The 144179-nt window shown below is 37.3% G+C and overlaps 1 long non-coding RNA gene across 1 annotated transcript; it reads right to left on the bottom strand.

Moving 5' to 3' along the window:
- Nucleotides 1–64286: 64286 nt before the first annotated feature.
- Nucleotides 64287–126552, bottom strand: LOC308198691. The gene is made up of 4 exons (XR_013954108.1): nt 125753–126552; nt 80497–80565; nt 77391–77480; nt 64287–69044 (listed from the first exon to the last, which is right to left on the bottom strand). It is a non-coding gene; the product is annotated as an uncharacterized lncRNA (long non-coding RNA).
- Nucleotides 126553–144179: the final 17627 nt, after the last annotated feature.

Below are 144179 nucleotides of genomic sequence, written 5' to 3'. Positions count from 1 at the left end.
CTTTGTAGACCAAACTTACTCTCCTAATGCCAGCTCTCAATACAAGACGAGAGCTTTCCCTCTTTCTGAATTACTGGGGTTCATTGTGGTTATACAGCCAGGTTAGGGAGGCCATCTGAGGGAGGAGAATTTGCACCGGAGGCATCCAAACGAGAGACCCACATGGGTATTTACGCCTGTGTTTTTGTACATAGTTCTTGACCAAATGATGGATATTTCCTAGAAATGTATTTTGTGGAAAATATTAATCATTGAGCTGACTCTTCTTTTGACTCACCGTAGTGGTTGTCTGTGTACACAAACAATCAGGAGTGGTATTCTAACTATTGAGTTGTGTAAATTTATCAATGTCAGCTAAACTGACTTCAGTGTGAATGTCAGTTGTACACACAAAGGCAAAATACGGCTCTTAGTTTCCAGACTAAGTTTATACGGCTCCTGTGAACAAAAGGTGCTAAACTGTTCTGAATAAGTAACATGCATTAGTCCATGTAATCAGCAACGTTGTCACTGAACCTTTCTTATGCAACAGTAAGAGAGTGAAACTGCCGGTCCTAGACCAGAAGTCCTGGGGAGGCTTGGTGAGACGAGTCCGGGTGGCCTTTAGGCTCCCACTGGCTGACAGTGGGGGAAACTAAGAAATGGGGACTACTGTGTAGGGGGGATAAGGTTTCTCGAGAGGAAGCAAGCGAGCGCCTGCACTGCCAGCTTTGTGTGCTCAGTAAGTGCCCTAAGAGATGCTGCAGCTCCGCACAGTTTTCTTGCTTCAGACTGCAGCCTTTGAGAGTCACGGGCTAGTGCTTGAAGCCAGAGCTGTGCTGCTCCAAATTGTGGTCATGTCAGCATAAAAAAACAGCTGAACCTTGAGCAGGGAACACTTTTCATGGTCATACTGTGCTCCCGTGAAGGTCAGGTTTGGGAGACAAATGTACTATTTATGTTTATTTAAAAAGAAAACAACAAAAAAGGCATCAACTATTCTGCCATCTGTTCCCCCATATTTGGCCATATTTATTAGTGATCCGAATTTATGGAGGTGTTCCAGAGCTTTGCTGATTTTTAGTTTGCCTCTTTCTAGTTTCTGTCTATTGATGACTATTTTCTGCTCATCGGTCTATGCAAAGCAGAGCCTAAAATGCTTTATGCAGTTGGTAGCAGAATTTCTGGAAAGGCTAAATTGCAGCTGCTAAAAGAGAGAAATTATTGGAATGGGAGAAGCTTCCAATTCAAGTCTTGCTGTGTGTGCTTCTGTGATTTGTTTGCATAACGCGGTACTGTAGCTCTTACCACCTAAACAGCCCTGCATCATCTGGTCTCCTGCTGTAAGGGTGAGATGTCTAAAAGCACAGCAGGGGCATGAAAATTACAGAACTTGGAGATCAGAATTGACCAATACAGAAGTTACAGTAATTGTTTAAATCTGTAGTATCCAACTGGTGGTGGATGATGGCTTCAGACTTCTGCTTCTCATAATTATTTTAACAAAGCTGCAGCTTTTAGCCATGTCTGATGTGAATCCAGAGATCAGTCGTTGCTCTGCAGTGCTCTCAGCAACGGGATGTGGATGCTCCTGCCTCGCCGCTGACAAGCATACGTCTTCTACAGTAAGGTTCGAGGTGTGCCTGTGTTACCAAAATAAAATACGTGAGCAGTAGAATGATATTAGATATTTATCCTTAAATTATTCGGGCTTTTGTTTTAACCCAGACAGGCTTCCTAGGATTAGCAGTCATTTAAAATCTCTTAAGCATATAGCTGAAATCTAACATGAATTATCATTTCATATTTCATTGCTACTGTTTACATGCTGCCAGTGATTCCTGGGTCTGTAAATTGCAGCCAAGTTAGTCCGACCTACAAATCCTGATGTTTTTGCACAATCTCTGTTGTGAACAGCAAGGGCATGTGTATTCTGCTAATCCGGATTCAGACAGAAGTGTGCGGTCTGGGCACTAAATATAACTTGTTTTTAGGAAAAATAAGTTGTTATTTTCTTAAACACACCTTGAAGCAAATGAAATATCGCCTATTTTGTGTGTTTTTGTTTTTAAAACTATTTTAAAATATTCCACAGCAGACATTCTACCCACAGAAAACAGCAGGGGAGTTTTCTTACATAATAATCTGACAGATGTGTCATGGTATCTAATCCCTTAAACCTCCAAAGCCCTCTGATAGTGGATGTTTTAAAAGGCCAGATTGAAAAAGCATGCTGCTCTTTTTTAGTCTTTGCCTTCAGTGCCCATTCCACACTCGATTGCTTTATTTTGCTAAAGCGGTGTACATGATAACTTGAAGCCAAGAGAAAAAAAAATATGGTAAAAAATAGAATAAAAAATACCATTAATATAATTAATGCCAAACGAGAACACCATTTTAAATCTGTGTTTAGATTCGGATCTTCTCATTCAAATCTCTCTGTTCCATGCTTTCTCTGAGATTCTATCAAGAAGTAAATCAATAATAATTACACACACAAGATGACCAGCAGACTTGCAACTGAACCATCAAGATTTTCACATTCCTTTACTATGCAACCGTGTAATCATATTACTGTAACTCTTGTGCTCTTTCTTCTCGGGCATTTCTGTCCCGTAGTGCGCTGCATCTGTGAGTACACCATCGGCCATTCAAAGCTGGCGACTCTCTTCTATTTGTCTGGTTAATCACCTGGCATACTTCTTAAAATAACAAAGTCTTCAGAACAGTCTTTGCCTCCTAGCTCATTTTAGCCTTTTCTTTTTCAGGGCAGCTATAGCTTTAATAATGCAAATGCCAAATGAAATGTCGAACATTAATTCAGAGGATCAGGGTTTCAGTTAATGACGTTAAATAAGTTCCCTTGATAGTTAGGTACCACAGCATACAAGCTTATTTCAGATGGCAGGAATTTTGAGTATCTGAGGCTTGGATAATCAACATCACAATACATGTGACTTCTGCTTCATTTGCCATAAATTTGTGTCCTACATGCTTTTAAAACTTGTATCATGTACTGTCACATTGGAGTTGGATCTGAACTGGTATCCAAACTTAAAAGAATCAAAGGTTCAGAAAAGAAAGCTGACATTGGAGATTTTTGACATCCACAAAAGTGCAATATTGTGTTAATGTGTAGATGAAAAAAGATTCTTTAAAATATATGAGAACACGTTCTGTAATTTGTTTCAAAGATGTTGGTGTTTGTTTTGATAAAATCATAACTTTCTAGTCATAATCCTTATTGCTTTTAGCGAGGCAATTATTTAGGGCTCGTTCGTTGAAATGTGAACTGACTTGAGATGTCTCACCTGATGAGGTTATCAAGGATTTGTGAAATGACACTGAGACTGAGAAACTAATCATCTCTTCTCTGATGACACAAAGGAGTCTTTCTTTTCCATGAATGCAGCAACTGACCTTGACTTTACACATGGTCAGTTTCTACATTTTTTTCAGCTTTAAGAAAAAGCATTTTTCAACAGACTAATCCTATAATGCAGTGATTTCTTTTTCAGTGAGGATTTCTCAGTGATTTTTAGTTCTGTTCGGGCTAAGGTTCTTTATAGACCAGCTGTACACACATTAAATGCAAGATAAAAACAAGAGGATAGACAAGAAATGAAGATTATACACAAAGACTTCTAGGTAAAGTGATTCTGCCAGTCTAGCAAATGTGAAATGCAAGGTTAAGAAAAAGGCTTTGTTATTTAAGTGGCACATCTTGCATTATGGACAAGAGATTTTTTTTTTTTTTTTTTTTTGTGTTTATGTATAGATTACAGTGTTATCTAAGGGTGGTCTCTGTTCATTGCACACCCCTTCGTATGGAGTCAGGTGTCTTCTCTGTTTTCCTTGTACAGAATTGACAATTTTCAAATGACCACCTTTCTATCTTGTATTTTTATTTCTTAATTATTGCTGTGTGTATATTGAGAGCAGCTTGATGCCTCAAACTCACATTTAGGCTTAGTAGTGTAATATCTTATGTGTCTGTTTATTCCTCCTATACTGAGGAAATGATGTACAAAACATAGCAACTAAAACTGAGAGAAACTTGCTGAAATGTTCTTTTGATCAGAATAATCACCTCAAACAATAGTTAAAAAAAAAAAAAGGCTTTAGTTTTGAACTTTGGAGTAGGAGTTTAAATTTGGGTCTCTGGTACCGAGGATAATATCCTCATACTGAGCTGTAGGTAGGAAGAGTCTTTTCTCATTATGAATGTTGTTTATATCAAGCAGAGGAGTTTCTATAGGAAAGAAATGCCTCAGATTACCAATATTTCGGTGGAGCAGGGTGTTTCATGCTTCACCTCAACGGCTGGAATGCTCATTCAAGGTTGCTCAAGGGCATTACTTTTTTGTTGCTGCTTGGAGGAATAGGGCTTTTTTATATAAAGATGTGATGCACTTTTGCAGCTGGAAAAATGGAGCTTAGCTCTGCACTTAGCAGGTGATCAGTGGTAACTAACTGTCTGCTGACCAAATCAGGTGCTTGGTCACCTGTGCCTGCCCTTTCCCCAGCATCCCACCTGTGCTGCGTTGCACTGAGCAGCCAGTGCCTGGCGGTGGGGAGCGGGGCAGCCTCGTGTTTGATATGCCTGCTGCGGTTGTAGATCGAGCCCTTTGTTCTCTGGCATCTCTCCATTTGAAAAATCATAGGATCGCCATCATCATGTGAGTGTTGCGCAGAAAAGATTAGGAGGTGTTCAGATGCTGTATTGTTTTGGTAGGGACCAAGAAGGTATTTCAGCCAAGTGTGAGATGGATTCCTTAAGCCAGCTGCAGAGGGGCGCTAAACTGGTGCATTTCCACAAAAGTTAGTTTTGGTTTGATCTATGGTTTCTGTCTGGATCTTTATTCAAAATCTGTTTCTGCTCGATGAATGCCCAGCTTTCCCCAGTGGCCAGTGTTTCATGTGAAAGACCTCCTCTGTTCAACATACACCATCAGATTATTTCTGTCTCAGTACATAGTTGCTTGGGAAAGATGTTCTTAAATGAGTAATTTTTACCCAGGTAATTATCGCGTTAATTGCACAGATATTTTTCTCTTATTTTTAGAAGATATTCCTCTCTTAATTTTGATATAGATTTTATGAAATGATTTATGTAACATACGTGACCTTACCTTTGTGATTAAGGATTTCAATTGTGGAAAAAATCAGGACCTGATTTTTTAAGGTTCTGTGTCCTAATGTATATGTATATACATTTACTTTTAAGTGATGCTTACACCAAATTACATTAGTTTGCAAGTATGGAAGAGAGAGTTAGTCTAATTGAGTATTATTTATGCTTTTTGTGGACTGTTTGCTACGTTGTTGAAGCTCTGCACTCAGAAAATAAAATACAGTCCTCTGATTCTAAAATCCTATTTCCTTGCTTCCAGATGGTAGCACATGCAATATTTTACAACACAGCTAAGCCTTGTGTTTCATTGCTTGGTACAGTGAAGGGGTCTTCTAGAAAAAGGCATAAAACAAAGATTTCTAGAACAGAAGAAAACTGAAGGACGTGAAGATGGCTAGGCAGTGTCTTCAGAAAACTTATTATCCTGTTCCCGTGAAAATGGGGCAAAAAATGTCCTGTGCCTACCTGACCTTTCAGGAAAATTATAGGCAAGATGTACATAGGCTGCTTTTCTGCCTTAAGCCTATATTCCACTGGCTATATAACCACTTTTTATTTTTAAGAACCTTCACAGGTTTACTGCATTTATTTATTAGTAAAAAGGTTACAATTGCTCAGAAACTGTTGAAATGTGCCACGGCCCATATGCCTACGATTAGAGTTGCTGTTATCTTTCTAAATCCAAAATTTAGATGCTTGGAAATCATGCAGTCAGCTGGCTGGCTATAAAATGTTGTGGGAGAGCATACGTACAATTTCTTATGTTGAAACTCTTTGTCTTTTAACGAGTGGACGAATTGTTTGTAGGGCCAAAAAGAAAGACTTGAGTGTGGCTGTTGGAGCAGCTATCTGGAAGAGGAAGAGCTATGTTCCTGTTCTAATAGTTAATTGAAAGAGATGTTTTATATAGACCGTTTTTATTTTTTTTTTAAATATTAAATTACACTCCTAATCCAGAGCTGTGGATTCCTGCAGGTAGCCGCAATTAGATGGCCTGTTGTTAGGAGCGCTGTGCAGCAGGGAGAGGCTGGCCGCAGAGGAAGGAAGGTGCCGCAGCCAGGCACGTCCTTCTGAACTGGCATTTCTGCAAAGCTCTGCCCGCGCCACCACCGGCACTGAAGGTTCAGAAAGGCCAAATTCTGATATTGCTTGCTTCTATGAAGAGCCCTTGGGCTTGTGCAGGTGTAATGGGCTGGAAATTAGTGAAATGAGTCAATAATTCTGCTGGCAAGTGAGAAGAAGGAATAAAATCCACAGTTGTGCGTAGCTGGCTGAGGTGATTACCTGCACAGGGGTAACAGGAGTAAGGGTAGGAAACACTTTTATCCCAATAGACTCTCACAAATGAAGATATTGGTTAAAACTGATATTCTCTCAAGACCACTTCTTGTGAATATTAATCAGGAAAACCAGAAATACTAGGTTTTGTTTTGCTATGTGACTCTTCCTTGTTACCTAATTGTCATGTAATTAGCCTGCTGTTTATTGGGAAGGCATACTGTATGACAGCTATCTACTTCTTTAAAAAAAAAAAAAAGAAAAAAGAAACACACACCACATCCTGTGTTGAATGCAGGACTTACACTATGACGCTTTAGGGAGGGGCTGTTTGAAGATGCATCGTAGCTTGAAATCAGAAGGGATAAGGAGTATTAGGAGCCGGGTAGTGTGGAAACTTCCATACCATGGTTGAGTTACAAAGGCTATTGACTTTGTGGAGAGGGACTTTGTGTTGCTGTCGTTGTGCTTGGTGACTGCGGCATGTTCAGAGAGACCAGGAGCAGTGGGCACTGCTATTTTGACTGCTGTCACACAATGGCAGAATAGCTGAGGTGGGCTGGGACCTCTGGAGATCCTTTAGGCCACTCCCTGCTCAAAGCAGGGTCGGCTGGAACAGGCTGCTTGCAGCTGTGCCTAGCTGAGTTTTGAACATCTCGGGGGTGAGATGAGGATCACAAATTTAGTAGTGAAACCCACTATCAACAAGCATGTACTGAGCAAACCTGCCTCCTGCTGCAGCTCTTTGGAGGTCTCCTGTGTGGTGGCCTTCTGAGGGAACGCAGCTTTCTAACCAGGCAGAACTGAAGCTCAAGGCCTCCATTAATTTAATTGCAGAAGGATAGAGTGGCTCTAGTTCCCATTTTGGGATGTGTAATGTGGTGGATGTAAATCACTTCAGCACAGAAACTCCATTGAAATGAATGGAGCAGTTGTGATTTGTAATATTGGATGGTTTCCTCTCCTCAGCCTTGTTTTCAAATTTCATATTGCAGTAGAGCTGCTAACACTGGAAGTTCAAATGCTGTTAGTGTCTGAAGGTAACTCTGGATGTCTCCACATATATTTTCCACAATGTCAACTGGCATACAGTTGCAGCTGCTCCTTTACAGTTTATTCCAAGGGTCATTGCTATTTTTTTCTTCTGAAGTTGTACTCTGACTGTGCTCCCTCTCTCACAGTTCACGCGGAGAAAACTTGTTGCAGGATCAGGATCTGATCTGGAACCAGTGGTCTGTGCTTATTAACAAATTTGCTTAGCGAGTGCAGATAGGTTAATTGAAGTTAGTTGTGTGTGACCAGGTTGGTTTGTCTTTAATCTCTTATGTTTAAATTTTATGTGCGTGAAGACAATTAATCCTCTTAACTGCTGTAGACTTTGAATGCTTAGTAAATAAGTGGCCTCTTTAATTGATGCTATGGTGTTTGCCTGTATAAGCCAAAATAAAAGTAAAGCGCTACACACTGGGCCTTGAGGGAATCTTCATCAGTGCAGTGAGAGGTTCTATTATGTAAAAGGCTTAAGAGTCTTCCCAGCTCATTATTTTTATAGTACTGTCTGCTTGTCTCTTTTAAGACAATGCTCCTTTTTTAGCATCAACAATTTTGAGATCAGAGATCACTTCCTGAGTCAAGGCAAATTGAGCAAGATATTTCAGCACTTGACAATCAAAGATGCACTTCTCGGGCATATAGGTTAACACTGCTTTTTTTTTTTTTTTTTAACTGAAACCCAAAAAGGTGTTCCTCTTCAAGTGAAGGGCTTGTTATCTTCACACTGCACACAGTAAAATAATAGTCCAGAGCTTATTTCTTCACAGAGAAACGTAAGTGCTTTACACAGTGTATAGCTAGGGATTGCTCACTGGCCAACCATCCAAAATAGTGGTATTCCGTACCAGTAAATCTGTATAACAGTTTTCATGAGACGAAATACCTTCTTCGCTTTTAATTATGAATCAAATTTTATGCTGGCAAAATGCCTTTTTTTTTTTTTTCCAGGTAGCATTTAAACTCCTAACACTACTGAGTGCCATGTTAGTGTCAGTTAGCACATCCTTGTTTATACCAGGTTTCAGATCACGCCCGTGTTTCTTAAATCGCTGTTCAAGTGATGTTTTATTTTGGCCTGCACAGTGAATTGATTAGGGGTAGTAAGAGGGAGAGGAAGGAATGTGACAGTCTGGGGTAATTTGTCATACATGAGGTATGATGGAGAAAGGGATTATTGTCTCACTTATACTGAAGTCTACACTGAGACGAGTTTCACAATAAATATTTTGCCAGGCTGCAAATGTCCTCCGTATTATGCCAGACATCAGCTGAGCACAGATTAAAGTTGTTAGTGCCTCAGCCAGGCTTTTTCTGTAGGTGTCACACTCGCTCGCTGCCTCGGCTTGATGCTGCATAGCTCTGCTCTGAAGTTCTCAGATCTTATCACATTTACTTACACATGTAATTGTGTTCATACATAATTTGTTATTAAATTCAGTCATATGTAATGATTTTGGGAACTAATAACCTATTTAAAGTACAGTCTGTATTTTTGAATAACTTTTCTTTAAGGTTCTTAATTTTTTAACACAACTTTTAAGGTCAGTGGTCCGACCGTGTAAATTATTAAATACTTCTAAATTTTTTATAACTTTCCCCAGCAATGCAGACTGGATTTTCCCTTCTCTTCGCCGTTCCTGGATGTGTAGCATGGAGGGTGATACTGTACATCTTTGCTTTTTTGCTTCAGATCATAGTCATTAATGTGAAATCTAAGCTCTCATTCTCTGTGTTACCGTTACAATTAGTAAAATATTTTGCTACCTCACAGTGAAAATTGACCTGCTTCTTTAATCTGTATGAGGTTGCACAGTGAGTATCACGTTCATCCCTTGATTTGGATCAGTTCTCAAGACACGGGCCACCACTACCCCAGCACAGCACTGCAGCAGCAGCAGAATTTGACAGTCTGCGTTTCTACTACCTCTGAACCTGAAGATCCTGTCCTAGGACAGATTTTTGTCCTCTGAAACTGTGGAGTAAAGTGATACTGCTCATTTTACCTGAGTAACAGTACAGAGGAAAATTTTGCAAGGCAAGAAGAATTCAAATTGAGATCCATTTGCACTAGCTGGTGAATTACTCCACAGAATTACCCATATGGAGATTTCTCTGCTAGAAAGTAGAGAAAGAAGCTTCTAGTAAATGTCTGGGACAGTTCAAATAGTTCTCAGTTGGAGACCACTGTTAGAGGATTTGGTGTTTCCTTTCCCACCCAGTGGTTCAGTTTTAATGTTGTGCCTGCATCACTGTAGACAAAAAGCAAAAACGCAGTAGAGTAATTGCAAACATTTACATTGAGTCATGAATTCAAATCTTTGCAACCATCACATCTTTTTGTTTGGGTCAGCCGTTTGATGCTGATAAAAATCAGCGCAACATCTTCCTATCAGTGGCAATCACATCAGCGGCATAACTAGCAGCTATAAAAGAAGCTGCAAAGCAAAAATAACATTTGCTGGACTTTCAAAAGCAAAATAAATAAATAAAATATCCCTCCCACCAGGAAAAAGTCCCTGCACTCTAGACAAAGCACATTGTTTGACTTATCTAGGTCTAGAAATTTTGGTGATGCAAATATTCTATCTATACTGTGGAACTTTATAAGTAAAGAAAATGTGGCCAGTTTTGTCCTCTCATCCATCTGAGTCTTCTTAACACCTTGTTTGCTCTTTTCCTGGTGAAAAAAGGAAAGACAAAACATCTGTTTCTTTTACTTCATAAAGTACTTTTACTTCATCCCTGCTTTCAAGTAGTTCCTGAATGTGCTTATGAATGCACAATGACAATTCTATACATAAGAAATTTTAGGGAAAGAAATAGACATCAAAATCAATTTACAGTGAAGAGAATACTTATCTGGATAAATGAGTTTGTGCATGGGATGGTGCTCCCGCTGAACTCTACAACAGATACGTACCAGCAGACACTGCGATCTTCCAAAAAAGCAGTTCAAATACAAAACAGGGATTTCCTTTATGTTTTGCTTGTCTGCAAACAAGCAGCTTAATTTTATGCTGATGGAATCAGGTAATATGTAATGTTTTCTGATGATACTGGGCATGTGTGCAGACTGAAGTGACCACCCATTACGTGCCTTGTGGTGCCTGGTCTCGTGAAACATCTCTGGCTTTTCAGGCTGAGCTACCTTCTGCGGTTGCTGATGTCAATGAGAGCTATGAATGTTCAGCATTTCTGGAAATCAGACACAGATTGTCTCAAGTTGGGTGCCCCAAATCTTCAGAAAATACTGCTAATTAGGCATTTTGCTGGAGGGTGCTCTCTGAAACCACCATGAGATAGGGTTACTGTGATTGAAGTCTCTTCTATTTTGGAATCTAATTTCAAAATGACTGACAATAAACACAGTGCCTGATCAAAAGACATGCAAAGCATGGGGTCCCCTCCTGCTGCATATTTATACACTGCAGTGTGTTATAAATACATTAAACTCAGTAGAAACCATTGTAGTTTATATAAATCAACTGTTATTGAAGAGCTAGCCAGTTCATTAGTGTGTGTGCTCCTGCATGTGAACATGGTTTGCTGGGCCGCTGGAGGGAGACAGTTCCTGGGGTGTCAGAACTGTGGTGGTCCTCTGGCATCCTTCTTCACTTGAAGGTATCAGCAATTAATTGTGCAAAGCTGTGCAATAGATTTTGCAAATGAAATACCCGAACCTCTGTCTTCTTAAAGTACCTTTAGGTCAGTTACAGTTAAGCGATGAAACATATTAAACACAGGTGACCTGGGAAAACAACTCCACCTTTCAGATGCAGATTGTTTTCCCCTTTGATGTCTTTGTGGAACACTTCGTGTCAATGCTGAAGAAAGAAGCTTTGTCTCTGTGGCTTTATCTAAATCAACATTCCTATGTCAGGAGAAAATAGAACCCAGTGATTCATATGTATTTTGACCTCATAGATAAATATTACTGCATTGTGAGAGAAAAGAGAGAAGGACCGTGATGTTTATTTGCACTCCTTGGCATTAAGATCATTGCCGTGATGTGGACCAGAGGAGGTTTTCTGTGGACTGAGTTAAATCCATACATGACACAGCTTTACTTGAGTCGTATGTAAGAGTCAGAGTGGTACTGTTGGAACTAGGTATGAATTCCACTTCCTTCATGTTCTTGCATGTCTGTGTTTGAGAACAAAAACGGGAAAGTCTGGAATGTATGAGTACCAAATATATATAGAAGATAATTTAATCTGTCAGCTGATGTACAGTAATGAGTGCATTATAGTCCAGTGGAAACATGGACCAGATACGTCTCTACCATTAGCAGGCTTCCCAGAGGACAAAAAATATACGAAGCCAAAAGGAAGCAAGGATACATACATAACTTCCAAATCCAGAATTTTCCCTTTTCTTAACGTGTTAATTTCTCCTGTGTATACGTATTTATTTGTCCAACGCACACCAAGACTTTTTTTCATTTTATGAAGTAAAATGTTAATGGTGGGAAAACATTTGTCAGAGTGGAGAAGCCACTTCTTTGGGAGGGGTGACAATAAGGGGAAGGAAGGAATGTTCTTTCTCACCATCTGTTTTCCCTAGAAGGTGGCCCGTGTGGAAAATTGCATGTGTAACTGCAAAGCCAACTGCTAATGAGCCACTGGGGGTGATCCTGGAGTAGGAACAGTAAGTCTTATCAGTCTCTTGCTCATTGTGCTTTATGACATTAACGTTTGCAATATTCTGCAAGTTAGTGAACGTTGTTATCAGTCCCTTTTATGTACAGGCAATAGAGCCTAGAAACAAAATGATTTCCTTACGGTCATGGAGAAAATCACTGCTGGATCCTGCAGTAATTCTTAGGGGATCCTGTTTCACAGATGCATCAGGAGGATCCTTCCAAGTTCTTTGTCGGTGTGCAGCACATGTGTGTAGCTGTGGAGCACGACACCAGTGTACTGTACGTGCAGCATCCTGCACCTCTGCCATAAGCTGTCTCTGTTCTCAGCCATGGCACCGGTCTGGAGAGCTACAAAAAGAAGCAGCTATTGAGCAGGCTTCTCAAACATATATTTAGCTTCAAGTCCCCAGCCTTTGTTTTTGATGGGTACTGTTGCCCTTTTTAAAATAGCTTATGGATCTAAGCACCTTGTTGAAGCAGGGTACGGTCATAGGCAAGAAACTCTAAAGATCCGGCTTTAACAAAGCTGCCACAAAGAGGCTTGCTCCTCTGCAGAAGTACAGAGCCAGAGGGCAGCTGCTGCCTCTGTGCCTCATTATCAAGAGTTGTGTGTTGGCTCGGGAGGTAGTACGGATCCACTAAACCAGAGAATCTGTAGACTTACGTAATTATCAGCTTCCACTGAGCCCTGATTCGGCCACCTGGTTCCCTTTCTAGCTGGAGAGTTAGCATGTCAATAATAGCTGCTAGTGTTACAGAAGAGAGGTGAAGCCTGGAGAAGATAGAGTTCATACCGGCAGTGTTTGTGAAAGCCTGGTGGAATGGGGCTGATAGTTGTCTCAGCCACAGACAACATGGCGGGATGTTATTTGTGGGAAAACGTAAGCAGCTCTTTTTTCCTTTTTCTTTTTTTTCCTGTTTACTGACTCAGATTAGTCTGATGGAATTGATAAACCAGTGCAGCTCAAAGTATTTAAGTTTAGGAAAGTATTTACTCCCTGCTCATTTTGTTTAGTTACGCTCATTAGAAGATAACCAGATTGACCCAAACCGCAGCGTAGTTAGTGACTTTCAACTGGTTTGGTCCCTATGCCTTGTTTATTTAATGGCCCCGCTACACTGTTCTTAATAATTTTAAGTATGCTGTGATCTCAAAAAAAGATTAGTAGACTCTTTGTTGGTTATGATAAAGAGAATATTTTTGTCCAGAAGTGTGTGAGAAGCATTGCGTGGGGAATATTTTCTCATGTTGGGCAGCTGTTCAGTGAATTGAATGCTGTTGCAGAGCCTTGATCAGAAGTTTGTGGTGTCGTGCTGAAGGGTTGGTGACATCGCTGCTCAGGGAGTAAGTAAATCCTAAAGTGTTAATGCCACCCTAAAATAACAGTTTGGGACAGTGATAGTTTAAGTGTAGGTAGGACAGGGAAAATACCCTGAGCAGGAAGGATTTTTGACAGCAAAGACCTTGCCAAGGAGCACTGTGCTTTGTTTATATATTCCCTTTCTGTTGTAGATTTCTCTTCCTCAGCAGATGAAAGGAGGATGTGTTTTCTCTCTGTTTTAAACCTAGTGATACTATATGAAGAAACTTCTTACCCACACACTGATTTAATGAATCTGTAATTTTAGGCTTGTCTTTTTGGAGAGAAGGGATTTTCCAACATTTCCTAAGGAGAGTTTCTGAAAAGCAATAACTATAATATTAAAAACCTCCAAGTCACCTTTTCTCCTCACAGGAAATAACACAGCTTTCCTCGCATCTCTAGCAGTATTTAATTATACCCAAATTCTTACAGAATGACAAATGGCAGGTTGTCTCAGTGGTAGAAGATTTGAATTTTTAGATGTGAAATGCAGATTACGTGGGTCCTGGATTATCTGGGCTTTGCCTATGTATTGGATCCCTGTCAGATTTTTCACTCTCCTTTGTACTTTAGAAAACACTGAAAGAAAAGCTGCAAAGAGATGTGAAGTTAGTAGCATGTCTGTAGCATTTGTTATATGCTCCTGAAACCTCGGCCTGATTTATTGTCTGGCAGTGGGCAATGCCTGTGCCCCACAGGGGGAGCATGCTGCGTGGAAGGCAGTGGTGGACGCATATTTATTTGCAGAGAATTTCCTTATTCCTTCTCTTCTTTTTGCTGCCTTGGTGAATGGATGCAGAACCTTCCTCATAAAGGAGAGATTTGTGCATCTTGTTGGTCTGGCCTTCTTTTGGACATCCCGCAGCCGAGGGTCCTTTCTCAGATTGCTGAAGGAGGGAGGGTTTGCTGCCCGGAGCGTTCTTCAGCAGCAGTGTCAGAAGCAGGTTTTTGCAATGGCAGAAAGTTCCTTGTAACTTGGGGCCCCAGTTCTGACCTTTGCTGATACAGTCTCAGCACGGCACCAAAAAAATTGCAAGGCGAATGTTTACATCACCAGTTGGGCGAGTTAATGGTTTGGATCCGACAACCTATTTTTTCCCCCACGACAAGCCATTGCAAACAGCACTGGAGTCCCAGCTCGGGTGTGATGTGCCGCATCCCACAGGGGTTCTGGTGGCTCAGAACAGTTACACACATTGCTCTGCACCCTACGGGCTTTGCCTTGTGGGATGTCTCATCACAGTACTGACCTCATCCTATATAGAAAAGCAAAATAGATTTTGGGTGCCATTCTGCTGTAGAGAATTTTGTCGGCACTAGCTCCCTATTTGAGATATTTTACTAGTTTGTGCTGCACATGTTGGGACAAAGCCTGGAAACGAAACATGGTCTCGATGTCAGCTTTTTGTTTTTGTCCCTCTCATTCCAGCTGTGGATGGAAGGGGCTGTGCAGCCCAGGCCCGCTGTCTGGCCGTGCCTCCCTCCCTCCTGCCCCGTTAGGTGCCATCCCATCCCTAGAGCGGTGGCCCCTCGCAGCAGCACTGCTGGCCAATGGCAACCCCCAAGCCCCAGCCGTGGCTTAGACAGTCGCCCTTGGCAAACACAAATCTCATGACTGCCAGAGCATCCATCATTTCAGGTCCGCGTCAATGCTGTTTGCCCCTGGGGGCTGCACCCCAGCCAGCAGGGAGCTGGGGGGCCCTGGGGGGGGCTGCAAGTCACAGCAGGTGGCGCTCCGAAACTGCCAAAATTTCTCACTTCTCTTCCTGTTTTTTTCCTCCCTTTTGATTATCGGTTTCACGTAGCGAATTTAACCACCCTGTTTCGAAACAGAAGAATTTCAAGACTGCCTAACCTCTCCTCAGCTGAAATTCGCTGTGCACTTACCACTTGGCAGACACCAGAAGCAGCTCAGTGGGTGCTTTTTATAGTCATCATCGAAAAAAAAAAAAATCACCACCCCATTAATACACTTCTTTTTGTTGTAACTGCTGGTAAATGCAAGTGTCTGCGCAGATCGGGGCTGGCTGGAACTCCAATCATTATACTGCAAGAATATTTCTGATAGATTTTCAGCAGCTCTGGAGTTTCTGTCAACATCACTTTGGCTTTTTAATAGGTCCCAGGACCCATGAAAACATTCAGGTCAGTTTAGTACCTGAATCTTCCCAAGTAATTAGCAGGTAGAATTACCTGGTAGCAGTCAGTGTTTTTCACTGTAATCCGTCCACAGAAGCTGCAGCACAGTAATTGCTATCTCTGGCGGCCCTGCAAACATGTCTAATTTAATGTGTCAATAGGGATTTTTCTTTCTGTTTTTTCATTCCTGATGCCAAGCAGTGAATTTTCCTTTCAGAAGGCCAGACTCAAAGTGAGATGGATATATTGAACATGTGAATTTCAAGGAAATGTATTTCCCAGCAACTGTAAATGTGTAAAAGCATTCAGAGCTGATTCTCCTTTCCACATGACTTTTCAACAGGTTAAATAAATGTATGTAGCAGAAAGATACTCAGCTGTATGGTCCACATTTCCTGGAGCAGAGAAATGCTAAGCTGCCTGTGGTGTTTCCTAGCCAGCCGCACAGCATTTCAGCGCTTCTGGCTTCTTTGGGGATGCTCTGGTGTTCTCTGAAGTTGACTTGATGATGTCAACTACGGGTGAGACACATGTAGCTTTTTAGTTTCCCCTCAGTCAACATTTGCCAGTAGTGAATGAACAGATGGGCTCAGATCTGCTTTGAGACCAGATGTGGCATGTGCATATTTCCAGGATACTGCACAGGCAGGTTTTCCATCAGCCAGCTCTGCATCGTGGCTGGCTCTGTGGGTACTTGTGCGGCTGTGCTGGGAGAAGTGGTGGGCCAGAGGGCTGCACTTTCCTTAACTGCTTCATTTGCCTAAATACCCCTTTCTTACATGTTAGATTGAGGGGCACTGTGAGTTTTTGTTCTGTTTTAAAAAACAAGATCCTATTCTGCATGAGGGAAAAAATATAACGATAAAAGTGGTTATTCCCAAGAGAGAGAGAGAGATGCATTATATATTCTCTACAGATCTATAAGCAGTCCTTTGAGTCCGTTCACATCACACTGTGAGTCACTGATATTTCCTGTTTAGTTTCCAGTGAAGACGCTAGCATCTCTGTTGTGAAGAAAAAGTAAAAATAAAATAATCCATCATGAACAAACCCATTGGGCATGTTTCTGAGCAGTCCTGGATACACAAAAAACAATATTCTTCCTTATTAAAGGAGAGGATACCAGAGAATCATGGTTGTGTTGTGTCAGGGATTGCAGGAGTACAGAATAAAACTGTCCGTCCTGAGAGCATGAGCAAGGCTGGATCCTCAGGTGACCTAATTGGCATTGCTAAACTGGAGGCAGCAGACCCATAGTACATTAGCCACTTGATAGCAGCTTGATCTTTTATTCCTTTCCATTTAAAAAATTCCCTTTTGAAAGAATAAACAGCATAGACTTGTAGCAGTAAAGGACTGTGGTGTGCTACTCAAGTTTTTGTTCTGTTCCTTTTCATAATTTGAATTTCCCAGCTTAAAAATCGAACCTTTGAAATTCAAAATACTGGTTTCGCTGGCTAGCATTCATGTATGTAAATACTGAAATTACTGAGTAAATGGATATCAAGATTAAGTAACCGTGGCAGAATCCATAGTGAACATGAACAGCAAAATTTTATTAATGAATTAAGACCATAATTTCATACAAAACAAAAAAAGTTATGTAAATTGAAAGATTCTGCTCCTTTAAATACAGGCAAAATTTCATGTCATCATGGAATACATTTTTGGTATAAAAAACTATTTGTATTTTTTGGTCCTTAAATTATGCAATGTCTATAGTATAGTTATGCTTCAATGTGGGCCTTTTTAGGAGGAAGACCTAGAAGTTTTATAGAGAACTCACTCACTCCAAACTGCCTCTCTATTCAGCAGATTAAAAATTGAGGCCCTTCTCTGGTTTAAATGGCAGTCAGTAAATCCACAGGTAATCCCTGTAACTTTTCATATAAATTTGATAATGAAAGAAAGTGTGCTACTAGCATCTCTATAACATAACTAAGCTTCATTGCATAACTCAAACCATGATGGAGATTTTGACATGCTCAGTGGCAATCTGACAGATGTGTCATAGTGTCTAATCCCCCAAAGCTCTCTGAAAATGGGTGTTTCTGAAAGACCAGATTGGCAAACATGCTGCATTTTTATTAAGCTTTTTCTCTCAGTGCCTGTATTACTTCCAGCATCGTCTTGTTGCCAGGTTGACTGTACAGCTATGCACTAACTAGTCTGGCAGTTTGGCAGTTCTGCTTTGTTAGCAAAGAGACTATATATATATGTATATAATGCATATTTAAATTATATATTTATACAAATTATATAAAATTGTAATTGTCTTTCTTTATGGTTTTAAAACACTGAGGTTGTGAATTTAGGGCTATTTTATCCCACGTTTTCTTGTTCTGTCAAGGTATAACTGTAGTATATTGGTGTGTCCCAGCCTTGACATTTCTGGCATAAAAAAAAAAGAAAAAAAAAGGTAACATTAATATGGGTTTGTGATAAGTTCAGAACGTATTTTGGAACAATATTTGAAATGCCAGTTGTAGGGGGGAAAGTAAATGATGTGCTTGGAAGAGATTTTGATAAAATGACCCCCAAGTCTAAATGCAGACAGTGTTCCTAGTCCTTTGCCAGCACATCTCTAGGCCAGACTCATGGGAGACTGAAAGGAGGTCTCACGGAAACATCTCTGTGTCCTATACATTGTGCTCAGTGGCATCTCCGTTGTTTGGATGACATCCACCGTTGGTAACGAGAAAATTGGGCCAGTTTACATTCTGTTACAGAGCAGCTTCCTGGATGACAGAATAATTTCCAATGAAAGTGCCCTGGATTACTCCCTGCTGTGAGCTAATAGGGTGCTAATTAGCATATTTCATTTATTTACTTAACTGGGATAAAAACAATTGGGCACAGGTCCCATTTACAATGGTTTCCTAGGGAAGCTGCAAACTACTGTAAGTGTAACGGTGCCGCATTAAAAAGGTATAAGCTCACATAAACACAACGTGCAGGCTGAGCACAAACCGCCAGGCTGTCCAATCTCCTCATACAGTGAGAGCGGTTTGGAACATTCAATAGAGCTGTATCCCTGTTTTCCTTAAGTCTTACATGGGATAAATTAAATTAGAGCAGCATTTTTCTGATCTTTGCAGGTCCACTGGTGACAGTATTGAAGAAGCACTGTGCTGGGGACAGCATCTTGCTTTACCTTGTGTTCTCTTGTGCTGGCTGCTACCTTAATTTCTCATGACCATAACCTGTGCTAAAGCTTATGCAAGTATTTGGTTACTCCTGAAACATGAGTTCGAAATTGCTGTCCTACAACTTTTTCCTCAGTTGCAGTGAAAGCAGCAGCAAAGAGTATTTTGGTTAAAATAAGTAGTTCCAGCACAGGGCTGCTCTGAGGCTCCTTGAAGCGCCTGTGGTCCATGAGGTTCTTTAAGGCAGCCTGGAGACGCCTGGAGCTGGAGCTCATTCCCAGGGTGGGACACGCCTGCCCAGTGGGTTGTGCCATTCTTGAAGATCTGGAGAACAAGTCTTATGAAGAGTGGCTGAGGGTTCCAGGATTGATTAGCTTGGAGGAAAGAAGACTCAGGGGAGACCTTATTGTACTTTACTATGACCTCAAAGGAGGTTGTAGTGAGGTGGGGATCAGGCTCTTCTCCCACGCACCAAGCAATGAGGGGAAATGGCCTGAAGTTGTACCAGGGGAGGTTTAGATTGGATATTAGGAGAAATTTCTTTACTGCAAGGTTTGTGCGGTATTGGAATAGGCTGCTCAGGGAAGAGGTTGAGTCACCATCCCTGGAGGTCTTCAAGAAACGTGTAGGTGTAGAACTTTAAAGCGTTATTTAGAGGTGGAGTTGTCAGTACTAGGTTGGGCTGGATGATCTTTTCCAACCTGAATAATTCTGTGATGATTCTATGATCTTTCTAGTTGCATAAATGTTGAAAGTGCCCTTCTATTTATTGGCTTGTTTGTTCCTCATCCTCAACCTCCCCATGACCCTGGTGTCCTCCGTATCGTAAGGCATATAAAACTGCAAGCACCCTACTTAGTAGCTGATCTGGGGAAATTTTGAATATTTGTTCTGTGAGTTTGTAGAGGATGAGGCAGGAAGTAAAACTCTTCCCCTGCTTTGTTGAACACAAGTCTCTTTCCAAACTGTTTGACATTTTAAAACACACCTTTGTGTTTTTATATCTTAAGCAAGACTTTTACTTAGGATGAAATTCCTTATCCATTTTAATTCACATTCCGCTTAGTTATGAAAATCTGGATTTGCCCTGAGGCACTATAATATCTCTCTGCATCTGGGAGGCAAGTTCATTAAAAGGCATGGAGAGATTTTGAGATCAAGAGACCTGGGGTCTGTTTCTGCCCTTCTTCACATCTCATTGTGTGACATTGAGTATTCTGCCTTTCCAATCTTCAGTTTCCTTATCCATAAACTGGAGAGAATAACGTTTTATCTTGTCTTTTTAAGCATGTGTTAATATGCTCAATTGGAAGATGCTTTCTAACAAAGATCCACTAGACCCCAGACCTCTGCCCTCCCATCCCAAACCTAGCTCACCATTTCAGTACACAGTGACCCACCTACTTGGGTATTTGTATCCTGATCTACTTTTTACCATTTGTCTTGTTTCCAAAGTGAGCTGTTGCTGCAGTTACCTGTGTCTATTTACAGTCATCATTCTAGTTTGTAGAATCAGCCATCCCTCCTCTCCAGCTAACCTGGGATGCCCTCATACTCGTATCTGTGGCAGAATCTTGCTCTTGTTTTTCCTGGCCCAGAAAGCCCTTGAGCTGGAAAAGAGCAAACATGGAGTATATGTTTCCTGTGCTGTACTGAGTAAATACCACTCTGAAATAATATTGCTCTTCTGCATTTTCCAAGGTTGTAAAACAGATTTAGAGCATCCAAGTATAAAAATTTATAAACCAATTAGAATAACTAGAGCTCTGAGCACAGGGAGACTCAGCACCTTATTTTCAGCCTAGTAAGACTTGTTCCAAGTAGGCATGTTTTCTGTGTTGTTCATGTTAAAGTTGTCATGTATCCCAAAAAAGCATCATCTCCACCATTCAGTACCTTTCCTCTACTTGGTTATAGAAATGTCATTCCTCTTTTCTGATGCAGTGAAATACCTTGCAGAAATGAGGATGTTTCTGCTTTGGCATTTTAAGAGTAAGCCTAATTGTTACAAACTATATACCTAACAGAATTTAAATATGAAATGTTCTTTGTTTTGTTTTCCCCAGACCCACCTGAACATAGTGAAGAAGTGAATGGAACCACCCATAGAGGGCTAGCCCCCAGATTTGAGAGTATACACTAGTCAATCTCATAGCTACAATGTATTGGCACAGATTTAGGAAAAAAGTAAAAATAAAAACATATTTCCTCAAGACTCATGAATTCATGACTGTGGGTCCAGAAATTCTACTGTTGACCTGTGTGCAGAAGAAACTTCTGGTTGTGTTTCCAGGGCCATTTGGATTCCATCAGGGGCCAAAAATCTGGGTGATAGTTCTGTACAATTTTAGTGTGTTCCATGTTGGAGAGCTCATCATTGGTGAGTGAACCAATTTTTCAGTAATCTTTGTCACAGCAGGCAAGATAGAAATTGGTCTGTAATTTGTAATCATTACTTCTTTTGCCTGAGATTAATCGTGGATCACCCACAGTGAAAAAAGATGCCTCCTAACCTCAGGAAGGACCATTCTCCATTCAGAAGGCCACTGAGGCTTTCTGTTCACAAAGCACGCTTTGTCTTGACCATCCTTCTTTTTTATGTCAGATGAACTTTTATCTATGTTCTGCTTTTCTCTGCAAGACTGAATACTCCAGACTTTTTACATAAAGCGATTTTCTCAATTCTTAGTACTGTGAAAGAGATTGGAGGGTGGGGGGAAGAGCTTTGGAGTTTTCCTATTGATATTTTTTTCAGAAGGGACAAAAAAGTGTTATAGTGCATGCAAGTAGATGTGGGCAATGAACAGAAATAACCTTTACGTAAAAACATAGAAAGGCTCTAGTTACTACCAGGAAGTTAATATGAGGAATTTGGGCTAAGGGATACTGTGATTCTAAAGATCTGAGTTGGTCTATGAAAGCAAAGCATTCACAAAGCAACCCAGCTAGTCCAACACTGTACTATATATAGTGAAACATGTGCCTTGGAAAACTCCAGATATTCAAAATGATGTCTTAACTGACCTCTTTAAGGTATTACCAAAGTTTCTTATATAATGTGTTCCCCCTCCCGTTTTATTTATTTATCCCCAGTTAAAAGCCAACTTCATTTTTTTTTTCCCTGATTTTACCCCTTCCACTCCTGGGTTTCCTTACATGGCCAAAAGGAAGCCCTGGCCTAGAGTTTGGCATTCAGATATGAAATGCTTTGCAGTTGAAATTGGATTGTTTGCTTTAATGTTGATGGGTTTCAAAATAGGAGATAGAAGAAAAGAAAAAAAAATGTGAATAGGGTGCAGGGATGACTATGGGATATCAATATTGAGCACAGTAAATGTGGCCATAGTATTCGTCAGGCATTATGTTTCCAGCAAAGGCAGGGAAGTGTTAAAGCCACTGTACATTTTTCATCACCCCTGTTCAAGAATCATAAATTCAGGCAAGGATGGATGAAAAAAGCCTCCTGGAGTGCTTAAGGCAGTGGAGAGCCTATTGTGCCACAAACACCACAACGAAAAAAGTTATGGAAGTTGAAAGATGATGTTAGAATACCAACAAATAGATATGAATAGCCTGCAGTTAAATTGGAAACACAAAGGATTCTAAACATCATATACCATCATTGGTGTATGCATATAGCCATATGGTGGTATAAACCATATGGTGGTGTAACCATCACTGAAGAATCTAGGAGGTCCTTTCCGGAATATTTCTTATAGCGATGTGTTCCTACATATGTGTTCATGTAATTTTCTTGGATGGGTATAAAATGTCAGAATAATGTTTTGAGATCTCAGTTTTCAAATAGTGAGCATGTGAATTGGGATACATAACTTAAAGCAAGCTGTAGGACTACAATTTTTTGAATACCTTGTTTTGGTTAGCTTTCCTCTTAATCTGTAAACACCAAAGTTACTGAGTCTACTATATAGAGAACAGCATGAAGTACTGGAAAAAATGTCGCACATAAATTACCGGTCATGTCTTAATGACTACTTATATTTAATTGAGAAGTCAGATGCATCTGTGTTGTACTTCAGATTCAAGATAATTCCAAGAAAGAAACATTGGCAAATTATGAATTTTCTAATATATCCAGTGAGCCCATTAATTTTAAATGAAGATTGTTGGAGCTTCCCTGGAGGGCTGTAGCTTGCTTTTAATTTCCATTGGTGTTTGTGTTTCATGTGGGATGTGTATATTAGCTGAACTGAGCTCCGTGCAGAAGTTGGGGGAAACTTTGCATTGTTTTGCATGTTTTAGAGACATTCTTCTTTGTCTAACTGGAAAGTCTCTGGTTCAGAGACTTTCCAAGGTGACCTTTATTTACCAGTGTGATATGATATTCTGTTAGGGGTTTCTCATAGTCCCTCCTGACAGATCTGTTTTATTTGGTTGTGCACCAAGACAATGAAGAAGGAGGAAAGTGCTTCTCCAGATGGGTGGTTCAGGGTGTTCCTTCTCTGCTGATTGTTATTCTCTGTACAAATAATTTAAGCATGTAGCATGTCAATAAAAAGAGTGAAGCTGTGTGCATGTCTGCCTGGGATATCCTATTGCATACTCTACTTGGAATATGTCCTGTGTGGACTCATGTTCTCTTGTCCACAGGAGGGAGCTGAAACTGGTGTTTCCTCTGTTGGGTGAGTGCTGTAGGCATTGGCTGCTGGATGAAAGAAGGATGTTGGTATCTAGAGCTCTTCCCAAATTTTCAGCCAAAGTTTTTTAGTAAATCTCTTTAGTAATCTCTGGGATAAATTTTTGCTCAGGATTGAAATAAGATTTTCTGTTTGGAGTTTATGTTGCTATTTCATTTTTTCAAATGTTTCTGAAGTGCGTTGGTTTTGCTTGCCAGGCCTTGCTGCCCATTATATCTGCATATTGTAACTCCAGGATGCATAGTTGAGAGAAGCTGAAAAGCTCCTCCCGGCTCTAGGTGATTTGTAAATTGAATATTTATATACAAAAATGGGGGGTGGGTTTATTGTGCCAGTAGGATAACTGCTCAAAGGAGACAACTGGACATTTGTGAACTAATGAAGTTTGTCTGTTTCTGCTTCTATGCACACAAGGGATGTACTCAGATATATTTACTTAATTAATTTTTTGCTATTGTCTCATTTTCTGTGTTCCTTTGTTGCCTGATCCATCTTGTTATTTGAAATTGCTCCGTTTCTTCTGCTGAAACTGATACGTGCACAAACTGTAGCAAAGAGCTGAATATTTGAGATTTTGAATCTGTGACTCATTCTACTGTGAACTGAATATATTATTTTCTCAGCATCTTCACCCTTTCAGAAAGTATTGAGATACATATTTACATTACCTTGAATGAACAAACCCCACCTCTTTTTAAGATGTGTTTAAAAATTTCTGTGGGTTATTTTTTATATTTCGAAATTTGGTCATTTCGGTGTATTAGTGGTAGGCTTTTCTTCTGTATACATCCTCTTAAAAATACAGCTGAGAACCCCAATTGGTCTCCTCCGTAGCAACAACAAAAGAAAGAAACCCAGTATAGATATAAAATAAATATGCCAAATTTAAGTTTTGGACTTGGAAAAGTATTCTCAGTCTGTATAGGTTTATACTTTGCAGTGCCTGCGGGGCTACATTTTCTTTCTGTCCATCAGAGATGGCCCATATTATCTTCTGTGGACTCGAGGAGAGGCTGCGTGTCCTGCTGGGCTGGGCTTGGTCCGGAGGGCAGGACCCCAGCTCCCTCTTGCCAACCCCGAGCAAATCCCTGTGCTCTGCTCACGGGGTGGGGACGTGCTGGAAGCAGCGACTGGCCCCTGACGGCTCTCCATAGAGGGCCTCCCTTGGTGGGGCCCTGTTCTTTGTCACAGCTCCAGGTCGCTGCCGTCCAACCTGTAACTCTTGTTCTGCTCATGGATGTTAGTGACTGGGTGTGCTTCCATAATAACATGTGAGGTGCTGACAGTGTATAAATTGTCATAGTTACGACTTTAAGTAGTTAATGCAAGAAACTCACTCGGCTTTCTGGATACCAGCCTTTACATTTGCACTGTTTGTTGAAGAGCTAAATGCTTTCTTTCTAAATGCAAAATAAGTTTTGTGTCTTTGCCTTAGTGAAGTAAATGACCCTTGCTTATAAAATGCTAGCAGCTGACATTGTCGTGACTTTGATATGTAGAGAGATTTTTGTAACTCATACCTTTTATTAACACTGTTTTCTTCGTAAGATGATGACTCACAATTGTACACAAAGATGTATAGTAATTGCTATTTTTTTTGATACTGTATCAGAAGTCTTCATGCATCTATCCTTTTGTAAATATATGAAGCTGTAGAGAGAAAAGCGAAGCCACAAAGAGAATTGTTAAATCAGACTTGATGTGCTTTGCCAAACAAAGGAAAAGTTCAAACTGCATTGTAGATATAGTGCAAATGAATTTCTTTGCAGCCATAGACACTCATCCGTGGTCTAATAAAGACTATTCTAATTCTTTCCTTTCTTCAAGACTTTACAGCCCTGTCTGTCTGTATGGGAATCCTTATCAGAATCGAAGCAGATGGGTGAGAACACAGATCGCCCTGGGAATTTGATCAGGATCTGAACAGAGCCCAGAAAGAGCGCTAATCACAGGCTATTTCAAATAGCCTACCAAAAATGTGCTGGATTAAAGAATAATATTTTAAATAAGGATTCAAATGTTCCTCTTTATGTGAACTCTTCTTTTGAAAATCATCAAACAATTTAGACAGTTACAATATATTTGAAAGTGGTGGGGGAAGAAAAAAAAGATAGTGTTCACAAAGACTAATTGAAGCATAGAGATAGGTATTTTTCTTTATGTTCCCTTTATTATTTTTCACCACTTGTTTTATTAACGTGCATCTAGAGTTACATGTTGCTTTAATCTCCTTGATTAAGACTCGCTGAAAGGTTCTGTCACTATTTATTGTCTGAGTGCCTCAGGTCCCACTTTTTGTTTTACATTAGCTGTGCCGCTGCTTCTGCTGACTTGAAAACAAAATATTGTTGTTTTAGTAAAGTTCAGTAGGACTGATGCTCTTTTAAAAAAGCAACAACCACAAAAAAACAACAAACAGAAAATCAGTTGCATGGGTAAATGCTATCTTCAGAGAGAAAAACACCATTTTACTACAACAGACTGTAAATATTATTTTGAGCAGCTTTTCAGAACCCTTTTCCACCTTCTTTCCTTACCACAGGTTTGCTATGAATATCATTTTGCTGTGAAACGTCCGGTTTTCTTTCCTCTAATGACTTCACCACTGAGATGCATTGTCTCTTCAGCCAGAAAGAGTTAACTCTGCTTGCCAGTGCTTTGCTGCTGAGCCACATTTAAGTAGTTCATTGGGGCATTGTGACTGTAAATGAGATATAGCGTCCTGACAACTGTTCATGATTTTTTTCATAAATAAATAAAACTGCATCAGAAGACATTCTACTTCTAAAGAACAGACAGTTAAAGGTAGTGCCTCCCCCCACTAGTCCCTAGAAGCAAATTCACTAGAGTTTACTACGATTTCAGCCCAAGAGGGGAAAATATGTTTTTAATCTAGGTATTTTTTTCCCTGTCAGTGAGTTCAGGAAGATACTTAACAGTAGAATGAAATAAAGGCCCATTGTAAAGGTAACTAGCTCATCATTACCACATGCATGCTGTTCACAAAACACATGCTACTATTTCTGCTTTACTGTTGTCTTTGATATTATAAACTTGATTTTTCTTTTTTTTTCCTAAACTGACTTTTATATTCAAGAGTATATCTGGAACTGTGTAATCTAAAAAATATTTCTAACATATGGTAAAAGTATTTGCATGCATGCAGATACCACCCTCGATCCCAAATCTAGCCATTAGATACTGTATTTTGTTTTTCCTTTGTTTGTATGTGTGCGCGTATAGGAAAGAGAAAGACTCCAGTTATGAAAGAACCCAGTCATAATACCTTCTGGTTAGAGAATGTAAGATCTGCTTGGAGAATTGGTAGCTAAAAACACCATTTAAATATTCTGCTGTTAATGCTTCAGGTTAATAAAAACTGCTGTAAGAAAATATTTTAGGATATAGATATTTAGAGCAGTTGGATTACTTTTGACAACAGTGCAAGGAATCCATTCAAAGCTGATTTCCCCCTTTTGTTCACTGAGGACCTGCAGAATCTAAGATAAAAATGGCAGTTGTCCTCAGGGCACCCTGAGGCATGTCATTAAAATTGGAATTTGATCCTCTTTTCATGGTTACTTGGGACAATCAACCACAGCAAACCTGAAAACTCATCAGTTTTCAAAAATATGACATGCCCTTGACTTTGTCAGTTTGGATTCAGTGTGCAAGATTTGAGTATTTCAAAATCCCTTTAGATGTCACTCTGTCTTCAAGAATACAAACATTGTGTCTTGTGCTATATAAAAGATACAGTGCTTCTAAATATTTCCAAGCACTAACCCTATATATGACAAGGGAAAAACTAAATTATAGTCATCAGAGAAAGATGCTTTATTAATTGAGAATTTTGAACACTGCTAATTGTAATAAATAACATACAAAGTCAGGTTCTTTATAACCATTAAAACATTTTTAAACAGAAAAATAGACTGTATGAAGTAATCTGGAGCTTTCCAAAGCTGTATGAAACTACCCATTCTACTTGGTTTTGTATTTCTAATTGGTAACTGCAACTTTAAAAAAATACCTGGAAAAGAGATGCAGCACAGCGTTTTGCCATTTATTCCTCCGTACCTGGCCTCTTACTGCTTTGAAGAACATTTCCCTCCACCCTTCATAGCTCCCAAGTTTTAAGAATTTTCACACACTTTCATATGTATTTTTTATAAATAGCAGAATTATCACTTTTCTGTTTCCTGCAAGTGGGCTGACAGAAAATTGTATTTTGTCTACATGGCAGAGAAACCACTAGCTGGCCATTTTGCTGTCACTGCTGCTTGCCATCGGGAGCTCACTGGTGGCTGACGTGCTTGAAAGCATTTGGCCTCCCTTCTCTGCTCTTCCTCATCCTGAAAGTGGAGGAGGAGCAGCTGCACCAAAATATTTTCTTCAGGAGAGGAACAGTGACAGCAAGAGACCTTTGGGTGTACCTTGACTTCTCCCCAAGGCATTTTCCTCCCAGCTATCTCATATCCTTAGACTTTCTGTAGTATGCACGTGCTAGTTCCTTCTGTTTTTGCATGTATCTTTTTACTTAGTCTGTAAACTGAAGTTCCTAGTTAATATGCAGATTATTTGTAACTGCAAACCATTTAATAATTGGCATAAAAGCGTTACACATGGAGCAGCACAAAACTTGGCAGCACTAGGCAGGAGGAGGTTTCTGTTCCTAATCCCCACAAGGCACACTGGTTAAGGTGTTTACTTGCACCATTTGTGTGGGAAGGAGAAACCTTGTCTGTTCATGCGGAAATTCCTAATTGCTTTCTTCATTTTGACAGATTTATGGGTTACAGCGAAACATAATTGCAAGTAACATAACAAAGCAACACTCTCATGAGCACCTGTAGTGTTGCTATTATAAACAGTACAACTAACATCCAGTATTGATTATTGTACGAGTACATTCTTCTGAAGGTCTCAATTTTTCTTGCTGTGTGGGTTGCTGCTTTTTCTTTCCTGCTTCTGTCTGCAGGAAAATTCCTTCACTCTTCAGCCCAGAAGGGCAATAGCTGTTGCCTCATTTTTCAGATCTGTTGTTCAACATTGAAATAGTTAATAGGATGTGCTAGGGGCACCTATAAGCTGATACTTGTCCTGAATTTTCACTTTCACAATTTAAGTCCCTGGGTTTTTACAGAATGCTCAGCTTTTTGAAGTCATCGTCTATAGAACAGTGCTGGACTTCCTAAGATAGAATAAAATATGTAAAATGGAATTTTGCGTTTGGCAGCTGAGGAAGTCACACACTTACCCACTCTGCAACAATTGGCAAAAAAAGAGATCCTTCGAGTACCTTCATGCTCTGCTGTGATGTCTGCCTCACTGATGTGACTGTTGAGGGACTTAAGGCGGATAAATGAGGGAAAGAACTACAGCCTAAGGTTAGAACAGGTCGTGGAGGTTGGTATGTAGGACACCTCCATCGTCTGCCTAATTCCTGTACTGTCTTTTCTTTTGCAACAGCGGACAAACTATCCTATATCTTTGGGCCTTGGTGTCTCCTCTGTAAATTAAAATATGTTTCTGCATTAAGAAAAAAATATCACTGACAAAATGTTGTAGGAACACAAAGGTTTTGCAGACACTGAAAATCTCCTCAGATTAGTTGTTATGATGACTTACAATGAATATATATTGCATCTGCAATAAAAACGTATATGAATATAGCCCATCAAGTAACTGATGAATAGCTGTCTTTAATAAAGAGAAAGAAAGAGGACCTTCTCAGGAGAGCAGTTCTCCAATTTAGACCTCTCCAGTTTCCTAGCTCCAGGAAATCACATCCCTGTAGGCTGCAGTGGGAAGCCTCACACAGCTGGCTGAGCCCTTCCCTGCTCCGGAGACACCGCGCGCTTCGTGGATCACAGCCAGCTCTCATGCCATCTTAGCCATGATGGTAGCCTCTGTTTCATTGTTGTCAGTTCAAAGGCCTGTAGAGGGCATGTGAAGTCCTTATTCAAACTTCCTTCAGACAGAGCAGTATGCTACAGGACTTTTTTCCAGAGTTTTGAAGTCAAGCCTGTTGTATATACAGGGAAGAAGAGTAAAAGTCTGAGTCTGGGCACGTTGGTCTAATACAAGCAAAAGGAAAAGTAACAGTGTGCCTGGTTGTTGGCACAAGTCAAAAAGTATTTTGTTGGAACCAGTTTTGGTGAGAGGAATGTCAGAACTTTGAACTTCAGTTTTCCAAATCCTTCCAAAAATTCTGCTAGCAGACTGACCCCTGGCATGTTCATTGTCTGCCTGTGTTGAATTATAAATTCTGTTGACATGAGGGGTTTGTAAGTAATGCAGCTGCAATGACACAAATGGATGCAGTAAGATTTTTAGGAATTAGAAGGATACCTACAGGTTCGTAACTGTTTTTGTTTCCACTGGAACATGACTTCATGTTGGATTGAAGAGTTGTGCCAAAATAGAATTTTATGTTGACTTCTTAAAATTTATGATCAAGAACTCTTTATTACATTTGATGGGAAAAAGAATATTCTTAGAGATTATTTGAGAACTGTATCCTGATTTTTAAAATTGAGTATTGTGACTGTGGATAAAATTTGAGAGGCAGGTGAGAGGAATGGATATTAAGTAAACTTGTATTTTTGCACAAATTCAAGATTTTGATCACCAAAGATTATTTACATGTGTACCTTTAGATATTCCCTAAATTTACTTACAAAACTAGGAGAGAAAGTGTCATAAACTACCATGTAAAAATTCGACTTAAATAAGAAGAAAATATACACCTTGTAAAGGATTTAAACATTCTCTGTTTTCTCAGACAGCAGCTGAGTGGCAGCCCTGGAGAATCAAAAAGCAAATTGGCTGTCAAAGATGACTGGGGAAAAATAAGTGTGTGTTGGAAGTTATCGGCAGTGATCACCTTTTTAATTAAAGGCTGATTTTTCAACAGAAAATGCACTTTCACTGCCTGATTGCTTGCCTCATTCTATCTTTTTGTTTTCTAAAATCTCACCTCTTGAGCTCATAGTATTATTAGAGAAATTAAAATTGCATTATGTGCAAAGAAAATTTCTCGTTTATGAAGGAAAACTTGAAAAATAATGCTTAAAAGTTAAAAACGAACTTGGAAAAAAGTTCATAACTGGGAGACATCTAAAAGAAGCTATACATAAGTTATGTTTAAGTACAAATTTTTAAAGCCATCTCATCATTAATTTTTCAACTTTTTAATTTATAAATCTTTTACTGAGTAGCAGTAGTATTAAACATTAATTTTGGAAGGATTTGAATTAATTTGTTGTCAGAATTTGTTAGATTTGTTTTCATTACACTAAAGTAAATCTGCCAGAAGTCCATCGACTTGGAATTAGGGGATAGCAAGTAGATTCTACCTCATTCTGTTTGCAGTGCCTTTTCCTACTTAAACTCTTTTAAAGGACTGTCTTGTCCTTTTTTTTTTTTTGAACATGTAGATTTTTTAATTCTAATAGCTTTGTATCATTGTCCTAAATTCCTTATGAGAGTTAGCAGAAGTACAAGCATGATAGTATACTGAGTTTGTATACTTTATACTATACATTGAAAAGTGAACATACTAGTATTGAAAACTGTATGTTGAAAATATAATACAAAATTCTGCTGCTACAAATCATGTATTTGGATTGCAGTTGCTGTGAGACTGAGCCCTTACAGATTCTTAAACTTTCCTCGGGATAATTTTAAAGCTTCACTCAGCCTAGGATTTTAGCTTAAATCTGTTAAACAGAAAGGTCTTAAGACTGTCTGTCAGAGTTTTCTGTAGATAGTAACATAAGTACTGGGCTTACTCAAATGCTGGCCTCACTGGAATCTGAGTACCTTGAGCAAGGTGCTTCATAGCAAGAGCTGAATCTAATATTAAGCATAAAATATTGATTGTTTAGATTTCTTGCTGAGAAAACTCATTAACATTTTAATATCAGTGCATGTGTATTTTCATATGACATTCTATTAATTTATGTTTGGTCAATATGAAAAAGCCCTTCTCCTGAGCCTCAGACATTCCTATCCTTAAAGAGACATAGTTTTAGTTCTGTGACCTTTTTCATAGAAACAGTGAAGAGTAAATCTCATTCAAAGCATTTAAATGAGATCAAACATAACCTGCAGAGTGGATAGAATGGAGACTCTGCTCTTTTTGCAATGCTTCTGATAGAAAAAAATTGCCTTTATCCCTTTGTTGTTGAAGTACAACTTAAATGTGATCCCATACTAGACTAAATCAGGATTAATGCAAGTGGCTGTGCTCTGAAGTCATTGTAAATGAAATCCAAATCAGATGCATAAAAATTAGTGCTCCATTTAAGTTTTAGTGGAAGCATTTTCTTCACATCCTAATGGTGGAAGCATTTTATTGTTGGAGTGCCAGTTCTCTGCTGCAAAGACAGTGTTAGTAATACATGTTAATACTGGTTACATATGGAAATTTTAAAGTCACGCTAAGTCTTGCTGCGATACACCTCAGCAAATAACACCAATTAATCATCACTGCTATGCCTTAGTTTTGGTCCATTTAGTTTTCTGATACAAAAAAAGTAGACTTAAAGACGTTTAATTATAAATATGTATGGAGGGATATTTTACTATTAATATTGAAAAAAATCATATATTTTTTTTTTCAGTAGAACATTTGTGAATTCGGAAGTTTTAGAAAATGTTTGTTTTATCTTCTGTATAGTACTTAGTTAAGGATTAGTTAAGGATTTCACGACGGAAGGAAATAGCCTAGTATCTCAGCTAAAAAATGTGTTGTAGAGCACATGATGTGAATGTGGCAATTGGGTAATGAGGGGTTTGTAAACTTAGTAAAGTATATAATTCTCTTCCTAAGTTCTTATCTATCTGGATTTTTATGTTTTTAAGTACTTCATGATCAGTAAATAATAAATTCAATTTACTGAATAGAAGTTTTGTCACTTAGAAATACTCACTTGGAATATATATTTTTAATTGGCATCAATGGCACATTTCCCAGGGAGCATAACAAAATGGATCATTTAATAGATGCCCAATCTCTCCATCCATCTATCTATCAGCGCAGCACATGATGTTTTGACTTTAATATGGTAATTATCTCAGGCTGACTTCAGAGGAGGAAGCTGCCACCCACACAGCAGTGCTTAATTACTTTAGACTTCAGTTTGCCAAGAGAAAAATTGACTTTTTTTTTTGCACATTGCATGGAATTGAAATGATTTCATTGTCATTTTATTTGAAATGCAGCCTGACATCACCATGGCATCATGGGAAAGAAAATGCAAAATTTCTCTGAAATTCTTAAAATAGGCTGAAAGCTGCCTTATATTTTAATGGTTTTCTATGAAGCCTGTGTTCACATTCCTTGAATGTTAATGATGAGCTGCTTCTGCTTATGGGAGGAATTTTTTTCTGTGAATACATTTCATTTGCAAGCCAATGAATGCAGTTTTTTTTTTAAAGTTGCCAAAACCTGATACAAACTCTGGCATTTTAAGGGCAGGTGACTGTTCAAATTAATGTTTGCACAGTGTATAGTTTGAGCACATAACTAATAAGATGAAAGAGATAATGAATTAATGGTAGTATACAGGCAGCTTAGGAATCAAAGAAGTATTTTTTTGTCATTGACAATCACAGTTATTATCACGAAATGAGATAAAAAAAAGTTGTGTATGTGTGTTTTCAGCAACTGAAAGCTAAATTTAATATCTATGAAAATTAGCACAAGGTTTTATATGTATGTTGTTAAACATGCTGCTAATTGATTTGCCATACAAATACAGGGTGTAACCTGCTTGAATTAAGACTGTAGACAGATTTTTGTGCTCAGAAGAGGAGAACTCGATTTCTAGATATGTTACCTTGAAGTCCGCTGAAGACAAAGGGCCATTTTGGGATTGACATCAAAAGCTTTATTGGGTCTCTTGCAACTGCTAGTGCCAGCGGTGTTAAAATCACCCTAAGCCTAGAGGAAAGGAGGAGATTGAGCAGACCAGTAGCAGGAAGGCTCCCATGGGGAAAAGCTCTTTGCTATCAGGGTGGAAAGCAAAGGCCTGGATCTCAGCTCCGATACCTTCCAGTGGGTGGAAAGCTGTTGGTGGGAACGTGAGTAATGCAGATGAGTCCTGGAAAGTATTTAGTGCAATCTCTCTAGCCGCAGCTACTCAGTGCACTGCTGCCTGGGAGCAGAGGTTGGGGTTGGTCAGTGTCTGGGCTGTGCGCTCTGTCCACATTTCCCCTGGCCCTGTGTGCAGGACTGAGGGAGGGAGAAGCACATGCATTTCTCTGTGGCATGGTCTGTAATAAATCTTCACGCGTTGAATGCTGCCAGTCTTGCTGTTATAATTTTACACTCAACAAGAAAATTCAATACACTGTCCTCCCAAATGGCAAATAAATAATATCAATACTTTCCTTTTTAAGGTTAGATATATCTTCTTCTCTTGGTTTAGACAGCTATATAGCAAAGACCCACTGAAATTATTATTTCATCGTCACATAAACTTTTCACAAAAGAAGAATACAGAGAAGCCTTTTGAAATAAATCTGGTGACACTAGAGAGTTTACAAATACTAGCATATTAATATACAACTAAAATAATAATAAAAAACACCATGCTGCTAAAGATGTTTAGTATTATCCGCTCGCTGCGGGAGTTTATTAGAAACTCCAGCTTTCTTTTATTAAAATTTCAATTGGCTTGGTGAATGAGATCCTATGTTAGTGTCATAAAGTGAGAAGCCAGAAGGAGAGGATATTGGCATTTAAGTTCAGATTTCATTTTGAAATAGTGTATATTATACCAGAGTATTACATATCACAAATAATACATATTAGTGGTGTTAGAAATAGTTGCACTGATTCCTATATTCCTCAAATTGTCACTGGTTTCTGTGCCATCTGTTAGTTTATACGTGTCATTTTTAAATATATCCTAAGAGGTTTTTAATATAACTGTAAATGGGAAGCAAATCCTGCATAGTTCTGGTTGGCACAGATGATCTCCCAGAAGTGGCTTCAGTGTCAAGGAGTGAACTTTGAACCAAAAGCTGTTGTGAACCAGTATAGGGATGTCCATGGATTTAGATTTGAGAATTGTATCTTTTTAGGTCCATAATTTAATAGCCATTTTGATTTGAGCCTGCTGAGTTTTTTTTCACCTACATTCACACTTATGTACAATGGCAGTGTGAACGGGATCGTTTACCTCAATTGGGAACTGTGTTTTTTTTGGCCCTTTTAAAAAATGATTAGAGGGTTCTCAGCTTAACTATTGCTACTGCACTGAGTTGTGGTGGATAGTTTTGTATAATTATGCTAAAAACATTGGCAAAGATTTTTGCAGCATATCAGTCCCCATATTTCCTGGCATCTTCAAAAAGGGTGAGCTGGTAAAGAATAGATGACCAGGTAGCATGCAGGAAAATGGGGGTGTGGGGGGTAGGATATACTTAACGCTCCTCTTTGGCCTTTCCAGGATTATCTTTCTTGTAGGCTTACAGTGGTAATGTTTTCTGCACTGGTCTTTTCAAACACAGTGGGTAGAGCTGAATAGGGGTACAGTGTCAAACACCCAAGAACGCATGGTTAGAAGGGAGGAACATGACTCTCCCATTTCTCTGCAATGATGAAGGGACTTGGCTGAAGTGGTGGTCAAAGCTTTATTCCACCTAAGATTGCACAGAAGGAGTCTAAGGTGTGTGTATGCATACACGTGTGTGTGTAGATATACATATATGCAAAATATAAATACATATATTTCAAAATTCAGTTTCATACCTTTGCTTTTCAAGAGCATCTCTAGACTGCTGTTAAATTCTGAATAGATGTTTTTCCTTTTTTTTTTTTTTTTTTTCCGTCAGAACTTTGGTGGTCTCAGCACAGTGACATCTGGACATGTTGCAAAATGGTCATAAATTAGCCCACAGTCTGTTTGAAAGACTGCTGTAATTAACTTAAGATTTTTTAAATTTTATTTTTGAAGAGATTCCTCTGTTCTGCTGTTTGTGATTGGATAATCAGTATTTCATTACTGAGTGAAGTGTTGCTTTAGAAGTTGATGGCACCACCAACTCAGTCCAGCTGGAACCCTCCACGATGGGAAAAAAAAATCTCACATCCCCCCATCTGGATTCTTCAAGACATAGCGAGAAGTTTGCACTTCTGCAGCTGCAGTTCTTTCATGACAGGTTCTGTAAATTTTACACATGGCTGTCTGCTTGGAAAATATTTTCCAGATTTACGTGTTTACAGCATTGACATGTGAAGCTGAAGAGCCTTCCTTCTCGATTATGGCACAAGTACTCACAGATTGCACACTAACTTTATAAAATCTGGAAATGGATCATTTATAACTTTCAAACAAATCAAAGTGCCCTTTGATCTTGACTCCAAGTTTCTTTAAGAGCAGCAAATAAAAATAACTTTTTTTGGTGTTTTTCCCTAAATATGGTCACTATTAATGTAGCTGTTATATCTCTCTGAAAACTTGAGTAACACATTTAATCCATTTTTGTTTCAAAGTGTTTGTCCTCGGTGGAGAAATATTAATTCAGCATAAGTAGGCACCAAAGAGAACACTGTATGGCTGTGAAGTGTGTCTGTAGAGGCTGTACGAACTCAGCAAGAGATATCCTGGTCCTTCCTTTACTCTCTCTTACTTGTGTGGTTTTCTATTCATGAATGTTATCGCAAAAGGGGAATGGCTTTGTTGGGGCGGAGGGGGGAGCAAACGCCACGGAAATCTGTAGTTACTTTGATGCAAATTAATTTATCCCATAAACTTCAATTATGTTTCTGATTCCTACATAACCACTAAACACTTTTAGTGGTTATAAACATTTTTTAAACGTAGCATTAAAAATGCATGCTGTTGGAAGTGTGAAAAATCTGTAACAATTAAAGAACTCTTGGATTTTAAAATATTGCATTCGGGCAGTAATCATCCCTGATGAGCTTCAGCTCACCAGATTGCCTATATTTACTATTTTCCTTTGACCATTATTTATAGTACCCTGAGTTATGTTTTAAGATATCTTTTGGATGCTATAAAACTTTAAGAGGAAACAATACAGCTTGCTGACAAAAGAAATACACATCATTTATGAATTCTGGTGGCAAAAATACTTAATATTTGTTAGACCTTGCTATTTTCACAAACGTGTGTTTCTGCTGCTTGAATACTAGTTTGACAGCCATCTATGGTCCACTATCTTAAGTATTTTCTTAATGTTAGTCACAGCATTGTCTGAAATATTTTACCTTTATAACAGATAAACTGTGGCACAAAGGACATTAAAAACCCATTTTCTGTATTATGGGTAGACTTTAGGAGGAAAAGATCGGGCATTTCAAAACCAAAAACCGCTCTGGAGAAATGTGAAGTCGTGTGGGTTAACAGAGCAGGTGTCAGGTAGCTCATTTACAAGGGAGGAATGAAACGCGTGCAGGCAGTTTGAACGTTTATGACCTGCTTTCAAAGACCTGAGCTCAGACACAATTTTAGCAGAGCCTCGTGTGGTCTAAGGCAGCTTTTCATTCCACGATGTGTATTGAGATGGGTAGGGGCTTCAAAAGGCTTTGTCGTGTGTTTGGTGTGGCAAGTCCTTGAGGGAAGACTGTGCTCCCAGCAGCCTGGGCCTAAGGCAGGCCCGTGAGGCTCAGCCCCAGCCCACTGGGCCTTGTGGCAATGGGCCACAGAAATGGCTCACAGGTGGAAACCCAACATTTGCTGCTTTTGACCAGCTCCTTTTCGTAATTCTGTCGTATGTGCACAAGACTCTTGCAAATGAGCAAAAACCTTAAAATATTTGATGCTTCCCATTCAGGTTAAGGATAACGAAGGATTCGAATAAAACCAGAAGCAGGCCTATGTCCTTCCAGCCACTTAACAGTTAAAAAAGTCCTCTCATGCTTTGTGGTGGAAGCTGGGCAAATATGAGAGAGAAGGCAGCAAGTCAGACTACTTTGGGATTCATTTTTGCACTGAATTCCAGGTGGTGAATAGCTAGGATAACCTAAAGGAACAAGATGAGCTGAAGACATGTTGACGTAAAATGTGAGTCAACCCTTTTTCAGTAAGTTGCATCATCACTATAAACAAATGAAAACTATTGCTTTTTATCTAGTTATGCAGTACCCTCCATAGACCACAATGCCATTTAAAAAATGAACAAAGCAACAGGTGCAGAAGGAAAATGAGTGTCTGCTTTTCTTCAAGAAAAAAAATCTGCTTTTTAACAGCATCGGAGTGCTCATAAAACACTTAATGATGATCTGTAAATACAAAAAGCCACACTGTATACATGTACTGTACTAAACTGTACACAAACAAGGCAATGTTTCTGTAACTTGCTTCTACTATGAATTTCTTCCCAATACTCTTTCATCTCTACATAGCTTTCTGATAGTTGGATAATTTTGTTTGAAAATGAGCTTTACTGTCTTCTGTGTATCTGAAATAAACAGCCATAACTGTAATACTATAATCCAAAATTCAACAGTATAGAGTTCATAAAGATTTGTGTTACTTTATCGAGCTAAAGCCAAAAATCTGTAGTAGAGTTGCAAATGATTGTTATTTGAAACAGCTGCCATACAGCTTCTAAATCCTTTCCCCTGCTGCTTTAATACACAATTTCTTTACAATTTTTCCACAAAGTAACTTTTTTTTCTATATAGCTCATTACTCCTGTAGCAAAAATTCTGTAGTATTGTACTCTTGCTATGCTAATGCCTGGAAGAGTAGCTGTTAATAAAACTCATAGTCTGTTGGCTAATTGATTTTTGGAAGAAAGAAAATGGACTTTAACAGGCCTTAATAGCTAATAGGCATTAATATGTTAAAGTTGCTTTTTGAGATTATAAGTGCTTGTTTGCTCATAATTAGGATTAAACCTAAACGTAGTGAGTAGTGATTATGTAAATGACAGTGCTGAGTGGAGAGAAAAGAACATTTTAAAACTGTTTTTTAATCTTTGTATTCCATACTCCAACAATCACGGAGTGGGAATGGATGAGGCTCACGTGCTCAGGGTTATTCCCAGTTGGGATGTTGGGGGGTAGTGGTATTTGCAGCACCGCATCTGAAGACTCCTCCCGTTCCTCCTCTTGGAGCGAGGTCTCAGAACAAAAAAGGAAGCTATTTTATAAAAACTGAAAATTAAAATCTATGCTGCACTTCTGCACCACTTCAAACACCTACAGTGCTCCTGACGTTTGTGGTTGGGATCCGCTGGAGGAAAGTGAGGAAAAGACGTATTTCATTATGCATTTCATTACGTATTTCATTACAAATAGTTTACACTGAAAATTATCTTGGTGCCATGGTAGCCACTGGTGACCTCTTTTGCCTTCTCCTCCTTTCCCATCTGAAGGCCTTGAGAACCAGTCCTCCAGCAAAGGCAGGGATGCTGGCAAGCCAACATCTGCTTTAGAATTTGGCATTCCTGTGTGGCCACCAGGGCCGACAGCTTCTATCTGGTATTTTGTTCTTCCACTTGCTGAAGCAATGAGTGGTATTTGGTCTACTAAATTGTTGTTAACAGTACATACATGCTTTTCTAAATTTTCCTGCCCAATATGAAAACATTTTATTAGATCTATTTCATTTAATAATTAATTATGTGATGCATTTTATCAAGCAGGAGTCATAATTCTTTATGTAATATCTCTTTAAAATTTTACATAGGCAGAACTTGTCCAAGGATTTTGTTTGTGTTCCCTGAGAGGTAAATCTTCAGACATAAGGAACAGTCCCAAAGTTTTTCAGTGGTTAACTATCATAATGACAAAGTAAGAAAATTTATTTCTTTGTGTAGAACTTACACTGTTGCTTGGTGTTATGCACCTAAATGTCTTCTTTTGCATAATGGAAGTATCAGTGTGTGCCATTATGCACAGGTGATTGCAAGCCTGCAGGTGTAATAGTTTTCTTTGCTAGTACTTTTAAAAGCCTTGCATTTAAGTATTGTAATTTGGAAGTGTCTTCCTAGTGGAAAGAATTTCTGGTATAAGTGTATTCATTGAGATATTTAATGCAATTAGTTGTTTCTGTTGATTCATCACTCACAAAACTTTTGGGGTTTCCATGTTAAATGTCTTGCTTCAGAATGGTGAAGAATGTAAGCCGAGTAATCAGACAATAAATAAATATTTGCATTTTCAGTAAATATTTTGAGATATAGACAGTGTCCAAGGTACTTGTTAGTGAGAAATTGAATGAGAAGATGCTTTAATATTCCTTCCACATAGCATAGGATGTGGAATGTTATTAATTTAACAATAATGTGAGTTGAAATGCTTTAGCTTTGTCATGAGGAATGTTTGCCTCATTCACTGCAAGCCTTTCAACAGTGACTTCTAACTGCCTGTTTGCTCTTTGAGTGGAACCAACTACAGCAAGTGCAGTGCTCTAACTCTGGCCATGTCAGCCATGGAAAGGGGGTGACTACACTGAGCACCAGGTGATGTTCTCACAGAAACATGTTATCATAGACACGTGCTGTGCTTCCATTTTGCTGCAGCTGTTGTAAGTTTCTGCAAAAGAGCCTTATTTGTCATGTAGATGTTAAAATTTCAACCAGAGCCCTTACACTTTGGTTAGGTGCTGGTCCTCCCTTTACATGTCTTCATAGATGGTGGATCCTGGCATCCTGAATTAAACTTCCACCAAGGTGTGGGTTAGAGGCAGTAAATCCAGACAAGTTTGATTCTCAGTTCTTCTGGATTTCCACCTTTCACTCATATTTTCCAAATATTATGACATCAACATTTTCAGAAATGTCATTATAAATGAGAATAGAGGACTATTTTTTTTCCTGGTGAATAAATTTCTCCATGTTGTATGACAGTAAGAGATTGTTTCAAAACACTTTTTCGGAGAAATTTCAATCGATTTCATTCTGTTTGGGATGGATTCTTCATGCGCTTCTTAGTGCATGGGGAAAGTATTCAAACAGTAATGGGGAATAGAGCACAGAGATCCCAGTGAGCAGTCATTTCTTAGAAGGCAGTCACAAATCAAGGCTTCTGAGGGTTAAATCTCATGAAGCGTGGTATCTGTTTAATACCTTTCTTACCAAATAAGAAAGTAGCTGCTAGGAATTTTCTCCTACTTCTCTAGTTTTTTTCCGAACAGGAGAATCTTGAGCATGGTGTGCCCCAACCAGGAAGCGCTCTGGGAATTTTCACAGATAACACTAAATAAGGAGTTAACTTACAAATTCAACTTCTGCTGACTGAAGTAAGAGATGACCTAGCTTGACTCTCAGATTTGAAACTGTACTTGCATGTTGGCAGGCAGAAAAGTAAACAACATTTAACTTGTAAACTTAAAACTTAATTAATGTTATTAAAGTAATTGAGATAACATGAATATAAAATGCCAAGATGCTGTTTTTATAGTACCATATACAAAGCAGAACAGTAGTAAAAGTAAGTCATTCCACAGCGTATAAGAGCATGCATTATTAGTACATTAATATTTGTGTTTATGGGAGCTTTTAATAGTTTATAGGGCAATTGAAACACTAAAAAAATAATCCTGGAGGCTGCCAAGAATCACAAAGGACAACAAATATGTTAGGGTATAATGTATAATCCAGAGTATTTCTAGAATATCCCAAAGAACAGACAAAGCCATATTGGCATGGATGTGACACTGCCAGTTGCCTGTACAAAGCCCAGGCTTTCTTAAAATAATGGCAAAGCAGACTCAGCCACAATGCTATTTGTGTAAACTTCTGCTGGGGTAGAGCTGGCAGGAGGTCTTAGCAGTGGACGCCAGACACGTTGTCCTCTGGCAGCCATCTACAGCAGTTCTCGAGGTCACTGCTACCCAAGGAGCTGCTTTGGTGAAGATGAGTCACTCAGACCTCCACATAACACGAGGTAGTGACACAGCTTACTGTAGCTGAGCTGGTGTTTCTGGGAGAGATCAGGATTAGTTTGGTTCAAGGAGGTGTAATTTCAATTATACAGCACCGGTGTTAGTAATCAAGAGCCAGGGAAAAGAGAGAATTAAGTCTCCTATGTTTATTTCTGTAAGAATGGGGGCATGCAGGAATATAATTTTGATGGGAATGAATGGTTAACACAGTGTAATTAAATAACCTCTAATATTTTCCAATGTAACATTTCTGACAGTGGTAATGTAATGACAGTGCTATTAATTAAGTGGGTATATAGAAAAGTATGGATAGATTATCCTGGAGGGTAATTGAGTAAAAGTAAAGATGCAATGAGAAATTTGAGTGTAAAAGTGAAGGAGAGGGAGAGGAAGGAGCAAAACAAATCTGCGTTAAAGACGTAGTCACATAGTTGGAATGATGTTCATTAGAGAGTATTGAATTTGTGTGCAACTATTACATGTTCCAGGTTACGTTATGTTAGCAAACCAACTCTTAAAATGAACAAACGAAAAACCCTTCATTGATTGATTCATCTATTCATTGGAAAAAAATGCCATGCTTGGTACTGAATTCTATCAGCAGTTTAACAATACTACGGAAAATAGATTTGAATTTACATTATAGACTGTAGAATGTGTTTTTAAATTCCTATTAATTTTCTTAGGCTTTTTCCAGGAGATCTATATTTTTCTTAGAAAATAAAAAAGACATTTTTTTCTTTTTTTTTTTTTCATTTTTCTATTTTCTTTTAGTCATGTACAACACATTTGACCCTGGCTAATGTTATTCACCGATTTTAGCGTCTCAAAGAGAGAAAATGTATTTGCTAGTTTTGTACCCTATAACTAAATTAATAGACTCAGGGACCAATTCATTAAAATTTTATATCTGATTTGTTTGGGTCATAGCTCTGTTATAACTCGTTATAAATATCTTATATTCCTTAATATTGCATACTCTGTTAACTTAACAGACATTAACAACAGTAGCCCATTTGGAGTTAGAGGGGAAAAAGCAATAATCCTTTAACTCACCAGCTGAAAAATGACACAAAACGCTTATGTGTTACAAAAGTGATTTGACCCCTCTTGCTTGTAATCAAGGAAATTATAAATAATTAAGTGACCTTGGGAGAGGATCAATAGGAACTGTCCACCTTCCTCCCCTAATGATCTGATCCTTTTATTTACCCATTCAGGAATTCACTGAATGGTACGCTGGGCTAAGGCTCTCTTATTTTCAGGTTCTTTCATATAAGATATTGAACAGTTCTTGCTACTTTATGACAAGATTAAGGAAACACTGTCTCCAGCTTTTCTATTGAAATTATTTCATGTATGGTTCTTTAAAGGTATTGACTGACTCAGAACCTCAGAAAAGGTTTCATTACACAAGGTAAACTGGAGGAGTGTTTTACTCCCTCCATTTCACTGGTCAGGGTGGAGGGGCAGGGAGGGGAACCAAACACCTAACCATCACTTAATTCCTCTGTGGTTGATTACTGTACATCTTGCTCTTTTTTTTCTTTTTTTCCCAGTCGTTCCATGGCAATATCTTTGTTAAAGAGAGGAGAAGCCGTCACGCTGGCAATAGAAAGGTAAGGTTTACAGAAAGAAAAAAAGGAAGTCCTTGTGGAAAAAAGGATCAGAGATGAACTGACATTATTAGAAAAGCTATCACTGATCTTTAAGACAAGACTGTACGGACTCTGACGGACATATTAAGGGAGAACTACAGATGGTTTCCTGAACCAGAGGGGACCATTCATAAGAAAGATTTATGAAAATACAGGAAAGCAAGGAGAGAAGTCTTGTCCTCATGATAGAGTAGCTCCTTGTGGCAGAGTCTGAAATGCTACATTTTAAATATGTGTACTCAGTGACATTAGAGGAGGACACTGGTTATCTCTTTCTCTCTACTCAAGCCCCCTGTTACTGCCCAGTGCAGTCTTTCTCTGCATGACTGGTGGATCCAGCTACACCTGTCACTATGTGCTTGAGCAGTCTATGGGAACTGTTCTACACCTGGAGTAGTATTTACATAAAGAACAAAGTAAAACAAACAAAAAACCCGACACTTGTTAGCTTCCTTAATTGCTCATCTGATGTGAGACTTGGACAATGTGAAGTAAAAGCTGGTGTGAAGTACTACCAGTAGTGCTAGTACTGCCGGTGTGATACCAGTATCAGAGAAATCTCTGAAAGCTTTACTTGTATGAACTTAGTAATTAACAGCCTTAGTAATTAACAGTCTAATGTAGTACTAACAGCAAAGAGGTTGCTGTGAGCTTTCTGCTTTTCTGCTGGTATCACAGGTGAGTATTTCTAGATGTGAGGAATGTAGGTCGGGGTTTATGGTTATTCCTTCAGAGTTTTTTTTTATTTTTTTTGGTGGTGTGATTGTTTAGCACTCAGCACTACTCCTTGAGGAAGAGATGTACTGCTATTACCACAGTCTTGCTTCTTTTTGTTGCATCAGGTACAGAGCCCTCCTTCCTGCCATTCAAGAGTGATCCCTTGAAAACTTTTTGGGAAGCCCCTGTTCTGACACTCTCCAAGTGAGTACCTGTACAACATGCTGGTTTTTTATCTGAGCAAGGGTCCTTTCGAAGTTACTGAGGGGTGGGTCATCTCTGCACAGCAGAGAGAGAGACTATCTTCTGTCAGCTTTGGAAGGTCTGCTACCTGGTGGTAAACCCACAGAGTGGGAAATGGCACTGGACTTATAGAAAGGACCTTTGCAGGTAATTATGGAGGAGCAGTACTGGCTCTTGGGTAGGCACACAAAGCCTTCCTGTCCTGATTTGCAGAACTCTTCTATTTTTACTGTATTCACAAGGAGCGTCTGATATGCTGTTTAGTATTATGTGTATGACAGTGCTCCTGGAGTCATCATTTTTCAAATCCAAAGGCTTTTGGCAGATTTAACAAGATTTTTTCTCCTTCTTCAAGCAGGGAAAGTAGTTTTCTTTTTTATAAATATTCATTTTTATATCCACCCAAAACTACTTTCTCTTTTCTAGGCCTTTAAAGGCCAAGGACTCTAAAAACTGTGTGGACACATTGTGAAAACTATAATAGTAAAACAAACACTCTATGGTGCAATTGCTGATGGATGATATTTCCATGAGACATTACATAAAACAAAAAAGGAAGTGTTAAGCTTTTTGCTTTTCTTCCTGGAAGCCATAAATCTGGAAACCCTGTTTATAGTTCTTTCAGCACTGTGTAACTCTGATACTTTGAAATTTCATGGTATAAAAAGTATTGCTCATGCTACAGCTTGTGGCTAATTGCTGGAATAGGTGGAAATGACAGGCCACTAATTTTTTTTCTCTCCTGTCCTCTGAGTCTGCTTTAGATCTCATATTCCTTCTGGCATAAACCAGAGTGGGATGTATGGGGTTGTTGACCAGGATGGTCTGTGTGTGTTCATATAAAGGAGGGATGCTTTTGATCTTTGTATTTGCATGCTAAACTAGGCATATTTTAGCCCTCACGTTTTGGACTTTGATCAGTAAGCCAAACTTAGGAGAGAAGAGCTGAACAGAATTGAGAACAAAGACTGCCTAAGGTTGCAAAAATGCTACGTTTCACTCATCTGCTACTAAATATCTGACTTGGTTTTTGAGTTCTTCCTGATGGTAGTGAGAGAGATAGCTGATAAGTGTTCTGCCCATCCGAGGCAGCCCCCAGTTAATAGAAGACTGCCAATAATTGTCAAAATGTCAGAAAACCATTTAAAGATTTACAGCTTCACAGGAAAAAAAAAAAAAAAAAAAAAAGATAACTGCCCTTTTTGCTCCTTTAGTAAATTGAGAAAGTCGGGGTAAAAACTCTATTAACTAGAATAAGTGTTAGTTCAGAGTCCAGGAGTCCAAATTTTCTTTGACTCTGTAAGATGACAATCTCTCACCAGATGCTTAGGACTCTAAAGAATGACAGAGTTGCAGATTTCTACTTTCATCAACTGTTTTTCTGTCAGCACTGTGCAAATGCTAAACTTGATTCATCAAGTTGTTGAACTGCACTGACTAGAGTTTTGTGCGTTAAAGAAAGGATAAATCATTATTAATAGTAACATTAGGGAAATGCAGGAACCTTTAAAATGTGTGTTAGCAGAATTGTGCCATCGGAAGTTTCTAGATTCTGAGTAGATTAACTCAATGAAATCATAGATGAGTACTGTTTTTACTTCAGGTAAACCGGAGGAAAAAGTCCCATTTAATTTATTTGTTTATAGGTGGATAGTTTGGAGACCCAATGCCTTCCATTCTTCCATCATAAATATTATTTAAATTCTCTTTCCTTTAAAACTCAGGTGAAATTAATTAATCAGGGAAGATGGGGATTAACCTTCATTTTTACTATTGCATCATAATGTTAAACATGTGAAATGGAAGGCATAGATCTTTCAGGACATTGTAATGCAGTAAAAGATTGCAAATACTTCCATGCAATACAATAATTTCATGGTTTGCTTTGTGACATATTCTTTAAAAACATATTTCAAACCTTTGTGATATGCATTTAAAGACTGGTGAAATATTTGTGTAGAATAATATGTTTCTTAATTTTAGTTACAAGATTTTGTCATTTTTGTCATTAATCACAATGACAGACTTTTCTCTTTAGGCCAAGGGCAAAAGTTTCTGGTTGTTGATTTAGCCAGAAAGTACTCTAAAGTTTACAGTGGCATGTCATTAATATTTATGCTGCACAGGTAATAGAGTAAATATTAGACCCATGAATTATTGAAAGTGAAAGAAAAGTGATGAAATACTGTTTGTTAGTTTGGTTGTTTTGTAGTTTTGCATGTTTGTGAGAAATGAGGGACGCCTGAAAGAGAGAATCACTTTGATTACTGCTTATGATTTCTACATTAATGGGAATTTTCATTGTCAGATCATACGAATATTAAAAATAACTCTAAATGCAATTCTTATGGTGAACTGTAGTATAAGAAAGATTGAAAGCAGTTTAATACAGGTAATTTAGAGAGGCTACAGGAGTACCCTTTACAAATGACTATACCCTCAAGAAAGTGTTGTTTCCAGAGTACCGTCGGTCTTTACTATGATTTCCTGCATGACACAGGGCAAGTGCTTTAGCCCAACTTTTCCCTTCTGTTAGAGGATGAACACAGACATGTTTGCATCAGGCTTTCTGGATTATTATCCCACAGCTGCTGTTCAAGGGGCTGGTCAATGGACTTAAGACTTTGATAGTTTTTTATAAATTTCCCTCTTAACTTTGGGTGTGGATTGTAAGAAAATTACGTACATGTAAACTGGGGGAGTAGTGCCAGTGGTATTCGTGTCTGCCAGAGCGTGAAACAGGGAAACAGGTAAGGATTTTCTTTTTGGAGATTCTATGGTGAGTTTGTAGCAGTTTGCAGCTATTCTTGTATTTAGCAGAGGGAACAAGGAAGGTCAGCAAGGTCAACATATTAAGCAGAAAGTGTATGAGATAAAGGTTTGCACCAACTATTGGACTTCTGACTTGAATATACACCAACAAAGTAATAGTTATTAATAGTGGTGAGGGATTGTAGAGCAGCCTGACCATGATGTTGGAGAGGATCTTGCAATCCTTGGTCACTCAAGGACAGGCAAATCATCCAGCTGATGGTACTGTAGTCTGAGTTGGCTGACAGTGAATTGATTTCCCAGATCACGTTCTTGTTTGTAAAATACTTTCTCTGCCTTACTATCATTTTTTTCATGGATGGTTTCAAAGCTTTCTGATGTTGTAGATATATTGTATCCTCTCTGCAGAGTCAGCTCCCTTCCCTAGTAGTGTGTATTCACGCCACATGTGGCTGTCATCTTCTTACCCTGTTCTGTCAGTTCCTTCTCCTCCTTAGCCTGGCAGCTCCGTGGGACAGCACGAGGGCTGATGGCTGAGGGGTGCTAGCTGATAGCTCTCCTTTCCTCAGAGTGGCGTAACCCATTGCTGACAAGCCCATGCCCTGCTGCTGTCATGGAGCTGGCTTGGAGGCCTGGGCTGATGTGGCAGCAGGAGAGGGTTTCTCCTTGAGGTTGTGACTTTGTGCCCACACTAACCTGCTGCCCTAGACAGCTATCATGCTTGTGTTATAAGTTTGTGTGTGTGTTTGTTATTTCTCACTCTTTTAAGAGAGACTGTATTGCGCTTCATTATGAATACTAAGGAATAGATTAATGCAATCCACTTTGGCATACACTGACATGATTGTTAGATTGGTCAGAGAGATTACATAATGGTAAGAAGAGGTACTTCTGTAGTGATCCGTGCAAGATGTTACCTAACAATATCCAAATTTTCTGCTAAAGCCGTAGCACTTGCCAACAGTTAGCACAGTGTGGTATGAAAGTGATCTGAGCCGCTTTCTGTGTCATGAGTATCTGTCTTTATCACGTTTCTTTTTTCTCCTTCTGTGGTACTTATTAGTGAAACCTGACCGTGCAGGAGCAAGCACAATACAGGAGATTGAATCAAGCCTAATATAGCTGTCTTTTGTGCTGATGCTCAAAGCTTGTAAGCAGGAGAGATGTGAAGAGAACCTCTCTGCTCTAGTGTTGCCTTCCCATGGAATGCAAAGGAATTCTGGCCTGAGGAACTGAATCCTGCCTGGATAGGATGATCATGCTTGTGGGGTAGGCCAGGTAGATGACACAGTAACAAATCAATGCTGTGTTCATAACGAAGAACCCATGGTAATAATAATAATTAAAAAAAAAAAATAAAAAAAAATCAACTCGTTGAGGGAATCACTTAGGTTAGAGAGAGGCTGCCAAGGCAACAAGCAGTGAGGCAAAAGTCAGCAGGTGGTGCTGGAGCTGGTCAAGCAAGCTGTAATGCAGAGACAGCAAAGGTCAGGAGTAAGAAAATGCAAGAGGAATGAGGGCTGAGCAGGTATGAAGCGGGATCAAGGACCACAGTCAGGAATCAAGGTGCGAAACATGATATTGAGGCAGTGTGCAAATTCCCACAGGGTTGCTTGTACAGAGAACTGTTTGACGTCTCATGTCATTAAGCATATGTGCTGAGAATGGTCTTTGCTTTCTGTTATCTCAGTCACTATTGACCAGTGACCACAGGAGCCTCGCTCCAGCTAGGCAGCAAGTTCATTAGATACTTGTATTTTTGACACTGGCTCTAGTATGGCAGGAACTGCGGTCCCCTTGTCCCGGTGGTTTTGTATTGTCTACAGTGTCTGTAGTTCTTTATCAGACTGGTACTGAAGCTGTTTACCAGAAATTTACATTCTGACAAACCAAGCTGCCTGGGCCTGGAAAAACTACAGGCATATTCCTTGTTGGCCTATTAGGCTAGTATCTGCCTCACCTTTGCTCCTCGTGTTGAGTCTCTCTGATTGCTTGAGGATGGAGAGGCTGTGATTTTGCTGACTGTGCTGCTTTGGTTCAGCTGTGAAGCAGTTACTTATAATTGGTGCCAAGGAGTAGCAATCAACTGGAAAAAAACACACAGGGAAAAGTTGAAGTTTTTTTGTAAAATGTTTCTGTGAGCTGAGGCTTGAAATGAAAATGTGGATGGAAGGAAAGAAGACATAGTGGAGTCTGGTTTTCTGTGGTTTACAGACAAAATCTGCTTCTGGAATGGTGAAGGGAAAGGAAAACACAATGATTAGCGCATATGCTGCTTGTGCCCAGCTCTCAATGGTAATTTTTATGATGTCTCAGGAGGGCGTAGGGTATGCAGAGGAAGAAAATACGCAGGTTCAGAAGACCATAAGCTCAGGTTATAGGAAGACTTCATTTGGATTAAAAAAAAAAAAAAAAAGAAGGACCTTGACAATGACCAAAAATAAAGATCAGTGTTTCTGATACCTGTGGGGAAAATGTAGTCTCCAAATGCTAACAAAAATGGGAATTGAATTTCTCCCCATAATTATATATTCCTTGTTGGTAGAGTCATTTTCACAAAGTGGATTTCACAGTACAGTGTTTTTTTTGATCACAAACTATTCGCTAGTATGGTTTTATGCTTTTAAAATGGTGCTGAATGTTCTACCTTAAAAGTACAAAAAATAAATTTTGATGTCAGATACTTCCAAATATTCAGGAGCAAAACAGAATGCTATATATGTATTGCTAAGCTATAGTCAAAGAAAGTAATTATTTGCATTTTGCCTTTTTTTTTTTTTTTTTGAAACAAGCCTTACTCTGATGCATGAATAGTGGAAGTACATGACTCAGTTTTGCAGCACAGTATTTTTGCTTAACTTTACCATGGGTCATATGTTGGTTATGGTCATTCTTAATTATTATTTTTTAATCTTTTAGTTTCATAACAGCTTATTATCCAGTTTCATCTCTTTCTTGCTACTTGAGTTCTTAAGGTCATCTAGTTCTTATTAAATTTTCATCTCTTAATTTTTTCATGTCTTACATCTTTTTGCTCTGATTGCCCTCATCAAATTCAACAATATCTTATTTTGTAATCACTAAAATCAATACTAGCATTTTCATCTCCTTGATCCTATTTTGTCTAAAAGGCTCAATTATTATCAACACTTTTAGTTCAACTTATATTTAAATTGAGTAGGTCTCTTGCAATTTGAGTTAAAACTACTTAAATAAAAATTATAGTGATGAAAATGATGTATCCAGCTCACCCACTGACTTCTACACCTTCTCTGGCTAGTGTTTGTGTGAAAAGTCTTCCCTTCCTGAGAAAGCTATTTTTATTTTTATTTATTTACTTATTTGTATATAAGGAGTTGCTTTTGCTGCTCCTGTTGTTTTATACACTTATTCATGCAGGTGCAATGGAAACCAGATTTACCTAATCTGAAGTTTCATGAAGCTCCTCTTCCCTCGATAAATAGTGTACCAGTTATTTATTTTTTTTAAGCTGTATGAGTGAATCTGGGACTCATGCATATTTGTAAACATTTTTTTGGCTGTTAAATCACTTCTGCTGCATGTGTAATCATGAGAGTGAAGTGTGAATGTTATACTTGTTCAGGTAGAGTTACTAACAAAAGAGTCACTGAGGCAACGAGCATTTCTTAGCTCTCTGCCATTGTATTTGTTGTAGGCTTGGATCCCAAATGAAGCAGTGGGAAGGTGTGCTGACATACCATCTGGGCAATACTTTACATTTTGAATTTGAATGACTATTCTAGGGTGTTTTGAAGAGCCTGTTAAAGAGTTAACACCAATTCACTTCCTTATCTGTGGTTACACAAATAGGTAGTGAAACTTTGTGTGGAAACTAGTAGGGATTTCTAACAACATAATTGCTTTGTCAAGCAGACTGAGGCTGAGACCCGTCACCCCAAAGCACAGACCTCTGCTGCTGAGCCGAAGGACTGATCTGCTCGCTGGGAGCACTAACAGCTGGCTGTTCTCTTTGGGTCAGCCACAGCAGGAGACAGGAACACAATGTGTTAGTGTTTAAAAGAGTTTCTTTTTGAATTTTTACTTTTAGAAATGGGAATTATGTAAGGCAGATATAGAAAGCCTCTCTGCTTAGCTGCAGCCGGTGTCATGCTGGTCACACTGCGCCAATTAGGCTTCCAGAAGTCTACCATGAAACTTATACCAGTGACTCTGCAACAGCCACAGCATTCAGCCTGGAGAGGGGAGAGGGGGGAAGAAAAGTGAAATAATTAGCCTCTAGAAATGTGTACAGTTCCAGATAGTGCTAAAAATTACTTTTCTGATTTTAATGAAAGGTACTCTGGCTCAATAAAATTTAGAGCAAAGCCCTGCTGGTTCAAATTATTAGTGCACACCTTAGACCTGGTGAGTTTTATATAGTTTCATGTGGCTCTTTGAACATTTTGCACAGCTTTAGTTCAACTCTATTGACCTCCATGTAAGAACCCTTTTATAGACTTATACAGAGATGAAATTAACTCCTAAGGAAAAGTATTAATGGGATGGGATTTCTTATAATATTCCTTGGAGATGGGGCGGTTTTCCAAAACAGCAGAATGCTTTTGAGTGGGAGAGAAATTATAGATCTGGGGTCCTTCTGGCTTAATTTAAGAACAGCAATATTCCAATAAAATGAAACACTACCGGGTCAGAACTATAACTGCTGTGTGTCAGTTACAGTGGACTGTATTGAGAAAGGGAGTTCTGGCTGTCCAGCTGGCAGCCAGTTCGCCCCTCTGTTATGTGCCTTTTTTTTTTTCTATTGAGTTTCACTTAGTATTGCTATTGTCTCAGTATTATTTTCTGTCATTCTGTGTCACACTATTGCATCCTAAATATAGTTGCAATAATCATGTGGAACAGTTTGACCTGGCAGGTATTGATGCAGTTGACTTTTTCACTTCTAGGTCATGGAATTCAACAGGTGGGAGGAGGAAGCACAATTGCAGTTCATTTAACCCTCTCATTTTAAAGCCTGTTCAGGACTGCCTTGATGACACGTCAGAAGGGAGGCTTTCAAAGCAGTGCTGAAGTGGGAAGAGTTTATTTCATTCCTATCATTAAAGAAGATGGAAGACTTATTATCTGCAACCTTAATGGCAATAAGTTAGACAAGCACAAGATGAAGGAAAAAATCTTCCCTAGCTTCTATTAAGAAAAAAAGTCAACATGTAGTTTTCTGCAGGCAACTGCAGAGAAATACATTAGACACCCTGTATATTTATTTCCTGCAGAAAATCTAGTCATGGATTCCAAGGGAAAATAAATCTTTTTTTTTTGTTTGAACAGTAAAATTACTTTTGCTTTTTGTTCTTCTTTTTAATTACTGAGTCTAAGTATGAAAGAAAGGAATATACACCATTTAGCTATCACACCTCTGATGAACAAAACAGAGATGTCACAAGAGATCTTCACAGTTTGTATCATTTTACAGGCAAAGCTCTTTCTCCTTTACCAGTTTCATTCATGGTTTCCAGAAACTGTTTCTGTAATACTTTTCTCATTGTGAAATGATTGCATGTTACAGTAAATAGTCCTGTCAATTTGTTCTGTGTAGTCTAAACATGCTGCGTGGAAAGAGGAGAGACACTGGTTTTCCTAGAGACCTTTGTCATGGAGTAGTGTAGCACGAGCGAAGTCCTGAGCGAGTAGGAATGATTTAGGAATTTGTTCATGTAATGCAGGTTTTGGATTACTGACACTTTCTGCCTGCTGTTTATAGTGCATAGGCCAGCAATCCCTTTTAAAGGCAGGGAGTATGCAAGAGAAGCTTCTGGAAAGGACCAAAACCTTCATCAAAGTAATAACATCAGTCATCTTGATCTAGTCACTAATCACCATATATATTAAATCTTGTATTTCACAGAGCATTTCTAACCACTCATATCTTGGTAGCAGTAACTTACAAAATGTACACAGTGGATGAATATATCAAAATGACAAGATTCATTCTAGCCAGTATGTGGGAGTAGTGGATGTGACGTTTCCTTCTTGAACCAACTGGTTGGACTTGAGCCACCCTAACTTCTAGTGGTTATGGTGGTGACACTACTGAATGATCCTACTTACTGCTGCATGCTTTCTCTGCACTTTGCTCATCCTCTACATCTGCTTGAACCATGACACATTGCTTGAAGAAACAAGGAAGCACATCAGAGTGGCCTGAACTGCTGTTCAGTTCTGACAAAATTGCCAAAACTGGCAGGTAAAAAGTTAGGTGTTGTCTTACTGCTGAAAATGACAAAGATATGCAATTCTGCTCAATTTTCCACGTATTGAGCATGCTAACATTCTGTTCATCAGAAGCCTCTTCATTATACAGTACTCAATGGAGTCAGTGTATAACTACGTTACAGAAAACAGAAGGATAATTTATATTTCTGCATTTTTTCCTGTATGGATGTGATGAATAACTCCTAGCTGACAGTATTCTCGAACCTTTTGAAATACACAATCACTTCGGTGTCCATCTGACTGATGGTACTATTAAAATTGTAAGCTCAAGTTGATTGAGAAATGTGACTTCTGCAAAGTTATTCTTTCCTCATATCTGGTTGTCATGGGGCACTGTGTAATGATGTCATTTCAAAAAAAAAAACACATTTGACAATAATTCTGGAGATATTTCATTATTGAAACAATGGTGGATAAGAAACAAAAATATTTTCTATCTAGAGGTGGACAGAGATTGGTATATTTTAAGAGTAAATTAGGTATTGTTGAAAATGTAATAATGATTATATGTCTGTGGAACTGAGGTAGGGTGACAGAAAACTAAATTGAACATAGTCAGTACATAGATGCAGTTATGAAAAAAAAAGAACTACCAAACATTATCAATATTATAGAAGTGTAGATCTTGTGAAAGAGAGGTTTGCATTTACCTTTATGTGTATGTTTTTTTCTTTTTGAAAAAAAGACCTGTTATTTCGATATAGAAGGCCTAACTTGAACTTCCAGTGTGTAGAATTGATAAGTTGGTGAATGTGAGATGATTTGTGAAATTATTCCTGTCTCTGGCATTATTCTTACCAATTTTCTGTGTGTATATTTAATTCTGGTTATTATGCTTCCACTTCTTGAAGAGTGTCTGCAGTGAGTGTCACTGCTTCTTTTTGTTCTATGAAAGAGAGGAGAGATGGAAACAGAAAACAAGGAAAAGGGCCCTGTGATTCTAAATGAGGCACATGAGAAATTAAATGAATTTTTCTGAAATTTGGGTGCATCATAGATACAGATTATAATCAGTTTGATAGAGAGTATCTTAACAATAAAGCTTTCAAAAAATTACTTTCTTAATCCATCTGCCTAATATAGATCTTTGACCTCTAAATCTCAAAGTGCTCAAAAAGTGCATATTTTACTGCTTTTCAAATCAAAGTACACAGAAGTGAACTCACTTTACCAAGCTCTTGGGGAACAAAGAGATGAGAATTCAGCACTGGTTTTGGCTGGCAGTCAACGTATTAAAGTTAGCTATTATTGGGCTAATATTTGATGTACTGGTCCAATATAATTCGTATTACATTTGAAAACAAAAAGTTTTCTGTATGCTCATACTTCTTAATGAATAGGTTATGCAGAGGCAGGAAATGCAGCCTCTTGCAGAGAAGTATCCAGGTTCTGCTTCAAGTAACTGCTTATTAGTAACTCGGATAAAAAACAGTTGACTTGATATGTGAAGATTAGCATCACTTCTGAGTTATCAATCTGTACTGAAAAATAGCAAGTGTAAATGAAGAACAGAGAGGCAACAGCAATATATGGAGGTGAGAGGTTAGCAGCAGGTATAGTCTCCTTAGTCATGATGCTTCACTGCAAAGAAATTACATGAAAATGTAGCCTTCTGTAAAACAGATATATCAGAAATATCACATGTATCAGAGTTTATATTCCATTTGTAAAAATGAGATGGTATGAATGTTGTTTGAAATTTATGTATGAACTTCAGGAATCTAGAAAATGACATGACAGATTACTGTCTCATTACAGTTTACTTAATGGAACAATTTTTTCGTGGGTGTGCACTAGAAACTGTCAAATTAAGTTGTATGTGCATGATTATTTCTCAGTTTCCCATACTAGGAAAGAGTTAAATATTTAAAATATATTTCATTCATCTGAAGAGAACACATACCATTATCAGACCCATGGGGGTTCCACAGGTTACAGGTTCCTGAACTTAGTTTCAGGAGAAGAATTCAACATTTGTGTGCTCGTCCTTGCCTCAGCTGAATTTTCTTGTTCGCTTCTCCTCCGTCCTTACCTGGTCTGCGTCATTCCCCATGGATTCCTGTCCCTTCTGTTCATAGCTGCCACATGTTGATAGACAGCTACTTCTTTAACTTCTGCAGTCCAGCAGATCCTGAAACTCAGCAGTTTTGATTTTTTTTTTTTTTTTTCCATTTAAAAATGTAATCATCCTGTCACTTGTGCTGTCCTCGTGTTCTAGTTCGGGTTCAGACACTCTAACAGATTCAAAGATATCAGGTGGAGACATTTCCTATTTTATTCTAAGATTCTGTATCTGCTTTAATTTGCTTAAGGCAAAATATTTTTAAAGTATGATTTGGAAATAGAATTTAATAATGAGATAGTTCTAGTGCATGTCGCAATCATTCATAGAGCTTAGGAGTGTAGCTGGCAATTGGCATCTATATGCGCACATACAAGCATGCACATGCACACATACATGCATTTTAACACCCGCCATTCCTGCAATCTGCTAGAATACACACCCCATTATGCACACACAGGCTGTTCTGTGGCACAGTGAGACAGAGACACTAATGTGTCAGTAAAGAAGCTGAAAAGAAGTCTTGCTTTGTCTTCAGAAAACATCTTGGAGAGAGAGGGTGAGAAAAAATTACTTCATAGAGAAATTCTGTTGCAGGGAGGGATGAAGGTACAGGAGAGAAAAAACATATTGTGAAAGACAGATAAGGAGGGGGAAAATAAAGGAACCTCCTAAATGTGCTGTGTTGAATATGCGTGAGTATTGGAGATGTAAAGACTATCACAGACAAAAAGAGGAAAAGAGTCAAGATGGTAGAAGAAAGAGGGGAGGAGAGCCTGAATTGTCATGAAATAGTTTGGAAAAATGACCTGCAGGGAGGAGAAACAGAGCAGAAGGGACTTAAAAGCATGAAAATAGTTGGGTGGGGAGGGGTTGCAGTGGTATCTGTGCAGAAAATGATGATGTAGGGGCGGAGTAAAAAATGAATACAAAATAAAAGGCAATGACTGCAAAGGGAAAAGCAGTAGCACACAGACTACTAAAATTTAGGCACTTTTGGCTTTATTCTATCACTTCTATTTCATACTCTAAAGCAAGAACCTGATAAAAGTGAAAAAAGTAAGTTAAGGTGAATTAAGGAAGTGGAACATTTAATGGCAGAAGGGTTGTAGAACTGGCTGAAATCCAGGGGACCATAGTCTCATTCTTTTCCAAAAAGATGATTAAATGCAGAAAACTAAAGGCTGCATTGTCTTTTTTTTTTTTTTTAAAGAAGTAAGAAAAGGGTATGAATAATAACTTGTTGGATTTATTTTGTGAAATGTCTTTGTCCTTTTCATGTTTGTTTGAAAATTCAGTACAAATTATTTACAAATAATAAAACAATCCTACTTATTTTCATAAGCGTCTGTACTAATAACATTCTTACTTAGTAAAATGAATTAAACATGACCTGCATAATAGCTAAATATTTGTCATGGTAATGTCTTTTTGTGAGAGATGAATTATTCTGAAGCACTCAAATCTTCCAAAATAAATCCCAGAATATGTTATTAGGAGGTAAAATAAAAAAATGGATAGGGCTGTTACTTTTATGCAGAGGCACCATAAGAAAAGTAGAACATTCCCCCATCCTAATCACACAGTTTCTTTTCAAAATGCTTGCACATAATTGTATGAACAAGAAAGCTTATGCATTGTAGGGGGCTTACATTTTGAATGCTTACCAGAACTGGCCAGGAAAGTCAGGTATGTTGCTGTATAAACTGTGAGCTAGATGATATGGTTTGGTTTTGCATGCATGCTGAATTTTGTGTTCATCTATATTAATACACGTATACAGACTTTGAAAACTAGGTCATCAGTGGGACAGCATCCTTTTATTATGATAGATAGTCTGAATGTATGAACAACCAAAATAATTTCCATGCATACAGTGAATCATATCCCTATTTTATCCTCAGTTCACTTTTTTCTTATATAAGCAAACTCCTATTGATTTCAAGCAGATTTTACTTGAATAAGGACTGAGGAGGGACTGCGGTATTTGGCCCTGAGGACTTTATAAGCTAGTATGAATCACAAGAATTTGGAGACAATATATTTTAAAATGATTTCCTCTCAAGTGCATTGCTACATACTGTGTGTTACTAGGAGCCATGTGAATGTCGTTACCATATGGATAAACATCCTCTTTCTCCCATTCCCTGTTGAGTCATTTTTCAGAGCCTCCCTAGTTTTCTTGGCAGGTTGTTGTTGCAGAACTACTATTGATGGGACTCTTCAGCCCATGCACCTTGATTCTCATGCTCCATCTGAAGAGCCTGATATCCAGCTTTTCATTTATCCACAGCCTTCTTTTGAAGACAGCCCCCCTCGGTATAAATTCTGACAGTCTGCATCAAGGCCTCAATCTTCTTTTTCTTGCCATGGAGCTCGCGATCAACAGCAAGAAGTCAGTTCTGTCTCCCTTACGTCTCTAGAGCTTTTAGTGCTCTGAAAATACGAAGAGCATGACCCTGGGATTTTTATTTATTTATTTATTTATTTTTCAGGAAATGAACAAAGAGGAACTTGTCAGTCAGTCTTTTTGAAAGCAAATTCTGCAGACTGAAAGCTACAGTCTGCAGTTGTCATTGGGCTAAAGGTATAAATATGGCCCAAAGGTGAGGCACAGTGTAAAGCAGGGCTCAAATTAATGCAAGAAGTTGGTCAAAAAGTTTCTGACCTTGAACAGTGGCTTCTGTGAATCAGGACGTATGTGTACTGCCAGTTACACTGTACTGCTCACAAACCTTTCCAACAGAGACTGCACGCCTTGGGATTTTGGTGACTATGTGCTATAGTGCTGTATGTGGGAAAATAGGTATTTTTGTCTCTCAACCAGAGCCTAATGTGTTTGAGCAGTTTTACACTGATTTCAGGGAAAAGCCAAATGAGATAACAAGCTGCATTTTAAATTACCAGATAGATGAAGGTGTTTTTGACACTTACAGGTTTACTTTTTCTCAAATAGATTAAAGTGACGATTCAGATTTTTTTTCCCCAAAATGCTGTGATTTTTTGTGGCATTTTTGAAACCACATAAATTATAGATATAGATACGTTTGTCCAAATGGATTCTTTTGATTTCCAATAGAATTTTAATATACCTTAACTGGAAATATATACTATATGTTTATTAAGAAATGATTGAGAAGCAAAGTCAAATAAAGAAATGAATGAAAAAACAACCTGCTTTTTTAGCCTTATCACTTGGATGTCAGTGTAAAAATAGGGTGAATACCTGTAATTTACAAATACAGGTGAAAAAACAATGTTACTCTGATAAGTGTTTTTGAAAAAAGTAATTACTATTCAAGGAGTGAGAAGGGAATATAGTATGCTGCTTACTAATCAAGTATGGCGTATTTGTACACCACTCAAATTATTTTCTTTAATGCCTGTGCAAAATATATCTTCTCAGATGTTATCAAATATGCAAAACAATGTATTAAAAAAATCCTCAAACCTTTTGCATAATTATTTCTGATAGCAGATGTAGATACTGTATCTGCATAAATTACAGCATTGTTCCAGAGTGCTTCTGCATTTAAATTATGTCAGTCAAGGGCAATATTAAAGGTTGCTTGGCTCCCAGTCTCATTGGGCAGGGTTATTTCTAGAGATACATCCTTTTTGATATAGCTAAATTATTTTCTAAGTGCTTGTTTTTTAGCTATAATTAATCCTTTGCACTTCTATAGCTGTTCCATTAAGAATCTTATAACTAATGAATTAAATCTGACAAAATCCCATTGGAGTTGCATTTACTTTATTAGCTTTAAAATTCTAATGGAAATAGCTATAGATGGTGCAAAGGATTCAGGATTATTAAACTAGGAGGTCAATAAATATCGCATCCATTTTACAGATGAGTAAACTGAGGCAGTGGGAGGTTAAATGATTAGTGTGGTAAAGGAAAGTGCGTTAGGTAGATAAAAATAGAAGCATGAACTTCAAGCATGCAGTTGCACTAGATGGAAATACTGTGGATTTTCACTGTTTCATATACACCAGAATTTATTTCTACTTGAGGGATTCATGACCTGTAGTTAATTGGTTTTGCCTATAATTGCAAGAATGGCATTATCCTATTGAAAAGTGCCAACATTACATCTGAACTGTCCTTTTACTAAGTTTGTTTCCTTCTCCTTCCTTTTCTCCAGTTTGTGTGACATTTTAGAGCAGATGTGTTCTCTTCCTTTAGAGAAACTGGAAGTATTAATTCAATCTATAGCTTCAGAGATGGAAAAGAGTTAATAGAAACATTAATAAGTACAACCTTAATAGGATTTGAACTCACAACCTTTGAAATATGAATTAGAAATTTATCTGGTAGTCTACACAGTCTTTCATTAGCAACCATCGGAATTTACAGGTGTTAAATTAGTTAGAGAAATGCTCCACTATTCCATGAATGCAATAAAAACATAATGAGAACTACAAGGAAATAAATTAATTCTAAAAAAGAAATCTAATATAAGGGCAACAAAGTTCAAATAAAGCCTGCTCCCTAGTTTCTAACAAGATCTGTGAAATGTCACCAATATTAGACTTAATATTGCATTGTTATGTTTCACTTGTTGAAATATTTTCATTATATGCAAACTTCACTGAATTTTTAGCCTCCTTTTCTAATTTTTTTTTTTTTGAATATTGAATATTTCCATTTCGTAGTTTGCCTGTTTAAACAATACTGTAATAGTGTAGAATTACAGCTTGGTCTGAAGCTGCAGATAATAGGAAGCTCACTGTTCACAGGTGTTGATGAGCCAGGAAAGGAGTAACACAGAGCTGCTGGAAGTAGATGGAGCACAAAGCCCTGCAACTGCCTTTGGTGGGGAGGAAGGGAAAATGGATCAGCCAAGTATCTTTATGTTTGAGGTATGTGACAGCATTAGAAATCTTGAGTAAAAATATGTTTTTACTTCAAGGGCATTAAAATACTGTTATCCCAGTTGGCTAATGCAGGAATTAAAAAACATGACCAAATGTACAAAAGCTTAAACTTCACAGTGGGAATGCATTGGGCTGTGCTAAGGGATTTAATTTTATTAATTTACCTTTAGCTCTCATGCTCCATTTCTTCCTTCTGATTTTAGAAAACAAAAACTCAGGTGTAAAGTATTTTCAGTCAAGAAATACAACAATTACAAGCTCAGTGAAGGAAGAACAAAGAAACTTGTTACAGAGGCTTATAGATGGTAGCTCAGGAAACAGCTCTGTTGCATCAGCAGATCCATGCAATACACGTCCATGTAGGACATTTTGCTCCATTGCTCCCTGAAGGGTCTTCTCCAGTGTATTACTGTTCGTGTGTATTGCTAACACAGTTGTAATGAATGAAACAAATTGTTCTTCTTAGTGGAAAGAGTAGTTCCTAGGCACACAGGACTGTAGAATAGTCACTACTGAGAGATTAGCATAGATTGCCAAAAATCAGATCAATATAGATGCGTTATCAATTACTGGGGTGTCTCTGTATCTTTTGACAAAGCAAAGGCTGAGCAGTGAGGTAGAATGCAGTACAACATGTAGTGTTACCAGAGGGAGAGGTGTGGAAAAGACATAACTCGTGTAATGGAGCTTAAGCTTCACATTTCTTTATTAAAACTGCCTGTGTCATATACTAGCTCTAGATGCTAGTATATTGTTTGCAAAAATGGATGTACCCAGTTTTAAGCTCAAGAGCTTCGGAATCATAAGCTGCTATGTTATCTCTGTTCCTCATTTTCACACATCCTATACAAACCTAAACATTGTGGGGGAAAAAAAAATAAATTAAGGCGTTCTACACAGACTGCTGTCAGGTGAAGAGTGAGAAAATGACCAAACACAAAATAACGTCTGGCTTTCTCTTTCCACCCCTTCTTGGTTGAGAGAGGTGGAGGAAACTCCTGGATTGTGGTAACCTCTTTTAACCTCTTTTTTTTTTTCTTTTTTTTTTTTTCTCTGAATTACTTCCAAAGTAGCTCTGATCATTAGGGAGTAGATAATAATTTTAAAGCTTTATCCCTTGAATATTCTGGAATACTTAACTAGATAAAAATAAGGTAAGTTCAGCTTCTCTAAATTTATCCTGCAAGTTTCCTCTCTCCAAGAATTCTCGATCATCATTTACAGTAACTGGGTTGAGCAGAGTGAAGGTCTCCAAACCCTGAAACAAAGCAGGGAGGAATACCCAGCTATGTTAGGTAACTTTTATCTCCTAATGAGTTAAGGTAGCCTCCTCTGCCAGGAAGCTCTGCTTGTTGTGAGTGAGCAGCTTGCGTTGGTGACAGTACTGTCTCACCTCTCTTCATAGTGCTTACTTAAATCAGTGAATCCTGCTGGATTTGTTCTGGGACATTTATATTGTGGGGATTTGAACTGATTGTCAAGTTAACCCCTATGGCTGTGTTGCTTTTCCTTCATTCTGTGGTAGTCGTCATTCTTTTCTAGCTTTTTCTACTTGCTAACATTCATTTTATATTGTGCTATATCTTCACTGTGGCATCCTGTAGTAAATACAGTGAAACGAGGATTGTTGGCAGAGAACACTACTTAGGGTAAAGTAGTTATTAACCTTGAATTCAATTGTATTGAATGACTTCAAATGGATTAGAAGTCTCTTCGGGTCCCTTAGAATTACATTATAAATATATAAAAACAATATATTTCTATATAAATATATATGCATAAATATATGCATTATTTATATGGAACATATGGAGTATATTCAATGTAATACATTTTGGGAAAATACTTGGGAAAAATGACATTTTGTGAGTTCTCAATAATTATGGATGAAATATGCACCGCTGTTTCTTATATTATTTAATAAAACATACCGTTTTCATTTGTTATATCAGTCAGGCAGTGGCATTCAGATAATTCAGTATTCATAGGCCTTGCATATAAAATATTTTTAATTTGGAGATTTAAGACTATATAGCTTCATTACTTTAAAAGCAGAGCTATAGGCACACACATCACTGTGTAGCTTTATGTCAAAAACCAAAGGAACAAGTTATATTATTTTAATTATTAGAAAAAAATGGTCATGCAAACCACAGTAATTTGAAAAATCCTACAGGTCATGTCTTATAATAGTTAAGACTCTTTTCTCTGTAAAAACCTAATAGTCACTTGAAACCTATAGGATGGTTCACACTTTGCAGAATTAAAATAAACAGCTTGAGAAGTCAAGAACAACAACAGGAATTGATTTCGAACACTTCAGATATTTCCCACATTTCTGGAATGACTTTTTTACTCCAAACTTTGAGTTAGTCTCTGCTACTCTGCTTCACTGCATTTCATCAGTTGGAAAGATATCTTTACGTCCTTTAAAATTATTTTTCTAGTTTCTTGCAGTCTGGTTATAGATCTTTCTGTTAGATAAGTGAGGGGTTTCTGGGGCTTTTTGGTTTTATTTTTTCCAGAGGAGTGAGGCAGGAGACTTGAGAAGAAGCAAGTTGCTCAGGGGCCTGCAGTACCTCTACAGGGTGGCTTAATTCCCTCCTCAGTGCTGTCTGCCATCAGGCCATTGGCTTTAAATTTGTCTCTAGCCTTCAAAATTTTGGCTAAATGATTTCTCCTGGGTCTAGATGTATCTGACTCCTTTCTGTTCTTCTAACTGTAACCGTTCTTCTCTTTTGCATGTCTTGTTTCAAACTGGGGACATGAGGAAAGCTCTGTCCTGATGTCCTGACTTGTCAGTGTAAAGTATGAGCCCCCACTTCCTCTTTGTTTTTTTCCCCTCAGGCTTTTACCAAATGATAGAAACAGTTCCAGGTGACCTTGTGTCCACTATGAGGTCATCCCTTTAAAAAACACCTTTTTTTTTTTTTTGTTTGCTGTAACGTTTTTCTCAGCAATGTGTTTCTAAGCAGCCTGCTAAATAACCTGTAACACTTAAAAACTTATATCTAAATTATCCACTCAGTTACAGTGGTGCAGACCCAATGATTTCTGTCCTTGTTTCTGTGGTTAAGTGAGAGGGACAAGCAGCTATTCACCGTGCTCTGTTTTTTCCCTGCTGATCTCCTTTAATTGAGCTGGTTCCTTCTCCCGCGTACTCTGTCATGCAGGTACATTAATTCAATACATATAGAATGAGCTTTTTTCCCTGATCCTCCAGATGAGCTCAGCTCTGCCTTCTGAACTCAACCTATTATTCAGCCTGTCTTGCAACCTGGAAAATCTCTGATTTTAGTGATTCCTGCCATACCCTGCTTTCTGTCTCATGCATTTATTTTATTCTTTCCTGATTCTTTTTTTTTTTTAATGTGGCTTTCTTTTATAGATAATGTTCTTGCCCTTCACATACACAACTTTTGATTGATTTTTTTTAAACATTTTTCTCTTCTCACATTTTTACGCCTCCATCTTCATTTCAAGGTCCCTTAACCTGTTACCTTTATATAAGAGAATGTTAATTAATTTTTTCCTTGCAATATTTTCTGCTCTTTATTTGCTTTGTTCCAGTTTGATATAGCACTGTGTTTTGATCTGTCAGTGATTTTGTATATTTTTATTTATGTACCTGAGGTGAGCAAAATTTCACTGGGGTAGTAGTATTGTGAATGATCAGTGCAGCCATTAATCACCTGTTTTATGGAATCACAGGAAGACATGTCTCTCTCTAAATTTTGGAGCAGCAGCCTTGTAGAACTGAGCTCAGAGGTTGAGGTGCATGCCCCTTGTCTAACCGAGTGAATTTGAATAATGCTAGATAGGCTTTTCTCTAGTATTTATTGTGGTGGAGTTAGTCTTGAAACATGTATGAAATGTGGCAGAAAAGTAATGAAATCACCTAAGTAGAACAAAAAGGGAACGGAAACAACAGGTTTAAACATTTCCTTTCTTTTTTTTTTTAACTGGAATTTGTATGCATTGAAAACATCTCCCAGTATTTTTCTTGAAATCTCAACTTTCAGATAGCCACCTGCTATGCTGCTTTGTTCAGTTCTCTCGGAATGATGACTTATGGTTTGAACAGTGGTATTGCACACTGCATCTTGGGCTACTGTAAGGATCTCTTTTAAATATAGCAGTGCTTTCCAGACTGAAAAGTTAATATTTTAGCATGACATACAGCACAGATGAATGGCAGTCTGTAAAACCAGTACTTTTTTTTTTTTTTTTTCCTGGCAGATATACTTCTCCTTTTGTAAAGGCCAAGAAATTAATGAATGATTTTATTCTTCCCTCTTGCAGCCTGCACAGGGTAATTATATATTATTAATAATGCAGCAGTACAAATGATATTAAATGAACTACATTTGTTAATGTAGATTTTATCCAAATGCTTTTTTCATTGGTGGACTGTTTCTCATCAGGGAGTACTAATTAGCCGTAATATGTGGAAAGATGGGACAGAAACCCAAACTGATAAATAAGATAGATTCAGAAAAATCCATGAAGGAGGAACACCATTTAAGACTGTGAATGGATTACTACGAGGAGACATGAGATTTTTTTTTTTCTTTTTCATATATTTCATGATCATTTGAAAGCTGGGAAGTATCAACTCTTGTTCTCCTATTGCTATAAAGGCCCCACAGAATATTAGAATATTTCAGTTGTCAATTTTTTAATGCTGTTTTCATTTGCAGTAACAAAAATGAATATAAAAGCTATCAAAGTCTTTACTATGCTTGCTCTGGCATTTAAACTAATGTATTAATGAAAATTAGCAATTATTTATTGCTGTTAAAAATATATATTTAAAAAAATCTCTAGCCTCCTGATAAAGTTTATTCTCCCTGTGCTTGAATAATAATCTCTTAATTTTTATTTATGTTGTCATACATTTAATGTGGTTGTACGATATATATACGTGCATAATGCATAAATGTAGAGGATTTGATCTGATTGCTACTAAAATCAACTGAAAGGTTGTTGTAGGCTTCCGAGGGTGTGTTATGAGCCCAAATAACTGTTCTTACAGCTAACGTACAGTTGAGACCCAGACCATATCAAAATGAAACCAACATAATCTCATTTGAAAGCAGTTGTTTGCACCTGTGTTCACAAGATGGAAATTAAATTAATCTCATTCATTAAGAGGCTTACTACACATTTTCATTGTATTTCTTGTTACCAGAGTCCAGTGGTTCTTGTATGCTGTGGGACCCTTCCCATCAGCTAGGCAGCTTTCTTTTCCTGCGCTTTTTACAGGTATTCTGTTTCTAGAAATCTTCACAAAAATATTCTTCCAGCTAGAGCACTGTGAAAATAGAAACTTGCTTGAGAACTCATGGCAGCAAACTTGACCGTGTGGCACACAGAGCTGTGTAAACCACCACAGCAGGCGCTGTTCACAGTCCTCAAGCAAGCGGGATTGCCTCATACATTTTTAAAACTGACCAGTTATAGGACTTTACATTCCTCTCTGGAGTGATAGAATTTCTCCTTTTCCTTAAAGTCCCCACCCTTGTTTCTTACTGGTGGCACGTATGATCGCTGGTCACACCATAACAGGCTCTAGCATATCCCACTGCCGTGCGTTGGTGCCGTGTGCGGTGTGCGCACGGGCAGGGTGTGCAGTGATGTGCTCGTGGAGCCAGGCCGTGTGGTCCTGCCGGGTCAGGCGGCTGGTGGAAGCCATAGGCGCAGGATGCATTATCGCTGCCAGCAGTCTCAGCATCTAGGAAGCTGTGCCTCTTAAAAACCCTTCACAGAAACACATAGATTTAGAACTGTTTACATTTTAATACAACTATTTCGTGTAATTAAAGTAAACAGATAAACAGATCAATATGTTGAAACAGATGTATAAATATATAGATAGACATATTGCACGGAAACCTTAATATTTCATCCAAATGAAATACTCTATTCCAAATGTGCCCCGTAGGAGTTTTGCTCAAGGCTATGCTTAGGTATACTCAAAAATTCCCGATAGCTAGTCACGAGGGAAAATATGTTCTCTTACAGATAATTGCTACTGGCAGCTAGAGACCTAGAGAATTTGATGTGCAATAATGTGACCTGACTACGTATTAAACTTTTTTGAAGGACATGTGTAAAGAAATTTTATATGCTTCTCACACTCCTTAGTTTTTTTGGATTTCACTTGTGTTAGCACATTTTTAACAACTTCCCTATGTTTAATCCTGCTAGGGTTCATCCTAATAGTTCTCAGCCATAAGAGATTCTAGTATTGTGTTGTGTTTTTTTTTTTCTCAGTTTTTGTTATTTTTTGTTTTTTCCCCCAAAACAAATGAGGTTTAGAAATGTAGGATGGAGAGAAGGAAAGAAGAATAAAGCCCAAGTGAATTGTAAGGAATACGTAAACAAAGCAGAATTGCATTATTGATGACAGAACTTGAAAAAAATGAAACCAGTAAATAGTTTTTCTTTAAAAATACATGAGATTAACTATTCAACTGCTGATTGTTTCCCTGCTTTAAATTTCAATGTTGTCTTGTAAGCATCTACATCGTATCTAGATATGTGTTAGTTACTGCCCTGTTATCTCTTAGGAAAGCTTATGATTGCCTTTCTGTATTCAAAAGGGTATATGTTCGACACCACTTTTTTCCCATTGGAAAGTACATAGTAAATACAGAAAAAACAAAACAACAACAAAAAATCTTATAATAAACAGTTCTGACATTTATTTTTTAGATTATATTTTCCTTTAGTGATGGTTTGTAATATTTGTTTCCCAACATTCAGTATTATCACTAAGCTAAATTTGATTTTTCATAAACCACCAGAAACTGAAAATGAAATTCCAAAAGATACAAAATGATGCAATGACTCCAATAAATATCTTTATATAGCTTATAAAAATACTTGAATCATATTATTTTCTTGTTGGCAGATGTTAACAGGCCATAAATATATATATTGTTGTTCACTGTCCAAACAAAGATAAAAGACAAGTAACTGTTTCCCATCATTATGAACATTTTCAATTCCTCTTACTTAATATGAAAACAAAACAAAAAAACTCACAAATTCCATATTTATATCTACAGTCAATACAACTGACTGAAATATTTTCTTTTTAATTTCTATTATTATTTCTATTTTTACTGTAAAATTTTATATATGAATATAGATAGCAATGTAGTGTTTGTATATAGGTAGTGATAATATTTTGATATAACATGGAAGTTTAATTGCAAAAACATTTAACTCTGTTTCTATAAAATAATCCCATCTTATTCTTGTTAAACAGATAACAACGATACAATCAAAAAAACCCCACAACATGGTTTTGCTATAATTTAGATTTTACTCAGTGACAGTTGTGGAAAATAGTAGTGTGTGTAATATAATAACTAATTAGAAAAATGAATTACACTCCTGTTCCTTGAAACTCTTTGATTTGGTCAGTTTGACACGTTTCTAAGCTTCCTTTGGTACCTCACAGTTTTATGGAGATGGGGTCAGTACAGATGGTTTTGCTGGGGTAGTTCAGTAAGTCTTAAGTCTTGATCATACTCTCTTCTGAAGATCCCTTTGTGCATTGTTGCCAAGCAATAAATACAGCCTTTGATTATCAGGGTTATAATGAGAAATTATAAAATTGCCACACAGTGTTGTCAGGAAGGAAGTCCCATCGCTCAATTGTCAGTGGGGTGCATGTAATTTAGCCTTTGTCTCTCTCCTAATATGCTGCAGAACTGATCTTTCCACCTTTCTGAAGATACTTGAATTAAAAGCGGTTCCATTTGAGCTCTGACAGGTTTGGTACAGTGCTCCTTCAGCTCTGCGAGGAAGGACCTTACTATTGTATCAGTGGAGTTATGAACGCGCTGGGAGGGAAATTTATTTCCAACTTTCTGTGTGGTGGAGACGATCTGGTCCCAGTTGCTGTATCATCTGAGGTAGACAGGTGGCATCAGGCAGTTAGCAAATAAAAGATGAAGGCAGCAGCAGCAGGTTACGGCCTCGGGCACAGCAAACACTCAAATCAGCTGCAGCAGGTTGAGGCCTGAGGCGGGACAGCATGGCTGACTCCTGCGGAAACAAAGCCAGACCTGTCACCAGTGCAGCTCATCCATGAATGTGTGCAACTGGGATGCTACAGAAGCAGTGCAGAGCCTCGCAGTTACAGGTCAGCCATGCCGTGTGTGACATCTGGCTCACTCCCAAAACCAAGAAGTCCCCCAGAAATCTGAATCAGGTAAAGCCTGCTGCTTCAAGGAAAGTATTTATCGAAAGGTGCATTAGGAAATTATGCATTTCAGTACTTAGAGGATTTTTAAAGTTGTATTAATGAAATGTGAAAAGGGAGATGGGTATAAGCCAAGAAAGTGTAAACACAGATGTACCAGGTGTCCCAGTCCTGTGTACCTGCTGCTGCTGCTGAGTGGTGAATGCCTCCCATTGGATCTGTAGTAAAAACTGAGTAGCGTGGGAGACGAGAGTACACAGGATAAGCAGAATTAGTCACTTTTCAGGGTAAAGCATAAAAGAAAAAATTCTTTGCATATGCTTTTAAGGGTTTCTATATTCAAGCAAATGTATATTTGTTTCTCATATGCATATGACTGATAAAAAGTTTTTAGCCCAAGACCTTGTTCATTTTACCAGTATTTGTCTAATAATTATTTTCTTTCTCTCTGTAACCTGTGCCTGTCTTGGATTCTGATGACCAATGTTGGCTGTAATAGCTTTACTATTACTCTTTCAAGCAGAAAAACAAACAAACAAAGCCCCCCTTTCTTCAAAAAAAAAAAAAAAGCAGCCAAACAGAAAACGTAAGAGCTAATGAGACGAGCAGAGCTTTCCATCTTCTAATATTCAAAACACAAGATGTGAATTCCAGCAAGTAGAAAAAAATCCCAGTTTTTTAATTTTGAAAAAAACAAGGCAAGTTGTCAGCACTGAAGCAAGGAAAATAATATCTGAATAAAAGTTCAAGTCCAGGTGAAGCTGTGATGTAAATTACATGAGGGAATAAGCAGTTACCTGTAAGATAATGGCTCAGGAAGAGTGTAGATAGGTACAGACCCTTACCAAGTCCCTCAGCCACAGCGGGCTCTCAGTGCACACTGCTGGCCCTCCATGAAAGCAAATGGGGTTCTCCTCTGGCTTGGCCTCTCCCAGCAGAGCTAACCGTGGTTCACCTGGCAGTCACCCTCTGGGGGAGGAAGCAAATGAGTAAAGTAAGCACTAAAACAGTCACTGCAAACTCACCAAGCTCAATGGTAAGAGCTGTCCTTCAGAGAAACACGGTGGTGCATGCAAGGTACCTGATGACAGCTAGTAGAGGTGGCTTCTAACTGGACTGTTTGATGCTGTGCTGAGTCCAAGCTAATATCTGAAATATTAGCTTGAGCTCAGTGGTATTTTAACTGTGATAATGGAACGTTTAATCACTTTAGAGTGGAGGCAAAATGAGCTCTTACCTACCTGTGGTTACATTACATAGTCATAAACATTCAGACTTGTTATTTCTGGCATTGAGTGCCTGAAGTCAACGAGAATATTTCCATTAATATGATGCTGCAGATCAATCCTGAGAGCACAAGTTTTGTTCACTGTAAGCTAGACATCAACAACAAAAGTGAAATATGATTCATAGAAATCAGCTGATGTATTGATCTTCATTTGCTGATAGCAAAAAACAAGTTTGCTGTTTTTAACAGTATCCTCATATAAAGTCTTCGAGTGGATCAAGAATCAGAAGAAAGGGTCTGGCATTGTGCCTTTTTTACACATGAAGCTCTTTTGAAATCAGCAGCAGTAAAGCCTGTAAAACTACTAAACTAAGAACTGCATCCAGAGAATCTCTGGGTCAGCGTACCAAGTTTTCTCTTTTCCAAGCATATTTGCATTGGCTAGAAACAGGATAAATTTGACTTGCTGGAAATGTGGTTGTCCTTTTTATAGAGGAGAGAAGAGAGAAATTACTGGTCTCATCAATGACCTCAAAATATTTGGGCAAAGAAAAGGAATAAACTTCTGGTGGAACTGTATAATGTTTTACATCAGTGACGGAAACTCTGCCTGTCTGAATTGATCAGTGGCTATGCTTTACTGTGATTTCTAAAGCAAATGCTGAGGTCTAAGAATTCAGGGTGGCAGTTATGAAACATTAAAAAATCCACAGGGGACAAAAATCTGTACTACTAAACACCAGTAAAGAACTACATAATTACTGAATAATCATTTTTCTTGCAATGAAAAGTATCTTAACTTTTTGAAATAATGCACATTTAACATAGATTGGTATCTCTGAAGCAGATGTCTCCTTGACATGTGCATTCAAGCTGTTGGCGGTGACCTTGTAGGGTGAAGCGGCTTTGAAAATTAGCTTTTCCTCCCAATCTGTGAAAATAATGCTGTACTGAAGATTTAATAAAAGTCATAGCTTCTCATAGAAGCTTATTTCAGCAAAGTAAACTATTAATTAAAATAACAAATGTCAGCTATTTCTCAGCTTGACAGTTAACACAACACAGCTTTTGCCTAGCATGATGTACAGAATGTATGGGAGGTATACCTATAATTCATTTTATCTATGTATGGTTCACTTCTTATATTTTAATACAGTGATAAATTAACAAAAAATGCTGCAGTTTTCTTAGTGGTGTGAGAGCTTGGGGAAAACCCATCTGGCATGTAAACAGCGTATGGCTAAAATGGGGAGAAAAATTAAATTAGGGAATTTCTGAAGGACTTAAGCTTTTCAAAACAAAGAAGAACATTTTTAACCCTGTCACTTGCCCTTTATGTGCCATTACCCCCTGAGGTGGAGCAGATGTGGAGGGATGGGAGAGGAAGTTGTGAGCTATTGTAATGTGTTTTTTGCTTTAAATGAAAAAAAAAGCATGGGCAGGGCATTACGGCTTTGAGTTATATGCCACTGTGAAGGTAAATGCCTCTCAGGAATTGAGGCAGAAGGCACCTGCCGTTGCCTTCTTTTGGAAGTTTAGGTCTGGCAAAAGGGCCTGCTGGACCTTACCACGAGTTAAAGCAACACTAGGGGTTTGGTGTTGCTGTGATGTGTGCCAGGGGTACGGCCAGCACAGGAGGAACTGGCGTGTAACCGTGTGTCTTGCCTTGCCTTGCCTATACATGGGAGTGTTGCAGAGGAACTGATGTGGGCATTTCTGTGGATGCTGTCTTCTTTTGCTGTGCTGATGGTCTGGTCTAAAACCACAGATATTGAACATCCAAGGTTTTGAGTTTTGTTCTTGACTTGCATCTGAGCAACCTTGTTAGGCCTATGTGTGGGAGAAACAGGTCAAAAGTAACCTCTTACCCTGCGGCTCTGTGTTTCTGTGAGCCCAACTCGAGCAGTCCACGCACATGTAATTTCAGCTACAGGCACTACTCATTCGTATGCTCCTAACTTCCTGCCCTCTCCTGTTGAAATCCCAGAACTAGAGAGTACTCTTTGAAAAGCTTGTCCTTAACCTCTGCCACTGGTTTCCTGCCAACAAGGTGTATGGAATACTTTTTTTTTTCTTTTTTTTTTTTTCTGTCTGAATGTTTTGAGAAATACAGGTAACTCAGCATCTGATGTTTTTGTAGAGTTAACTGCCCCTTGTGGCTGAGAAAGCAAATCACAAAGACAAGCAGAAGGCCATTAGCCAATGTAAATAAGGCGATGGATTCGGAGAATTAAAAGCACAGGTTCAAAAGCAGTCAAAAAACTTACTAACCCTCATTTGTAAAGTTAGTATTTCAGAAAATTTGATGACTAGTGACTAGGAAGTTGAAAAGTCAAAAGCAATGTATATAGTGTGTTTTTCAGGAGGAAAGGGTGTTATTTGCTAGAAAACTGTAACTTAATGTGTGTTTGTTTGAGTGAGGGGCTGCTTTCCTTTTTGGGTGTGGTTAGGAAAAACTTTTATTTATATAGTTAAGCATATGAACAAATGAATTCTGCTGTGTCTGATTTTTACCTATTTATTTTAATCCTGTATTCTGTGGCACAATGCTTTTTGGTCAGGAGAAGGAACATCTTATACGAGCACATCATCAAATACTGATTTTGCAGCTCTGAAATTTCTCCATAAATAGTTGAGATGCAACAGCCACAAAAGGGGAGAAAAACAAAACAAACCGTTCCTGCTGCTTTTCTCTCTTTTTTTTTTTTTTTTTCTCTTCATGGAGTGAAGCTGAACCTTTGCAGAAATCCTGAATGATTTGCTATAGCATTTAAGCAGCATTGCACTCAAAACTGACCTGATTAAGCATAAAGATTTTTTTTTTCCAGTTGTGATTCAAAGACTAAATTCTTTCCTGTTTCTAACTCAGTGTTTAGTAAGAAAACAAATCGGGAGTTAGATGTTACAGGGCTGCCCATGCAAAAACCCTTCATCTGGCCTTCAGAAAGACACTGAATAAATTGCAACTTCTATGATATAATTTTATTCACATAGATGTGGTAGCACTATTTAGCATTTAAATTTGGGCAGGTTCTGGCCTTGATGCCATGCTATGCATTGCATTAAGTAGAGTCACTTGCATAGAGTAAGAATACAGCCCTTTCACGTTAGCTTTCTTGCATTCTTCCTCTTCTTATTAAGCCTGAAATCTTGTGTAAAGCGCTGGATATTGGGCATTGTTAAAAATAAGTAGTGTATGGAGTAAAAACAATTTTTTTAGTCATTAAAAATGGCTTCTATTGCTCTAAAGCCTTACAATCTTGAGTAAACAGATGGATCTTTTTCTCACTCCAATCAATGTAGCTGTAGCTGACGTAGTTTATACAGCAACGTTGACCGCAACAAAGCAATGGGAAGGAGTCACTGTGCTAGCTGGTAGAGTCTGTCTGCAGAGCAATTCCGCAAGAGGAGGCCAGGAGCAGTATATAGCAGTATGTGGTAGATATGAGGCTTGTGTGGCCAAAGTTGTTGACATTCTCACATTCACAAAGGGAATTTTTGCCTTGTGGGTCTACAAGCTGTCAGACTCCAGGAAAGGATGTACTCAAGGTACTGAAGTTAACAAATACAGACATTAAAGGCCAGCCTGAGAACTCAGTATCAAGGGATGTGTCTGTGGAGAGAGCTGCATCCTAATACTTGTATTTCTCTGGATATAAATGACTGTTATTGCAGCTCTGTTCTCAAAGGAAGGCCTTCATAAGGTGAATATTTGGTCCTCCACTGCAGACTTTTTGGATATGATAGGGAACCATTTCTTGAAAGCAAAACAACCCATGAAACTTTCACTTAACTAATAATTCATTATTTAATTATAACAATTGTCATAATTGCTTTAATTATGAAAAATTAAAGCTATGACAAATGAAGATTATGACATTAAAATGACAATTAATTTCAAATTAAATCATGGAGTAAGATTTATTGAGGTAGAGATCTGAAAATGTTTAGCAAACAAGTGCATTTACAGAAAAAGAGGTATATCGTGTGGATGATCCCAACTTTTCAAATTGCTATGTTCCATCTAAGCAGCAGGAACTGTGTGCATCCTCCCAACAAATGTGAGGTAAAACATGTTGGTCTACATTAAGGTGATTTTTTTTTGAGAAAATACCTGGAAAATAGCAGAATACAGTACATTTAATTTCACATTTGTAAAATGCATGCACAGCATTAGTTACTATGGCTCAGCTGTATGCTTCACTGTAGGTCACAATCAACTAGACACGTATAGGCCCCCAATGTTACGCGTGGTATTAAAAACATACCATTAGGCCAAAACAAACAAAGAAAACGGTTGCAAGAAGATGAGAATAGAATGCATTTATGAGTGTATTATCTTAAAACATCGTAATTTAGGGAATTAACACAGATGGATTATTTGCAGTAACTGATCATGTGGACACGCACTGTAGAGCATCTGACATCAGTAATGTCAGGTTATAAAGAAGCTGGTGTACGGACCTTAACAAAAGCTTCAGACAATAAATTTGTTTCAGATTTGCTCCAATTATCCCCAGAACCGCATTGGTCCAAGTATTAAAGAACTTCGGCTAGGTGATTCTTTGTCTACACTGGACGTAAACAGAAATGAATATCCAGAGGGCTGGGACAGAGGTACTATTGGAACCAGAATGAGGGCCAAATCTGAGACAGCTCGGGCAGCTCTGTGTATCCACACAGAGTAGAGCCAGTGCTATGAGCTTTGCACTGCTGAGGACCAAACAAGCTATCAGACCTGAGTGCTGCATCATGTAGTGCATGTGGTTTGTACTAGCTACCACCAGCACCACGGGGACACTTCAGTGGATTGTCCCCAGTACAGTTAAAGTACAAGCTGAAGTTTTTCAAACCTGAATTCTCATGAAAACTCATATTTGAAGCACACAATTTGTAAATAAAAACACTATTGTGCTTCAAGGACATGTTTCACGTAATAGCGTTGGTGTTTTCTGTATTTATTCAGTTACAGATTTGCAAAGAAAATATGGTTCTCCTTGGAATCCATTAGAAAGTGCTGTCTTTGGCTGATCAGAATTCTGCCTAAGACAGGTCTGTTCTAATTGTGTAATGCTTTTCATAAAGAGGAAGCTGGCCATTTCAAAGAGGGCGCTAAGCTGCAAGAAGGGAACTATAATACAGAAATGTCGAATGCTGCTTTTGCTGTGCCCTGTATCAATATATGCATGTCCGAGTGGGTCAGACAGAATAAGAACTAGCTCAAACATTTGTCTTTGACATAAATAGAACAAGGTTGTCGTGTTATTTCACAGGTTTTAAAATACTGAGTTAATAATGGCTATTGCAGTGCCTGCTTTCACTTGATATGTTCAATTACCTTTGCTGTGGGGGAGTAAGGAGCTTATATTCCATTTTCCTTTCAAGGTGTTTGTCATACACTTTCAGCGCTGAAATTTTGGGTGCTTCTGAGGAGTAACTTTTTTGCCATATTTTTTTCCCCTTTTCATGTGAGTAAAAGCCGAATGAATAGGTCTCATCATTTTTTATCTGCTTTCCACCCTAGAAGGCAGACAGTTCTACTGCAGCAGGGTCTCCAAATATTCCTTTTAAATGTTTTGATTTATAAAGTTTTGCACTTGTCATAAACAATCCTAATATGTAATTCCTCTGTATGAAAGTAATATAGCCAGAACTCAAATTGGTGGCAAACTGTTTTTATGCATAAAGCTGTTATTACAGGAAAAATGTACTCTCTGTATTTCCTGCAGGAGAATTTCCCTGTATTTAATTGATTTTGAGGAAAAGTAGAATTTATTCATTAAGTCATAGTTTCTTTGTACTACGTGGTATCAAAAAACTAAAATGTATATGGTATCAGTAAATATTTATCTGAGATATAGTAATCTCCTGACACCAGATCCATATTATATCATAAATTGACACAAAATATATGAATATTTTGGAAAAAAGCTGTGAATATACCATTTGCTTTAGCTTTTTAACAAGAGTGTAGTCAATTACATGAGATAAAAGTTGTTTTTCCCGAAGGTGGGTTGTAACAAAATATATAGTATTTATAAAGCCATTGCAAGGCATTGGTAAAATCAGAACCAACCCATTTTATAAGAAACCTGAGTCATTTTCTGTTCAATCAGAATCCCAATCTGACAAGCAGTGATCAGCTTTCATCTCTTTTTATCTCCAGATATGAATATGTTTATTTCCAACTCTTTTTAATTCACGTGAAGTAGTGCTTAGATCCACTTGTGAAGACAAGACTGGCTTTAGAAACTGGCATCGGATGTTCCCTTAGTAGGACACTAACCACTTATTTCCTATAACTGTTTCTAGAAATCAGTCACTGTTCTTAGTGTGATGTAGCAGAGGAGGATTCTGGAGACAATTGCTTAAAGTAAGTTGAAACAAAACGTTCTTTATGGGATGTTGTTATAGCCATGGTGGTTAAGACTCAAACTTTCAAAAGTGGCCACAGTTATTGGAATTCAATATGAACTATCTGTGATCTCTGGAGATTTTAATTTGGTATTCCAGACTTGGATTACAAGTCTTTCTTAGTATCTCTGAAAACCAGGCTGTTACTGATGTATTAGTGCATAGCACATATTTAGGTGTTTCTGAGGAGGGACAGAATGTGTTCTTCCCCATTTTTTTTATTTTTACCTATGATATTATGGCTTCTTAAAGGTGCTCCCAGTAAAACCAATAGGATCTGCAGGTACTCTGCACTTGTAAAATCAGGCTAGGTCTTGATTTTCTAGGGTGCTAAACACCCTTTGTGCTCAGTGAGTCAGAGGCAGTTGTGCTTGCTCAGCAACTCACAAATTTCAGTCCTTATTGCTGATAGGTGCAATTGGAAACACTGGCTTTTTTCCTAGAATGAATCAGGTTTAACACTATGCAGAAAAGGAGAGCTTGTCCTACCCACCCTTTGTCCTCATGCTCACAGATTACTTATATTTAGCTGATATTGCTGGTACAGAATGACTCATTTGGATGCAAGAGCCCACTCTTCATGCTTCAATCACTCTAAAGGCTTCCCTAGCAAGCAGTGTTGTAGCTCTTCTGTAGTGAAGAGAGCCCTAAAAACTATTTAAAGCATATATGAAGTGTCTTTCTTGAGAAGCGCATCTTATAATGCTGAGTAAGTGCTGCTCAGTTGTGTTTGGTGAAGCAGTATCAGTAGTGCTCGACAGCTGAGTACTTTTAGAAACTTAAAGAAAAATCTCACTTCTTTCTCTGTCTTTGATGTGGATAAAAAATATTTGTAATGCAACTCCACTAAACTAGAGAAATGGGGAAAGTCCTGCTATAAGGTAGGCTTCTATCCTGACTAGTGGATTTAGGACTGTATTTTTGAGAGGGTGAATAACGACAGCTGTAGCTCCTGGCTTGTTCTGTCTCTGCTACTGTCACTGACGCTATTAATACCATCTCAACATTTTTGTTACAAAATGCCAGAAGAAGCAATACTAATAATCTAAAATTAGAGGACCAATCCATCTCCAAAGAAAATCGAGCACCATACCTTGGCCACGTCACAAATAGGGTTCATTATTTTTTGTAGCCAGTTACTTTATCTCCTATTCTAGAACACACTTTAGTGACATCATAAACATCTCATGCTGAAATTACATAATTTATGTTTATAGAGGGAACTGAGATGCTTGTAGGGAGGCTGATCACTTTGTGGAATAGCTGTCTCCCTAAAAGTAATGAATTTCTGTGGTCAGCATATATTGTTGATTTCACAGCTTTTATAGATTTCCCTTGCTCTAAAGATTAAATCTTTCCAGCTACTAGACAAATCATTCATTCATTTAATGGATTGCTTATCTTGACAATGACTATTCCTATTTCATGAATATAAAAAAAAATCTGATAATTGGCTCTATTTACTGGCATTTTTTCTAGTGAAGTTTAATATATCTTCTATAGATATTGATTTCAAATGGTGCACACATATCGATTGAAATTAAAGTTCTATGTACTCTGCAGGCATGGCTCTCTGACTAGGAATGATGATAGTGGATCTAGGCAAAATATACTGTTTTAAATGAAACTGACATTACTTAGTTTCAGACAAATGTATTTGCAACTTCACTTACCACAGGATGGTATTGGTAGACAGACTGTCTGAAAAGAGACATGCATCTTTCTCCTGTGAGGCCAATATCAAGACAATTTTGTTCATCTTCCTGTAAATGCAGGGAAGTCAGCTATTAATGGACTTAATTATAAAAGGCACTGTTGGTTTGTGTTTAGCATTATGCAGCAGTAGTAAGAACATTGTATTTTGGTCATCCAGAGGCAATTTAGACTCTGGGTAATACTGTAATAGAATGATAAAGCAAAGCCCAGTATCTCTTTCTTGTTAAAATAAAACCATATAACATAAATGTGTCTTGGAAACTCTGTTAATATTTATCACAGTCTCTATCAAGAAATTCATAACCAATTTTTGCTAAATGATAAAGCATGAAACATCTAGCTTTTATTTTGTTAGGCAATGTGTATTTGGGTCTACTTCCATTGCCTGGCATGGAGGCATAGTTCAATGCTAGTGTGGTGGTAGTTTATGAGTTGGCTAGAATAAATCAGAATTATTTGTATTTTGTCTCTCCTGTTATGTGTGATCTTATATTGTGCTTAAATTTGCATGAAAACAAAATACAATTGCCTCCATTGAATTGTTCCCAACATGAAAGGTGTTTCTCTTCTCCCTTTGGTAATTACTAAACAGGATTTTGTGTTCAGCCTGAGCTGTGGGCTATGGCCAGATGAGCTTCTTAACCCACTCTGTTCCATGCCTTTGTCCTGGCACAGTTTTCTTGAGAAGGCAGCTGCTATTGGCATTGCTGCCTACCTGACTGGGCATTCCTTCTTTCCATTAACGGTGAGACGGGACCTATGGTCTCAGGTGAAAAATGCTAGCTTTCAAATCTCCTTTTAGAGCACCAAAGCTAGCTGTTTCAGTGTGCCTCCTCCTCTGTTTGTTCCCTGAGGACTGGCAGGTATTCTTACCAGCTACAAATGGCTGTGTTTAGTTGCTGCCTTCCAGGAACAGGGAGAAGAAGCATGCCAACAGGTAGTTCTGGTCTCAGCAGGGATTCATGTGGCTATTCATACACAAGGGGCATTAGGAAATAGCTCTATAAGCTGCTCTAAGTTTTGATTTGGCTTTCATTGAAACAATGTTAGACCGGTTGTCTATTTCTTCCTTTTGATAAAAATTGGAAGGTTTAGCTTAACTTATAGCATTTAATTTTTACCAAGAGAGTGTTGAAGATTAAAACAAAGATATCTTTGACTGTCTCCAATTTTGCTCAGCATTCTGTTTAGATACTGGCTCATTACTGAAAGCCTGTTGTTGTTGAAGAACAGCATTCACTACCTGAATATTAACTCTAACTTAAGTTTGATCTAGCATGAAACCTTTACGTAGAACAGCCTGATAATTCTTATTTTGAGTTGGTTAACCAAAAGGGAGTAACACTGCAGCAATAGGTGGCAGAATTTAGCAGCTTGTAAAATATTTTTTTTTGTTGGTACATTAGTTCCTCTAATAATTGAATAATCTGATTCTTCAGCCTTTGATAATAACATTTCTTTTTAATAACTATTTTAGAAAATTGGCAATGTTGTGTATCTTGGATAAGAATAATTAATTTAAGAAGAGATAACTCAGATATGGTTAGCTTACTATGAACACATAACCTGAATCGAAGGAAAGATCTCTGTTATGAATTGAATCACAGTAAAACTTCTGCAACTCTTGCATTCTTCTGAAGGTGTTTGATTCAAACACTGACATAAGCTGACCTGGCTTAGTTTGTGTGACCTGATGGGAACATAGTTGGAGGTGGTATGGCTGCAGGCATATTGAACATTATTATTTCACTATCAGAGCACTTCACTTAATATTTCATCCACCAGTTTATAAATGAAGCATTTATCATGGGGAGGCTGTTGTGCTTCAAAAGATTATGGAGCTCAGTTTTCTTCTACCTCAGGCAAGAATCCTATTTGTTGCAGTGTATTTTTACCAATGGACCATGAGTCTAGAGTTTTATTTCATGTCTACTTAATAACTAACAATTCGAACTGTAGATCACAAAACAGGCGCTGCTGACTTTCCTTTGCTAGATGCCATCACTTCTAAAAAAACCTTCAATACAGAAACTAGTATGAGTTTCTTTCTAAAAAACTATTTTCTTCCAAAAAACTAGTTTTTTGGTCATAAGACAGTCCCTGCCATTGTGTTTTTGGTATACGCAAGAGGTTCCATTAAAGCATGTCAATATTCACCCTAGTACGGCTGGCAGCATTTTTGGCTTTTAATGGGGCATAGATTGTTTCCAGAATCTAAGGACTGGAGGACTGCATATACCCTTGTCTTCCTTAATTCTTGGAGGTGGACAAGACTTCAGATCAGAAGTCAATAGGGTTTGAACTAATCGAACTACTAGCCTTGGGATGATGGGTAAAGAAACATTGATTTTTATGCTAGAAAAATGCATGTACAAGATAGATTTCTACATTTGTTCTTTACTATTGCATTGACAAAATAAAAAAAAAATAAATCCACACCTCTTTGTTTTTCATCAGGCAGAATTGTGTAGTACACACAAATATTTGCCACCTTGCCTGACCTTGTCCCGAGGTATTTACATTTTGGAACCCATTTAAATTTTCTTGTTGTGTTGGACTTTGAAGTATTTGACAGTGAAAGAGATTTTGTTGACATACCAAATACTAAATATTACGCTTAGTTTTAACTGCTTATCATACTGTATATGCTGCATGGAAATGAGAAACGTTTCAACAACTTGACTTCATCTCCTGCTTGTTTCAAGGTAGGAGTATATTTATTTAAGGAAAAGAATAAACCACCAAGGTTCAAAATATCAAGCTTAGTATACCTGAGCAAATAATAACAAGCCCTTTCCTAGGTAGATTTCAAAGACCTGTGTTTGTCACTTAACACTCCTTGCCTTAAGAAAAAAAAAAAGAAAAAAAACACAAAACAAATAAAAAAATGGCAAAACCCAACTGACCCATGTCAGTCGAGGCATGGACATTTTGCAAGATGAGGGCACATTGGGCAGCTAGTCCTAGCCTGTACTAGCCATGACAAGTGTCACAGACACAGGTGTAAAACTTCAGAATGGATCCCTTATCTTAGGTTCAGTAAAAGAATAACACTTCCCTTACCTGTGTTTTCTAGGGTAGCTGGATCACATCTACTGCCTCTATTGCACCTCAGAGTTCTCTCTGTTTGTCCTGAGATGGAAAACAAATAAGCACCCACTTAAACCTCTGGATAAAAATGAGTGTCATAGGTATACCTCCCTCACTGTGGCTACTTGTTTCCTCAAGTGGAGGCAGCTGCCTTTCTGGGTTATTAAGAGGCCCTCGTGCTCCATTTTAACTCCCACAGGATAAGAGATGAATTCATACTGGTTTATTTTAATATGTTGAAACTCCAAAGTAAAAGCACAACATAAAATAAGCCAACTGAAAGAAAAGGTCCCAGATGAAAATTGGGGAAACAGGGGAAGAGGTTAAGCTGAAAGACAGTAGTAACTGCAATAATAAACATCTTAACGGAAGTGCAACCCAAGTGAGTTTTGCTATAATCCTATTGAACTCATAGTTGACCAACTGCTTACCTAAGTTATAATGTCTGCCAGAGATCCTAAGCAAGGCTACAGCTCCGCTGCATCGGGCAGTGAGCATGCATACAGTTAGGGGAAGTTCCTGCCTTCGAAAGTTCATTTTCTAAATCAACCTGGAGGGACACATTGGCCCAGATTTACTAAAAGACAATGAATGATGCACTGAATCCTTAAAGGTGTGGGTTTTGTGTTGGTAAAGTTTTGCATACTTTAATCTCTGTGGTAGCTTTTTGTAATTGATATACATGAAAAGATGAAGAAAAGTGCTGAAGATCGACATTTAAATATCGTGGATCCTGCTGCTTCTTTCACTACAATAGTGATAACAAAAGTATCTTCTGAGGTGACCTGCTTCTCATTGTAAAACATATGCTTGTTTTTGTCTTTCTTTCAGGATATTTTCTGATAAGTCTTATTAAGTACTTGAAGTCAACTGTCCCTCATTTGGTGTTTTAGTGCATGTTCTCTCAATGCTTTAGTTAATTGCTTAAAATTTTGCATTTCAACATCTAAAATTTTTTAACAGAAATTAAATTAAAAAGCTAATATTGAAGATCAGCAAACCAAAGTGAAAAATCACACTGGTCTTGTGAGGTTTTTCATAGAAGGAATATTCTACTACATGCATAAAATATGCTTTTTATAAATTTTTTTATTTTTTTTTCCTTAGCTGGTTCAGTGCTTTAGCCTCCTGTCTTTAAAATGAGGATAATTTAGTTCTTTTTATTTTGCTACCTATTTTGCGTGTACGGTCTGTGGGACAGGGGTGCTCCTCCACGCTGAGCGGAAACACCAACAGCAGCGTTGAGTCCTACTGTGCAGAACCTGTTAGAATGTCACAGGACAGGGATTTCTGAGCAGAATCAAGCTGTTTGATGTTCATATGCTGTTTAGAGGTTCTGCTTGATGGTTTGCGTGGGGATAAAGGAAGTATAAATAACATTTGCTTGAGCATCTGTTTTAATTTCCCCTTTTTCTCTGTCTTTGGGTGAGAAATTTCTTAAAATATAGGCTGGAGGCAGTGGGAAAGGGATGTGAAGATGAGAGAGGCTGTGAGAAAGGGGAAAGCAATTAAGAGTTCTGTGGGCTAGGGATAAGGCTTAAAGCAATTCAGGGACTGGGAAAGGTGAAGGGGTGGGAATAGGTTTAATTTAGATTACAGGACTTCCAGGCAGGATAAAGATTCAAGACAAACCCTTGAGGCTTACTAGCATGTCAGGAAGGGAATGTTAGCATCCCTGAATATAGATGCTCTCTTAAAGAAGAACGGTCTATTAGCAAAGGAGTTGCGGAGTCAGTAATGGAACCACAAAGGTCAGGTGCAGTGCAAACCATCCAGCTTCAAAGGATCTCTGTATGATCAGTGTTGGGGTAAGAGCATGAATAAACCAACAAAAGAGCTGCATACTGTGATGGCCTTGTCCTTTACGTGTTTCCCACAGGACACCTCAAAAGCCATGAATCCTTGCTTAGGGTAAGCTGTTAAGGCTATTATAGGAACTGTTTGGAGCTCAGAAGTGATGTGTGAGGACATGAAACTACTGGGTACCTGATTAATAGCTTTCTTGCACTGCACTGGCATTGAAAGCCTACACTTTCTGGCCTTCCCTGGGTGTCAGTCCAGGTTTATCCAATATGATGTTGACTCCTCTCTTTCACTTTCCTTCGTTCTTCCCTAAATGTCATCAGGAGGGAATTAGTATAAATATTCATGCCTAGGAAATAATAATTGCTCTTTTGCCTTTCTGAAACATATAACTTACTGTAAAGCAAACCAGATTAATGCAGATTCAGAATAATACTGTGTTGTTCTAGTATATTGAAGAGGAACAACACAAGTCCATTTTGAAAGTTAACCAAAGTCACTCAGTGCTTTGGTAGTTACTTTTCATGTGTTGTTTGTTACTGAAGTAGGCACATAGTAGTGCTCCTGTCCCACATACATAGATGTTGGTACCCAAAATATAATGGATGTGCTGCAGCCACCGAAATGGTAATGAGAGGTTCTTTTTTTTCATTCTCATTCTTACTAGTAAGAGAAAGAGATTTTCTAACTAAGTAAAAGTGGGCAATGTGGTCACTGTTTTGTAGTTAGGAAGAGGAACATCTTTTGAAGTTAAGTATAATAACATGCCTAAATTTTAAACTCTTGCCTAGGCTTAGTTTGGGAACAACAACAAGACAAAACCAAAAGCCAAAAACAAACAAACAAACAAAACTAACTCAAAAACCCCTTACTATTTCTGAAAACTCATGGATGTTACAAATGTCCTCCCTCTCTGGTAATAATCTGTGTGTGGTACTTTCTGCTTCAAAATTCAAGACAAAGCCCAACCAACTATTCAAAAAGAAGTTGCCTATTTACACATACAAAATGTGCAAGATATCAGATATATGAATCATTGCTGAATTGATCTAGGGAAGGTAAACAGCCTGTTAATGAAATTTTCAGATGATACTGAATTAGTGATAGTTACAAGCAACGCTCAGAGTGGAATAATAAATCATTCTAAGACAATTAGAGTTAAAGGAAAAAAATAAATTGAGATTTATCTGGGGAGAGGGGAGGAAAAGCAAATTATAAAAAGAAAGGGGTATGGGAAGATGGGAAGAAAACAATGTGAGAGAAGGATGGGAAGGAAAAACCCTAATATACAAGGGAAAATGGCTTTTTGATTGGATGTAAATCAATAAAAAAATTATCTATGAGGCAAAGGTGGTAGAAATACAGGTCTTAGTGTCAAGAAAATAATTTACCCTAATGGTTAAAAATAATGTCCTGTAACTTAAATTTCTGTGATACCAGAAGAGCCTACTAAAGCGGCAAAATATCCAGTGCTGGAGATTTTAAAAAGTAAACTGAAGAAAGTACTAGAAGACTGCAGGAAGCAATCTTGCATTGGCAGAGGAACACTCTGTAGATGACCTAATAGGTCTTTGTCATCTCCAGCCTAGGTTGTATATTACATGATTTGATTCATAACAGTCTGGAAAGCAGACATTTATTTGTCACACAAAAAATAACCTCTAAGCATCAAATTAGAAGTTTATTACTGAAGATTACAATAGCTCCTTTGAGAGAGGACGTGGAAGTGCATTCTGCTGTGTTGACGACATATTTATTGGCAAAAAAGGTAGATGCCCCTTTCTCTCTGCATCCTGCCATCTCCTCACATATATTAATTTCATCTGTACAGTTGTAATAAAGTTTGTCCCTGTATGTTCAAAAGCGCATGCCAAATTTAAATTGGCCCATATCATTTGGGATTAGGGAAAAGTGCAGTTCCTTTATCAACACCTGGAGGCTACTGAATTTGAAATCTTGCATACGATTCAGTGCAGTTCTAGTTGGGTGTAGCCAGCCAGACTTCATTACCATGTTGTACCTTGAAGATAACTTGGAGTGTGGTCCCAAATGGAGCTACATCTTGGCAGTCTGCTGCTATAGGAGTTCAAATGGGGCATACAGAAAGAGACTTCCCCCCACCACTTTTTTTTTTCCCCCCCACCCTGCATAGTGTATTTTATCAACAAAGAGGGGACTCTCCCCAGAATATGTATGATCATAACCAAATGAAAAATAAAAGTCATGCTAAGTGTATTTTAAATGTCTGGGGAGATGTCTGTATAACAGCTTATGCAGTCATACCAAAAAGGAAAATTTAGCAGAGAAAAAATATTAGAAGTTTCAATTAATTATTTAGATAGCTGTGTAGACATTCATTATGCTTTATTTCAATTTTTAATTATTAACCTTTGTGCTTAAAAAAAAGGTAAAAAATCCATCTGCAGAACTGTTGGACCCATGTTTCAATCAAGCAATAAAAATTATATCAATTAGCTAGAATGTGATGCCCTGTTACAATACTATTACAGAAATATTTACTCCATGTTTGAAAACTGGCATGCCGAGATTCTGAATGCTTTGGTCTCTTCTCAATCAAACTTTTTAAAAAATAACATCAAGTCATTCATATTTATTTTACTCCAGAGGAATTTAGAAAGTCTGTCTTTATATTGGGTACAGAAAGGAATAATACATTGTTTTTCCTCATCTGCAACAGAAAATAAGTGCAGTATGACTGTTAGTGTTAGTAAGGTTGTGTAAGAACATTATTCATACTATTCTGAAATTTCCCAATATCATGCATGGATCAATTTGAACCAATTTAAGTTCTGTAGTTTCTTATGGAGCAGGTTCAGCCTTAAAAGCGCCCAACTTTTGACTGAGTCATAAGCAGTGGTTAGGAGTAGTCCACACATTCTATTCAGTATAGAAAGTTCTTTGTAGGCATATCTTTAATCATGAGACCCTTGACTACTCAGTTTACAGCTCTTTGTTTCTCTGTACTGGCAGTGCTGGTGTAGAGACAGACAAGAATGTTAGCCGTGGTTTTAAACCCACGTGTGCTTGTCAGCTTTTGCTGTCTTTAGCCATATCTCCAAGTGCTCTTCAGTGCCACTAAAAACTACTGTACACCAGCTGGATTTTGAATTTTCTGCTCTCTTTTAATCATAGAATCATAGAATATCTGAGTTGGAAGGGACCCACAAGGATCATTGAGCCCAACTCCTGGGTCCCCAAAGAACCACCCAAAAAGTCAGACCATGTGTCTGAGAGCATTGTCCAAACGCTTCTTGAACTTCAGCCAGGTTGGTGCCGTGACAACTCCCCTGGGGAGCCTGTTCCATTGCTCAACCACCCTTTCGGTGAAGAACCTTTTCCTGATATCCAGCTTGAACCTCCCCTGTCACTGCCTCAACCCATTCCCTTGGGTCTTATCGGTGGTCACCAGAGAGAAGAGATTAGTGCCTGCCTCTCTGCTCCCCCTCGTGAGGAAGTTGTAGACTGCGATGAGGTCTCCCCTCAGTCTTCTCTTCTCCAGGCTGAACAATCCAAGTGACTTTCAGCCTCTCCTCATACACCTTTCCCTCTAGACCCTTTAGCATCTTTGTATCACTCTCTAACGGCTTTATGTCTTTCTTATACTATGGTGCCCAAAACTGTACACAGTACTCAAGGTGGGGCTGCACCAGTGCAGAGTAGAGTGAGACAATCCCTTCCCTCGCCCGGCTGGCAGTGCTGTGTCTGATGCACCCCAGGGTACGGTTGGCCCTCCTGGCTGCCAAGGCACACTGCTGGCTCATGTTCAGCTTGCTGTTGATCAAAACCCCCAGATCCTCTTCTGCGGGGCTGCTCTTCAGCATCTTGTCCCCCAGTCTGTATGTATAACCATATATGTATAAGGGTTGCCCCTCCCCAGGTGCAGAATCCAACACTTGCTCTTCTTAAACTTCATATTGTTAGTGATTATCAAGCTCTTTATTTTGTCCAGATCTCTTTGCAAAGCCTCACCACACTTGACGGAGTCAACAGTTCTGCCCGATTTGGTATCATCCACAGACTTGCTCAAAAAACCTTCAAGTCTTTCATTCAGATCGTTTATGAAAACATTGAAGAGGACTGGTCCTAAAATGGAGCCCTGGGGACTCCCACTAGTGACAGGTTGCCAGCCTGATGTAACTCCATTTACAAGAATCCTCTGGACCCTACCCATCAACCAATTGTTCAGCCATCTTATTATGCTTTTAGCTAACTGTGTTCTGGTCATTTTGTCCAGAAGGATACTGTGAGAGTCAATATTGAAAGCTTTACTGAAATCCAGAACGATTACATCGACTGGCTTCCTTTTGTCAACTAGATGGGTGATCTTGTCGTAGAAGGAAATTTTTTTATTTTTATTTTTTAGACATGAACGGTGTAGGCCTGGCGACAGTCTTCTGCATTGGCACTCAGGGAGGGAAAAAGTGGACCTAGGTGACTTCAGGAGGGCCCAGCTGGGCCCAAGGGTGCCTACTGATAGAGCTGTGATCAAATCCCAGCCTCTGTGAGGAGAGTCAGCTCTGCTAATGAGGCCCTTCCTTGCACAGGTGCTTTATAAGTACAAATAATAGCAGACTTCTTAAAAAATATCTCACTTACTTAGTGGAGAGCAAAACAGCTGCTGCCTAAAAATAAGTAAAGAAGGAATGTACTTGAAACATTTCAAGTGAGGGGCTTTAATGATCAACTGTATTTAATATGTGTGGAATACGCAATATGCCATACTGTGAGACAGCTCTCTTTATATGGGCTTATAGCCACCCAATGTTCCCCACATGCTATTTTTGTTCTTAGTTTGATAGGGTACTTTAAAAAGTTTTTATATATTTATTTATATGTATTTGTTTAGGTATTTAATATATGTTTATTATTTATTAACTTTAATTTTTTTGCACATAATTATGAAAGATTTGTCTTTCCCCTATGTGGCACTGTGCGTGTGTGCATTTCACTTATGTAGCTATAATCCATGTTTACTTTTATTTTATTTATTTAAATGTTATTTATTTAAATTTTATTTTATTGTTTCACAGTAGCTACTGTTCCTGTAAGGAGCACTAACTGTGGAGTTTTACTTGTAGGTGGCATAAATTGATGCCACTCTGTCTGTAGAAGGATGAAGAATAATTTGTCCCAGCTTCTGGGCATTTCGAGGCTGTTGTTTTATGTTTTTTTTTTGTGTATATTTGAGTGTGCTTTGTGCTTCCCAGTTAAAATTTAAATTAAAAGAGAAACCTGGAGCAATTTAATGTTCCCAGTATTTATATTTATTTATTTATTTATTTATTTTCAGTAAATGAAAAGGTCTGGCCATGCCTCTGCTGGGCTGGCTATTGCTGTTTTGATCCATTGTTTGGCATCCTGCCTCATGTGATACTCTAGGCATGTGCCATATTAACAGTTGTATAAAATTTGTCCTGCAATTTTGCCTGTGGTAGAGAGGTTCCAAACAGCTGTAAGGATTACCCTGTGACCCAGGAATATGTGAATCAGATTCTTTTGATATGAAATTGGAGACCCAAAATTATGCTTGTGGCTTTTCCATAATCAATTGTATTTGTGATATGCAGAATGTTTTGAAATCAGCAATCATATTGAGGTTGGACTAGATGATCTTGGAGGTCTCTTCCAACCTAGACAATTCTGTGATTCTGTGATATTGTGACATCAAAATGTGAATCTTGTTTTAAGCCAGTGAATAATATTGTATAACAAAATCTGTGATGCATATGGGCGTGAAATATTTCATGAGAAATTGATCATTTTAGAAGTCCATGGAAACAGGTCCACCTACCTCACAGAGCTTATCTATACTTTAAATGTCCATCAGTAGTGATAGGAATTTGCACATTAGCCTGTTGGTGTATATAAGTCCTCAGTTTAGGACACCACAGGAATACCTTCAAAACTAAGCATTACTTAATGGGTGCAAATGTACTAGAATATGTTACAGAGGAAGCTGAACATTATTGTCTATTTCTGTAAGAGTCTGAGTGCTCTATACTGTCTGTATGGCATTGCAACTGTTTGATTTCCACCAAATCACTCAAAATTAGTGTAACTAGACTAAGGAAATGGAAACATCCTCTGAAAGTGCATTGTGTGCACCTTTATTATTTAAAAAAAATGTTTGCAACTTTTCTTTTTGAATGCCTGTATTTAAATTGTTCTGCGTCAACAGAATTGCTGCTCATTCTCTGTCTTTGAAAGGTATTCAGATAATTTTAGTTGTAGTTATTGTTTGAATGATCTGCTTCAATGGTGCTTGCTGCTTGCTTTGTAATTCATTGCTGCAGGTGGCTCCGACTTTAAATTGCATCAGTCTTTATTTGAAGATAATCTTTTTGAGCAATCTGAAACAACATTCAGCCATTCCAACTATGCCCCTCATATTTAAAACAACAGATTCCTGAGCTGCTTTGTCTGTTCTGCGGTGGAAGCCTCATCGTATGTGCTTCTTTATATTATACCTCTTATAGTTGCTTTGGTATCCTGTGTATCAACTACATGTGGCTTGTCCACACAGTTCTAGCTATGGTTTTAAGTTTATAATGCATTTATGTTAAGAAAGCCAGAACTGCAGCTGGTGTGAGTTAGTATAGCTCTCCTGAAATCAATAGTGCTCTGCCAGTTTCCACCATTTGATGATCTGGCCATAATAATGTAATATTACTAAAGAGATAACGCAGTGAAAAGGAAGCATTATACTGATTCAGCTGGGGCGGCGATTAGATTGGAGTACTGCTGAGCACATATTGTCTAATATTCACCTAATGGTTGATATCTATTTCATGGGACCCAATTTTTAAATCTCTACTAAGCAAAATTAATGAAGTTAGCTTTTCGGTGTAGTAGGGGGACTTTTTATTATTTTTTAAACTCCAAATCTTTACCAAAACACATGGTCTTCTGTTGGAATAAGATTAACACACAAAAGCAAGTTTTGCCCATTTGTCTGCTTAGGATCTGGCACCAAGGTTCTGGGTTTTATTAGCGTGATTGGAATTGAAAAGGTAATTTTATGAATGCTCTTTGAAAAATCCCAAAATGTCTTTCTAGCAAATTTTTTGTGTGTGTTTGTGAACAGCCATTTTCAGGGTGTGATTCAGTACAAAATGCATCTGGTTTACATTGTGAAGAAAACATATGCAATGTTTCCTGACTGGTCTGTAGAATAACACATACCTTTCGTTCCATTTCTAAATGCAAATAAGCTCTCTCACTCACTGTGTAAATTGAGATTACTTTGAATAAAATGTGTATGAAAACAGAATAACAAGTTTCACTTCTGAATGTGCAAAGATTCATAATATATTGATCTAACTGTACTACGTCCATGTTTTTCTCCTGTTCAATAGAGAAGATTAACTAAAGTGGTCCTTTTTTCAGGTAACTTCTCATAGCACTGTGATATCAAGTGCAGATAGTATTATTGTCTCTTCTTTGGTATGATTTTATATCATTTTTAATCTTTTCCATTTCTACATCCAAATTAAAAAAGTCATAAAGTAAATTATTAATTAAAGTCATTTTTTTCTTGCTCAGTTCACTTCTAATTTAATGTCAGTCAAAAAGATGATTTAATTTTCTTGCTTTTATCTTCTAGCACATGCTAATACTGAAGCCAGTGCTTTTATTTTAAGATCTAATGTCTTAACATGACTACAATATATGCACAGTGCTATGCATAAGCACTTAGGCAAATTGCTGCCAGCAGGAGCACACATAATGTCCAGGCTTGCATGTGGGGTACTGGATAAAAGTCTTAGGAATACCATCTGTGATTGCTTAGATATATCTTATTTTCAGAATTTATTCCATAAGTCTTTTCCTGAAGTTATAGTAAAAAGTAAAGTGTTGAGTCTCTGTTTACTGGATGCCACTGCTCTGTGTAGTTTTATTTATTTTTTCTATTTTTTTTTTTTCCTTTTTAAATTGAACAGCAAAAAAAAAAAACCATAAAATTAAACTTTTGAAAATAATATGAATTTTCAGATCTCTTTTCCTCAGAGTTGGAAATGGCACTATCTCCTGGCCAAGTATACTTGGTGTTGCTTGAAAAACATTTCACAACTTGATCATTTTTGTTTGAAATTATTTTTTTTCCTTTTTGTAATTAATTTCAAAATTAAAGATATGCATTTTTTTGATTACAATGTTGTCTTTTATATTAGAGATTTACTTTATATTCACTTCTTTCAGAAGAGAATACATGGCTGGATGAGCATCTGGCAGTGTACTCAGTTTAGGTGTGGCATGCAGTCTAACAACTCAAGTTCACCCATACTTCCCCTTACTCTGTGGAGAAATAAACTGGACAATGCTTCTCCTGTCTCAGCTAAATTCATGTTTCTAATTCTGCCTTGCTCAGCTCAGATGCAGGGAGAACAGCCACCCATTCACCTTTCTTACTGCTTTACTTCCATGTAACAAAGAGCTTAACTTTTTTGTTCTTTATCCTTGATAGTTATTTCTATACATAGCCTATGTTTCCCCATAGTTGCACTAATAATAATGAAGCTTGGGTGGACATATGGATGAAATCACAGTGGAATAGGCAAGAAAACTTAACTGAATGCTTTATTGGCCCTTGACACTCACTTTTACTTCATCTGCATAGAGTGTGCTTATGCATATGACTGTGAAATTTCACCTTCTACTGGCTGCTTTGAACGTAGTTGTCTGGTTGCTGGACTTTAAACTGTCAGAAGTTTTCAGATGCATTTTTCCTGTGTCTCAGAAAAAGTTAGTAAAACATAAATTGGTTATCTACACAATCAAAGAACAGAAATGTATGAAGGCATTTGTAGTATAAATACTACCTGTTAACATGTTCTATCTTGACAAAAAGAGGATGATTTTATTTTCTTGCACCCTAGGTAGTAAAATGGTAACTACAAAAGAGTCTTCACACTTTCTAATACTTCACAACAATTGCGTATAACAACTGATGTGATAGCATATCAAACCAAGATGGGGTGATCCCCCATCCCTTGGTTTGATATACTTTCAGCTTCTTTAAAGGCTCTTGAGATCAGGACCCCTACAGAGTCTTTGAAGTTTGTGTTTTTCTTTCACTAGAAAGTGAAGCCTTGGCTTTTAATGGCAGCTCAGCAAATATCTCATCAATATTTAAAGTGTCAAGTGTACCTCTATTAAAGGTACCAATCACAGATCAAAGATACTAGCACTGAGGTGCAGCATTTCCTTCAAAGGTCTTTGCAGTTTAGCTTTTCCTTTTGTTGGAAAAGAACTTTTCTTTTTAACATGCATTGCTTGCACAAGTCTTAAACACGTTGTTTGACAACAGTGGGGAATTAAATGTTTTGTTACCAGAGCCAGAGAGGATGATGCAGTAGTTTTTGAAGAGCCCATCATGGTTGCTTAAGAAAGGAGAATGCTTGGACAAGCCTTTTGCACATTCTTTCCACCTTTCCTGAGTTGACCAAAATCTATTACAGTTAAAGGTAGCAATGACATACTTTTCAATGTGGTCAAGAAGAATCCAAGATGAATGAAAATTTAGTGACATGAACAAATAAGCTGTGAATGGTTCTTTTGGGGACTTTTCTCTTTCAGTGAGGAGTTAGGACGTTTCTTCTCCTATTTTTGTATCCTCTGCTTCCTTCCTTCCGCTCATTATTTAAGGCTTATGAATATGGCTGTGAAATCTAATCCCTTTATTACTCTTCCAGCTCTTACTGTGTTTTTATTTTTTAACATCTGTTAAAACAATTACAACAGTAATTACAGTAATAAGGATTCTGAATATTTTGTACTTGTGGTTTATCTATTCCTATGTTGTAATCTTGGTTGGCACGTACCCATAGGCACCATGTAATGTCAAGGTGTCAGAGTTTGAATGATGAATGACTGAAGTGATGGCTCTTTAGAAAAAAGAGGGAAGTTTGGATTAGGAATGCTTCATAATTATGTGAAGGAAAAGAAAAACAGCAACTAGAAGGTTAGAATGAAGAAGCTTATCAGATGACTCTTGTAAAACGTACAATATTTTGATTTCATCGGTTGCTACCTCTTCAGAGTGCCCTGGGAGTAATAGCAAGGTCTAAAATAGGTGTCACTAGAGTCTTTTTACTCTGAAGGCTGAATTTCACTGAATAATATTTGTCTCCCTGTAAAACAAACAAAAATTTGCTTTCCTCTACCAATTTGTAAACTTCCCAGCTCAGTGCCTCAGAATACAAGTAAACATTACAGTGGGATAGATGTCAGTTTATACTTTTCAAAGTTGGTTGCAGAGCAGAGTCTAATGCTGGTATTGTGTAGGGGAAGCTTAATACGGTGGAAAAGGTCACTCTACTGTCCTACCATGCGAAAGGCTCTTCATTCATCACTGTTCAAATGTGACACATGTATGTATTGCATTTCAGATTTTTTACATTTGGATATTCGTTTTCTGTTCATGTGGATTACAGACAGCAAGAGGTATTACCAGGTGACCAATTTGCTTTGAAAAAATCTGTGAGCATTAACATAGTAATGTGTTTTTAAATTCTTGTTCTTCTTGCAAATGGGGCCTGGATCTGCAACAATCCTTATTCACATCTGTCTGTCTTTTTGTTATACTGTTGTGGCTTGCATCAATTTGTGTTCTGGGTGACTGAATATAAACTACCAACTCTTGTTCGTCTTTACAGACATTTTACCCAGGACCCCTGTCTCAATGAGGAACAAGTAGAGATGGCAGGATTTTGCTCTTGCCTGGCAGTACCATACACAACATTGCAACCATTTGAAAATAAACTTTCAGACTGATAGTGGCTAACATTTAGTTCTTCTGCCCCTTTCCCTTGTGCCGGAGTTGTTCACTGGCTGTTTAATCAACATGGCAAGGCTGTAAATAAAACTGGCAGTGGAAATGCTGGCCCAATGCTGTTAGCAGCACACCATTTATATCCTATCAAAACCATTGAATTGGCTGTATGCCCAGGAATAGTAAGGAGTATTCCTGCTCATGGCTGCACCTTGCATTTGGAGGAAGGTTATATGTAAACTGACAGCCCGGTGTAAAAGTTCCCTAAATTCATTTTCATTGGGAATAGACTCTACTTCTAAAAGCAAAGTGTCCAGCTGTGATCTGACTACTTCTAGCGATGGAGAATCCAACATCACTGGTGGAAGGTTGCTACCCCCATTTTTATTTATTTATTTTTACCTGGCAGTTGAGATCTGCACTTTATTTTGAATTATTTGTCTTTCCTTCAGCTTCCAGCTTTGAAATGCATTATACCTCCGTCTGCTAGACAGAAATAGGCAAAGATATCTTATAATTACTTGTTCCTAGATTTATTGCTTGGTAGGAATACAGATACAATGAGGATTCTCCATTTGCAATTGTGTTTTGAGATCTATCAATTAATAAATCTCGAACCTTCCATTAAACTCTTCTCAATTTTTATTAAGTGACAAACAAGCAGCTCTACCGTTACTTGTACCTATGACTGAGGTCATATCCAGTCATCCATTTCGGTCATGCTGCTGAACTTTTAAAGATATAAAGATACCGTATTAGTTTTTATATATTTTTTTCTAGGTAGTTCCCTGAGCTTCATGAGCCATCAACAACAGAAGAAGCTTTTCTCTATTTCTTAGATTTGAGTCTTCTACCTGTGCTGTTCTGGGGGAGAAAAAAAAAAAAAAAGAAAAAAAAAAAAGTCTTAGCGTGGTAACTACTCTGTATTATTTCCTTGAATAACTTTTAGATCGTAGTGTATTTTCTTGATGGTATCAACTTATATTGGAATTCTCCCAAATTCAGAATGGAACTAGTGGGCCTTTTTGTGTTGCCTGGATTTTAATGACCATCCTTCTATATTAATCTATTACTGTACTAATAGTACTGTTGGAATGCATTTTGTTGCTAATGTACTTTGAAAAATCCTTATTGTCCTTAATTGTGCTGGCCATTGATTTCTCATTGATGTTAGCCTCAAGCATTCTAGCAGTCTCCTGGCTCCTAATTTATATTAATTGCTATCAGTGTTCCCTTTTTTGCTTTCATTATTTATTTTTATACTTGCTTTTAGTTCTCCTGTAGGTCTTTTTCCTCTAAGGATGGTTTATTTTTCCTTGATTGTGGATTTTGTGGCATTTCTTTACAATATTCTTAACTCTTAGCAGTTATCATAGATCTTGTTTCATAGATTTGAAAGTGGTTTCAATTGCAATATGTTACACTGTATTTTGAATTTCAGCCTCAAGATAATTTTAACTTAGAGCATTCAACTCTTCATCGATATTAAACTATGTATTGTTCTATAAGAAGAAAAAAATTAGAATCAGTCAGTATATTGTTTCCATAAAGGTCTATAGATGTGTTGTTCAGTATTTTAAAAAGGCCAAAGTTTAAACCGGACATAGATGAATAGTTGTCTTCAGAAAAGCATTATTCTTGTCACCTTTTTATACTCAAATATTTAAATGATTCTGTTGGGAAAACACTGAACCAAATTTACATTTTAAGCCCTCTTGATAGAAGCAAGCTTAAATTCTTTGAATAATTCGGCTGTCACAAAGAGAGACTAACAAATGTTTTAGGAAAGGTCAAACAATGGTGTCTACATATACAAGATATTTTCTTACTTTAAACGTGAAATTTGGAGAGAATTTTTTTTTCCTTTTTTCTTTTTTTCTGAAACAGTAGAAAAAGCAGGGTTCTCACTCCCTGGTAAGGCACCTCAGACCCTTGAGACTTCAGAGCGATCTCTTAACTCTGATGGATGGTTGGATAAATCCAGCAGTGCCACACACTTTACAGCTGTGCAGCTGCAGTATGTGGCACTACAATAAAAGATAATACAAGATAAGAGAAAAGATCATGAAATTCACTGTAAGCAGCATAACTGTATTGCAGCCTTGAGGAGACACCTGTGTATGTCTCAGGGATATATGAATTCATGCTGAGCTCTGTGGTAACCGCAGCTAAACTAGTTTTGATGAGTGTGTAATTAACAAAAACAAGTAATTTTGTATTGCTACTCAACTGCAGTAAAAGCAGCACATGCTATGAAATGGTAAAGATGCACTCAAGTTTTTAATCTTTTAGCTATAAAAATTGACATGTTCTAGTCAGTGACTGTGGTGGAAGCAGAGCTAGCATTTGCTTGCCTTTGAACTTTTGAGTGATCTTCCTATGGTCAAAGATGCTACATAAAGCACATCTATCATAACTGAACAAACACTAAATGCATCACTTAGTATAAAGAAACATCTGTATGTACAGCTTTCAGAAAAAGGGTAGTTTTTAATCAAGAGCCAGTAATAATTCTGCCAGAAGCACTTTGCACATACTTATATACTTTTCTTCCTATTAAAGGTGGACTTGACTAAAACTAAATTCTACCCTAGGAAGCTTGCAGAAGGTAATGACAAAGACAGGTCTAGATTCAGCTGTTGCTCACAATAATTGTCACCAGCGCTGAATTTGAATAAGCATGCAATTTTTTAAGATAATCTAATATAGGATCAGATTAGATGTAAGCATGACTGGGTCTGTGACTCCTTTGCAGGGTCTCTGTCAAATTGATTGCCACTGTTAGGTTATTGAAAAAGAGTTGAGGATCTGTAATGGAAACTTTAATGTAAAGGATAAGTGTTCGAGCAGAAAGTTCTTTTGTTGTTGTTTTTTTTTTTTTTTTAAAGTCAAATTTCAATATAATGTGGCTGATTCATAGGGCCCAAGAGCATGCCCATATTACCATTGGCAATGTAAAAATCCCAGGTGATTTTAAAAGTGAGATAAGCAAGGAATGATATTCTTATACTGGGGCAGTATTTTAGGCAAGGTGTTGAAATGACAAGCAATATGCAATAAAAACCCTGATTAATGTCCATGGACTATTTCATTTTCCTTTAGACCTTCCTTATTTTTGTGTATTAAAACTTTCTGAATATAATTAATTTTTATTTTAAAAACATTTATTTCTAAACATGAGGTATTCTGAACTGAAAAGTAAAACAAATTTTCATTCTGAAAATGTTGAAATAGGACAGCTTATCTGAAACATGTTTAAAGCAGCAAACTTCTTAAAGCTAACTGTATATGGTTTTGGTTTTGATTTACTGATATTCTTTGACATAAAAAAAAACCCTTCACATTTCATTAGAAAATTCCTAGCCAACTCTCAGTTGTAAATTTTGTTGAATAACAGAGATCTTCTATATTACCAAATGCTTATTTGCCAGCAATTTATTCACCAAAATCAATTTCCTGTATACCATTTTTATGCATTTACCTTATAGGGCTTTCATAGGGTAAGTCAGGAAATGCTACTGTAGTACTTACTTTGAGCTGTTTTTTCTAAGTAATAAAGCGTTAGTTTCTGGTTCCTTTTGTTCTTTTCCCTACCTATCAAATATCCATAAGCAGAACATTTTATTAACACCAAGGTCACTGGCTACTTTAGCTAATAAAAGGACAAAATAGAACTATTGAGAAATCTTTGCACTGATGGCTTCTTAGTATCTATTAATTTGTAGAAAGACATCTTTTTCTCAGAAGATTGAAAAACTGTTTCTGCATCTACCACTGTGCTTCAATATTTATTAAAAAAGAATTTTTGTTCACAATGAAGTGCTACAGATTTCTTTCTTTAATTAATAGGAAGTAAAGAACATTCAAATTGGAGAACTGTTATTAAGGAAGATGCATTTGAGCGAGGGAAGTCTTTTCCTGTCCTTGAAAGCTATTCATTATTTTATTTCTATGTTATTTTTATACTGGAGTTAAGTTGCATTACCTTAATAACCAATAACTCAGCAGGACGTCCAAATAGGTAGAGGTCACCTGAAGTTGAACTCCAGCTGAAGTGGCAGAAGACCACTGAAGGCCTGTGGACTGTAATTAGAATACCATAAAACTAGAATGTAAATGGTGGTAGAACATATTAGCAGTAAAATGTTAACTTGCAAGTGGTAAGTCTGAATTCTTTCATTTCTATGGGAGTGTTACTCATTCAGGAGCAAATGAAATGTTATGCTAAAGAATAAATTTACATTTAGAATCCCTAAAGCTTAAGGGGTGGTGAAGGTTAGTATGGTGATGGAAAAACAAGTGCATACAAATCTGCAGAGCTCTTAAGATACATTTCTTTCCTGCTTCTCTCCCACCTTTTTTGTTTTGTTTCCATTCATCCTTTCCCTAGTCTGCCTTTAGAGAAAAATATCACAGAATTTATACACAAGAAACTAATATAAAAAATCTTTCATGCAAAGAAACTCTGCATCTGTTCTTACATTGTTTCTATTCATGGCTGGCTAGTTTTACATTTTCTGATCAGTGACTGGCACTGCGACCAGTAAACCAGTTACTTAGATCAGCAGTGGACTGTCTGGAGGTCCTGCATTATTGATTTTCTGCTTGTACATTCTAGTTGTTCTGTCAATCAGTGGGCTGAAATGCAAGATGACAGTCAATAAGCAAAAGGACTGAGCTCCCACAGATAGAACAAAATAGTTCAGAAGTTTCAGATGCACGCAGAAAACACCAAAATACTTAGGAAGAAGCAAATCTGATAACCATTCTAAAAGAAGAACACAAAGTATGTTCTTAACGCATCTTTTGTTAACATTCATTGAGTCTGTTGGCTACAAAACCAGTGTGAAAATCTGGCAAGTCCTATATGGAAAGCATATGGGATTGAGTAAAAAAAATCAAAAAGTATTTAGAAAAAAATTATCCTGTCAGGACACATTGTCAAAAACAGGCTCTGTACAAAGCAGTTACGTGGCTGATTTTTTCCCTAGCATCTTCCTTCACCACCTGCATTTGTCCAAGTGAATCATTACCCAGATTAGGCTACTGCAAGGTATTTCTTCTGTTGTCTCATCTCCTTCCACAAGTAACAAGATGGTTAGGATATCTGCTTTCTATAGATTGCATTAATATATACCAAAATTAATTCCTAGTATTACAAAATGAAAAAAAAAAGTGACCATTATTAAAGAAGTTACTGAAAACTCGTGATCTAAAATTGAATCTCTCATTACATCGACAGCAGTTGAACTATGAAATTATCTGTTCATCTTGCTCCACAGCACAATTTAGTACCCAAGTTAATTTTAAACGAGCCAAACTGCATACCAGAAGCAGTCTATCTGTGACAGCACTGAGTTTAGCATAGTCTAATCAATTTTTCTAAGAAATGGAATACATTAGCCTGTATGGAACTTACACTGTCATGTTTAGACTACTTTTGATGCCCAAGCTAATTCCCACAGATATCTGATAGCAGGTCAGGTGTCCTTCTATTACACTGAAGTGTATTGTGTGCGTTGCCCTGTTGGTTAATCTCATTCCTGCAGGGTTAGAATATAGATGAGGATTACTCATAGAAAATTGAGATGAAATAGTAGTAATGTTAGGAGTTTGGTAGCTTCTACTCTTTTCTCTGAGTCAGTAACTAATCCTGTCCTTGGTTAAAAGATGTTTGCAGAGGGTATGGAGTTTCCCTTTGATATTTGCTAATGAGAATCCCCACTTGAGGTGCTTAAGGGCATTCTTCAACAAACTCCCAATCATTTTAAAAAATTTGTGAAAAACAGCAGGGAATCTTTGCTAGGCGAGACTTGAGCTGACTAGGCGAGAGGAGCTGCCCTAAGGATAGAAATGACAGTTGCTATCACATAACTTCATGACCATTAGTAATGTTTATACTTTGCATGATAAATGCAGGGGTAATCAAATAACTTTCTTTAGAATATAGGCTGTTCACTCCAGCAACTAAGAAAATTTTCCCCCAGTATAAACACTGCTTCTTTGGGATCTCTTTATCCTTTCATGCAGTTCCCTCTTTCTCAGAGTAGTGTGGGTCTTGGATACGCTGGATAATGGAAGAATCCAGAGAGTACCAGTGCTGGAAAATAGATCCTGAGAGGCTTTGTATGAACCAAGTTTCCTTCTGGCATGCCTGCCACTGATTTGGCCTGATACTCACAGAGCCATTCAGAAACTTCTTCAGAAAGGTTTATTAACTGGACCTCAGCCAAACTGGAGCTAACTCAGTGCATTTGGGCTGATAAAAAACACACCAGAGTTCTGAAGAGCTCTACTTCTGTCAAATCGGGTTGGGGCTATTTCACTGCAGCTCAGTTCTGGTTCTGGTTCCCAGTTCTGGTTCTTACTCACACCACTGCTGACTCAGTTCAATCTGTGTAGACACTAATTTCTGAACAAATTGGTGATAGGAAGACAACTGTTGAGCTCTATATAAGAAAAATGTTTGCAGTCTGACATAGGCATGTATTTAGTGTTTGTGTTATCCTAAGCAGAGATTTAAAGATTTTTATAGACAGATTTCCCAAATCTGTGACATGAGAATCTCTTAATTAGCAGGGATTTTCAGCAATGGATTGTAACTCCTCTATGACACAGTGAGGCTTTAAAAGAGAGAAACAGAATTCTAGTATCAACCTCACATCACCTTTTATTTGCAGCTATTTTTTCACTACTTATTTAAAATTTGTAGAGAGAATTAAACTGTATCCAGAGTTTTTGAAGTTGAGGAGACTTAGTGTTTCAGTTCACTGCTGAAGAGATATTGTAAATTACAGGTTTCTAATCTCAATTTAGATTATCATTATTATTTTTTAATTCAGTCCTCTTCTAGTGACAGTAGAGATTTCCATTAATTTGTTGAAGCTGAACTCAGTATGGAAATTGGAGCAGAGTTTACCAAGACCATGATAAATATATTCTTTGGATTAGAATAATTTTCATGTTAAAATCATAGAAATCAAGTCTCAGTTGGTTCATTGCCTTCACTTTGAGTCTCCACATGAGTAAGATGAGCACATTTGGAACTGGAGAATAACAGCTAAATTCGGTATGCAATAAATCTTGTTTTTCAGCAACTTCTCTGTGGTCACAGAAGGTGCAACGTGGTTTGTAGACTTACATAGTTACATACACCATTGATTCTAGATTTCTTACAGTAAAGCTTAGCATCTGTTTTGTGATTTGATGAATGGGTTTGATCTGTTAATTTAATTGCTTCCTGGTAAGACACTAATGACCTTTTTTGTTCCAATAAACACTGTTTTGCTTATTTGTAAATTAAATTTAACTAAACACTTGGAGCTTTATTACTTGTTTCTGTTGATGGCTAGTCAGGCAATGTGTTAACTCCATATGCAAAGACTTCTGGAATTATCATATCTTTGGTTGCATTAGGGGAAAAATCCTTATAATATCCTAAATAAATAATATAAAATATGGATAGATTTCACTTTCATGTTATTAATAGGTACAAAACTGGGTTCTAGTTACTGAATAAAGCAATATATATTCTATGATTTATTAATTTCCTTAAAAATAGGTGATGTAAACAATTTTTATAAACTTAAAGAAGAGTTTATGGAAGAGCTAATCCAAAAACTTTCACGTTATCTTTGTCTGACTAAATCACAAGTAGTAAATGGAGTGAAGCTTTTTTACTTCATTGACTTCCTTTTATGGTAAAATAAGAAAAAAATGATGTGAGGCAAAAAGAAGAGGGCATGTCCAAATGAATAAAGAAACCAACAAAACAGATTTTAAACAGCTGACCTTTTGAACACCCTTTGTTGTGATTTGTGGCGTGATTGTGTATTGTGGGCAGAGACTCTAGGGCTGTCATGGAAGAGAGATTCTTAAAACATTTTGCATAGTGACCTAAGAAGTGTATAGTGAAAGCCAGTTCTGCATTGTCAGCTCATAATACCACCGTTTTGCTCAAAGCTGCTATGAAATCATTAAGGATCCCTTGGGAATGAAGGCACACAGATTTTACTGTTTATAATATGTTTTGTTCCATCTCATATTAATAATCCACCCAGATGTCCAGTGTAGGGTGCTGTTTGATGGTAAGTTCAAGCAGATCCAAGTCTGGGCTGCATGTGCTGACTGTATTGCCAGCTGTCTGTTTCTGCCTCTTCTCTAGTGCCATTCTGTTTGTTGTCGTGCCGTGACTTGGTCTGGTAAATGATCTGACTAAAAACTATCCCAGCAAACGAGATACTCAGTTACACTAACTCATTGCATAGCCTGCTAGGCACAGATGTAGGATTGTCTGTTTGGCAGTGGTCCACAGTTAGATCAATTTAAATTGATCATCAAACCACACCCTTAGAGTCTGAAAGGCCAAAAGTAATGTGAGCTACTCAGGGAGAGGGTCTGCCATTTGAGATTTCAAGTTGATAATAGGTCTCTTGAAAGAGTGCATTAACAGAGTTTTTTGCCCTTGAGGTACAAGTGCTGACTGCAGTTTTGCTCAAAGAAGATTAATCAGAGGTTCAGAAAGCATTAGCAGCAGCTAAGAAATGTAGTTCATCCAAGAACAATTTAGAAGCTTTGTCTTTGGCCTACCAGGTTCTTGCAGAGTGAAACAGGATCCCTACCAATGTGTCTGGCAGTATAAAAGCCTGCTCTGTTTACAGAGAAAAATGGAGCGAACTGCAAGACTATAAAAGGTGCTGTGTTAGCAGGCATAGGGATAGCAGACAGAGGTTTCCTTAGCGATGATGGGTAAAAAGAGATCTTGAGGAATAACTTTAGCATTCACCTGCCATGGCTGCTTTTCATAGTAAATCTTGTGTGAAATGACCCAGCTTTGCAATTTTCATTAGTCTCAAGGGGAGGAGACTTTTTCAGTAGATTAACTGCCATTGCAGTATTTCTCTGTCAGAACTGGTGGTATTGTAGCTTGCTAACTTTAAAATTTTCTTCTTATTTATTATAACCTTTTGTGCCATTTTGTTATTGCTCTTGAATCTTTGACTTTTCATATACCTTCTTGCTTCCCCAGAATTACAACTCTTTTCATTGAAGAAAAAATGGTTGGCATTTCTTCTACTTGCAAAATGAGTCATGTTTCTGTTGTTTTTTATTTGATGTGAAATATATACTAACATTCCCAATGTCTGTCTGTGATAACTTCTAAAATGCTCATGAAGGATTATGAAAATTTCCAGTCTCAGTTTAGCTGAATTTTCCTATCTTATTCTTCAGGAGTATTAAACAAACAAACTAAACAATGTATTTCAGTCATAACTCAAAAAATGCCTTTTTACTCTGGGCTGTTTATTTTGAACTTCGTAAGAGAAGTTTTCCAGTGGACTGAAAGGTGAGTGGCCTGGTTTTCTCTGTGACTTACAGGTCCACACTTTGAGTGACTTCTCCAACACAGATAATTAGGAATCTCAGGAAGATGCTCACAGAGCAAATTTCTGAATCAGCATTTTGCAGAAAAAGAGGTTAATGCAGAGCTGTTGCAAAAGGCATAGTGTGAGCTGTTGCCTGAGAGGGGGGTTACTGAGAATCAGGAGTTGGCTGGCTGGTTGGTAAATGCAGACAATGCTAATGTCACTTCAGGGAGAAAATAAGAGCTAAGTACAAATCTGTACAAGCTGAAAGTGAGAAAACATTCAGCTCCTTTCAGCAGCAAGAAGAATACATGCACGTTGCAGACATTTTGACTATGTTACAATCTAGAGGAAAAATATTTTTTAAAGTGAAAAAGGGAGGGCTAAAAGAATAACATGGTGAAATGTTTCAGCTATAATGATCTGTTTCAAGATTTCTTCCAGCTTGCAATGATGAGCAGGAGGAGTGAAGGCTAGAAGCACAGTGGAGATCTACTGATACTCTTGTAGTTTATTATTACACTGCTGGTAAAGTTTAAGGAGCAAGTTACTTGGTGACACTACGAATCCATTTTAATTAAAAAGAAATTTTTATCTTCTCTTTTTTTTTTTTGCTTTTTTTTTTCAGTTTTACTGTCCATTTGGTTATTGTTACCTTCACTGCCGTTCAATTATAGTTGACACAATGCATAGTTTTTAAAAATATTCTGTCTGTAATGAGTCTGTATATTTTTATGTTGAAGACAGATGTGAAACATTTCTGCAGTGTTTTTTCTTCCACCTTACCACTAATTCTGAGATTTCTCTGTTTTTAATTTATTCATTCATTCATCTGTAGTTCCTCTTCCAGAGATAGATTCCATTCATGCTTACCTTCTAATCTCTCTTGCCTCAGTCTTGGTCAGCCTTCTTCCGCCAAAGCCCTTGCTTTATTTTGGATTATTCCCTGTCATAAAGTAGGCACAGTCTGCTCCCCTGCATTCTTAAAATAAATAAAAAAACCACTCTTCTATCTTCTTAATTATCACTGTTGCTTCTCTTTTACGATACACTTCCAAACTCACTGGGCATGATGTTCACAGCTATTGCCTCAAACTCCTCTCTGGTAATCGAAACTGTATCCATTCCGGCTCACCTTCAGGCTGTGGTGTCCAGCCCTTTTGCCTGACTGAAATTGCTTCTGCTAAGATCTGAAATGTCTTTTCCTAGTGGAACTTCAGGGCTTTTGCTCTCATCTTGGTCTTATAGCTACTTATGACATTTAGAGTTGTCCATTTTAAAATCTTGTGTTGGGTTTGCTTTCAGATGCTCTCCTTTCCAGGCACTCCAGTGTAACTGTAGGTGAGTGGTTTCTTTTCCCCAAATCCATGGGATTTTCATCAGTTATATTTACAGTACTTTGACAATTGATGTTTTAGACTAAGTCAAGAATGGGAACAGTCTTAGGATCTGCCATGATGTGCAACATGGAGTTACTAAATTCTGCCCTGGTACACCTCTCTTTCCTTTTCTTCCAGACCTTGTGGATCTGATCTGGCATTTGGACATCAGTGACTCTTAGTTTTAATACCCTGCTCCTGATCCCTGCCTTGTCATGCTCTGTCAACTCTGTTTTTCAGCTTGTTCTGCTGATACCCCTCTCTCCGGTTGTGTGTGGTGCTGGTTTTCTGAAACATTGTGTGTGATGGTCAAAGTATGAGTTATGTTGTTGGCATAGGAGAAGTAGAAGGGGAACCTGTTTAGGGCACATGAGGACTCCAGTAATGTAAAAGCGAAATAATTATCACAAAAAGGGAGTGGTGGGTCTGACATGCCACTAGTTTTGGTGCCTCATTATTTCATAGAATCATAGAATATCTCTAGTTGGAAGGGATCCATAAGGATCATTGAGTCCAACTCCTGTCACTACACATGTCTAACCCAAAAATTAAGACCATATGACTAAGAGCACAGTCCAAATGCTTCTTAAACTCCGACAGGCTTGGTGCCATGACTACGTCCCTGGGAGCCTGTTCCAGTGTGCGACCACCCTCTCAGTGAAAAACCTCTTCCTGATATCCAGCCTGAACCTCCCCTGTCGCAGCTTGACACCATTGCCGCGGGTCCTATCACTGGTCACTAAAGAGAATAGATCGGCGCCTGCCCCTCCACTCCCCCTCATGAGGAAGCTGTAGGCCTCGATGAGGTCTCACCTCAGCCTCCTCTTTTCCAGGCTGAACAGGCCAAGTGACCTCAGCCGTTCCTCATACATCTTCCTCTCAAGGCCCTTCACCATCTTTGTAACCCTTTTCTGGACACTCTCCAGTAGTTTCACATCCTTTTTGGACTGTGGTGCCCAGAACTGCACATGGTACTCAGGTGAGGCCACACCAGCGCAGAGTAGATTGGGACAATCACTTCCCTCGACCGACTAGCGATGCCGTGCTTGATGCTTGATTCCAAATAGGTTTTGTTTTGCCTCTGTTCTGGTGTTTGGAGAGAGACATCTGTGCAGTCGGACGTGGACCACATGGCAGCTGAGGTAAATCCCATTCATCTGCCCACAGAGAAATTCATCCAACTAGGCAGAGCTCCCTGAGGCTTCTAGTGCTGCTCCAAGAATGGTTCTCTCAGCTTTCCTTAAGTTTTTCTTTTCTGGTCAAGGAAAACCCCAAATAAATGCTACTTGTTCTCTCAGGTTTGTGTGGAAGCGGGGATTCATAACTGCTAATTCCTACTGACTCCTGCTCAGGCCAAATGCTGCTGTGGGGCCAACTGCACTGGTGAAGTCAGGGCACAAACCGTCTGTCTCCGCACCGGCAGGATCTGTCCTGCGCTGTGCTGTTACTGGCTGCCATGAGGGCTGGGGAGCCAGGAGCTGTGGGGGCCACCCCGGGGTGGTGAGACAGGGTCTAGCAGCCAGGGCCTGTCCCACCATCCCGGCCATTGAGCAGGGCAGGCTGGGGCAGCCAGGAATCTCTCAGGTAGGTTCATGGGTCAGGGTCAGTGGGGTCTGTGGTCAGGCAGTGGCACTGCTGAGGTGTTGTGGGGGCAGCGATGTAAGTCCCGGGGCTGGGCCAAAATGGGGCCAGGATCCATGGGCAGGGCAGGGGCTGGTTGGGGCTCTTAAGGCTTATAAGTGCCTCTGGGGCCTGGGTACTGAGGGTGGCTGAATGGAGAAGCACAGCAGTGGGTGGTGTGTTTGGACTCTCCTCAGTCCCTGCTGAACACTGGACTGTTGTGGTGGCACTGCTCAGGTGGGCTTCAGGCAGAGCAGCACCCGTGTAGAGCAAGTGGATTAATTTGTTCCCCTCTGCTTATTCTTAAGCAGATGGGAGACATGCTGGCCAATAAAATTAATGAATGAGATGAGAAGTTGGCACATATGGATGCACAGAGAGGAATGGTTTGGGGAATTTTTTCAAGTCTTTGGAAAAAAGTAATCATTTCTTTGTTTAGAAAATGGGACTCTGTACCCCTCAATACCACCTCTAATACTTCAGCCTTAATTATATGATGTAGCAAGTAGAACTTTCTTTCCTGCTATGAATTATATGTATTTCTCTTTTAAGCCCACATATTTACTTAACGTTTGAGGAATGGGAAAGAGAAATGTCTTTGATCACATATTGCACAAATGACAAAAAGATTACAAGAAAAAACTCCAGCTTAAAACTTCTTAATCAACATTCATTTCTGAACATTTTAATTTGTCAGCTTTTCCTATGAATATATTTAGCGATTTTGTAAATAAAGGGAATATAAGATGAAGCTTTTCCTAAACACTGGGCTACAAGGGTATTTTTTTTTCTTGTGTTTCACTTTCCTCTGTGTTATAGAGGATTAAAACCCGTATCAGCCCTCTTTTTCTCAAATGGAAGAGCGATGGACGTAGAACTCAAAGTCACTGATACTTTGACTTCTGAGATGCTGTATTTTGTTATTGATTAAATATTAATTAAAGTAGATGTGATTTCTTTGATTCCTTTATTAAAAGGAATCTTTACTCATTTTGCTTTTGTGGCGGAGGAAAATTTCTTTTCTCTTCACTTTCAATACCTTTACTTCTAATATGCGTGTTATGTTACCTGGAAGAAAAGTTAGTTTTTTGCCAAACCAAATTGATCTAGTACAGAACTGCATTAAATAAATATTTAAAGCAAGAATAGTGGAAATTTATAGCTACTGAAAAGTTTCCATTGGAAAAGTCTGGTTTTCTTAGGGTACCATGGAATAATACATGCCTTTCTGATCATTGGGCCTTTTGAAGAGGTCGTGGAGCGTATTCACTGTGGCCAGGTGAATGCCAGTATGTTTCTCAGATGAGTTCATTCTATTCTTAATAGTCTCAAAAGAGGGTCTTTAAATGGGTAGGAATGTAGGCACATGCCCCACAAGTTATTCTATAGACATGGGATGGATCATGGTAAAAAAGGGTAAAAGAAGTGAACATTTAGCTACCTATATTTTTCATGTCCTACTTTCGTCTTGAGTTCCAGCAAATGGTTTCCTGAAGCATACAAAATACTTTTTAATCTTAATACCAGCCCTGTTGACATCAGTGTAGTTACCTATGCGAATTTCTCTTACAGGATAAGGGGAAGGGTCTCAAGAACAGAGCTGATTGTATAGTATAAGGAAAAATCCTGGCATTGTCCTTCTGGATTGCAGTATATTGAATATCACTCTTTTAAAAATCATCCTCAAGTTAATTGGTCGGTTATGGAATCCACTGTACTGTAGTGGCCCTGTGTTAAAAAATTCTGTGATTTTAAAGGAAATCTTGACTGAGTTTTTGTGCCTTCTAACATCTGCAGTACTAAGTAATGACCAGTGAGAACAGCAAGGCCATGAGCATCTTAAAATGGTCAAGAAAACTGAAAATCTAAGTTCCAGAATGATAGATTTTGGTTGTTGTTGTTGTTAAATGCAAATAATCACAGACAGGGGTCTGGATTACAGGGTTATGGAGAAATAATCTTAACTATGTTTAAAGGCATTGTTGATCAGTTGTCAAATGAAATCCTCATTTCTTGGTATGGATCTTATTACACTATGGTTATTACATTGACATGGTACTGATTCCTCAAGAAGAACAAAAGAACTACAGAAACCACCAAAAATCTGTTTTTGTTTGTCTTCTTAGCCAAACCTTCTGACTCTCCAACAAGACAGCTGAACTGATTTTTCTCTAATTAAAATATAAATCCCTTTTGGAATGAGCTTGTTTGCTACATTTTTTTTTGCCAAGAAGACATTTTTGTAATAGAGTTTTAATTGTAAACTTCTGAAAACAGGACTGTAGTATAAGAGTGCTATCAGTACTCTCGCAACAGAGTAGCCAGTATAGTACTGTGATAGAAGCTGCATATTCAGTCTGCTCTCCCCACTCCCTGTTTTCCCCCAAGCCTGGCAGGCTGAAACAGAAATGGCCCTTCATTGCATTTTGCTGTAGGGCTCACTATATTAAGAAAACTGTCTCGTACAAAGCCTTGAGACATTGCAGACCTACTAGACTGTAGCATGGAATATTGTTTGAAAAAAATGGGTTTACTGTGTCTGGATACTAAGCTAATCAATCCAGTATGGCTGTTTCATATGGTTAAGCCCATTACAACTTTGTTTGACCTCTTTCATCTTTGTTGAGGATATAGGGTATCATTAATGTTACCAGCTGCATTGTTTTCTCCTAATATCAACAACAGAGGGAAAAAAATGGTTCTCTTGTTTTCCACTTATATAGCCCTAGTATTGCCAAACAAATGTGAAACAGGCTTTTACAATAATAGTATTTTCCCAAATGCCCTGTTAATTTTCAGTAAACCAAAATAAAATGTGTTGTTGTTTATTAAGACAGTGTGACCCATATGGATTCCAGATGATAAAAGTTTCAATAAAATGCTGCAATTAGATGCAAGTAACTTGAGTTTTCTTTTAGTTCACGTGTTTATATGTTGCTCAGGACAAGAATGGTCATTTAAGTTCTGTCAGTGATTAGATTTTACTTAGAATGATGATAGTTCTTTTCACTTGTATGACACTTTTCACTTGAAACTTTCCAAGGAGTCTTGAGCTGTCTGGGAGTAACTTTAATGAGGGAACGTTGTAGGCACATTGATCTAAGCGTATGTTGAAACCTACATCTTCTGGCTTCACAGGAAGATTTAGAGGCTTTACAGGCTATGACTTCTGGGAAAGATGCATGTGTAAGACAGCACATAAAGGCCATTTTGTGTTGGCTATACCACCACATATTGATGAGTTGGATCTCAATAACTGGATTTTTTGGTAACCTTAATATAATAAATCAGCATGACTTTCTGCTAATTAACATCAAAATAATACTTTCCTCTTACTGCTATGACAAATTTGTCTTTTTGTGAATAACTCTCATTTTCAAAAATGTTGAAAGTGATTCAGATGCTTTGTGTAGAGAAATAGGACATCTCAGAGTCATAATCAAATCCTACATATGTGTTTTCATACAACAGTGTACTATAATCATAACGTGATTTGTGTTCTGTCTTCATATTAATCATCTGAAAAAGCTGTGGATTCTTAACAGTGTGGAAAAAGTTGTCTTATGCACAAAACAGGAGCTGAAGAAATATTATCTTCTTCCCTGAAAATATTAAGTTATTAACGTTTTTATAATATCTATAAGATTTTTTCAATTTGCACATATAACTGGGAGGTTATTCGTCGGTACTTATACATCCGCATGGTATTTGCAAGTAAATAATTGACCTACAGGGCCATGAAAAAATATGCATTTGAACTGAACTACATAGTTTCTGTAATGCAAATCTTATAGAATGTACATCATCTCATGGCCTCTTAGTCTAAGTGATGAATAACAATGCTTTTCTGGATAGTACATATCTGAAGATGTTTTTCAAAGGAAAAAAATCTTTCTGTTTTTCTGATAACAGCTTGGGCAAATTTTACACCAGATCTTGTTACATACCATACAAACTTGCGAATGCCACCTACTGCTGTTGAAGAAAGTACTTGCATGCCAGAAGTATCGCAGAACCATATCTGCACTAACTGTTGAGCTCTGTAAAAACCTTTTCCAACATTTTTGTTATATCTTTGCTTTCTCCTTTCTGCTTTTCTTTTAGTACAGCAAAGATGTGAGTAATTTTGATATTGATAATTCAGTTGTAAATTGCCACACTGCACTCATTCTTAGCTGTTTTCAATTTCCATGTCAGCAAGGCCAGTAATATCATCAAGTTCTTTGCAGTCTTATCTGCATAGTCATAGAAGAATTGTATGGTCAATATCTAGCTTCCTGGGTATTATTTCATGCTATCTAATATTCATAAATTGTAATTTTCACATTCAGTGACTTCCAGAAATTAACTACATTATCCTCAGAACATTTCTTTAGCAGTGCTTTCCTGTAGTCCTTTAAAACATCTGAGGGAGATATTTGATGAAACATAAGTAAATTTAATGAAGACAACTATCTAAAACATCAAGAGTCAAAAGCCTGACAGAAGTTCATTCGTGGATAAAGGTGAACATTGTAATGAGGAAAATCATGTTTTACTGAATTCTCTGCTTCGAAAAAGGATCTGGCATGATTAGCATTTGATATCTAAGAGGAGGTTAATCAACCCTTTAGCTATGTTGATTTGTTGTAATGCTGACCCAACCCACTGTGGTTAATAAAGCTGCCAGTTAAAAATATGTAGGTATTTCTTACATTTCTACCATCCTACCACTGTTTGTCTTAGCAATGACACAACTTGTGCTGTGATCTTTATGTTGTTTACTCTATATGTGGCATTTTAGACTAATACTGTACAAGAACAGTAGGCTTTTACGTGCATACAAAAAGCATTAATGAAATTAGCCACGTAAACTTAAGCAAGATACGGTTTGCACATGTCGACAGCGTGACAAGATTGTCTGAAATGTTTTGATTGCATTAGAGACAGTTTCGTGCTGCATTTCCAAGTTAGGAATTTTACAGCAAGATCTGGAATGCTTAAGCTGGTTTGTCTTGGCACCAGTGTGTTTACCATTTTTTAAGGTAATTCTCACTTTCGCTGTTAGCATTAAATATGACAATAAATTAATTTTTGCTCAGAGATGCTAGACCAGTTAAGGTTCACAGGTACCAATACACTGTGCTAGAATTTACTTGCACGTTTATGCTTCCTCACTGGCTTGCAAAGATCCCAGTTTTTCACAACACACATTTATTAATTCTCTGCTTTTGTTCCCAAATCTGTTTGTTCCTTCATTTCTGATGCTGAGTTTGGCAAGTTACTGTTTAGAGGGTGGTAGAGTTTGAGGAAAATTGTTTTCAAAGTGTGATCTTTATGCAGTTTTAGCTTATTTCATGATTTTCTGTCTAAATTTTGGGATATTTTGTGACAACCGGGTGTTTTGGTCAGTCAAGAATAGTTTTAGTGTAGAAAGGTCATATGTCATCTTTGGGTTGGCAAAGGTGATGTGACTGTTATTTTCTTCAGAGAAAATGTGTTTTCTGAGTACTTGCTTATGTATCATGGGTTTCTTTGCTCCCTTCATGTTTAAAAAGATGAATAAATTAGGCTATGATTTTCTGTATACTAGGTAGGCATTATATCCTTTTGTTGTGATTTAACCCCAGTAGGCAGCTAAGCACCACACAGCTGCTCACTTCTCCCACTCCCATCTGGGTGGGTTGGAAGAGAATTGGCAGGGCAAAAGTTAGGAAACTCATGGGTTGAGATAAGGATGTTTTAATAAAAAAGAAAAACAAGCAAACAAACAAACCATAACCAAAGGAAAAAACAAAACAAGTGATGCAAAACACAATTACTCATCAGTGACTGATGCCTAGCCAGTCCCTGAGTGATGGCAGGCCCCTGGCCATCTCCCCCTGGTTTTATTGCTGAGCATACGCCACATGGTATGGGACATCCCTTTGGTCCGCTTGGGTCAGCTGTCCTGCCTCCCAGCTCCTTGTGCACCTGCAGCCTCTTTGCTGGCAGCACCAGAAGCAGATAAGTCCTTTATCTGTGTAAGAACTCCGTAGCAACAATTAAAATCTTGGTGGGTTATCAGCACTATTTTTGTTCCAAAACCAAAATCATAGACACACAGAATCATTAATGTTCGAAGAAAGCTTCGAGATTGTTAAGACCAATCATTAACCTGACCTCATCACTAAACCATTTCCCTTAGTGCCTTGTCCATGCATCTCTGAAATACCTCTAGGAATAGGGACTCCACCTCTTCCCTGGGCAGTCCATTCCAATGCTCAACCAACCTTTCTGTGGAGAAATTCTTCCTAATGTCCAATCTTGAGGCTGTTTCCTTGTGCCCTATCACTTGCCACCTGAGAAAAGTGACCAACACTCTCCTTGCTGCAACCTTTCAGGTAGTAGTAGAGTGCAATGATGTCTCCCCTTATCCTCTTCTTCTCTAGACTAAACAACCCCAATTCCCTCAGTTGCTCCTCATAAATCTAGATTTCTAGTCCCTTTACATAGTACCATGAGCTACAATGAATAAAATTAACTCTATCCCAACTAAACCAGCATACTTTTTTACTTTTTTTTTTTTTTTTGTTAGATGATGCTGTTGATGTTAAAGTAGCCATAAGTGATTTTGATGGAGGGTACTGGACACCAGCTATGAATTTATGATACAGATGAGTGGAGCCTTCATTTTTTGTCCCAATGTTAATGGTATTATTATTATCTTTGGTTATATGAGGGAGAGGTTATATGGTGCAAGCACCTAGGTATTTTTCTTGCCAGAGTCATGAGTAGAATGGAGTTTTGATGCATAAATTTGTTTATAAGATTTAGAGGAAACACAGGCAGCTGAAGGTGATGCCTTGGATGAAAGTAGGGTATATGGTTTTGATAATGCATTGAGGTTAGAAGTCACTATTGCCTTTGTTCTTGTAGGTACTTCAGGCTGGCTGTCATGTGGGATGGCACTGTGCAGAGTGGTGTCCATGGAGACGGGGACAGTGTTGTTCGAAGGTGGATTATGTTGTTTAGTTTGTAAAGTGAGTACATCTTTCTTCATATTGTACTTCTAGAGCGCACTGCTTGGAGGAAATTCTTTGTGGTGGAACATATGAACTTTTATAGCCTCTTTCATTGGGAGTCCACAAGCAGGTTTAAAGAAAATTAATCTTTTTTCTTTAAACTCACCTGCATTTTTGTTATGCAGGAGATAGCTTTGCTATTCCCTTTAAAAAATGGATCATTTTTTACTTCCTTACAAATGTAACATCACAGTAAGCTGTAGTTTACGCATTGACTTGAGACTGCACTGCCAAAAGGTGATCCCTCATTTCCTGAGCTAGGTGCTGCTACTGCTCCCCCGCATTTGCTGTACTGGTTGTGTTATTGCTGAGTGGACTAGATCACAAGCCATGGATCCATCAGAGAAATAATTGTGCCAAAAATAAGGAAAAACTTTTTCAGCAAATTTCACTGACGTAATAGCTATATGCAGTGGGGCTTATACAAGAAAAGGGGCAGGGAAAGGTAGGGATGGTGACTGACCCATTGAGAGCCCATACACAGACTGACTTACTCTTGTGAAACAGCAGAGTTGGTGTGTGCTATTTCTATCCATTGAGCAATATAGGAATTTTTGTGTTAACATACATTGAGCATAAATCTAAATAGTGCAGATTTCTGTACTGCATTATTTACTCTTTATTTAAATGAGACACAAGAGTTATAGCATGACAGTGGCCCTAGGGGAGATTGACATCACCCATTTTTTCTTTTAATTCTACCCTAATTACCCCAGAAAGGAATTTCACAATTACGTTATTTTTACAGGTTTATTAGTTGCATGTTGTCTTTCAAATGTTACATTTAAATAAGCAAAGTATCTGCTTGTAACAGAAACTCAGGGCATATAGAGAAATGTTGCTATTTTTCTCCTAAGTGCTGAAAGAACTTTGCTGAAGAAAAATTCTGTTTCAGTCAAGCAAAACTTCTTTTTCTGCTTATTTATAAAAGCGGAACTTAGAGAAGGAGGTGATTATTATGTACTCAGAAGCAAATGTGAAATAAATATACTGTCAAAATGAGCAATGTATAACAGATACTGAAAGAAGGGCCTTGCAGACCCCCAAATTAAACAATTTTATTAATATGACTGTGCACAGAACCAGAAAAACAATAGGTGGTTGTGTTCCTCACCTGGTAATTGAGTCAAAATGAGAGCTCACAGCTTCCTAGTACTTTATCTCCAATCTTTCTAATTCCATATGACTTTACTAAGTTAAAACTAGCAAAAACAGGCTAGTATATATAAAATTATTTGGACATTCTGCCAGTGGTAGAATAACTGACAAAATCACAAGTCAAATCTGCATCTCAGTACTGTAAATGCTAGTGAAATACATGATGGCAAAAAGACCAACAAACTGGGAAATATGTACGACAATAAGGCAATCCTCTGAAGTCATCTATATCATTTGCTGTTGTAGTCCTCTAAAACAAAATGTGCAGGAATTCAACCAAGTGATGCATTTTCTAGTTAGGAACAAGGCGAGGGAATGGAGAACTCTGGTCTGAAAACTGGGGCTTCTGGTGGAGGAGGTTGTTGCTGTGAACGAGCATCTGACTGTGAGTTCCTAGATCAGTACTGAGGTAAAGAGCCTAGTGTTGTCCATGGAACTACAAGCCAGATATAGAGAGGTTCATATATTATCTGCAAGGTGGCATTAGTAGAGTCCTGGATACAGTTTTAATATTACTTATTTAAAAAATATTGAGAAGTAGAAGATGAGAACAGAACTACCAAGATTATACTAGCAGTGAAGAAAATGCCCAGGGTAAGAACCGTAGAAAGCCTAATTTGGATAATTTTAAGAAAAAGGGGGGATTTAGAAGTGGCTGACAGTGCAGAAGAAAGTATAACATTATAAAGCTAAAGCGAGAATGAAGGACTGGAGGCTGAAGTGAGACAAATGTTAAATAGTGCTTACTATACTAAGGAACATGATAGACCACAAAAAAGCTTACTAAGTGGAGTGATATCTCTGTATTTAAATCATGATCAAATGCTTTTTTTGCAAAAATGTGCTCTAGCTAAATATAAATTATTCTGCTCAATATAAAAGTGACTGGACAAAATTGAATAGCCTATTATAATAATACAGCTCAAACTGGTGTAATAGAAACTAGATAACTAGGCGTCCCTCCTGGTAGTTTATTCTATGGCTTTCAGGTCCTGGATCCCATTCTCCTTTGCTGTGCATCACATGCAGTTACTTAACACTGTGAAGTGGAGTGAATTCACTATTATCATTTCTTTTCTGAGTAACCCTTAGAGCCTTCCTGCTAGTGCCAGCTGATGCACTAATGGACTGGCAGTGATGACATCCTGCTGATGGATCACAGTCTCAAATATACATGAAGATTAAATTTAGTTAAACTTCACCAGTTGTCTTACAGTGTATCTGGCAATAGTGAGACTGTTTGGAGATAGCAGCCTGTCTTGGGAGGGAGGAGAGTTATCTCCAAAGAGACCTCATGGTGACCTCACAGTATGTTCTGACCTGCTTCCTGGCTATCAGGATAGATGGACAGTATTTCCAGGGGAGGACACAAGACCAAACACTTTTTATGCTCCTGTGTTTATTTGGTCAACTGTATATGGATCTACTTCTCTGGATGACGGGGAATTTCTGTCTCCATGCCAGTTCTATTCATTACAGTTCATTTCATATTCCTAGAGTGAGAGGCCTTGGATTCCAAAGAATATACTAAGACATTTTGCAAGTAGATGTTTATAACACCATTAATAATACATACTTTAGTGTTTATTGTACTATATCTGTTTATTGAAAAGTAATAATGGTAGAAAACAAATATATTGGAGAAAATACTTTGCTTTGGGCTTGTCATTGCAGATGTAGTAACATCAACATTTGGGGATCTGGTAGCATTTCCATTGGAAATCCCTTGAGTATTTTCAGGGATTTTACCAGTGGCTGGAGAAAATACTTGTAAATTTAACAAAGGGAATCTTTGCAAACAATGTATACAATTTGGAAATAAATTTCTTCTGAATATAGATTTTGACTTTCTTAGTACTTGTGAATTTTCAGAATGAAATAAAAATAAAGTAAAAAAAAATCCCTTTAATAGTTCACACGTCCGATAGTTTTGTTGTTGGTGTTTTTTTTTTTGAGGGGGGATTGTTTTTTTAATATATTTTTATTTTTTAAGCTCTTAAGTTTGTGACTACCCAATATTGTTGTTTAACCAGTGGCCTGCCAGTGTGAGATGGATATTTTTGCATTATAAGACAATTTTTCTACTGTTATTGGAGTCAAGCCTTATTTCATTTTTAAAATATAGATCAAACATAGAAGATCATACTGATATAAATAGAAATTCAAAATTGATAAATAATAATGCTAAATTTTTGGTACACAAATCTTGTGAAATTCAGTGGATGTCTTTACAATTTAAAAGTTCTTCTATTTAAAAAAGTGTCTAGCTAGATTTGACAAAACAGATGGGGTTTGAAAAGCCAATTGTATGCTTTCAGATTAATAAGATGTGGAGTTGTCTGTTCAAGTGTCAAGTTTTAGAGTGAAGGAGCTATTAGACTGTATTGTGTTATTGACCTGTAAAGCCTAAGAGCTTGTGTAGTAGAGCATATTCCTTGCTGTGCTAACTCCTTGTGTAAATCTATAACAACTGCTTTAGTTACAGTTTCCTAATTGCGTGCCCTATTATGCACCATTCTAGTATTTGAAATGGCTTTGGGAAGTATGTGCCCGATGTGAAACCTCTTTAAAGTGTCCATAGTCTTTTAGTGGGTTTAGAATTTAAGTGCCACCCAGCCTTCTCCTTCCCCGCCCCCCCCCCCCCCCCCAGCCAACATTTTTTTGCATGCTCAAATTCCTTTTTTTTTCTTCAGAGAATAGTGAAAATATAGTCCTCCAATACTCAATTATGCATGAGCCTTGCCCTGGGAAAACTACCCTTCAGATCAGGATGTCTCCTTGCCACAAGCAGCTTGAAAGGTAATTTGTTACTTGAAAACTTCAGCTGGAATTTATAGTTCCATCTACCTCTCTTCCATCATTACTGCCTACCCATATGATGCCCCCCGCCCCCCCTCTTTTTTTTTTTGGCATTGCATAATACTTGATGGCCATTCATGATTTGCAGCCCAGGTTCTGTTTTCTCTGCAGTTACTTTGTTATTAAAACTTCAATATATTAAACTTTTTATCATATTTGCCATACAAAAATCCAACGTTAAAACTATTCTTCAAGTAAAAATACGGTATGTCATTCCATATTTTCACATACCTGTTGAAATGTCAAAAAATATCAAAAAGTGTACTAGCTTGCTAGTTAGAGTGCTCCTTGAATAATTTTTGTTATTGATCAGTATCATCAAGTTAATATAAAATATTAGATGAAGCTAGCGATAGCAAGATACTTAGAATATTTGACACCTATATTGTTGCCCTTGCTATTGGTTTCCCTTCCCAAAATGTTCCACTGACAGCAATGATTGGTAATAAATTTCAGGTTTATATTAGATTTAAATGAAGCAACTGAGAACTTCATGGAGGCATATTGTTGTGTTCTACGTAATGTTTTTCACAATATACTGAATTTAAGTTTGCTTTTTCCCCCCTGTATTTTTGTCATTATCATGTTTGTTTGGCTTTGCACTCAGAGAGTCACTTTAGTAGTGATTTTTTAAAAATTTTGATACAACAATTGATTTGTGACTGAAAATTGCATCTCGTACAAACTTGCATAATAGCACAGATGATTGCAAAGGACAGCTTTTGTGGCTTTGGATCACTTAGGTTACTCTTACATCTTATTTTTTATATTTATTTTATATCTTATATTTTATATTTATTTATTTTTTATTTTGCCAGATATAAAAAAGGACTTAAAATAAATCAAAAAGGGCTGATTTTATTTTAAACTAAAATTAAGAGTTATGAGTTAAAAATGGTTTAGTCATTCTTGTTCCTGTTTGTTCATGGATTTGGCCTAACTAGTCACTCTCTCCATTTAAAAAAGTGCATGGGTATGGTAGTAATTCCATAACAGTGAGTTTCAGAAATAGTGTAGTAGTTGAATTACGGACAGAAAAGATTGTTGTAAGAAATGTTCTTTTTCTTTTTTTAACATTCTCTCTCTCTCTCTCTCTCTCTCTCTCTTTTTTTTTTTTTAATCAATAAAATGTTCTGAGTGGTCATGAAAAGAAACCTAGAATTTCATGAATTGGAAAAAAAAAAAAAGGCAGATAAGGAAGAGGTTGCAAAATATTTAAAAAACTATTTTTTCCCTCCCAGATTGATTCCATATTTGAAAAGTAGTGTTAACATTTGCCTTCCTTACATACTTTAAATGAAAGTTTTTCCCACAAGTAAATAAGAGTTACTGATCCTATTTACAAATACTAGAGGCAGAAAAAATGATATATGGTTCTACTATTTTGCCCACCTCTAAAACTAGTGTTGAATTATATGCCGCTTCTGAGATTAGTTAAATATTGCTTAAAGGCACAGGAAATAATCTTGCATTGACCCATACTTTCTGATGCTCTCAGTAAACCATAGACCCTCAGTTGCATGTTTAGATTTAGCAAAACTATTAAATATGAAAAGTCTTATCTCATAGTATTTCCCTCCAGTGCCTTTGGATGTAGTCCCCTTGTTTTTTCTTAAATGCTTTGCTGGTATAATGTAATGCATTTCATACAATTCATTTCAAACACCTGTTTTTGTTTCTTTGTTTGTTTGCTTTTAAACCAGAAATTGTTTTCAAGGTCATCTTCTTTTATGAAATATTCTGTCCACTGAACGAGTTTCCTTGCACAGTCTGCAGAGAGATGTTCTGATCTGCTCTTTGTATCCAGACGTAGTTAATTGTTTTAACATAAAGGCATATGCTGAGATTTAGGAAGGACTCTCTTCAGAACCCAATAATATCATTATGTGCCAGTTTGAGTGTCAATGATAAACTAGAGATCTTTGTTGCCCTTCAGTTAAAATATGCTAGGTGTGTGGGATACAGTAAACCAGATGTAATAATTAGGCAAATAGTTCAATACTGCATGGTATTTGCTATCACATGACCATTGAACAAGAAGTAAAGCCAACTCATAAAAATTCTATTTGGCTTAAAAGTACAGTAACAATTAATGTTAAACACTTCAATGAAAAAATTATGTAGGCATGGGTAAACTGTGTCAACGGTTTAGCAGAGGAAACAGATTCAAACAGCTTAATAGAGGAAATGGAACACTGTCAAAGTAAAGAAAAGATTTTTCAACCTAATGACAAAGTAAAAGAAAAGCACACATTCCACCCTGAGTAGTTTTGTTTGGAATCTCTAATTAATATGCATTATAGCAAAGATAAGAAGAAAACAGGTATTTGATAGTTTTAATATACAAAAGCAAGAAAAAATCTTTGAAAGGTAAATATTTGATGTAAAGATTTGTTGAATGGTATTGTTAGAGTCAGTTGAAATATTATCATATTCTCAGATACCACATTACATCCTTTCTTTCCTCATCTTAGGAAAACACTTGCAAATATTTTCCCTGAAAAACTGAAAATGGTCTTTTCTCTACATTCAAGCGAATCCTTTGTAAGCATTTGTAAGAATAAAGGCACAGTTTCTCCAGGAAACAATTCTCTGATCACTTCTGTAGTGGAATAGAACACCAAAACAATTACTGAAGTTGTTAGTGACTCTCACACTATGTTTGTTGGTGGTCTCTCAGAAGCTTTATGTTGATAGGATATTGCTATATTCTAAATGCTAATTCAAATGAAAAAGATGTTTTTAATACTGCTTCTCTTCATATACATTTCATTTAAAGATATTGTGGAAGAAGAGCAGACAGTTTTGTAAATGGAGGAGGAAGGAGGGGAGCAAAAAAAAAGTTTTTTGGAACAGTAAACAGTATGCAAAAGTTTGAGAATACTTTTCAAGGTATAGAAAAGATAGATGGTTGACCAAAAAGCTGTGGCTTGCATTAAAGGCTGGAAAAGTTGGTGATTTAGAGCTCTTCTAATTGTAGATGTAGTCAGCTGCTGAGTAGATGATGTCTAGGAGGCCTTTCTTCTCTAGGTTATCTGATTTTGTAAAGTCTTTGCGTATTTGTAAAGTATTCCTTCAAGACAGGTGGCCTCTATTTGTAAAGTCTTTGTATCTTTGTAAGGTATTCCTTCAAGACAGATGATCCCTATTCCCTTATCTAATACACTAAGAGAGCCTTTAAAATAGGCCTGTCTGTTCTTTTGAAAAGTGATTATGGCAAAAAAAGGAAGTATTACAGTTTGTTAGTAAAGTCTTTTTCAGAAACTCTAGATAGGGGAACTTTGGCCGGGCTCAGTTGTTTATTAATTGTTGTTTTAAAAGTGGTTATGGCAAAAAAGGAAGTATTACAGTTGTTAAAGTCTTCTTTCATAAACTCTAGGTAAGTGAACTTTGGCTGGGCTCAATTGTTTATTAATTGTTGTCTTTGTTAGTGATACAGATTACTTTTTTTCATTCAGTTTTCTGATAGTGAGTTCTCATTATCAAAAGTAACATAAATATCAACGCTTAATAAAAAACATCTGTTCTAACAGAGTGAATTGTGTATACTCATGCACATACATGTGAGTGCATGCTCATCTCGTGTCTTTTGTGGGTAGAGGGCAGGTGATGGGCAGAGGTTCTGTCCTCAAGCAGTGTACTCTATCTGTGGAAGCAAATACCTGCAAAACAAACTTTGTGTAGAAGTAGAATTTGCAGTGGGTCTCCTGTACATTTTGTTGTTTCTTTTCATCCTGCTCTAAAGCTGCAGATATATTGTTTCCTGACTTTCTGCCAGAGCCCAGCATAAAGTCTCTGGCTACAAAGTGTAAGAGATTAAAAGAGAATGACTTTTGAATGAGGAGGCTGCTTTAAATTATTCAGAGATCCTCCCTCTTCCTCTGTTCCTTTTCTTGATGTTTTGGATCAGCAGCACATTTCTAGCTGTAAATGTCTTTAGAAAATATATTTTAAAGGAACAACTCCAGTTTATAAGAGACTTTGAAACTAAAGCATACAGACGTCATTTTTGCTTCATTGCATGTAATATAATAGACAACTGTCTTTGTCTCATTTGGCAATATGAAGAGTCACTAAATACACAAGTTCCACATAATCTCTTAAAATCCTTTCAAAGGAAAAAATTTTTTTAAAGGAACAAACATGCAAGTGAAACTTGCCACAGTAACTGGTTTAACTTCAAACTTTTGGCATCAGGGTCCATTTGCTGATCCTTTTGTCAGTGAAAAAATATGCTTTTCTAAGAGCTCTCTAGGAAGAGAATACTCCCTGAGGGTGCTGAGGCATTTTGAAGAAAATAAAAAATGAGTTAAGTCTTCACCCAAAACTTGAACTGGACCCAAACTTAACATTTCTTTAGGCTTGACAAGTTTGGAATGTTTCCTTCCTCTCCACCCTCATTACTTTTCATTTTCATGCTCTTTTGCATTTCCAGTTTCTGGCCAAGAAGTGAGCTATGTGTTGCCGGAATTCTGTACCAAAAAGGGGCAATATTTCTGTGGTATATTTTGGCCTGCTTATAAGAAAAAGAATTTCCCACAGAACCAAAGGGGAACTTGTCTTTTGCCAGAATGCTGGATTTTTTATTTTTTATTTATTTTTTATTTTTTCAAAAATCAAAAGGTTTAGGTAATAACTTAGTAATAACGGTAATAGTTTATAGTTTAAGAAAATAGTTTACAACAATTTCCCCTTCTTTCCCTTTCCAGCTCTAATGCTGTTAACATAATTACCCAAATATAATAATGTTATTGTATATATTTAGAATTTATGTAAATAACTGAAATGAACTCTAACTAGAAATGAAGATTTAAAACAAAACAGGATAAAAAAAATCCATATTTAAAAAGAAAAAAAAATTTAGAACCTTTTATATTTGTTTATCACTATCACTAGCCTGAACATCACTAACACTAGATTGAACTGAAAGTTAAGAATTCTGCATACTTGACAGAGATGTGTAAGTACTGTTCTTGTAACCTTAAATGAACTAAGAATCTGACAACACACTTTCTACTTGCCTCTTACACATTTTTCTCAGTATGTGTTCTGCCAGTTTCTGAATGCAATAAAATCTTCAACATGTCAGACACTGAGTGTAAACCTAAATAGCTCTGGCTTGCAGATACCAAACCACTGAACTAAACCCTTGAGAAATCCACCCTATAAAACTTGCCTTGATACCTGGAGCTTTTTGCTTCTGAGATTCAGTAATACGAGTTATTACCACTAAGGACTTACACAGTTATGATGTGATGATACATTGCTGTTCTAATGAAAGATAAAAAACAAAACCAAGCAAACAAATAAAAAAACATCTACAAAAAAAGGAGTTCTGTCTCAGATTTAAATAATTTTTGAATCATGGCTTCCTTAGGGACAAGCATTCTTCACAGCCAGAAGGTACATTTACTTTCTGACAGCCTGTCTGACTCTTTTTGACAGCAGCTACCCTGAAATTGCTGTGGGCCTTTGGAAAAATTAACTGGTTTTGTTTTATTTGTTTTTAAATAGTTTTTCAAACAGCCTTTATTATTATCATTATTATTTTCCTTCTGATTAGAGATGATTGCCCATGTTTCTGTTGCTCCAGAAATTGTGTTATGTTAGGAATGGAAATACACTTCCAAAAGGCAAGAATTTAGCTTAAAAAGAAAAGAAGAAAAAAAAGGAAAAAAAAGAAAAGAAGGTTGTTGGAGGTGGAAAATAGCTTTCTGGGTTACTTAATTTGACCCTGTGCCATTGCATTATTGTGCGGGATGGGTGAGGTTTTGGGGAGAGGATGAGCAATTCCATTGTGTTAACTAATAATACCTGGCTAAGACATTTTACTTACTGGGATTTTCCTGCTCTTATGAAGTTTGCTTTGGCATCCTGTACAGGAACGTTGTGTCTTTGCACTGTTAGGTACACTACTTAAACAAGGTATTCAAAAATAAAGACATGGATGCATACCTAAATGAGCATAGTTTGCTTATTTTCTGTTTCTGATGCTTTAGTGTGGGTAGGATTGAGCCCATAAGAAATTTTTCCTTTGAGCCTTTTCAGTTTAGGAATAGATGCAGAATGGCAGTGTATGAGGTCCAGAGGCCAAATGCCTTTCTTTTGGCTGGATATGCACATTGAACATATGTAGAAAAGTCACATGCAATGGCACTCCCAAAACTACTGTCTGGTTCTCACTGCTAAAAATATTGAACTAATTTAATCTTAAACACGAACAATTTAGAATTTACCTTCAGTGTGTCTGCCTTCTCTATGGGCGCTTCCTCCTCCAGATAGCTACTTTCCTAGAGTAACTGTTAACCGTAGTTTTTCCTAACAGTGTATACAGCCAGAATTTTAGGTTTCATGCGTTTGCAGAACTCTGTGAAGGAGTAAGTGGTATGTTGATTTAGACGAGTTGACAGTTTTGCCTGCAGTGTCAAAATTGCTTTTCCCAGGCCATTGCCATTAAACATTTTTCTTGCCTTCCTCCTGATCTCTTAAAAAACAAACACACAAAACCAAGGAAGTTTTTTTTCAAATCAAATTCTAAACATATTTGTATATAGAAGAGAAATTCACACAACCCAATATGAGCCATCTAATTAACCTGTGCAAGTATGTGCCCTGGGGACCCATTACCACCAGCTGAGAGTCACGGGTTGTCTCCAGGGTGCACACCAGTGTCTTCACATTGACTGCACAGAAGCCAAGGAGTCTTGCTGGCTAAAGCAAGTGCCTAATCATTAGCAGTGTGCCGTCACTCTCCCTGTCATCATTTTGGTTTATGATATGATGCTTCTGTCACTGCCATTTAACAAATTCCACTTGATTTAAGGGTTTATACTGAATCATCTCAGAGCCCTTAAAAGAAGCCCCAAAGGTCTGTGGGATTCTTTAGGTCTGACTAAAGAACCCTAGAAGGAAATTCCTAGTCCACTTTTTAATGAAAAACAACTTGGACTTGCTGGTTTCTGAATAGATAACCAGAGGGTTTTTTTTTTGTTTGTTATTGTTGCAGTGTATTGTAGGCTTTGGCATGTTGATTTGGTACCCTTTGGCTACTTAGATGTTTGCCACACCAAGGCTCATTATTCCTGGGCTAGGTTCTGTACTGTGAGGAGTGCTGAGCTCTGAAAGAGGAAAGCAGCGCAGAGCAGAGCTCATGGAGAGTTCTTGTGAGTATCGTGCATTGAAGACAGATACAGAGTTTACTTTATGTTGGGATATTTTTGAACTGGAAATCAAAATTACTATATTGTCAGTTATAATATTTAATAAGGAATTAAGATTGTATAATGCAATTGATTTTTAACAATTGACAGGTGTAGTTACTGCTAGTTACTCTAATGACTGTTATACCTGCACGTTTTTGCTGAAGCGGGATATATAGAATGCCTGCTATATTTATGAACCAGACTGAATATATCTTCTACACCATTTATTAAATGATAATAAAGTATTTATAAATAGGAGAACAATATAAAATGTTACCATATGCTCAAAATAATGATGAGGCATTTACCCTCACTCATGAGAAAATGTTTTGGATCCAAGCTTGTTGTACCATATGGACATGGATGAGAAAAGAAAACAGTTATGTGTGTTTCATGGGAGTGTAGATTTTTCACTTCATTATGGACAAAAAGAAAGGAAAAATTAATCATATAATCAGGTTTCTCAAAAGTATTTCTCAAACTGAAAAGCCTCATTGCATTTATTACAATGCAAATTTTTCACCTCTGACACAGATACCTTGCCAATAATGTACCTCAGGTGCAGTTACTGTTAAATAAGTATACTATGTCACATGGTTTTAAATTTATTTGGATAGAAGACTTTTGTTTCTTTGATGCTGCATTATTCAGGGAGAGAGAATTTGCAATTTATTCCTTTCTAATTTTATAATAAAAGTTTAAGGTCCAAAGTCTCAGCCAATGTGGAAATTGGCAGAACTCCACTGGAATCAGAAGAACTTTGCCAGTTCACACCATCTGAGATGTCACCATTTATTTTATTTTTTGCTAATGATATTGTATAAAAATGTCATGATTGAACGCAGATAAATGATTTGTAATATAATCCCAAAGTTTGGTGCGGGAAATGTTTCTTTTATATCATACAAAGTCTGCCTTAAATTGCTCAAGTTAAGCTGAGAATGAAAAAACATGAAATGGAAAACCCTAGAAATAGAATTATTCTGTTTTATTATCTGAGTGCTTAGCACTTTGCCTGAATGATAATGTTTTTCTTAATATATAAGGCATAGTTTCTGCATGATTTCAGTTCTCTTTTTCTTCTTAAAAGAGAAATGAATATTTGGATAAGTTAGTGAAGCGGTAAGGGGAACAAAAGAGGTATTTTTTTTCTTCAGAGATAATGAGGGAAAGCAAGTGCCCAGAACCAAGTGTTTCTGCCAAGCAGTCAGTCTTTTTGGGTCCCAGGAAATAATAAAGAGGAAAAACAAACAAAACAATTTAATGAAATAAAACCATCCCCCAAACCTTGCCTGCCTATAATAATAAAATAAATTTAAATCCCAGATAGTATTATAATGTTCCCAACTTTCCAATCTGAATGAGGTGTGAAGTTTTATATTTCTATAAGGCAGTGATAAAAATTCAAATATATGATTTGGGGAAGATGTACGGAAGTAGCATGGGAGAATTAGGAAGTTCCATTTGATATTTATGCAACAACATCCTTTTTCCAAAGATGAGTTAATGGAAATTTTCGGGAACTTCCCTGTGCCTGTCTTCTGTCTTACTGATAAGGATTGAGTTGAAGTCCTAAGTAAGACCTTTAAAATGGTCTACTAGGAAAGCAGAAAGTACTTATGGCACTAACATTGGTCCCATGGAACATAATGATAAGGCCGTCAGCTCTCATCATTACCATAAATAAGTAGGTAGAGTAGGAGCATCTTTACAGATTAATTTGTAGTTTAAATTTAACCAAACTTTACAGCAAACAGAGATTTCCGTATGGATTCAACAGATACTATGATAGCCACTCCCTAAACTGCAAATTGCTTAGCACTGTAAATATATATATTATTTTATACATACAGGCATGCATTCTTCACACTCTACCATGTGTTAACACATCATATATATTTTCTCTGCACTGAATAATGCAGCTACCACTCATTTCCCCTCACACCTGCCTGTAAATTCCATGCTTTTTCCATATGTATTTTGTTATGGCAAAAAAGAATAGCCTTACCTTTACACTTCAAGGTTTCATCTTCCCCGGGAAGTGTGGTGTATTCTTGGTTTAGCCATCCTGAGTTAATTAGCGAGAGATACAGTTCCAGTCAAGATGAAGCAGTTTGTGGTTTTCTTATCAGTTTGCTGGTCAAATACCTGTTAGTATTTCATGGTTTTGCACCAGGCTGTAAAGCTCATCTAGGAAGATGCTAGTTACTGGAGGGTCAGCCAGTGGTTCCGTAGCTGTACTGTTAGCAATTCCTGAGCTATGTAGTTTAGACCTAGCTCTAGTATACTTAGACTATGCTACAGACACATGACATATAGACATGACTTAAGTTTTTAAACACAACTCAAAAAAGTTACTCCAGTCAAGAAGAATTTTCCCAGTGAATTTCAGTTTCTGCGCAGCCTGGGTTATAAGCACCCCCAGGCAGCCAGGGCTGCCAGCTTTGGAGCATGAAATCTGGAAGCTCTGACAGCACGGTTAGCTGAGGTTCTCAGGGCTGCATTGTGCATTGCTGAGGTACAAGTGCTGTGCTGGTTTTGAGGCTGGTGTCGTCCTGCTGTCCAGGCTCCTGGCTCCACAGCATTGAGTCTGGAGTCTCTGAGAGCTTCAGTATAGCTCTAGTTCAAGGGTTTGGCACTTTTCCGTAGGAAGCACTCTTGTGACACAGGGTTCCAAGTGTTTTCAGCTTCCTGGCTCTTAGAAAACCCCACGTAGTACGGCTGGCCAGAGCTGCAGGGCCTGGGTCCTAGCCAGGAACCAGGCAAGCCCTGGTGGGTGCTTTGCCAGCACACTGATGAAAGTTTGTTGAATCACTGACATTTCTGCAAAACACTTCAACTTTGACAAATTGTCATTCTCAATTTAGTCATAAAATTACTCAGCAGTTCTATTTATGAATGTATTGTGAATATATTTAGGTTTCTTTTGGACTATAATTCAAATGAAGGTTTTGATGAATAATTTTACTTATTAAAAGGAAAGATGAGTTAAGTACTTTCAACTTTAGCTTCATTACGATAGTTCTGAATGTGCACATCTGCTGGAGGAATGCCTAACAATGTTTTCAGCTACTCATTAACAGCAACTTAGATCAATTGCTGTTTTAACAGGAATGTTTACCTAAAACATTGGAAAAAATCAAATTGCTGATTCCTTCTGATTGAAATAACCTTATTTGACTTTTTTTTAATCCTTGTTTTAGAGACTCACTAAAAAAATGAATAAATACAAAAGAAACAGCAGGAACACAAGGGATGTTTTTAACTCAAGAGATATCAAGCCTATAACTTTTGATTGCTAAGAAATACACAGAAAATAAATCCAGATAAGATTAAAGAGGCCCCAGAGGAAGTGAAAGAACATTGTTTGCACTAATATGTTGGATAAGTAATGAATAAATTTAGCTTTAAATCACAATAAACATATTTTAAAACTTAAATTTAGAATGTTAGTTTCTGTAGTCTCTTCTACTGCATGCTTTGCAAACTCATTCATGACAGTTGCTCACTGTGAACGTGTGTGATCTGTAAATCACTCTCAAGTACTCTTTGTGCAAGCTTGCATTCTTTTATCTTAGTTTCTAAATGGAAGCACATTGAATTATTTGAACATTCGTACCTTAGTACAAATTTTAAAATCTGAGTTACTTTAAATTCTTAAGTCTGACACCTGTATCATACTTCAAGGCTGATTGTATGTAATTGTATCTGCACCTGACTTTTAAGAACAATTTACTAGTTTTTGGTGTACCTCATCAGTACTTCCTTGAGTACATTAGCTGTCCAGATTTTGCTTGATGGTCACTATTTTAGCTTTCTAAGACAGTTTATTCTTAATATTTCTCTTGAGGATATAATTTCTTCTTTGTGCTTTGCTTATTTTCTTCTTGAATACTGTTGAAAGAATGATTGTATATTCCAACTAGCTGATAGGTCATCGCTGACAAAGGTCCCAAAACTCAGATATTTAAGTTCAACTGAACTGCTTGTGTGAATGCTGTTTTGTCTGATACCATACGGTTACCCATGTCCATCTCTGTCTTATCAGCTTTATAACGACCTTTCATCCTCTTCATCTCTTCTTATCATGTATGTTCAGGTAATCACAGAATGCACTCATTGGGCATTCAAAGCAGGATGAAATCAAATTACCTTGCTATATGTGAGTATGCTACCCCTTTTCCATCTCTGTTGCATTAGTAAATGTTTCTGGAAAACAGACACGACATAAATCAGCTTCTTTACTGAAAGATCCACTGGGAAAGAAAAAAGGTACCTGCATCCATCCTTCCTGTGGCTGAAGGCAGCCGTGTTGTTTCAGAGAAATACATTGTACACGTCACCAACTTCTTTTTCCATTGTAGATTACTGTGACAAAAATTCATTTTCATGTGGTTTTATCCCATTGATGTTTCTTTTGTTAGGTTTGAATTTGGTCTCACATGTTAATCTTTCTGGGTATATCTATGCATTTCATATTTGGCATTCTTGTATAAAGAGGTTTTTCTGCACAAAGAATGCTTGATGTTTTGTGACTCATTCCTCAGAGTATTTTATTTCATAGAAGACCTAATTCATATTACTCTTACACCACTTCAATTATAAATATTGTGATTTTTTTTCCTGTTTAATAATTTTCATGCTGTCTTCTGTCTCTAAATCTTCAGCTAGCTGAACCCTCTAAAAACAGAGGAAGGATTTGGAATTCTGTTTCATTTAGAGATTCTCTAAACAGATAAAGTTTTCATTATTATTATTTTTAAAGAAATTCAGTCTCTGTATAGTTCTGTCATGAGCCATTCTTTTTAAGAATAACACAAACACAATGTGTTTGCAAACACATTGCAAACACAATGCTATGCAAACACAAGCATAGTGTGTAATGGTAAAGGATATGTGTTGTATACTATGGTTTGTTTCAGGTTCTTTGAGGTGAATGCCCCATGCTTGTTTCCATGGAAGTTATGAAAGGGTTCATGTATTTTATTAAATTTCACTTCATACATTTACTTGCAAAAGAATACTCACACCTTTGCTTTTTGTCAACAGTTATACTTTCAATAGCAGCACACTGCATGTACAGACATGTTAACGGAAGGTGTGTATGGCCTCATGAGTGGAATGCTATGGAAGTCATCAAAGAACTTGCAGTTCTCTCGAGAGAACTTATGACTTCCCTAAAAAAGGAAGAAATTATCCTATCTTCATTGGCTTCTCCACTGGTACCTCTGTTGTCAGTTTATTTTGGTCTGTAGAACTGCACTACTGTCAAGCCTTTCCTGGCTTTATATGAGCTTAGAACTTCTTGTTTCTCTAAATTGCTGTTTCTTCGTTTGTTTTTTCTGTGTCATCCTTTCCAGAAAAGTATAGTCTAATAGAATGGTGGTAGATATCAAGAACAGATCTTCAACTATCCTATTCAGTGGTGTAAAAACAACTTGGTGACCATCTAGACTACATAGGCACTGTTCCTACAAAAAAGCATTTAAGATACAGAATTAAAATTGTTCCTTACGCACTTAGAAATTGTGATAGATCAGCAAAATATCTGTGAGATTTCAAAAGAACAAAGTGTATGATTAGATCAAGCATTGTCTACATTTTTTAAAGTCTTATTTTTGAGGATGCTTGTATATTAGTTAAATTTGACATAGTCTGGCAATGATAAACTGTTATAAGGTCTACATCATAGTAGCATAAATGTGTCAATTTCTTTTAGTGGCTTGTGTTCATTTGTTTCTTGCTTTGTGATATTGAAGATTCTTGGGAGGCTATTTCATATTTAACCACAAGCAAAATTTTGTGCTTGTTTTGGGATCTTCTTGGTTCTCTTCGGGTCATAGGGTATTCCTTTAAACTCTTAACGTGCCTGACAATGGATTAGTCCATTTGGAAAGTTCATTTAGTTAAGATTAGTTTTTTTTGTTTGTTTGTTTGTTTTTTTTTTTTTCTCTTTTCCTTTTTTCAGGTACTGTATGTGCTGTGGAACCTGTGATTTGTTGCTGCTTTTGTTCTTGTTTTTAGAGTCCTCAGACACCTTAGGTTTTGTACTGTGGAGGAACTGAGGAAAAGTTCCCACTTCTTTTTCCTGTACGTTCTTGTTTGGGAACACTATGAAGCTTAAGACAAAAGGCACAGTCTTAAAGGGGAGTATTGCTGAAAATAAGCTGGCTTTATTTATATCTGGAAGTACATTTGGATGACATTACAAGTCATATTGAAGACTGTGAAGTATTCACAGATTTTAGGCAATTCACTGTTTGATTTTTTTTTTCATTAATTCCTGGCATGTTAAAAAAATATAAATATTGAAAGCGATTATTAATGCCCAAGAAATAGGCTAGTACCATTATTATATTTGCTTTAAAAATAAAAATAGAATGTAAAGCTATTCATTTTGTGACTCTTCTGTTTGAAAACAACTGTTTTTCCATGCTGATACCAATTTGTAAAATGGAGATAAATCCCTTATTGTGATGAGTAGTACTACTGACTGCTTGACTGAGAGAGGTAAGTAACATTTTGTTTGTGTAAGTAATGAGCTGTTGGAACTAAGTCCTGAGACATATTGGGAGTGACAGATGTAGTGTAAATATACCACAGGTTTTAAGATTTTGCTTGACGTCTCAAAATATGCTTTAAGACCAAGACAACATTAGTGTTTTATGGCAATGTAAGTATAGCAATATACGTAAGAAGATGTGCTATATATTTTTGAAGGAAAGATGACTCATTTTACCATTCATAAGTACTGTAACAAAAGCTTACAGGAAAAGAAACTGAGAATCAATATTAAATCACATTATGACACAGAAGTCTCAAAACTTTTAGGTTCAGGTTTTAGGAATGTGCATACCAGTTACATGTTTGTATTTACTTTACTAGAAACTAAATTATGGACTTGTGGCCAGGATTAATCAAATTGCAGAAGAAATGTCATATTTCCTTAGTTTTAAGCATTTAACAATGTTCTCTTAATTTGTCCTAGCATGGTTTAGCATGGCATTGGTCATAACTAAAGATGTTACCATTCCATTTTTAAGTAAATCCCATTTCCCTAAGGTATGTCTGCGTGGATATCAAAAAGTGAATTCTGTGGGTGTTGATAGTTGTGAAGAGATTATTACTATGATTCTGAAAATCCTTCCTTATGTTAGATATATTATCCTGGCAACTGGAGCTGTCAGATTTGCTAGCAGATGTAGAAAGGGTCACTTCTAGCACAGAAACAATTATTTGGACTGTTTTGCAGAGATTTGGTCCTCTTTTTGAAATTGTGATTCATATATATCCTTCTTGACATATATTTACAGCATGCATTTCAGTGTGTTTCTTTTCTGCTATAGATTGCTTGTCACCATTAGTTTTGTGCTATGACAGCAGAGATTATACATCTTCTGACCAAGCTCTCTATCTAGGCTTCAGTTCTGATAGAAACATCTTTTTTGTCTTCCTGTATATTTCCACTATGAATTCTGTAATGTTTATTCTCTTTCATCATTAAAAAAAAACAACAACAAAATAAAACAACAACAACAACAAAACAAGCAAGAATATTAAGCTTAGTATTTATTAATCCCCACCGTTGTGTTTTTTGTCTGTAATTTCCGTTTTGTATTAGGTACACCTCAATTACGTGCCACATAAATTGTGTAACAGAAAGGAAAGGAATTTTAAATCCTCTGAAATTTTCATATTTTAATGCAGCATTTAAAGATCCTTATCTGTGCTCTTTATGTTACTATAATATAAATAACAGTCCCATAGGCCCTCTTGTTGACCTTTTAAACCCATCAACACCACTGAGGTCCAAATAAAGGTGACTTGTATTTCCTTGCTATTATATGAGATTTAGATTTCAGTTTCCTCTTCTATTACAGTTAATGAGCACCCAGGAGGCAGTGTAGTCCATTGGTGTGCAGTGTGTTCTGTTTGGTGCTCTGTCTACAGAGGCTTTATGTATGTATATATGTATTTATTTATTTATTTAGAAGCCAAGCCTACAGAGGAGCAGCTTTTCATTCAAGCTTTAGTCTGTTGTTTTTAGCACTGTAAGGCTCTATCTAGATGCTTGATATGTCTCTAAAGACAGTAGCCATCACAAAAAAAAAAAAAGTAACACTTACTAAATTCCTGATTTGCCAGCTCATGAGACTTTTGAGGCCATGGAAAATACATATCTCACAGGGCTCAGAGACTTAACATGGTTGTTAAAACAGCCGTTTTCATATTAGCACCATGTCATTAGCATGGGCACTCCCTTTTATAACACACTACTGAAAATTGCTGATGCCAAAAGCTGCCTTATTTTTATTAAGAAGGACTAAACATCCATTCTCTTCTGAGAGAAGCCAGGAGACTGAAGATGCCATTTCATATGTTGTTCCCCAAGCTTGAAGAGGCAGTACCCTTCTGACATCTGTTGGTACTTAACCCTTTTAAGAAAATTAGTTACATTTTATTGAGGTTTTATAGAGGGCATCCTTTAAAAAACTTTTTGCTAAATAATAAATATACAGGCAAATAAGACTAATCAACAAGTAAATGTTAGATTTTTCATAGGCTGTAGGTAACCATTTTTGTGATGTATGTTAGAAGATGTATCCATTAAAGTCCATGTTACTATCCAAATGGATTTACAAACATTAAATACATCTTCCCATAAAACATAAATAATGTAGCCCCATTTTTACCTTTTTGAAAGTCCCAATGAAATTGAAGAATGTTCATTAATAGTATTTTTGGCCAGCTTCCACATGTAGGCTGAATGATTTTAAACAAGGTTAACTTCTTTTTGCAAGGTTATGTATTCCCACCAAACACGGTTGCTTTGCCACTGTCCAAGTTTCTAAATTTAAAAATTCTGTGATCATGAGGGGTTAAAGCTTACCTGCGAGGTGAAAGCATTGACTATCAGAGCAGAGATGTGCGACGTGGCGTTCAGTATGCAAGCATGGAAATCAGTGATGATGATCTAGAGAGAGTCTCTGGGTAGCTCTGTGAATCTGGTTGTATAGAGAGTGACAGTCTACTCCCAGCCAAATTTTAAAAAATAATTTGGTGGACAGATTGTGGAAATACCCAGCGTCTCGTCTTCAATGTAAGAGATGATCTATTTCCTGCCAAGCCATTTCTAGCTCCCTAGAAAATGCCTCCAGCTTCTCTGTGTGTGCTAATCTCACAGAGAAAGAAAAAATGAGAAGAAAAAAACTTATCATTTTTGAATGATTGTTCCACTTATGAAAATGAATATAAAAGGAGCATTCTAAATGTTCTTTGTTGAGCAGAAAATAAAAAGGGAAAATACCAATGTTCAGCAAAGAATGAAGTGGTGAGGTGGTATTATTATGGTTGTGTTAGAGGTGGGAAGAAACGTTGGTGCAGCTGCTAAGACTAACAGCCACCTTCTCATTAAGCTGAATGAGGGAACAGTTAATGCATATATGGTTAGAGATAGTTGAAAATATTGCTACAATCCCTTAAAAATGACTTAATGTATAAAGCTGTTCATTATTATTCTGTGATTATGTTGGAGAAGTCTCTTGGTGGGCTGGAAGTTAGATGCAGAAGTAGCAGAAGGGCTTTGGCTGCAGCTGGGTGTCGGTACATGTGAGAAAAAGGTCAGATGCTACAGGAGCACACAGGAAAGGAACAGGCAAAGCTCCAGGTGCTACCAAAGAAGCAGTTATGCTGTGATCTTAAGAAAGAGCTAAGCAAGTTTTACGTAAAGTGCTTGCTAAAAAGAGGCATGAAGCTGGGAGCAAGAAAACTATCTCCTGCTGCTTGATTCCTGTTGTGTTCAAGAAAAATGGGCTTTAACATACAATTCTCTGTAGATTGCACTGATGAAATTCTTGACTCTATCATCAGTTCCTTCTCTTGAGAAAACAAGGATTAGTGCCAGAATTTTGGATGGACATGTAGGTCAAAAGAGTCAGACCATTTTGTTTCAATAATTGTTTGCTTATTATGCTCTTGATAAAGGAATAAACAGGACACTCACTTTTTCTAGGCAATATAATTATCAAGAGATGGTCCCTGTTCCAAAACACAGCTTTGCATGGGCAAGACAAACAGAAGGTATGAGGAGGTATATGATGTACAAGCGAAGTGAGCACTGCAGCTTTTGCAGCCTTTCTGACTGCCCAGAATCTCTGCTGCCCCTCTTTTTTCTTCAAAACCTCTGCTTTGCATTCCAACCCTTTTTTTCCTGTAAGTCCATTTATGGACTGAGGGTTGCTACCTGGCTCCTGATATTCAGAAAACAGTCAGCAGCTGTAGTTGCTGTATTTCAAGTTTGAATTTATTGAAATAAATGAACTGATAACATAATACACTGCAGCATCTTTCCATTGATATGGCACTTTTAATTATTTAATACATTCCAAAATGATTTATTAGCTATTCTCAATATATTCTCAAAATAATGACAAATGAAAAAGAGCCTTTTTTTATGACAACACATTTCAGATACTCGGAAAACCCCTAGATGGAGTGGTTCAGCCCCTCCTTATAGGTATGACTTCAAATGCACAATAGTGTGAATCTTACTTGTTGCCAGCTTGAGAAGTGGACATAATTACAACTTTGCAGCTGCTTCTCCTAAAGAAAACAAGCAAATAAGAAGACCCACACCTTTTATTACAACTAGAAGAGAATATGCTCGAAGGGAATATACTTATGCCAGAAAAAAGAAGCCATAACCAATATAATACTCTTATCCAACTTATTCCAAGCACATTAACAGCTAGAGTATGAAACTGCAAGAATTAAAAAAACAAAAACAAAACAAAAAAACACTTCCTCAGCATCCGTTACCAATATAGACTAAGCTGGAAAATAACAGTGGAAAGAGTTTTGTCTATGACAAGTCTGTGTAGGTATTTAGGTACAGGTAGTAGTGGCCTTTGTACTATACTAGGCCAGCACTAGAATGCGCACTCGCACCAAACAAAAATAAACAATCCCCCCAAACCAAACAACCCAAACACCCAACCCCCAAAATTCCAAAACAAATCTTATCAATCATTAAAAAGAGTTCAGCTGGTTTTTGGCTTAACTCAATAATTTATCATCTGTCCATCTTGATTTGTTGTCTTGTTATTTGTTTTTGTTGCCTATCTTAGTGGCTCACTAAGATGTGTTCACTTGAGTACTTCTCAAAGAAAATTTCTTGGAGGGCAGATTAATACCTTGCTGATACAAAACTGTCAGTATTTCATTTTCTTATGTGCCTATGTGATGTACAGCAGTAAAGTATTGATACTGCATACTGCAGGTCAAAGCAGCTTGGACAAGTAGTAAGCCACAGTGTAGTTTGTGCTGAGAGTCTTGGGAAGACTCCTGTGGTGAATAAAGGCTTGCCAGGTTGGTTTCAGATGACCTGGATTAATCTTTAAGTCAGAATAATTCACTATCTTGATTTGAAGTATGCCGTGTACATAAATTCCTTATCCTTTTTTTTTTTTATATATGCTTGTTGTTCAGCATAACAGTACCACTCAAAATACCCAGTCAGCCTGTATATAATATGATGTCAAGAGGTACATAGAAGTCAGAAAAAATATGAAGAATATTAATTTTCTTGATTCATTCATAAAATATATATTTTATTACCTTTTTTCTTAAAAAAAAAAGCACTTACCAGAAAAGTAGCAGAGACAAATATTTATGTCTTCTGATGAAGATCTTTTAACCCTTATTAAAGTCACCTGCAGTTCATAATCTGTTATCATTAAACACCCAGAAACAAAACATGTACAGTATAACAACAATACATTCTTTATTTATAAAATGACTCACATTGCTTCTATCCTGCTTCCCACAGATCAGAGCTTTAATAGGGATATAAATAAGAAACTTAACATATGTGACCTTTTGACCACAGAGTGTTAAATTCCAGGGACTATATTGCTCTACCAGTTTTTTTCTTCTATTTCAATGTGTATTCATTGTAGTTCTGTTGGAAATTGTGTGATTTACAATTGATATTAGGTTATGATATGAATTATATTCAGATAACGCGGAGAGGAAAATAGTGGAGGAGCAATTCTTGCTAAGGATGTTGAAAACAGTTTCCACTTAACCTTCAAATGCAGTGGAAATGACACGATTGCATTGAGGTACAGTTTTATCTTTGGGAAACATCTGCTTCTGTACAAAAACTTGATCTTTTTCTGTCCAATACGATAGTTCGTGTTAACATTTGGATCTTGAAATGTGCAATTCCACAAATGTATGACCAGTGTGAATTAACTCATGAAGTCTGGCAATGCAAATATTGTTTATTCTGGGCAAAGAGACTTAAAATAAACCCACAGAAGGTTCTATTGTGATGCAGATCCAAATAATATTTTTGTGACTTGGAAATATTAAGATACTTATTTTTAAAATATACTGTTAGCTTGACAATATCTGCACTTCAAACAGGCAAATTCTGTCAAGAGAATAGTTTGCTCTCCTTGAGTATTTGTAAAAGAGTGATTTTATCTCATTTTTAATAAAACATATGAAAATGAACAAACAAAATGCATTTGTGTTTCAAGCCTAAAATCAAGATGTACTGAAAATCCTTTCAGAGAAACAATCATCTGAAATTTCTAGTTTCATCCTGCAAAGCTGCAAGTTCCAGCTATTCAGAAAAAAGTTCTTAGTGTTTTACGAGCTGCTTCTTGAACCTATAGGTTTTTGTTTTTTTCATGCAATGCTTCTCCAGACAAAAAAAGCACTTCCAAATTTCACAAGGCTTTTTCAGTTTTGACACAACTATTGTGATCACCACAAAACATACTAGCCATAAGATCCTCAAATATGCTTCAACATCTCTATTCAATTATTACTGTTAAATAAACCTAAGACCAACAGAAAAACTGATTTAGTGTAGGAGATATCTTTCAATCAGTTTATTTTCTACTCTTAGATAGTCATGATGTCACACTTGAGATGCACTGGTGTGCACAATTTCAAATACATTTTTGACAACAATCATGGTGTTTTCTGAGGTCCATTCAGGATAGTGTGTTGAACACTGCTTCAAAATAGACTGAAGACATGAACCAGAAAAACCATGAATCTTATGGCTATGTTCTTTCTGTGTGTGGAAGGAAAATGAAGACATTCCTAAGGACAGGAAACAAAGTGGTATAAATTGACTGAAAGGGAGCATAAGATACTGCTGTCAGCTGGGCAAGGCCCAGAGGCTATAGGATTTACTATTATGTCTGCTTGTAAATGGAAGCTTACATTAGGGTCCATGTTTTGGAATCAAAATCATAAGGCTCAAAGTCTGCTTACCAGATGACTTCTAATTCTTCTAATAATTGTGTCTGCAGTGTATAAAATGTGTGCAGGAAGACAAAACTACAAGAACAGTTAACATTAAGTAGAACGGCTTATCAACAGATGCCTTAAATATTTGCAGAACAGTCAGGAATGGAGGTGTTCAAAGTTTGTTTCCTTTTTCAAAACCTTTTGGACAATCTCTCTGATTGTGCTATCTGTGGAAAAAGTATGGCAAGAGATAACAATTTGTATAACTTATAATTTTTACAATTTTTATAATGTATAAAATATTTTTTATAAAATTTTGCATTTTTTGTAACTGCTATATTTTATATAAATTTTTATAATGTTTCAAAAGTAATTCTCACTGGGAGTATTTAAACCTAGAGGGGCTGGGAATGAATGCTGCTTCTTTTTTTTTTTTTCTAGTTAAATTTTATACCTCTGTTCTATATAAGCATATCACTTTTTCTGCCATATAAAGAGAGGGTAGGGTTTTTGTTCATTAGTTAAAAAAAAATAATCTTTTACAGTTGGGTTGACTGAATTTTGTAGTGAAAATACTCACAGCAGACCACGTAGTATCACTGGAGAACTCTATTGCCTTTGCTATGAGTAGTATTTGAAAGAGGGGTGAAAAATCCACTCAGAGGATTTTCCTTTGTGCCTAAGTTTACTTTTACGTGAAACTAAAGTTACAGCATTCTGTTGTTGTGTAGCAAGGTGGCTCAGGAGCATCTCTAGTTTCTGGTGTATTGAGAGAGCAGTCCAAATGAAAGTGGGCTCAAGCTGAACTCATCTCTGGTCTCCTAGAAAGCAGAATGATGGCATGGCTCCTTGATCATACCATGATCATTAGAAAGCGGTGCACAGGGAGGGAGGAAGAAAGATGTATTTGTCAGTGTCAGAGGGACTGGCTCAGTTTTACTTATGCTGCTGTCTTAACTTATCTATAATATTTCTATCCTGTGGGGATCCCAAAGTTTTATTAGGTATTCTGTGGTTCAGTTCATAATCTTAAAATTGCCTTTTGCACTTGACCTATCCTCATATCAATCTGTAGAACCAAGTAGTAACCCCAATAACTTTGCTTAAAACAATATAATCATAGTTTAATCTAAGAGAAAGTTCTTTGAATTTATTTGGGAGTATCTTCCTCTGGGACATTGTATAGACACATCTTTCCCTGCAGTAACTACATGTTCTTAACTCCCAGTGTCTAAATATGCAGATTAATAGCTCATCTGGGTCTGACTTTCCTTGTTCTGAAGAGCAAGAACTTGTCAATCACTGTTGTCACTGATATTTGCACATGCACTTTCTGTTCACTGGAGTCTGGGGTCATCTTTCTGTTGCATGAGCTGCTATTGCTATGTTAGTCTTCCCATTTTTTGGATGCTGCCTGTACAGTTAAGGTGAGCAGTGTAGAGTCAATTCCTCTTCTAGCTCCCAGTTTAGTGCAGCAATCCCTGCTCTCCATATGTGGACTGAACACTTTGTGTTGCGGCAGCATATTGTTCAGTCTTCTCTAGGATTCAAGTAGCCCAGCATCATCAAGATGAAACCCTAATACAAACTTTTCTCTAGGTATTTATTTGGCATTGAAGTGTAAATAACCACTTGTCACTATTATCTTGTCATTTCTTATTGCAATTTCACTGCTATTAGTTTCTTCAAGTCTATCTACATAAAAAGCCTGGGGAGTTGTTTCCCTTACCCTAACCAATCTTTTTTTTTTTTTTTTTTTTTTTTTTTTGGCAGGGGAGGGTGAGAAGATGGGAGGAGGGACTGAAGTTCACCTTAAGGTTTAGGTTAGTTGAAGTGGAAAAAAAAATGTCTGGAAAAGCTGGTCTTCAATAATTGGTCAAATGCTGAATTTTTGAAAAGAAATTGTCACATTATGTAGTATCGCTAAATTCAGTAGGTCAAAAATGGTCTGTATAAAATTGTTTTATTTCATTACTTTCTTTGAATGGTCTTTTTCTTGACCTTCCCTTACTCATCTTCATGTGTTTGGCATTAAAGGGTGCTTACATCCACCTCCTTTGAGAAAGGTGACTTTAACTCTTTTATCCTGAAGATACTGTCTCTGACTGTTCTCCTGACTATCTTTACTTCTTTGCTATCTATGCTTGCCTCCAGCTATCTACATTTTAACTTTATCAAGTTTTTTTAATCTATTGAACAACTGCTATATAAATAATTTATGAAAACTTTCAGATCTTTGAGGATACATTCAATTATATATGAATAAACTAAATGTTTATTCCAGTAAAGGTACATTAATGATTTTATATAGTTGTATGGTTCTGTAACTAGTATTTTCTGGACTTCATCACCTTACGCAGATCTGGAGAAACCTTTGGAATGGAAAATTATTCTTTCTGGTATTATTTTCTAAATATATTATAGAAATCCTTCCAATGGTGTTTCACAGTGCCTTGGCTATTATTGGTTATGAAATATTATTCATGAGTTGTTGACATTAGAAAAAAATGGGTAGAAGTACTCTTGAGCAGTTTTTAATCCTCCGCTTTTGAGAGATTATAAGAGTGATTGCTTGTTTACCTTCAAGATTCTTCAGTGGAGGACTTTGAAAATTTCTGACCTATTTTTTCTTTTTTGCCAAGGCAGGCATGTAGCTATGCTTCTGGGTAGATAAGTCATACCAGCGGTAGGTATCGGTCTTTCCAGCCTCTCCTCTTAGTATAAAGTTTGGAACATTTTACTTGGTTTTCACTTTGCTAATAAACACCTGTAATTTTGTCATCTGAAAGCTGGACATCAGCAACACATGTTGTCTGAACACGGAGAATTTAAATAAATATTCACTTAGAGAGATGAGTATTGTCCACCTGAATGCATGCAGTTGTGTGATTGTACAGTGCAGTCACATGTACACAGCAGTATGGGAGGGCTCAGTTAAAGAGAGAGCATCTGCTCCTCATCTCTCTTCTTCCACTTGTTTCTGTCCCTACATCAGTGTCGAGGTTGGGTGGTTATTGGTGCTGCTTGGCACTGCTGTGTTACATCTGTACTCAGGGATCTGTACTGGTTGCTGGTATTGAACTGGAATACATTATCAGGTGTTAATTTTGACATAAAAACTCAAATCAATTTTTGATCACCCTGCTTTTGTTCCAACAAAATGCTTATTCAGGCAGCCTTCTAGCTTAAATATGAAGGAGCCGAGGACAAAGAGGAATTTAGCAGGAGCTGCCAGCTTGAAAATAGCTAGTTTTTTAGAAGCCAAAACGTGCGTATTTCCAGACTCACTGTGAAGCTCAATGTGGTAGTTAGAAAGAGGCTGAGGGTTCAGAACTGGTGGTGGATTACTGGTTTTGACAAGCTAGCATGAGGGAGAATTTTAATTCATATGTAGCTATTAAATATTGCCATTTAAACATTTTACGTACTTGCAGTGGACAACTGAAAACAGGCAGAACTGTTAATAGTCAGGAACGTAAACAATAGTAGACCATTATCCTTAGAAGTTTAAAGAAAGCAAACCGCTTTTGAAAAAGCGGAGACAGGATGTATTGAAAAGGTGTGTAGCTCAGATCCAAGGAGGAGCAGAGTTGTGCTGCGTGGCAGGTAATTGAAGAAACCCTTTGAAACGGGCAGAGAGGAGATGGTGCTTGACCCTGGATCATCTGGAACTCACAGCAATGCACAGGGACTTTGCCATCATGATAAATGATTTTGAGTTTTCACTAAGTGAGTGTCTGAGTATTGTTTATGCTGACTCCCTGATATTTCACTGCCAAGAGGTCAGCTGCTGTATTTGAGCACAGATGAGAGTCACTTGAAGATGAATCCAGGTCTGGACACCTTGCAGAGAGCAGCACTTAAGGACTGTGTTAGTAGCAGAATTGGGTGTTTTTTGCTGGATATTAGATGGATGCCTGTGATTGAAACTGCCACAGAATTGGACATCAGTGATGTCTGAGTAGAACCAATCCTGCCTGAAAATCAGAGCATGAATCAGTGATTTCTTTGCTCTTGACAAAGGATGTGATAATGACCAGACTGGATAACAACCATCAGCTTCTGACTTGTTAGGATTCCAATCCACAAATGTTACCTGGGGGCTGATGATTGAATAAAAAAATACTTTTATGACTAAGAGAGGCTGGAATTAAGCAGTGCCTAGTGCTCTGAAGGCACAGCATCTTGAAAACCCAAAAAGCTGTTTGGTCAGCCATCAGAGAATAAAATGATGATCTTCTGTAATACAAAGGGTATTATAATTGTCTCTAAACAAATCTCTAATACTGGGGATTATGACAACAAATTAATGCAGAGCAAAAGACCATTTGTGAGGAGAACACAGGCAAACCTCAGCATTTCTGTGAGCTGCTTCTAAACTCACTAACAAAGAATGCTATAAAACGTGCGAATCCCAAATGTTCCCAGAGTCTGTGCACATCTTGTTTTAACCAGTTGCCACTTGATTAGCCATTGAAATTAGAGATGAAGCGGAACCTCTGGGTTTCATTGCAAAATTAGATCATTTGCCCACTCATTCAAGGATGTTTTGGCCATGCATAAAAGCCTGGGCCAAATTTAAATGTAAGAATAAATTTGGGCTAAATAAATACACTGGAATTTAGGGTTCAGCTTGTTTCTGTGCGTTTGCATTCTTACTAAGATACCCTAAAACTTTCTGCCCCAGTTTCTCAACTGAAAAATGGATGTAATAACGACTCTTTCTTTTTCTCAATTTTTAGAAAATATTTATTTTACTCAAAACAGATCTAAGTAACATAAACCAGTTAAGAGAGAAGTACATGTTATCAAAAGCTGAAAAAGCTTGCATGTACTATGAACTGAAACTACTAACATTTTCTTTTGACTTCTTTTTGTTTCTATCGCAAGGGATTTCACAGGAAGGTATCAGTTTCCTACACATGATAATTAAGATTCATATGACTAACTTGACTTAAAATTCAGTAGAATGCTCATATAACCCTCTAGCGGTCCCCAAATCCTAGGTTATTAGTCTGAAACTGGCAAGTACAGAATAGTAGAGAGGAAACTGGGACAGATATGTTCAATATTAATGCAAAAAGATACAGAAGAACTATACTGAAAAATAAAAATAAACTTTCTTTTCCGATGCAGTGGAAGTACCTCAGGCAAAAATAGTTATTATAATACACATTGAACTTAACTGAAATATAGATCTAAACCTTTAAACATATTCCCCTGTTTTTAATGATATAAAATTTTCACTGTAGTCAGTAAATTAGGCAATGATTGAAGAAGCAGTGGCTATGAAATTTATTTTGTAAATAAAATTTCTATATATAGAATATATTTTTGTATAAGTACAGGAATAAAAGATTTTTGTCTTTTTTCTCTTTCCTACTAGCTTAAAATAGTTAATAAATGCCTACTAGGTGTATTTCTTATTTATTATTTAAAGATAGAGAGACACTTTCAACAAATGATTCTCTAAAATAAGTAATTCAGATGTTTTAATTATCCTTATTTTTGTGTTACTCCTTAACAGAGAAATGTAAGAAAAATGATGTTAGTGTGTCCATACCAAAATTATCTGTCCACCTTTGAGCATTATAATGGTTTCAATTCCTTGCTTACAGATATAATGCAGCCAAAGTAATAAATGTATTTGTCTGAATTTTATTTATATTTGAAGGCAGTTGTTGACATAAGTAAAATTGGAATCCTTTTAATTTCTTTCTGCCTCTACTCCTGACATCCAGACCTTTATGAGTGCTTTTGTTGTTACTAACCATTCCACACATTTATGAATATATATATAAAGTTGGTTTCTGAATCTTTTTTTTCTGATTATTATTTTGCTCTGTTGACTATATGCACAGCAAAAATAATTCAGTAACTTTATGAAAATAAATAACCTTACCAGAAAAATAATTTCAGTGCTTTTACCAGAGAAATGTTTCTTTTTTTTTTGTTTGTTTTTGCCGTTTCCTTTTTCTTCTCTCCAATGCTCTGTTTTCCACTTAGTATGTGCTCCCCATAAAAAGCACAATCTCTAGCAGTTTTAAAATTTGGGCTGCATAGTGATTATGAAATCATACAAAGAAGGAAAATATATTGGGGGGAAGAAGAGGAAATGAAAGCCATGTAGCATTTTCATGTTTAATTTAAATTAGTCTCAATTCATCTCATAATTTTAAAGTTTATAAAGTCTGCTATAAACAGCTTTGAGGAATTAAAAAAAAATAAAAATATCTCTGCTTTTTTGTTTGATGCAGGAGGATTCCTGAGACAGGAATCAGAATACCTGAATATTGCCCACAGAATTTTTTTCCTAATGGTATTTGTAAATCCTGCCTTGAGTATTTTTGTTTGTTTGTTTTGTGTCCTACCCCTTCACCCACCTTCTGAGTTGTATATAGATCAAAGGTGGCTGAAAAATTCAGTTAAGCATTTAATCTGTATTTTGATGACCAAGGCTGAGAACAATTTTGAGGAATGCTCGGAGTGGTTCAGCATTCTTTGAATCTATGTTATAAAATGATGGTTTGTCTTTGGTTACAACTTCTCATTGGATGATAGCCAGTTCTCCTGTTTTTTATCTGGAATGTCTAATTCTGTCTTGGGATATCCAGAATAAAATAATAATAATAATAATAAATGTAAATGAAGAAATTCCAAGCGTGAGTCTCTAATAAATGCAAGTTAGAGGTTCTGTACTGAATAGATGCATATGGTAATGGCTTTGAGTCAAGTTAGGACTAAGAGGAAATGATCTGCAGTCCTCTGCTTGAGCGCATGTTTAGATGAGATTAAAAAAAAAAAAAGAAAGAAAAGGAAACCAGATTTAAAGGCTTTATTAGACCTCAAAGTGGGAAGCAGATGTAAAGTTTAAGGGTAGTAATGCTTAAATTCTCATGTAACTGCTCAGAAACAGACATGTAATATATGACAAACAGTCATCTTTGAAATTAAATGCCATTATGATTTCAGTGTTGCCACAAAATCAATATCGTAGCCTAATTCACCAAAGCCACAGTAAAGAAAATAGAAAGAAATAACAAAAATCTCTTCACGAGGTCAACCTGTCAAAGAAACTTATAGTACAATATGATTTTACATTGTTCAGTGGCTTGCTGAACAATAGGTTTCTTTTATCTTTTGAAGTCTACAGTAGGTCCCAAGAG

Source organism: Anser brachyrhynchus (assembly GCF_964034855.1).
Source record: "Anser brachyrhynchus genome assembly, chromosome: 8".
NCBI classification, from domain to species: domain Eukaryota; kingdom Metazoa; phylum Chordata; class Aves; order Anseriformes; family Anatidae; genus Anser; species Anser brachyrhynchus.
The sequence above is the reverse complement of the archived record's forward strand: the minus strand, read 5'-3'. Positions and strand labels throughout refer to the sequence as shown.